The sequence below is a fragment of the Mytilus trossulus genome, chromosome 12 (assembly GCF_036588685.1).
Source record: "Mytilus trossulus isolate FHL-02 chromosome 12, PNRI_Mtr1.1.1.hap1, whole genome shotgun sequence".
In the NCBI taxonomy this organism is placed as follows: Eukaryota; Metazoa; Mollusca; class Bivalvia; order Mytilida; family Mytilidae; genus Mytilus; species Mytilus trossulus.
This window is the reverse complement of record NC_086384.1, coordinates 25,689,856-25,819,672: the sequence shown is the minus strand read 5'-3', so window position 1 is coordinate 25,819,672 and position 129,817 is coordinate 25,689,856. Positions and strand designations below refer to the sequence as shown.

Sequence of the window (129,817 nt, the reverse complement as noted above, 5' to 3'; positions counted from 1 at the left end):
AATTTAGAACAATAACAAGACATTTCCCCTCATAAATTCGATAAACCAAAATCACATTAGAAGGTATCGTCGTTTGGATTTGCCCAGATACCAAAAGAATGCTACATTTTTTTTTCTTTGATGGTATTTCTAATTATGCCTGTACTCTTTTAGTCGTAGAACCATATTTGGAGAAAAAAAGCTATGCATTTACGGTTGAAAGCAGGTACACCTTTTTTTTGAAAATAAAAGATAATATATAATGTTTTTAAAGAAATTAACATATTTGTAATTGTTTGATTTTAATTGCAAATTTATAATTACAATCCTTTTGTTTGTTTGCTTTATTGAGTTCAAATATAAGTTTTTGTAAACTTTTATTTTCTGCGCGTGTCACTTTGAACATAAAACAGTTCAAAAGGTCGCTAGCTCATAATAGATGCCCTTCATATATTATGACACATTGGGAGGTAGACTCGTCCCATGAACAATATCACCCGACGGTACCTGATACGACTACAGGCAATAAAACACAAAACCGAGAGAAGATATCGAGCCCCGCAGATGACTTGCCCGTCAATAACACATCAACCAATTGTTAGGTAATTAAATTCACTAACTGTCAAATTAATATACAAATGTATAATTGTTATTAATAAATATCATTAAATCATTTCATACACACCAATCCGTGACAGATATACGAGGAAAAGATGTATCTATTAACGGATTTGATAGCAAACTATGGTTCCTGAATTTATTTAAGGTAAGCCTTTATATAATTCTGTACTTCAAGTTTGATTCAGAAGCATTCTCGAAAATAGCTCGCCTCGTATCACCTTGTAAAGTAAGATATATGAACGTGTAAAAGCAATTATAAATATGATATGTCAAAGTGTTCGTTGTGAACAATGACCTTTGTATTCGTTTAGTTAAAAAGGGTTACTCATATGTAAACAAATGCTATATTTAGCTAAGATTTAACTTTTTTCATAGAAATTCACATTGATGGATAAACACGAAGGTACGGTTCATTTAGTTTTTATTTACTTAAGGTCCAGCTGGAAATATCTCAACCATCCCTCAGACGAGGATAGTCGAAACTCCGTTACATGTAGATACAGGAAAGGGTCTTGGATATTTCCAAGGAGCGTAATTCCATAAGACTAAAAATATCTTTTGGATTATTTTATTTAAAAAAAAAGAAAATATTTCTCAACCAATAAGGGGATGGCGTACCCCCTCTAAACCCCTCCTTAGGCTAAATATGCCTTTAAATAGGTTCTGTAAAGTGGGTCGACACGATAGATATTTGGACTATAACTATTAAGAGTTGTCTAGGTAGTAAATAGCCTTGCAATAAGCATATGAACCCACTCAAGAATTTTTAAAAGGTTTCTTAAACTGTATAGTCTAAAAGCTTGGTAATGTCTTGTTTGTGTATAAGTATATCCCACACTATTTAACGGACTCTTCCCTACGCACGGGTCTTACAGCCAAACAGGAGAAATCATGTTTGAAAATACACAAATGTAGATATATTGTCAAAACCCAGTCCAACTGTATGGTAAGGGATACCCGAAAAAATTGAGACAAAGTAGGGAAAATTTATATTTCTGCTAAGTAGAGGGAAAATATTATTCTACACAAGATGAAAACCAGTAAATCAGTATAACCTAAGTCATATCAAAACTGAGTTACTGAATACGGAGGATGTTGAAGTTTGGTTAAAAATACGTTATACTGTATGTGCGGTGTGGGATTTGCTCTATGTTGAAGGCCGTATGGTCAACCCATAGTTGCTTACTTGTACGTTATTTGGTCACGTGTGGATAGTTGTCTCATTGTCAACCACATCTTTTCATTTTTATGTATACTAAAACAACCTGTTTGATAATAGGACTGATTTTGTTTAGTATTATTAAGACAGGACTATTTGAAGTACTCATTCGTTTTGAGAACAATAATAGCCTGGAATAAACTACCGGACTCAACAGTAAAAGCACCCACTATATGAAAGCTTTAAAGACACTGATTGCGTATGTGATGTTATGTTTTGTTTTTGTTTTCCTACACCAACTGTACAGCATGCACCACAATCTTATTGATTTTAAATTATATTCTTTGTAAATAGACATTACAAGCAACTACGCACAAACACACAGTACTGAGTACGCATCAACGATTGATTGTTGGTTGCTTAACGTCCAGTGGCATATATTTCATGCATGTTCAGGCCGATACCTGTCAATGGGTTTAACTGCTATATCCAAGAGAAAGAAAAGGGTATTCAATACAGATAGTTTCGAGATCCTGTCCCAATCCTATTTTATACAAATTTCTAAAGGTTTGCTGTTGCTTAAAGAAACCTATAACAATGTGATGTTGCCTTTTTGTCCGTACAAATTGATCAATCAAACACCACTTACATGCATTTTTATCAAACTAGTTTTCCTCCAAGGTTAATTTTATTTCAATTTGTACTTTTACAAGAACATATTTATTTTTTTTATTTTCAGATGACACGAACGCTTTATATGTTGCTGACTTTGACATTATTCATGGTGAATCTTTATTGTTCGAATGCATTTTCAAGTGACATTTCAGACTGTTTCGACCTTTGGTCAGATGCAGGCATCATTGGGGAACAATATTCTCGAAAAATGCAATACAAATGTGTTAATTCATTTTTACTCGGCACAAAGTCAGCCTTAAAAACAGATAAAAATACAATCAATTACTTAAACTCGTTACTACGAAAAAGAATTGGAGAAAGCAACTATCGAACACACCGGAGTAAAAGACAAACGATACCACAGCCAACTAAAACACCAGTAACACCAGATAAACTCAGACATGAAGTGAGGACACCGAATTATAAAATGGTATGGGAAAGATTTGCCAACAGAACAAAACGACTGGCTAATTATACTGTAAGTACATAATAGCTCTTTTAACCCTACGGTACATAAAAAGTCAAACCTGATCAAAGCTTAAGACCACATGTATCATATCATGCAAAAACCTGTGTTACGAAAAGATATAAGAAGATGTGGTATGAGGTCCTATGAGACAATTCTCCATGAAAGTCACAACTTGTAAAACTAAACCATTATAATATTAAGTCCAAGTACAGTCTTCAACACGAAGCCTTTGCTTACACCGAATAGTAAGATAAATGAAAAGTGTAAAACCGTTCAAACAGGAAAACCAACAGTCTAATCTATATAACAAAAAGAAGAGAGAAACAATTATGAACCACATCAACCAAAGACCACCACTGAACATGATTTAAGACCTTGCATTTATATAAGGTCTCTCGGTAGTGAATTTTATACTTATGTAACCTGTATAAATAAACACTTTATCTTATGAGACTTTTGTGCTTTTTGGTTTTTTTAAATTTTATATCTTAATGAAACTTCGTTACTGAAAGCTACCTCATATTAAAAAAAATGCGCTGTATAGAAAGTATGTACGTTTGTTTTATTTACATGTAAACTATGATTTAAACACAATCGGTCTCATCAGCTAAGAATATATACTTTTATTTATTTTCATGTTTAGAAACATTTCCCTTACTGTTCCTTCTTTTTCTTTCTTGAAAATGACTCAACAATAGCTATTAAAAAAAAAGGTTCAGTAAATTAAAAGACAAACAATTATACACAAGTTTGAATTCTTTATAACTCGTTCCTGTTTTAAGACATGTTATGAGACATACGTATGTAAATACTTCCTTTTCGATGTCATATAATTAACAAGAATGTTATACAGTATGATAAACCATGTATCATTCATCTTACATGTAGTATATTTCCACTTATTGATATATAAGTATATTATTGTTCATAAATATGGAACAGTACAGTATTTTAATGTTATACGACTTTCATACAAATGAGAGGTTAGCTAGCTATAAAACCAGACTAAATCCACCATATGTGGTAACATAAGAAAATGCCTGTACCAAGTTAGGAATATGACAGTTGTTGTCTATTCGTTTGATGTGTTTGAGCTTTTGATTTTGTTATTTGATTGGGGACTTTCCGTTTTGGATTTTCCGCGGAGTTCAGTATTTAGTAATTTTACTTTTCTTTAGAATTTATATAAATTGTATATTGTGTATATTGTAAAGATTATTTCTTTCTTTCTTTGTTTTATTTTCAACATTTTTTCAGAGTGTTCGAAATGGAATAAGTGACTATGCCGTTTTAGCATCGCTTCACGCAGGAACAGCTCTAGAATCTGTATATGGTGGCCCAGCTTATTTAGCATGGCAACGTATTTATCTTCTCTTGTAAGCTGCACATATGGGTGTTTCATGGGGATGATTTAACAGATAATTTGATGAGTGTGTCTAAGTTTTCAATATTAAATAAGTAATAAAAATAAAATTCATGAGATCAGCATACGAAAAATTGAACATTGAATGCTGACGATAAGACTGTCGATAGTCATCTTGTCTGGACAACAAAATATGACAATTTTGCATGGTTCTGAGATTTTATTTTTGTTAGTTTATCGGACAAAGTGTTTTCGAACTGTTTGAGTTTGATTTAGAGATTTTCGAATAAAATAAAATGAGAAAGATTCTTTATGAACTTTCACTAACTATAAAAGTTTACTATTACAATTTATATTGTGACTTGGACGGAAAGTTGTCTCACTTACACTAATACCACAACTTCTTGTATCTATTGCACATTAAATACTGCCAATTTTTAAAAAAATTTTACTAGATTAAATTGAAGATGAACAGGTGTTTTCAATTGTTTTAATTCAAGATTTTTTATCCTTTTTTATTTTCTCATAAAAGTCAAAGCGTACAAAAATAAACATTAATTGCTATTTTATATTCTCCTTAACATATTTCGTGTAAAAATATAATTGTTTAGTGGTTTGATTTAGTTCCATAAATGCCTTGCATACTGCAATAAATCATATTTTGTTTTACACGAAAAGAACACTCTGGGTCAATCGAAAGTAGTTCCATGTAATAAACAAATAACTACGCTTCAGCTTGATCCTGGTATTCGCTTTGTTAAAATTGTTGTTTCTGCTTTGTTTGTTGCTTTTAGGTATAGCATGTAAAATTTGGAAGATATGAAGGTGAACTCAATGATACAGCTTAAATGATAAAAATTCGTCAAAATCATATATCTAATAAATATCGCAATAATAAAGGAGGCCAACAGATACCAAAGGGACAGTCAAATTCATAGATCGAAAAAAAAACCCGACAACGCCACGGATAACAAAATAAAAGAAACCCCGACAAACAGAAAAACAATAGAACATACTAGTAAAACATAGAAAACTAAAGACTAAGCAACACGAATCTCACTTAAAACTGTGGGTGATCTCATGTGCTCCGGAAGGGTAGGCAGATCCTGCTCCACAAGTGAAGATGAACTTAAAACGCCTGCAGAAGCGTATTAAAAACTCTAAACTACAAAAACTTAAAAAATCATTAATTCTGTCGAAAATTAAAATAGACTGCTTTTTGCGGATTTATTTTCAAGGTCGACATCAAAAATATAATGGTATGTCAATCACCCTTTGATATTTCATGGTTTAAATCATCCATTTCAGATTTGAAGCCGCCATTGGAGTTCCCGTTCCGTACTGGGACTGTTCACTTGATTTTCATATGCGTGATCCTACAAGATCTAACGTATGGAGTCCGAAATACTTTGGAAATGGATTCGGCGAACTAACAACTGGTCCTTTCAAAGATTTCAGGACACCTAGTGGTGCGCTTATTTTTCGGAATGTTGGAGCCGATGGAACATTGTTATCAAAACAATCAATAGAATTAATTATGTCGAAAACTAACCATTCCGAAATTACTGAGCCTCTTGATGATCCACGACATAGTCTTGAAGGGCACGCGCTAGGAGTGCACGTCTGGGTGGATGGTACATTCTCGCGGTTAAATATAGCAGCATACGACCCAATCTACTTTGTGTATCATTCATTTATTGATATGTTGTGGGAGCGGTTCCGAGAACAAATGATATCTTTGTACCAGCAAGATCCGGCTTGGGACTATCCTATAAAAGGAAAAATCGAACACAGACCTCAAAATTTAATGAAGTTCGAACCGCGGTATGGATTTATTCCACAATTCAGAAATGTTCAAGGTTATTCTGAATCTGTTGCTAATATGATTCATTTTGCCCCGGCACCAGACTGTCCCGTCTGTCTTAACACAACAGAACTTTACTGTAGTCCTCAAGATATATGTATTGCAAGGGAAGTACAGGAAAACTTACTCGTCCCTATCCCAAAGTCAAGACAGAAAGATGGTGAACAGTTATCGTCCTTTGCTAGGAGATCTATACAAGGGGCGAATCCAAAAGAAGCCCCAAAAGAGGAGGAGGATGCGCCTGGTAGAACTCTGGCTGCACTTGCCGCTGGGTTTAGGATAGATCTTGGACCGAAATTCAAATGTCCGTTTAGAGATGTTCGTACTAGAGGTGATCCTATTTCTGCAGAACCGAACAGTTCTCCAAAAGGATAATCTTTGGGCAAAGGATAATCTTTGGACAAAAGAAAAATTGTTGGGAAAAAGCATATACAGTATGTTCTTCACTTTACAGTAAAGGAATAAAATAACTTAATTATATGTGTTATTAACTTGTTCTCAATATATTTGGACTGAAAAGTTTGCAATAATTTAAAAGGTTCCAGGATTACTATATATAGTCATTGGTTCGATTGAACCGCGAACAACTTCATTTGTTGTTTTCTGGTATGCAACTATGTAAACTATTATAGCTTAACTATGGACAAACTTTCAATATCGGAAATATAACCCTATCATTTTTTAAAAGGTACAGTCGTGCTTGAAAAGTTAATGCTCGATCTTGTTTCTTATATTTTGTTATCATGTGGTTTTTTACAATATAAATAATATAGAGTGCGAGTTTTGTTAATTGTTGAAGTACGCATGTACAACAATGTAATGGTTCACATCCTTTTCCAAAGTACTTGGATTTGTTCTGTCATTCACTAACTAACACACATGTTCCTTATCTTCTCATTTTTACATAGTGACCTCCAAAATTCCGTCTCGTAGATTGAGATGTCAGTGCATTTTTAGACGTATTTTTCGGTATTCAAGAGGTTGCTACTCAGACTTTATAAAAACGTCAGCAGTGTCTGATCAGAAGGACGATGCACCAGGGTGGTGTCCAAGAGCGTATCAAAACTTTTTCTGAAAAAAAAAGTTCATCGGAAAACACCAAGACCTAGTTGATGAATTATAGTCCGTATCAACTTCACAAATAATACATGATGGTCCTGAAGTACAGTAACTGACGTTTGTTTTTATATCATTTTAATTACCTGTCATAGTGTTTCTTTCATTTGTGTTTGGAAATCATTAACCTTTACTGTTGGTCAATATTTTGTAATATCCTTTTGGCGTGGCACGGTTCTTATGCATCTCGCCAAAGTGTTGTCATGCTGTAAACTTTTTTTGTATTTTTGTCTTATATTTTTGCTTATGGGCTCTGTTTGTATGCCAATTCTTTTCTTTGTTGATCTACACTTGTCTTTTTTTTATAAGATTATAACACAATGTTGGCTGCTGTACCCCTATTTTCACAGTTTAACCTCTTATTTCTGATTTTGTTTTTGTTCCAACACTGTTGCCAATTTAATGGTATTGTATAAATCCGACCGTCATACAAGTGAAAGGTTTATCTAACTATAAATAAGGTTTAATCTACCATTTTCTACTTAAGGAAAGTTTAACGCCTGTACTTAGCCAGGCACATGCAAGTTGTTTTACATAATTTGGTTTGTTGTGTTAGGGCTTATGATTTTGCCATTTGATAAGGCCTGTTCGATTTGAATTTTCCTTGCAGTTCGGTATTATTGTTATTTTACTTTTAGTTAATTTATGTTAATCATTGTCTTTTTGCTCTGTTTCTAGGTTCCCTGTATATTTTGGCATCGACTATTATTTAACTGAGTATGACTGTGCCATATTGCTGGGTGTTTGTTTATCCCACACTAGCTTGAGATATAGGGGGAAATGAGGTCTCACAAAACACGATTACGTCCGCAGCATTTATCCGCTTGTATAAAGTCATGAACCTCTAAGACATTTGTGTTTTTTTTTAGATTAGTTCATTCAAATATTTTAAATCTTTTTGTGGAGTCGATTTCGTTGAACTAGTGGATATGATGGTTATCCAGCTGAGTCTCTCCCCCGGTGCGGGGTTTTCTTGATGCGCGGAAGACCTATTTCCCTCTTTCAAACTGTCAGGATTAAACACAAATAATTGAATTAAGACCTATACGTTATGATAATATCACTTTTTTAGATAGCAACTGTATAAGTATGTAGCAAGTTTATTAGGTGTAATACCACCAAATCATGGTACGAAAATAGGTCGATAAAAATATTCCCTTGAATTTGACAGTCGTAGGTAATAAATCCTATATTTTATTGCAGTAACACATTTCTGTTTCATAAACATATCTTAGGTATTTCAAAGCGCCATTATCTTTTTATTTGAGGTTTATATAGAATATTTTGGAAACCTGAGGTTACATGTTTACTAAAGCTTTAAAAAAGAAGATGTGATATGATTGCCAATGCGACAACTATCCACAAAAGACCAAAATGACACAAACATTAACAACTACAGGTCACCGTACGGCCTTCAACAATGAGCAAAGCCCATACAGCATAGTCAGCTATAAAAGGCACCGATAAGACAATGCTAAACAATTCAAACGAGAAAACTAACGGCCTTATTTATGCAAAAAAATTAACGAAAAACAAATATGCAACACATAAACAAACGACAACCACTGAATTACAGGCTCCCGACCCGGGACAGGCACATACACAAATAATGTGGCGGGGCTAAACATGTCAGCCGTACACAAGTAAGTGGGAAAATTTGATAGGTTAACTTCTAGTGAAGGTTATTTACTTATATGCAATGAATCTTAATGTTATATATATCTGTGATTTTTTTTTATGGTACTGGACAGGATAAAACTTTTCTCATGCCAAGTATTTCTCTATTTGAAACAAAGATAATTTAAATTCTGCACAATTTTTTGAAAGACTTATAGGTTGAAATCAATTGTGGTATTACACATGTAGGCTTATTTCTTATCAGAATTAACTATTGATGGACATATATAGTACGCTTAATCCATACAAGCTGAATTTTAAAAATCAATGCAAAATACAAACATAAACAAGAATGTGTCCAAAGTACACGGATGCCCCACTGGCACTATCATTGTCCATGTTCCATGGACCGTGAAATTGGGGTCAAAAGTCTAATTTGGCTTTAAAATTAGAAATATCATATCATAAGCATCAAGTGTACTAAGTTTCAAGTTGATTGGACTTCAGCTGAATTCATAAAAAACTACCTTGACCAAAAACTTTAACCTGCGGACGAACGGACGGACGGACGGACGAACGAACGGAGCCACAGACCAGAAAACATAATGCCCCTCTACTATCGTAGGTGGGGCATAAAAATGTATGCTGTACGCTTTTTCAAAAAATGTGTTAAGCTGTTATTATGTCCTAACATTTTCTAATCCAAATATTAGTACTAGCTTGATTCAGATATTTAAGGGGTTGTCTTTTATAACGTATTACAAATCAAGAAAAACAGCAATATTCAATTTTTAAGACTGAAAGTTTGATATTTTTTTCATATCTGAAAATCGGAATGAGCAATATTCATTGAACAACTAACAACATATGAAAATCATTTGTTTTGGGCTAATGAATGAAAATTATTTGTTTTGGGTAAATGAATGAAACCAAATAGGTTTAAATGCGTACAGCTGACTTTGCGTAAAGAAATTCCATTTCACTAAATACGTTACCGAACCATGAATGATTCTTTTGCTAGAGAAACAATGAAAATAATATGATCTAGTCAACACAAACTTTCATGAAGAAGGTAAACATTTGTCTTGTGTATAACTTTTTACTAAACTTTATTTTAAATAACAAAAATGAACTCGTGTATTAGTTATAAAAATGGAAGTAATTCAACATGGAATTGTTGCCCTGTTTTTTTTACGAAATGAAAAAATGGTACATATACCGTTTCATTCCTCAAATATTTTTTTAATGAACATGTGCGTATTGAATTTCGTTTTATAATTGGTTGAATGACTTATTGTTATTTAGACTGACGTTCCTATTTAAACTTTATATATTTTTCAGTTAATTTGACAGTTCTTCTTTGACAATGACCTCAAGAAGAGGCAAAAAAACGCCTCGCACACCGGTTTCAACAAACTGCGGGTATTGCCCACTGCGGGAAGAGCCAGCTGAACTATGGTGTACTCTTTGTAAACAAGGATTATGTTCCGATTGTAAAGTCCATCATAGATCTGTAGGCAGTACTAAGAAACACGAGGTGCTTCCGATAGAAGAATACCATAAGTTACTGAATTTTGTTTCAAATATGAAGGAGTTTTGTGGTTTGCATGGAAAGAAGTTTGATTATTACTGTGTTAATCATAACTGTGCGTGTTGCTCTGGTTGTCTTGCCTCTAAGCATGCCAAATGTACAAATACACATTTTATCGACGATAACTTAACTCAGCTAAAAACACCAAGAATGTTAACCGAATTAGAAAAAAGAAGCAAACAACTAGCTTCCGATATACATTCAATTCGTGATAATCGTAAAGAGAATATTAAAAATATTGAACAACAAAGACAAAAAATCCAGAAAGAAATAGTAAACGCTAGAAAAACTATTAATCAATTTTTGGATAAAATTGAACATGATACACTTGTAAACTTGACCATGGCTGAAGAAAAACAGATTGGTGAATTAGATGACGTCATGTTGGAGTTTGTAACCATTGAAAAGAATATAAAACATATAAACAAGTATGTTAGCAATATCAAGAATTTCGGATCAGATTCAAAGACATTTCTAGCCACTTGCGAAATGGAAGCAAAACTTGAAAAAGAAGAAAAATCGCTTCACAAACTGTACGAGGATGAACGATTGAAACAACGCGATATGGAACTTAAATTCAATCCAACTTTTGCATCCTTGTATAATGAAGTAAAATCGTTCGGAGACATAATAGTAAAAAAGAATCCTGTTAGAATCATTTCTGCTAGAAGCCGCCAGAGCAACAACAACATAAACCAAAACGAAGGTGCTTCCGTTACCGTTTTTGGTGTCCGTAAACCAACATGTCTGTTATCACTTAAAAGAAGCATTTCGATCAAAAAAGGAAAGCGCGATAACTACATAACCAGTTGCACGGTTTTACCAAACGGTAAATTTATTTTCGTTGATTGTAGCGACAAGCGTCTTATCGTCTGTCATGAAGATGGCAGCCATAATCGTGACATACCACTTCCGAATCAGCCTTGGGATTTGACTGTAGTCGGAAGACAAAGAGTTGCCGTGACTGTGCCTTTGGATCATGCAATACTTATCATCGATGTGGCAAGTGGATTAACAATTCAAAGGTTTGATGTCGAAAGTCAGTGCTATGGAATTGACTTTTCTGATGGTAAACTTGTGGTAATTTCTCATCGCGACGGCATAAAATTCATAAATCTTGAAGGGAACGTGGAAGAATCTTTATCACTGAGTGTTTCGAATGTGTGGTATGTTGCAGTATGTCATGATCAAATCGTTTATTCCGAATGGAATACGCATACTATTCATTGCTGTGATCGTGACGGGAAACCGCTTTGGAAATTTAAGGATGAAAATCTACGTAACCCCCGAGCTATCACTTATGACGAAGAGGGACACATCTACGTTACTGGTCGTTGGTCTAATAACGTCGTTGCGATATCACCAGATGGGAAACAGAGTAAGGTGTTATTAAGTAAATCTGATGGACTTGATTGCCCAACAGGAGTATTTTATGAGAAGGACAAGAAGCGCTTACTTCTATGCAGCAGTTTTCAAGGAGCGGTTTCTTATTACGAAGTAACAATCGCAGGACAAAAGTCGTCGGCTTGTTCTATATCCTAATTATCAGCATTATGAAATTTTAATTTCTTTTCTTTTGTATTTTCTTATACACTAAATATATGTTGTGCTTTATTTCACTTTCATCTTATGTCGTTATCAGTAGTTTTGATATTAAAAAAAAACTTGTTTGATTTTTTTTCTTTATCTCAGTAACATCAGCACGCCTCGGGAACAATACAATGTTGTCTGTGATTCTTGTTCGATTTTTTTGCTTTTCTGCATGGAGCTACATTTATACTTATAAGCCGAATATGGACTGCTCTGACAATTGCTGTCATTCCTATATATAAAATGTGAAGATATAGTTTGATTGCCAATGTGTCGGCTTTCCACAAAAGTTAAAATGAAGTGGTAGTAAGCAATTATAAACCATCGTACTGCCTTCAGCATTGAGAAAATCTTATACCGTAAAGTCACCAATAAAAGACCCCGAAATGAAAATGTGAAAATACAATTCGAACGAGAAAACTAACGGACTAATTAAAAACAAAACTTACGGACTAATTAAAAACCAAACTTACGAAAATCAAATATGACAGACATGAACCAACGATTACTTCTGTACTACAGGCTCCCGATTTGGGACTAAACATACAGAACATGGCGGGGTTTAACATGCGTGTGACCACTCAATCCCAACCCCTAACGTTTTAAGACTCACGGGATTATTTGATTGCATTATTCCTTGTTTACTGTCTCAGATTTTGTCGTATATTGCCGTATGTTTATTAATAAATGAGTAAATTCGTTATACTTAATCATGACTGAATTAGAAACCAAAATGTATCACTATTCTTTCAAACCAATGCCACTATTTCACTTATGTGCCGCGGGAAGAATAGATATGAAGTATTATTAATGGTTACTGGTTAATCCCAATCGATACAGACTAACGCCAAAAGGCAAACAAGGCTCCGTGTTGAAGGCCGTACATTGACCTATAATGGTTTACCTTTTTTTTTTGAATTGTTATTTGGATGGAGAGTTGTCTCATTGGCACTCACACCACATCTTCCTTTATCTAAATATATACTGTAAACAAAACATGAAAATCTCATGTGGTGGCCTTCTGCTTTGCTTGGTCGGGTTGTTGACTCTTTGACACATTCCCCATTTCTATTCCAATGTTATCACACCTACTATCCTAATTTTGTATTCTTCGTATAGAATGTCATAGAACCCGCCTTTTATAATCTGAATGGAATGAGAACGGATTATGAGTCTTTTCGTATAATCAGTTCATGCGTATCTAAGTATGTTTTCTGTTTCTAATGGGTCTCGGTGACCAACTGGTGATAGTTGTCGAACTTCCGTATCACGGTCATCGAAAGGAACTATTGTATCACTAGCCTGTCAATACTAAGGTTGTTAATTCGAATTCAGCTAGACGGGTCAGTGGCGGATCCAGGGGGTGGTCCCACGGCGCACCGGACCATCCCCATGACGAACCTCAAATTTTTTTAAAGTGTCTATTTTTTCAATAACTAGCTAATTAACAAATTAACACTTATTAATAAGATAAATCCTTTCATCGCACTAATTTGTTATGGATTACCTGGATACCTGGATGTGTCACAATGATAGAATACGGATCAATGTGTTTCACCTGTATACATGTAATTAAATTGTCAAAACAGCTCGTCAATATGAAGAAGTTGACTTCTTATTTTGAAAAGTAAATACAAATTATTTTTGTATTTTTAAGTGAAATTTCCATATATACATGTAATTGCATTCTCCACCTAACGGAGTCTCGGATTTAAATTTCATTTATGTACATTTTGAAAAAAAACAATCATTATGAATGAATTAAATTAAATTTGTTTATCTATCTCTTTGAGCCCTCCCCCCTTTTCCCCCAACATCAACAGCAATTCAAGCACTGAAGTTGGTACCGGCATTTGTACAAAGCGCAACATGTGATGAAATTAAACATTTTGTCGACTGATTTGCCGAGTCCATCTACAATGCCTTCCGTACTGCGTTTGTGGCAAAAGACTTGCGAGTCAATGCTTTCAAAACCAGAAATTGTAGCCGGTACTCTGAAAGAATGTTGCAAAACCGACTTTCCAATTAATTCTGTTATCTTATAAATCATAGCTACCATGGGGGTTACGAGTTGCGAATGTGAGCGATCCAACAGTGAGTTATCACTTCTAAAAACCTACCTGAGAACAACTATGGGACAATCGCGTTTAGACGGACTTGCATTGATGCATGTGCACTTTGGAACTAAACATAAAACAAATTATAGATAACTTTGCAAGAAAACCCCGCGAAGCATGATGTTGAATGACCTGATAAACGACTCTTAAGTTTGTTAAATTAGTAAATTTTGAACAATTTTACGTAAAACTATTTTTACCGAATCGGAACATTTTAGCTAAACCTTTTTTACAGCTTGCCTTATTCAGATTACAGTTGTATGTTGTGCTATTTTAGATTGCAAGATATTGTATAGAGTCTTAAATAAAAATCAGTTTTACATGTCTTTAAATTCCTTTACCTAGGAATATGTGCATCGCATGGTGTTGTCCAAATTCATGATCTTCCATAATGTCGAAGGTATTTTTTAACCTTTTTCATATCATTCAATATTCATTTGGGACCACCCCCAAATTTTTTCTGGATCCGCCACTGCGGGTACATTCGACTCAAATCTTAATTGAAAATTAAGGATTACCAGTTTATTTTGGATCCTCAATGCTCCTCAACTATTTACCTGTTTGGCTTTACGAATATTTTGATATGAGCGTCACTGATGTCTTATGTAGACGAAACGCGCGTCTGGCGTACTAAATTATAATCCTGGTGCCTTTGATAACTTGTTTTTTTTATCTTACAGGAAGTCGGTATGATTCTTCATAAAAAAAATAAAAAAATAAACAAACAATTTGGTAGGAATTTATTATTTCGTATTTTTTCAACAACATTATATATACAAATGTGTTTATATAAAAAATATAAATGTAACAATTGGATAAAAAATCAACAAAAGGAACAAATGCAGTAAGGAACAATAATGTAAATACAGGTGTACTCAAACTCCCCAACTGTAAGGTGTATATCGGATAAAACAAATTTGTCAGAAATACAAGGATTCACTCAAACTATGACAAACAATGATAATGGAATGACATATTTCAACCGTCCAGAATATCACCATCATACATTACATTGTACTTACTGGTACCGAGATTCAAATGGTTCACGTAAACCAGTATCGCTCTTCAAAAGTCACGTGATAATGTAGTCATTTCTTTTGCTTAATTGGTACATGATATGATTTAATGCTGAGTTCAGTTGGAAACTGTAAGATATGAACGTTGCTATCATTTCCTCTTGATAAAGAACCTTCGCGTATAGACGTATGCACTGTTATTTCGATATTCTGTACACTTTTTTCAAAATAAAAATCTCATCGATTGCATTGGGTTGCTACCTTATGCATGGCGTTTACTTTACACGAACAAGAGAATAATCTAGAGAGGTTGATTGTGGTATTCTTAATTTCCAGTTGCAAATGTTTCATTCATGTTCAGAATGAAGATAAGTTGAAAAAAGGTACAACCAATATAACGATTAGAATCACCAAGTATTGTACACACAGTAACCAGCAACCCCAATATTATTCTAAAAATGCTTAAAGACCATCCATAATCAAACAGCAATTTGTGTAAAACGTATATATATATAAACAAACTTCAAGAATTTTGTGAAAAACAATTTTCAGAAACTCAAATGCATACTAAATATATCATCAGTCATGATCTGCAGCAGGTTCGTTTTTACTTCACTTTAAGCATCTTTACATTATCACACATTAAAATGCTCATTTCGAAACAAAAACGTTTTTTACTAAGTGGTTGAAAATCAGCAGTATTTCCTCTTACACAAAAAGATAATTGAACATAATATAAAATTAAGAACGCAAACTGTATTCAGTAGACAGTATTCTCTGAACAAAATAGAGTTTTATCTTTTAAACATAAAAAGATTATCTTAGATTCATACACTTCGTTTTCCGTCGTAAGTTCTTGATTTTTAATAACTTTCACATAGTCATTAACACATAACAATTATAAATATTACAAATAATAAATAAGAACAATAATTTTAAAAATCATGAATAAATTTAAATTCTGTTTACGCTGAAATATTGCCTTAGAATTTTTCTAAGGTGAATCAGTATACCATTATATCTACAGAAAATATGTTGAATCTATTACATGCATTAAGTGTATAGGTGAAGCTTTGGCTAGCTTATTTGCTAGCTGAACCGCGAAATCATTACAAGGTTAACTATACTACCCTCCGTTTGGAGTAGTCTAGTCCTACAGACACATAAGTTGGTCTGTCGGACCAGTCTACTCCTACGGGATGGTAGTATGCATAACCTTATAGTGACTTCATGGTTCAGCTAGCAAGCAAGCACACCAGAAGAATACAATAGAATAGAAAATATTATTTTAAGTCGGGTTACATGAAATACTACAAACATGAGCTCTGTAGAGTTTTTTGCCGACATTAAAGACATTACCTATATTCACCTTGATGTAAGACATGAAAAAGCCGAGATCATAATGATTACCAATATATCAATACCCCTAATAAATCCATCAAATGATTCAGGGGTCATACGATTCTTCTATTGAATCATTATAATTTGTTCTTTCACGATAAATCAATTCATCTGCATTTTTGTCAATGTACAAGATAACAGCACCAACGGTCATTAAAATAGCAGCTATCCATCCAAGTCCATATGCCCAGCCCATACCCCAGGAAAGTTCAACAATGTTCTTTTCCATCTCCTCATTATATTTGACAGGATGAATAATTAAACAAATCATTTCTGATAAAGCTGAAATGAAATTCAGATTTTCATAACATTTTACTGGCATTATTTCAAACCTAAACAATTATGTTGTGTGTTGTGATATTCCATTATTGTTTAAATAAGGGTGAAGGTTGGTATCTATTAAAACGTTAAAACATACTGCCTTTGTTTGCACCTATCCTAAGTCAGAAATATAATGTTCAGCATTTGTTATTTGTTGATGTGGTTCATAAATGTTTCTCGTTGCTCGTTTTATTATATAGATTAGACCGTTGGTTTTTCACTAGCAATTTTTAGGGCCCTTTATAGTTTGCTTTTCGGTATGAGCAAAGGCTCTGTGATGAAGACAATAATTTTACCTATAATGGGTAACTTTTACAAATTGTGACTTGGATGGAGAGTTGTCTCATTGGCACTAATATCACATCTTCTTATTTCTTATACATAGCCGGACAAATAGTAAATCCCTAACATAAACCTACCTGCAAGAACCATACATGTCATACCAGCGATGTAATATTTCTCTTTCCGGTGGAATAGATCTGTAGTTACTCCAAGAGATGTTATCACTATGGACAGGAAACATATAACCATCCCAATCACAAATAAAACACGTGATGTCTCCAACCAATCTTAAAAAATATTAAAAAAACATATCCAGATTGATAAGGAAAAAGAATCATATTCAAAACAGTGTGGTCCTGGCAATTGATTGACGACCTAATTATCCCATTGACTGTGACAGATTAGGTGAACGTTTGTCGGTAACAATCACTGCTCACTATGTACTTTTTAAAGACACTGAATCTGTGGGGTCACCAAAGGTTCTCAACACCTCAATAAAGCAATTCGAAAAACGAATCCGGAATAATACGATGTGTTGATTTATATCAATAATATAAATCAAAACATAAAGGTTATTTCTGAATAATTTTTCGAATTATTTTATTATTAAAGGCGTTAAGAACCTTTGGTGACCCCACAGTTTAAATTCTATAATAAGTAAGAAGTGACAATGGTCGTTACAGACAAACGTTCACCTAATCTGTCACAGTCAATGGGATAATTTAGGTCGTCAATCAATGGCCAGGACCACACTGTTTTGAATATGATTCTATGTGGAAGAATTTGTGATTTTTATAAATATAGTTAATATACATAACTTATCTTTAAAAAATAACCTTTGCTATAGAATTTAATGTTTCAAATTGTTTTCTACAAGTTTGAATATTTTATTGCTGGTAGCAAGTAAGAAGTGAATCAGTTTCATTTTCATTATAAAACATTGTTTTGCGCTGTGATAAAAAACAAACGGCTATGATTTTGGTCCAATATTGTTAAGTATGTTGTGCTGGGTTGTGATTTATATATATATATATGCGAACGCAAATTTACAGATCTAACATTGTTGGGTTGATGTTTAGACGAGTTGTATATACATTATGTACACAGCCATGTATCACCATCATTGATGGCGATCCGATGGATACATCTGTTGTAGGGTTGTCACTGACTCAGACGCACTTATGAATATAATTATTTTCTGTGACTGCATCTTACATTAATTTGTAGAATCCTTTACTATAGATAATTTAGCTGATCTGTAACAATTACATCTCCATGCCTTATATATCATGTACTGTAGTATGCCGCTAGATTAACACTGACGTGGAAAGGTAACATATGGCCACCGAAAGCTCTTTTATGAGAGCCCAGGTGGTCGTGTGGTCTAGCGGGACGGCTGCAGTGCAGGCGAATTAGTGTCACGATATCACAGTAGCATGGGTTCAAATCCCGGTGAGGGAAGAACCAAAAATTTGCGAAAGCAAATTTACAGATCTAACATTGTTGGGTTGATGTTTAGACGAGTTATATATATATATATATATATATATATATAAGTGCGAAAGCAAATTTACAGATCTAACATTGTTGGGTTGATGTTTAGACGAGTTGTATATATATATATATATATATATATATATATATATTAACGAGTCTAAATTGAAAACTACGTTCAAACCTATGATTGCGTTGGATAAAAACCGCAATTTTTATACGTGTGCATGTCAAACAAATTTCGTTGTAGAAGGATCTAAAAACAGCACAAACAACATTTTCCAAAAGACCAAAAACGTGAAAAAGTATATTTAAACAAAACGCATTTGACTAACAGATCGAACAACTGATGTTCTTTAACCCTGCTGACTGCCATTGGTGATTGCCAAATAAAATTGATCACAAGATGTAACAAAATGGATCTTAATATAAATTTAATACTAAACAGATAAAAATTAACTTGTGGTCACGATGTTATGCCACAAACATACGGTGATAATAATTTTTAGTACACCAGATCCGGGTTTCGACAATAAATGTCTCTTCAGTGATGTTTGGGAGGCCATATAAAAAGTACCCTAATTTTTAGAAAAGTACTCTCATTTTTTAGATAGACTGTTGAATTTTAAGAGTCAATACAGGATAAACGGATCATATAAACCGGAGGGAAAATAAGATACAAGCCCAAACGAAAAAATATAAACGAGTCTAAATTGAAAACTACATGCAAACCTATGATTGCGTTGGATAAAAACCGCAATTTTTATACGCGTGCATGTAATACAAATTTCGTTGTAAAAGGGTCTAAAAACAGCACAAACAACATTTTCCAAAAGACCAAAAAAGTGATGAAGTATATTTAAACAAAACGCATTTGACTAACAGGTCGAACAACTGATGTTCTTTAACCCTGCTGACTGCCATTGGTGATTGCCAAATAAAATTGATCACAAGATGTAACAAAATGGATCTTAATATAAATTTAATACTAAACAGATAAAAATAAACTTGTGGTCACGATGTTATGCCACAAACATACGGTGTCAAAATTTTTTAGTACACCAGATCCGGGTTTCGACAATAAATGTTTCTTCAGTGATGTTAGGGATCGAAACGGTATTTGGAAGGCATATATTATATATATATATATATAAGTACGTCTGAGTCATAACTCGTCTAAACATCAACCCAACAATGTTTGATCTGTAAATGTATGTTTGGTTAAGTCGCAATCTTTACTGAAATAAGATTTGATTTATTTGATTTTGGTGTTTTAACGCCACATTTAGGCTATTTCGTGGCGGCCAGTTTTTATTGGTGGAGAGAGCCGGAGTGTCCGGCGAAAACCAACGACCTTTATAGGAAATATGACATTCCTAGTCAATTAAGATTGAAGTCGAGTGCACCCGCATTAGCGAAATCCGAACTCACAACCCCAGTGTTGACTGGCTAGTGATCAACGTAGTAACTTCTTAGACACTCAGCCACCGAGCCCCCCCCCCCCCCCCCCCTGAAACAAGAAGTTGCGATTAAAGAAAGAGTCTAAATCAGGCTAAGGATTCTAAAGTTTTAAACATATATATATATATATTTAGTTTATATAGGCAAAATATGTCTTGTAAAAGTTCAAACGTCATCTATTCTCTCATATGTTCAAATTGTGAGGAATTCTATGTTGGAGAGACAAAAAATGAACTGCGGACTAGAATGACTTTACATAGACAGCAAACCAACCATGAAGATTTAACACTCATCAGGGCAAACGACCATTTCCATCGTTGTTCTAATGGACGATTTAAAATATTTCCATTGTATATGGTCAATCGTCAAAATGATTTTCTCAGGAGGAAGAAGGAAGAATTATTCATAAACATTCTCAACCCGGGATTAAATGATAAATGATATTCTAATTTTAACGTAACATTTTAAAGTCTTAAAATGACATTAGTAGTCTCCCTTGTATTTGTTAACGTCATACTATTGTTAACGTCAATCAACTGTTTTATTTATATACAAGTCACATTACCTGAAGATCTGCGGAAGCAGTGAAAGTACTAGTAAAAAAGTGATGCATTGAAACCGTTATTATCTTTTAATAATTTTCTTATATGTTACCAGCATACGGACTTTACTTAACTTTTTCTTATATATATATATATAGGCGTAAAAAATAAATTTCACATGTGCAGATGTATTTATTCATTAAGTGATATATTTAATATGTGTTACCTTTCCACGTCAGTTTTAATCTAGCGGCGTACTACAGTACATGGTATATAAGGCATGAATTCATGCCTTATATATCATGTACTGTAGTACGCCATCTTCATGCCTTATATATCATGTACTGTAGTACGCCGCTAGATTAAAACTGACGTGGAAAGGTAACACATGCCCACCGAAGGCTCTTTTATTGAGAGCCGAGGTGGTCGTGTGGTCTAGCGGGACGGCTGCAGTGCAGGCGATTAGGTGTCACGATATCACAGTATCATGGGTTCAAATCCCGGCGAGGGAAGAACCAAAAATTTGCAAAAGCAAATTTACAGATCTAACATTGTTGGGTTGATGTTTAGACGAGTTGTATAGACATTATGTACACAGCCATGTATCACCATCATTGATGGTGATCCGATGGAAACATCTGTTGTAGGGTTGTCACTGACTCAGACGTACTTATATATATATATAACATCTTCATGCCTTATATATCATGTACTGTAGTACGCCGCTAGATTAAAACTGACGTGGAAAGGTAACACATGGCCAGCGAAAGCTCTTTTAGTGAGAGCCCAGGTGGTCGTGTGGTCTAGCGGGACGGCTGCAGTGCAGGCGATTTGGTGTCACGATATCACAGTAGCATGGGTTCGAATCCCGGCGAGGGAAGAACCAAAAATTTGCAAAAGCAAATTTACAGATCTAACATTGTTGGGTTGATGTTTAGACGAGTTGTATATATACATTTTTTTGCACTTCAAGATGCCAGGTGCAAATTTCCGACTTTGCGATTGTTCTCCATCTGGTATTGAAACTTATGATAGTTTTGGAAAATGCTCTTAAATACCTGATCTGGTACGATGATTGGAGTATTATCAAGTTTAACGGTAATGTATGTACATATACTCAGAGCATTTGTACCAGTTGTGCTAAAGCTGCATTCAAATCCAAATGTTTTACACAAAAATATTAAGCAACTGCCCTTGTTGGCTCTTGCATTTGGATAACTACATATTAATACATGTGCATTAGACACAAGGAGGATTGTAATATAGTAATCCTTTTTGAGAAATAGTGTATGCTTGTGTTGTAAAGTGTTTAAGTATTCATATAAATATTTCTGTGTAATGGCTTGAGTGTCCTTTAAGCACCTGCTCTTGGTGACTCCTGCATATGAACAACAATAATATTTGTTGATATGCATTAGCCAAGAGGAAGGACGTGACTCAAAAGCATTTTGTTTTATTAAGGATGTGATGCTGCTACTGGTGCATGATCAATAGACACTCATCATACTGGTTTACGTGACTACAGTATTATTAACTCAATTTATATTTCATGTTTTTTTTCAGTTGTTTTTCTGATTTCCTTTCTTGTGTATCGTTTATTGTAATGGTTTGATATAAAAAAAAAATCAATGTGCTGACTATGCCTATAACATGTATAATGGGTCATCTATTTAAAATAAAATTTATATTATCTTGTACTTCTATGAGAATTAATCGAATTCGGTAGGAGCGGTTCTTTCTCATAAGCTTACCATTCCTTTCAAACAAAATTCAGCAGTAGCAACATATGTACTATAAATATAACCATGCTGTCGTAAAAATACATTTCTGTGAAACAGACAAGCTATTGGATAATGAAAGCCAAATTATTTAAAATGTGGAAATATGAAAAAATCTAAACAAAACAAAGAAACACTTTCTACAGTACAATATGTATTTCTCCATTGACAATAATTTTAATTATATTGGATATTAGAATTCTTCAAAATGCCTATACATGACTTATGCTATAAGTAACATTTGTGTTGCATGTTTATATACTGATATGAACTTTTGCTTCATACGTTTAATTTATGTGTGCATGATTTGATATAGATATAGTGAGATGTGGTATGAGTGCCAATGAGACAACTCTCCATCCAAGTAACAATTTATATAGATATAGTGAGATGTGGTATGAGTGCCAATGAGACAACTCTCCATCCAAGTAAAAATTTATATAGATATAGTGAGATGGGGTATGAGTGCCAATGAGACAACTCTCCATCCAAGTAACAATTTATATAGATATAGTGAGATGTGGTATGAGTGCCAATGAGACAACTCTCCATCCAAGTAACAATGTATATGTATGTTTTTGTTTTATTGTTGGTCTGTCGGTTTTAAAAGTTCTTCAGAATTATGTTTGTACTTGTATTGCATATAATACCGGCTTTAAATAAAGCTGTAAGTCTTAATTGTGTCTTGTGTATTTAATCTTGACGAGATACCTGTTGGTTTAACAGTCCGACACTCAATTGCATCTTCGTCAATAAACATGCATGTCTGCCACAACCCATCTCTTCCAATATCTGTTTGAAACCACGTGGTAGATCCTACTGACAGACAGTTCATAAATAAACCAATGACTGCACACAAAAGGGCAACAACCTGTAATACAAAACATAATGTTAAGAGATCTTAGTATCTATCTATCATCTAAATGAAATAAAACTGTTTTAATTCCCAGACAATTTATTATTATTAAACATGCGACTGCAAACACACGACATAATTTCTTCCTGAAATATAAAACGCAGTTTATCATGTTAATATATAGAAATCTATGTTGTAAATTTCACCAAACATCTGATTGAAATTAAAATGAATTTCAAATTTACAGACACTATTTATACTGCTGTTGTTATATATATATATATATATATCATTGAATTATGGAATAGACTGATGTTCATTTGGTTAATTCCAATGGTTCTTGGATATGAGCTAGTGTATTTGCTGTGTACATTGATACATTTTCTATTCACTTTTATTGTTGGATTTATTAAAGTCAGGAGTACATTTAAGGACATTATAGGAATGACAAAATATGCCTCAATTCTAAGAAGAAGTCATACTAACCTTTACATCAGTAGATGTTAGACAGTTTTTGAATACGAAAATTGAAAGAATTTGGAAGAACGGAACCTAGCAAAAAAAACAGCCAGTGCAATAAAGAAATTCGAATGCAAAGCAGAACACAAAATATTAAGATTTCATAATTAAAATAATTATATAATAAGCTCTACATGTACATGACTTAATTGTATACATCAGATTTTTTTTCTCTTTTATATATTATATATTTATATTATATGAAGGAAACTTTGGATAACCATTTTTAGAGTGCATAGGATACAATACCCCTACATATCTAAATAGTCTTAAAACAACAATATAAATGTATCTCACCCATATGTTTTGTCTTATGGCAATTTTTGGCTTAAAACTTGCTTGCATTGCATGACGGTCTTCCATATTATTTACAAAAATAAATAACAATATACTTATCAAAATACAGAAAGTTTGTGGAGAAAACCGACAAAGAATTATAATAAATGACAGGAATTACTTTGTAGTAATTACTCCAGCAGACTTTGGAAGCCATCCAAATCAAACAAGGCACACTTTTCGACGATACTTTCATGTGTTGATCGTTGTGTGAAATTTATGAAATTGATGATAAAGATTACACAGAGATGTAATATCGAGAATAATTTTTAATATTGTTTTATCTATAAGTATGTATTTTTTTCATAAACATGTGAATATAAAATATATATTTTGATTTGGTTTCTTTTTAGATTTTAGCATATTTAACAGCTAAGTAGCTTTTAATTGTCAGTTTTCTATTGGCTGCTTTGTCAATCGGCATCTCAATGACCAACAGGTTCATGTCATCATCAGATAAGTGTGAAAGCCATTACAACGCACATAGAACCTTTGAAGTCAGGGTTGAGCTTCATCTATGGGTATTACATCTATGGATTACCCAATGATAGGTAACAAACACGTGTTAGTTCGTAACCGTTACATTATCGTCTTGTATTATATTTGTTTTGTTACATGTTACATTTTCTTGTGATTAGGAACATCATAGATGTATAAACCCAACACAGATGTACTTGAAAATATGCATACAAAAATATTTTCAGCATTTAGCATGCACATGATTAAAAGTCAACAGAATTGTTAAATAGAAGTTTCAATATTTGAAAATGTTACAAAAAATAGGATCCTGATGACGAGAATATCTATAACCCTCAAATAAAAATTTAGAAAATCGATCTATTTTTGAATAAATGAGCGGAATATAATTTTGAAGTCATTGACTTGACGACACAAAACTATCATACACCAAGAGGTCGACATACTGTTTTATAAAACAAACAAGAATTTTAATGTTTGTATGTTGATTCCTGATTCTAGAAGAATGTGCTAAAAGTGACTTTAAAAAGAATAAAAACAAAAAATACCGTACTCCGAGAAAAATTCTTAACGGGAAGTCCCGGCTTAGATAATAGCAAAATCATAAGATCAGACACATCAAACGAATGGAAAACAGTTGTCATATACCTGACTTGGTACTAGCATTGTCTTATGTAGAAAATAGTGAATAAAACCTGGTTTTATAGCTAGCCAAACCTTTCACTCGTATGGCAGTCGTATTGCTATAAACAGCGATATGTGAACAAAACAAACAGACATGAAAGATCTGACATCAATACGAACAGTTTCATTTTCATTCTGTTTTAAAGTAAAGGAACTCTGCCGAGTTAAACAGGTGTCACTGATATTACACACGATTTGGATGTAGATGCAAAAAGAACTAGGTAAAGTATTTTTTCTTATGTAGTTTAATATATTTCTAACACGCATTACAATTCTTCAACGAGATATAATTGCTTACCTTTATCGGTCGAACTATGGTAATCTGCTCAATGGAAACAGTTGGCGCCATTGGTGTTTTCTCCGTGTCTTTGAATTCAAAATCAGCAGTCATGCTGAAGAAAATTAACTTGATTCACACTTCAAAATATTAATGAATTAATTCCTGTTTTCATTTAATTATTTCGTCAATTGAGAAACTGTCGATGCACGTTATATCTATAGCGTGGGTAACTGATGCAGGGTGAATGGAGGGTGAATTAATAACAGATGCTATCTCGATGTTTGCACAATATGCACACAACAGGCATTTATAACAATGTATTTATTTACACATATAACTAACACGTATATTTATTGTCTTAAGAATTAGTGTACTGTGTGAGTGTATATTATCTATTATACGATTTTATCATGTTTATTTAATGTTACATTGCATTCATTGATCATGTTTATTTAATGTTACATTGCATTCATTGATGGCATGATTTCAGAAAATTTAAATCAAGAACAATTCGTATTTAAACAGAGCATTCACACGATAAATACATAGCAACTAACAAGTCGAAAAGATTCAGCAAGAATGAAACTTTTTGATGAGCTAACGAATGTATCTAATAAGATATCATTCAATGTGATTGGATATCGTGCATTAGAGGTTAATTTGATCTTTTGGTATAAGATCGAATTTCTGAAATGAGATTTACTCTTAGAAAAAACATTGTATGATACAACCAGAGCTATATAAGAAGTAAATATAAGTTTCCTAAAAAAACATACATCATTATCACAAGATTTTTAAGAGGGAACGTTTCTAAGATATACTGAAAATAAACATGATATTTAGTAAGAACACATAAGGGTGGCTTAGGAATAGAAGTATGCATATTTTTGGTTTTCTTCTAACCAGCAGTAAAACCCTCATCAAAAGATGGGAGTCCGTTTTGTTCTGATGGTTGCATATATACGCTGCTGCATTCGTCTGGTTGGGTATGTAAAATTCACTCAAAAAAACATTAAATGAATAGTGAAGGAAAAGTATAATAACATCACTCTTCAAAAACTTTCAAATATTGATAACAGTTCAAAACTTTATCTTTATAGTAAACTTAAAAATGAAATTAAATTTGAGGACTACCTGCACAATCTAAACAATTTAATAGTCGTCAGCTTTTAACAAAATTACGTGTAAGTGATCATAATTTGGAAATTGAATTAGGACGTTATAAAAAAATTCAAAGAGAACACAGACTGTGCAAAGTTTGTAAAATTTTAGATGATGAGGAACACTTTTTCCTTCATTGTCAAATTAACAGTAATGTAAGACATTCCCTTATAAATGCAATTAAAACCCATTATTCTAATTTTAACCAGCTTGACTCAAACTCTAAACTTAAAACTATTCTAGATCCCAATAAAGATATTTTGTCTAGTGTTGTAGACTATATTATAAAGCAATCTATGGAATTGCGAAAATAAGGTCCACATTGGTCAATTATTATATACATGTATATAACATAGATATATGTTATTAATATCAACTTCACTTTTTAAAAACATTTATCATGTATAATTATGTTTCTTGTCACTTGTGTATACAATGTACTATGTTTGCATTTTAACCCGTCAGGGTTTCATGTTTTTTTGCAATAAAGTAAAAAAAGAGGTATGGAAATTCTGGTGCCTATAGTACAAGTATGCTCTCTGCACATTAAGAACCCTTGCAACAACTGTTTGGGGGGTCCGAAAGTGGTCTGTTGCAAGATTAAATTCTGTTTGTATCCAATATATCATTATTTTTCCGTGGCAGTTTAATTTTCAAATCCTTCATCCCGCTTAGTCGACCACTATTGCAGAACTTTCTTATTGTATTTATTGTTACTTGGTTGTCTTTCTAAACATAAATCGAATGTTTGCCACTGGACGTTTAGCAAATTACGATCAATCAATATCAGTGTAATAGTCCTGGAAGATATTTCAGCAATATACGCTATACAAAAGAAACACGTCGGCAAGATATATGTAGTCTTTATTTAGGAATGAAGCAGGTTTACTATGATATATCGCTCGATTAAAATAGTTTTATTCTCAATTTTATTACATAAATGAATGCTGTTTAATTGGTAAGTTATTTGTATAACTGGTTTATCCTTTCTATAAATACCACCATGTGACGTTGGACGAAGCAATAATCATTTGTACCAAACATGCGTGGATGAACATTGCGTATTAATCAGAAATTCTACAATTAAACACAATGGGTTTGAGTATCGGCAAATAAGGATTGTCCTGCTCTTTGCATTTTCAAAGATCGATAATCATGAACTCCCAATTCAAAGAGAGAGCGAAAAAAAACCACCACACACCCATATATGTATATAAACAAGAGAAATATATATGTTTCTTTTTTTAAATTAAGAACTTACATGATTTTCCTTCACACTATTTGATAAGTTTAGATAATTTATCAAATTAATGATTTATATTCCGTTTCTCAATGACACACAGTTTGCTGAATATATGATTTTTAATGTGGTTTTATCAATTACGTTCAATTTGATTTAAATGTGTCTGTCAAATATATCGATTTTTATTGTCAATATAAAATGCGTTCAAACCTAGGAACAATAATATTTTTTCCCAATAAAATTCGATTAGTTTTTAATTCTCTCTCATAAAATCATATCAACTGCTATTTAGGTAAACATACGAGAGAGAGAGAGAGAGAGAGATTTAAAGAGGGTCCTTTAGTTTTGTATATTTTAATCCACTTGTCTCTATTCTTTGTACTTTCTGTCCTATTTTTCTCGAATTCTAATTTTTCAGCACCCTGTTTTTTATAGGCAGTGGCTATTCGTCCGGCTAGCCGGACAAATAGTCAAAAATGTCTATTCATCCGGCAAGCCGGACAAATAGCATTTTTACGGTATTTCGCTATTTGTCCGGCCAAAAAACATAATGATGAAGAAAAAGCTTTGTGTTTTGAAGGTTTTAAATAAAACACGAGTTGTTTTAAAAATTATATTGTCTAACATCGTTTTATGAAAAAGAACTCATTCTAATGAAAAAAACAAAAAAACTATACATTTGATTCAGATTTTTTTATTCTAATATTCTAAAGGAATTTGGGTAGTAAGGGGGAAGATTTTCTCTTTTGTAGTTTTATTTCATGTAAGGTAAATAGTCGGACCAATCATTATTGGCTTTATCTATGATTCCAAAAGATCCTGAATGTATTGTTTCTGTGAAGTTTGGTTAAAGGAAGGTCCACATATGAGTATGCACGATTCTTCATTTAAATTGTTCTGCGATTTTTAATTCATAGGAAATTTGAGAAAAGAGCAGGCACATGTAACCTGTCCACAAAAGTAGGATTTTGTTTTCGATCAGATTGTTTTAGAAAAAATGTGTATTAGATACAACAGAAAAAAGGGGGGTACCCCATCCCTGGTGTCTTATTCACAGCCAAGGCATATCAGTATGTTCATATAACTCCGTTGTAGTAGAACTTGAAAATAATGCATCCAAGCAAGTTTGATATAGTATTTCTCATTCAAGCAAGTTTGATATAGTATTGTTTTCTGAATGCGTTTTGCCTCCATAAGGTAAATGGGGTAAATCATCAGTTTCACTTCGATTTCAGGCTTATTCCTCACAGTTAACATGTACACGCTATAATTGTTCTTGAATCACTTCTATATACATTTGTTTAAAAGCAATCACATTATCTCAGGTTTTCTCTATGACATCTCTAAATATAAGTAATGATCTCCAATTCTCAAAACGTCCATTGCATACACGCGTGTGTTATCCGACACCGCGTGTGTTATCCGACACCTCATCCGGGACACTTTCCGCGTCACATGACACTTTTGTTGATATTGAAGATTTGCGAATCCGCAGACGGATGGCCGGACGAATAGAGATTTTTAACTATTCGTCCGGCTAGCCGGACGAATAGACACTCCGTTTTTTTATATATTTTTTTACTTTATCTTTTTGGGCAATTTCTTCCGCACTTTTTGTACATCATTCTCTACTCTGTAAACCCCATCCGACCCTCATGAGAATCAAGTGTGATAAGTTATTTAATAATATTTTTACGTCTTTTACGTGAAATTGATTGTAGTGATTTATCGCTTTCCACACAGTCATGCGGGAAAATGATATAAAAAGGTATGTTAGCAATGTACTAGGTTTATGGGGAGGAATGGCGAAAAGTTTAGATTGCCACAGACACATGAGAGTATGTTGGAATAGTGCTAGAAATTCTCTATGAACTTCGGCAGAAACTGTCAGAATCCTAGTCTATTAAGATTCGATTAGAGCGTACCAGCAACGTCCGGAGTTCTACCTAACAATCTCGTTGTTGGCATCCTTCCACCGTGCAGCATATATTACCTACTGGTCACACATATAGTTGTTACAAGAGTTCTTAAATGTGCTAAGAGCGTATAGAACTACAGGAGGCATTCATCGGATTTAACGTCTCTTTCCAAGGGGATGTGTATGAGTACTTATACATCCCGAAAAGAAAAACGTATCATAATTAACCTCGGTAATTAATTTACTATCGGACATTAGGACTCCAGGATTGGCCACATTTAACCCAGATCAACATTTGGGTTATTTGAACTAAGATGGTCGAGCTTCGGTTTAAGAGAGAAAACTGTGTAAAATATCCATGACTTTGTGAAACTGCATGGACGACAAACGGATTCTTTAATGTTAATTTGTTTAGAATAGTATGTTTTATCTTTCATATAGATACAGGCATGTACATACCAAAACCGAAAATGAATGGTGTATCAATACAAAAAAATGTTGATGTTCAAAACAGAAAAAAGGTTGATAGCAATAACATGAAAATTTTGATCGCAATAACATATCATTATTAAAAACGATCCGATTGGATTACCTAATAGAGAATACAGAATATAGTATAATTAAAAAACAGTACAAAATAAAGGGCAAAAAAGGAGAATAGCAGATAATAGTCAAGAACAAAAATAAAGAACTAAAAATAAGTTGGCGCTGAATTATAAAGAATAGAGAATATTGGACAAAGTAATAAAGAATATAAAGAAAAATGGTATGAAAATTTTAAAAAAGTATAGAAATGATGGACCCCTCATCCAGACCCTCATACCTCATACCTTAAAACTAACTTCTCAAGGCGTTAACATTCTTTTGATTTGAAGAATTGAGAGCCCAGTTAATAAAAAGAACATGTAGATCAGGGGTTGAAGTCATAAAACTTTGCTTAGTGCTTGGAGCACAAAAATCATGCTCGAAACATGAAATCCAACATTGTGATTGGTTGATGTTTGAGTACGAGTACAAAAAACTGACTCGAAAGTTTTATGACCGAAAGGCCAGGTATTGACTAATTCGCAAGAACAATAAAATAAAAAAAAGAATTGATGTAATAATTGGAATTTCGTGAATCAAGTACCTTGATTAAAAAAAAATAATCTAGTGCTGTACTGATTATTGCAACATTATCTGTGATCATCTGTTCTACAGTTAATATTAGACTATATAAAACTTCATGGACAGACATTATGAGTAAAAAACAAGTGTATAAAAAATTGGAATTTTTATGTAAGGAAAACGTTTTCTGAGTATAATGCAGAACATTTGTGTATCATTACAGATTATGTTGATAGTACCTCAGTTGTCAATACTGTTATGTCTAAAATGTTTAGTAAATATGTCGAACAGTGGCAAGGCAATTTACAATCAGAGAAAGCTTTATCTGGTAAAGGTAGTAACAAACTTCGCACATATAATCTATTTAAGAACAGTTTTGAAACGGAAACTTATTGTAAAATTCCAATGCCATTTTCGCAAAGGAGTTCTTTTGCCAAATTTCGATGTGGTGTAGCACCACTAAGAATAGAAACAGGGAGATTTGAAAAAAATAATTTTAGAGGATCGAGTCTGTGATAATGGTATGAATATTTTAGAAGATGAAGCCCATGTTATTTTATCGTGTCCTTTGTATGATGATTTTAGAAAAAAAATATTTGATGAAGCAATACATTTTAATAGTGATTTTATGTCTTTTGATGATAAACAGAAAATAGTGTTTTTATTTACAGATAATAATATGATTCGTAGCTGTGCCAAAACCTGTAATCTTATTTTAAATAGATGTAGAAATGTTTTATACTGTAAATAATGTTAATATGCTTTATAATAGATGCATTCTTTATATGATTTTTCATGTTATAGTCTCTTGTAGTTCTGTACAAAATGGCTCTCTTTTTATATTTATATATTTTTACATTTAATGTAATGTTGTATTATATATTAATGAGAGATGAGACTTAAATAAAATATTGAATTGAATTGAATTGGAATAGTTAAGAGATTTAACTGGGCAGATGGAATAAACCGATTTTTTAAGAACACCTAAAATACTTGAAGCAATCTTTTAAATACACAATTAGTTTACGTAACAGCACGTTAAAACATGGTGAAAATAATAAAGAATTGATGTGTTCTTGTAATCGTAACAATAAAGAAAGACCCCCTTTAAAAAAAAAAAGCAAACTTGTATACATGACACTGCTTAGACATCAATATCTTCCAGCTTATCTTATAATTAGATGGTAAGTTTTGATAACAAGGTTTGATGTACGATAAAATCAAATAGATGTTTTATTTATGCCAAGTTATATAACTGAACACGTTTATACGAAAAAGTTGATTTTCCTTTCATTTTAAAAAAAATAATTTTCAAATAGAATTTAGTATAAAAGCTTCGAACCAAGCTGAGTTAATGTTTCAAAAATGCAGTTCGAATATACATGTACTGCTTGGTTGCATTCAACACGTAACAAGAATGTTGTTATTCACTAACCATCTTCTTTTTGTATTCGTTAGAAAGGTACCATTTGACTTTTCAGGGGTTGGGAATAGGATGAAAATTTTGTCCTGCATTTTTGTAGTTCTGTAACAATGTCGAGTTCGACAATTACACGTTCGAAAATTCAAATCAAGTAGAAACTACAGGCCCGTAGCCAGGAATTTCCAAAGGGGGGTTCGTTGGACTCACAAACTCGACTTTAACAGTCACAATTTGAACAAAACATTGACTTTAACAGTGCTTATTTGTCTTCAAAAGGGGGGGGGGGGGGTTCGTCCGACCCCCTGGCTACGGGTATGAACTATAATGTATGATTTTCTGTACTTACTACATTTGTACATGTATTCTGAACTGTATAAACGGAGGAAGTGGCATAACATAATTTCAGTATGCGAACATTGTTGTTAGTTCTGTGATTAATATGACCATATATATATTTACGTTATAACTTTCAAGAAAGGTCCGACACGTTTATAGTGTGAATCATCATGTGAGCTGGAAGGGTAAGTAGATCCTAATTGCAATTGGTAATGACGAGCAAAAATCTAGTGAACATTGTGTACATGTAATTGTTTGGTCTCAACTATTTACTAACAGTGTATACACAAAATTCTTTTATCATTTGTTTGTTAAACATGTTGTCAAGTGTACACAATTATTGTGTCTTCAGATAACCTGGGAGGTCACGGACAACTTAAATACAAGATTATTGTAACTAAACTTGTACACCATAGTTCTAACAAATGTCTGTTGAGGTTTTACTAAAGAATGTCTTCACTGGCACAGGGGAAGGCCCACATTGGGATGAGGATACACACACATTATTTTTCATAGATAATTTAGGACAAAAAGTGTTCTCTTGGAATTACAGAACTAAGGAAGTACAGATGATACAGTTAGGTAAGTCTATATGAATGCATTTTGCACGGGAAAACATACCTGTCTCTTTGGTGACATTTTTGGTACATTCACTTAAATTAGATTAAATTTGATAGGTTTAGCATCACTGAGGAAACTTATTGTCGGCATGCGCATTTTGTGAATAAAATAACTTTCACAAGTAAGTATCGTGTGTGTTATATTTACTACCACTAGGTGCCTCTGTTGGTGGACTTTTATTCCATTTGTAGACGGGAATTTCTCATTTCACAGCAAACGCGTGGTCAATCTAATTAAAATATTGATTAGATTGACGCGTGGTACATTTTGTACTTATCCTGCCTTGAATAACTAGACAAGTAAACAATACAAAAAACTATATAACAGGCAAATGATAAGTTATTTATTGTTTTGTTTATTCATGTGGATATTTTGTTTTTATCTTTGATTTCTTTATAGAAAAAGTTCTGGGATTTATAATTCCACGTGCGAAAGGTGGCCATGTTATTGGTTATGGTAAAACTATATCAGCCATAGATTTGAACTCGAAGAAGGTCAGTGTGATCACAGAAGTTGACCAAGCCGTTGATACCCGGATGAATGATGGGAAATGTGATGCCAGGGGACGTTTGTGGTTTGGTAAGTAGCAAGGAACTATGAAGTGCATGAAAAGCATATCGCTTATAGATTATTTAGTTCTGCTATAATGGAATAATCTGTTTCTGTTTCTTTTGATGATTTTCATTACATATAAAACCTATATCGAATAGTCAGCTTTAATATGTTTAAAAGGCCTTGGAATGACAAATCTAAAAATTATTCAAACGAGAAACTGTCTAACAGCCTGATTTATGTTAAAAAAAATAATACAATGAACGCAAAAAAATTAAATGATGTACAGCAACATTGACACTGAAATTATGTATAACGTACTGTAAACAATTAAGTAGAACCAATACACATAGTATCATGCATTGAAAGGTCTGAGCATGACAACAATGCAAAAGAAAAAAAATATCAACTATTCACTTTATTCTGTAATAAAAAAGTGTATTTATTTTTATCAAATAGGAACCATGGGAGCTGATAGACTACCAGAAATGCCGGAGAAAGAGCAAGGATCTTTGTATTGTTTAGATACTGATGGTACAGTGAAGAAACACAAGGAGAAAGTCACCATATCTAATGGACTGGCATGGTCCTCTGATAATAAACGGATGTATTACATAGACTCAATACCTGGGAAAGTTTACGGCATGGACTACGATATAGAAACAGGAACATTTAGTAAGTTATATTGTTTCAAATAGACAAACGCAGGTTGTTTTGTAATTGTTTTGACATTAAAACGCCAGGCGGGTGATGTATGCTTAAGCAGGATCAGCTTACCCCTCGGAGCACCTGAGATCACCCCCAGTTTTTGATGTGGTTCGTGTTGCTTAATCTTTAGTTTGCTATGTGTTTTGTGCACAGTATTATTTGTCTGTTTTCTTTTTAGCCATGGCGTTGTCAGTTTATTTTCAATCTATGAGTTGGACTTCTGGTATCATTCGTCCTTCTTTTAGTTCGTTTGATACATAAGGCTTGATTTGTCTCTTCTTTATCATTTTAGGAGCCAGATTTGAACATCGGTAAACTACTGATGTCTTAATTGAGTTAAAAAAAATCACAGATATAAATAAGTCTGCCTCGTATCTTAAACATCATGAAATCGACAATGATACATTCGGTTGAGATAGAAACAAATTTCTTCAGAGACAAACAAATCTAGATCCAGCTGTCAAATTGAGAACTTTCTAATTCTACGTTGAATCTTATTTATGGAACATGTATATCCCAGTTGGCACGATATTTCAGAGCTTGCCTTTTATACCACGATTTCTTTGATAGGTGGTTGCTACTTCAATGAGACTAATGCACCAAGATTTTCCCAATTTGTAAAATTATAGTTACCCTTTTGTAACGTTCATGGACTTCATCATGAGCTTGTTGACCTAAACGGAATATTTGTTTACAGATGAATACGGATACAGTTCAATTGTCGATGTCATAATCCCAGTCACTTTTCTCCTGCATTACTTAAAATTTTAAGATGTATACAAAATAATCATATTTTGAATGCGGTATTCAACGGTCCGGAATTACTGGTCATAAGTGTGTTCACACCTCGTAACGTTTTCTTCAAAAGTGCAGGAACATTTTTTATTTATATTTATTATGTTTTCTGGTCCGTGCGTCCGTTCGTTCGTTAGTCCTGCCGTTCGTTCGTCCGTTTGTCTTCTGTCCGTCTGTCCCGCTTCATGTTAAAGTTGTTGTTCAAGTTTGTTTTTGATGAAGTTGAAGTCTACCAAATAAGTGTGTTTTCCCAAATTTCACGGTCCACTGAACATAGAAAACGATAGTGCGAGTAGGGCATCCATGTACTGTGGACACATTCTTGTTATACATAGTTTGATTTTTCGTCATCTCACACAAATATATTGTAGCTTTTTCAATATTAACAATCAAACTTGTCCTTTCATTTTAGTTGTTAGTTACACACATATCTTTCTTTTATATAGCCAATGAAAAAGTCACAATAGACTTCGAAGCCATAGGAACGTTAGGTTTGCCGGATGGAATGACTATTGACAGAGAAGACAAGATATGGGTGGCTTGTTATGCTGGTGCTAAAGTTGTAAGATTTGATTCTGATACGGGTAAATATAATAACATTGTTACAAAATTTTTAACAAATAACAATAAATTGATAAATATCGAACTTTAGTAAGATAAATTCAAATAAGTGAAGGATATAAAAACTAGTAATGATAAAATTAAAGGTTATAGTTTATCAACCATCAGAACAGATAGACATCAACTGTCACATTTCTGACTTGGTACTTGCACATCCGGAAGGTAATGATAGTTAACACGTGGTTTATAGCTCGCATAGCCACCTATTTGTATACGTATAACAGTTCTGAATGTTTATAGTTTCATAATATTGTTAATATTTTACGTACATTTATATAAAAATTCAAATATTTCAAGAAGAATAACTTTAGTAAGATTCTAGTAAGGTATGTCTGTGCCACCCAAATTTTTGTCGCGACAACTTTTAATACATGACAAACACAGTATAAAAACAAGTAAACTATATCTAGTCAGCAAGCAAACAAACCCATAAATCGAGAATTGATCGACAATGATGTGGTTAACAGAAGCAAGTTCGGTATCGTTATTAAAACTGTTCATCAAAAATATCGCTCAGAAAGTTTTTCATAAAAATATTGAATTCAATTTTATTTTTGAAATTGCTTACTAATTGCTGTCAATTTAAGGCATCTTCAGTATATAAACAAGCAATCAGATTGTTCCAGTTATGAAGTGTGTTTGTTCTTCTTTTAGGTAAACAATTGCAGTGCATTGATTTTCCCGCAAAAAGAATAACGTCATGCTGCTTTGGTGGGCCGAATTACGATGAATTATTTGTCACTTGTGGTTGCTCAGGTGCTTCAGATCAAGAACTAAAAGATCTCCCACTCTCTGGTTCTCTCTTCAGAGTTGCAGGTCTTGGTGTGAAAGGCTCAAAACCGAATATTTTTCAAGGATAACGCTTTTTGTTGTTTTGCCTACTATATGAACCAAATAGACATGCAATGGAATAAGAGTTCGCGACAACGACGAGCAGTCATGACATAGCAGTACATATACTACAAGATATCATTTTCCGTGTTTAAAATCATGGTGATAAATGTTGTCAATGTACATCCAGGCTGTTTTTTTTATAATTTGAAATAGCAAAAAATGTAATAAAAGTATCAAATTAATTGTTTTTCCAGTGGTTGATGAAACTAGCCGCCGAAAAAGGAACTCAAAAAAGGGCATGAATGTACACAAAACTTGTTTAATATGTTATTTGACAAATAAGATTACTAAATCAATGATCCTACCGGTGGATATCTAATGTAAATCAGACAAAGTAATTTCGTATTATAGATTTAAAAACCTTAAACTAGTTATCAAAGGTACCAGGATTGTAATGAATGCTGCTTACCAAAAAAGATTTTTGTATTATGAATGTATTTATTTTTCAAATTGTATTGGTATAAATGGCTTCCTATTAAGGCCAATAGTTACAATATAACTAATGTTGATAGTTGCAAATACCTTTAGAACTGGAAGATGTATTCTTCTAAATTCCAACGAATTATTTTATTGTTCAATTTGGATATACCGATGCATACTGTTGTATGTTTATATTTAAGGTGATGTTTTATAGACTGTGGATTAAAATCCTTGAATAAACTTATTCTTCAATCTTAAAAACTTATCACCTTAGTACATTCTATGAATATTGTTTTTATAGGTACGAACATTCATTAGATACGCATTGATTGACGGTTTTGTGGGAACACTTGATTTATTTTTTAGTTGTAAGTGACTTTGATCTAGGAACTAGCTTTCATAATCTTTGAGTGACTACTCTAAGATCGGTGTTATGTGTCTTTTGTTGTTTGTGTTAAATATTTGTTATTTGCGTCAATTGATTTACAACTGGTTAGTAATAGTGTGCTTAAATGTTGTGCTGTTGGTAGCTTAAAATAAATATTTGCTAAGACAAGTGAATAAAATCAACAGAGTGAAAAACAAAATCTAATCTTACACGGATAAAATTAAAAATAAAACAAATCTCATATGTTTGAATCAGTTTTTCTACTTCCTAATTGACAATGAGATATGAACAATTATACATTATTCACTGACCGGAGAGTCCTATTTGTACTTGTACAATTTGTTTCAAACTCGTCAAAGTTCCAGAAATATAATTTAGTACGCCATATCAACGAAATTCAATCGTTTTTGGTGTTTACACTTTTTGCTTATCGGTAATTGTTTAAAGATGAAAGGTGGTAAGTCGTCAACGGCACGTGATATTTATTCTTTTGAGATGTGGTGTTGCAGATCTATTTTGACGTAGGCACTATCTCTCTTTTTAGAATACTGCTTGAAGATGATGGCCTGTAATTGAACAATTGTTTTTTCCATGTATACTTTACATCCTATATGTATTGATGATTACACTCATACTCTGTAGATCTTCTGTTGCTGATCTTTTCTAAGGTGTACAGTGTTTGTATATCTACTTTAAAAAGTAAAAAGGTGTTAATTGAATTTAAAAACACTCTAAACTAACTGAAACTGGTTAAATAGCAGGCTAAAGTCTGTTTGAATTCTGTCCAATACCAAGGACAAACGCATGTGTTCAAATGTAGACGAAACGCGCGTCTGGCGTACTAAATTATAATCCTGGTACTTTTGATAACTATTCAAAGACATTTAACATGTTATAAAAAGAGAATGGTTCTATGAAACGCACACTATATGATTATGACTACGATTGTCAAATTCAAGGTAATTATTGTTTATATCGTTTTTCGAATGCAACTGGATGTATGGTAATATGCAACCAAGTGTGACGTACTATGGTTTTGTGCTACTATAACGGTTTCGTGAAATGAGATTCAATAAATATACCCGTAATACCTGATTTATCTTGTTTAATATCGGTTCGAAACTCATATAATTGGAAGATTGTATGCTGGTTATTTCCTCAGCCAGAGGTCGACCATTAAAACCATTTGTAATTTATAATGGTTCAAAGTCTAATCATTTCGGTCCAGCAATTTTGAGGTGTTTATCTGATTCTACTAATTATATTCCTTCAAAATCTCCAGCTGATTTAATAAAGGTTCGAATAAAAGGTACGTGACAATTAACCAATATGAAGTTTTAATTGACGAAACAAATGGATGTTTAATTCGCTTTATTATCAAATTTGTCAAAAATGTAATGATTCGGTTTAGCGTACAGTTCATGTCCATGATATTGTAGTTTTTAAGTTTAGGCAAAAATAAATAAAAATCATTTAAATGAAAAAAATATTGCTTATTACGATGTCGGTTGGCAATTTAAATAAAAATAGAGGGTCAATAGATTTTGACGATCTGAATGTGACCCTCTCAGAATATCTGTGTATGTAACTTTCATAGATATAAAACAATAATTTGCATTTTAAACATTTTTTAATATTTTTGTACCATCTTGTATGACATTTATAAAATATGAACAAGAAATCGATTCTGTGAAGGTTTAATTCACATTTTTTTAGCAGTGTCAGATAATCAAATCGTAAACGGGGACGCCAAGAGATAACCTCATACTGACTTTCAAGAAGATAATATGGAAAAGAAGTCAGGTAAGCTTTTATAAAAGCTGAAATTTGTAATAATATTTGTGAAGATGTTCAAGCATATTATACTAATTTGATCTGTGATGTATATAATTGTATGCAAGTCTTTAATGTGACCTGAACTAAACAATTTCATTCACATTTCTATTTTCTGTTGTATCCGCTTCAAGTGATATCTTAAGATTTTAAAGAGGTCACGTTGAAATTGTGTAGCTACCCTACGTCCAAAGGTCAATGTCATTTAAAAAACAAGACAAGTTCAAAAGGTAAATATTTGTCAAGATGATAAAATGATGCTTTGACTGTTTGAAGTATAACAAACAAATTAATAATACTAATACCTCTGACTGAATAAATGGACTTTTTGGTAATACTTAAAGTTATACGAGGTTTGCGCAGTCAGAAACGGAGTTTTATTATTATGTTCTCGTTCAATGCATTTTGTGTGTATTCTTTACAGACATGTACACACCATAAAATCAATGATGATTCATGACTAAAAAGAAAAAAAAAACAATTTCTGGACGAGAACATGGATCAGTTAGAGTTATTTCTTATTCTGTATTCGATTTAAAGGTGCATATTGTTGAAATAAATGCCAAAGTAACTGCTTTAACCATGTTAACGGCCTAAAAACTGTAAACCTGTAATATGCAATGTTCAGTATTTTAAACCAAATTATTTCTATTTATACACAATTTTTACAGTTTTACAAGTAATTGGGCCAGATCGATTGCATTTTTACTTGTAGTGTGAACGCAGTGGTTTAGAGGAGACCAATAGAGACCATTATGATCTAAGACATTGTGAACGCTAACGACTGCATTACAGGCTCCTGACATTGACAAACACTGCATTACAGGCTCCTGGCTTTGACAAACACTGCATAACAGGTGACTGGCTTTGACAACTATTAGTAATACATTAAAAGCGCCTGACTTTTCTATATTACTCTGATTTTTTTAAGAACACGTGTTACCTCGGTTAATGAGATTTGAACATGGGTAAACTACTGTTAGCTAGAGACCAGTTTCAACTCTCTCGAACACTAGCACAATGACCAATGTTTATTCCTCCATAGTTCAAATTCTCTTCTTGGCTATAAATGAGCCCAAAACCAAGCACAATGAATTTAATATGACATTTTGTAGGCTTTCCTCAAGCTGACTCTTTCGTGGTGTTGTGTACCTGGAAATTGACAATTTAGTCTCATTGGCAATTTGGTTTTCGAAATTCATATAACTGCTTATTAAAAGCGCAAATGATATCACTGAAATATAATAACGTGAATTTAAGTAATTTCAGAATACTGCGCGGCTTTCACTGCTACCATTTTAGTTTATAGCGTAAAGTTAGCTAAAAGCTGTGAAGCCCCCGACATGACAACATGTACATGTAAAACAAGACCGACGGCCTGATTTATGACCAAGCAATAAAAGTGAAAAAAATATACTTGTAACAGACAGCAACTAACGAAAACTCCTGCATTACAGGTTCCTGAGTTGGTATGGGGCTCATACATAATGCATGTCTAGATTGCACACATCTAACAATTAAATGTCTAAACCGAAATGTTTCCAAAATTCATCAAAGGTGTTTTGATTTTACGTTAATGACAATTTTTAAGTGTTAGTTTAACAATCCCTCAGTTATGACTTGTGTTATATTTGTATTTAATTATCTTGTAGATTTTGCCGAAACATGTCAGTTGAAGTTTTACTGGAAAACGTCTTCACAGATATAGGAGAAGGTCCCCACTGGGACGAGGCAACACACACATTGTATTTTGTAGATAATATTGCTCAAAGAGTTTTCTCATGGAATTATAAAACTAAAGAAGTACAAAAGATTCAGTTAGGTAAGTAAATAACAGGAGTCGTTGTGTATTCACGTCAAAGAAAAAGGAACCCGTTTAACACAAAAATCAAGAAATTCGACATGTGTGAACATATGCGTTTCAACCATTGACATGTGTCTACACATTATTGTTTTGATGTTTTCTTGTCATTGGCAAATTCCTTGTCATATCTTAAACTACATGTACCATAAGATGATATATTCACCCCGTATAACCCCGATACAAATGAATCCGGACGTTGACGCGTTCGAAGCGATAATCAGGACAACATTTGGGATGACAATAACTTTGAATTCCTCGCTAGAACTTATTTGAGTATATATGAATATGTCAATGAGCATGTTAATATCTTTATTCAATTATAAAGTTGTTGTAAGTTTTAGATATTGTATAAAACGTTTGATTATACTGCTAGATGCAAAACGCACAGACATGGTGCAATTTCATACGGTTTACGATGTAAACAATGCTGAATATCTTTTCGTTCATACACCTTTGAGTATTAATACCTTAAGCAATACTAAATATTTATACGTTGAATTACTTCTGACTGTATTGTTCGTTCCACCAAATGTGTCGCGTTCGTTGTGCGTTTTGAAATAATCACTGTACAGTTCGTTGACAAAAACCGTGTCAAACACTTCCTTGTCAAGGTTTTCGAGATGGTGTCGGCGACCCTTTTTCTGTATTTTATTGTAAATGTTTATCTGTTAACTTAGTTGAAGTCAAAAGTAGTTGAACTTAAAATATCTGTCATACAAAGCCAAAATTGAAATATGTAACTCGCGTATATCTCCTTGGAATGTTTCTATTGAAAATTGAGACTTTCAATGTTTTTTCCACATGAAATGAACAGTTAATAAATATATTCCAGAGGAAAGAAAGTTTCAAAACGTAAAGTACAGTCATTAAAACTTTAATGACTTCCTTTTCACAATTTGAGGCTCTTCCAAATGCCGATGTTGGTCCAAATTCGCCTAGACGAAAGCAGACATACATGAAGGAGCTCGTTGAACTTAATTTGCCGAATGCCATAGATGGCATTGCAACTGCTTTAATTTTTTTATTACTTTTTTTACATGCGGAGCTTTGTAGATGTGGTGTGATGGCCAGTGAGACAACTGTCCATCAAAGTTTAAATGAAGTTGGCGTATAAACTATTATAGTCCAATGTACATCATTTAACAATGAGGAAAACCTATACCATACAGTCGCCTAAAAAAGGCCCCGATATAAAAAAAAATATGAAAAAAAACGATTAAACTAACGGTTAATAATTTATAACTTATGAAATGACAGATCTATATAACCAATGTACTGCAGGATTCTGACGTTGGACCGACAAAACAAAGTGCGGCAGGTTTAAACATGTGAGCCCCCAACCCTCTCCTTAACATAGAACACTGGTGTAACAGCACAACATGATAAAAAAGTTCAGTTGCAATTGGCTAAACTCAAAATGTCGGTACAAGGCACAAAAACCATATACATAAAATATCGACAAAGGAGTAATTGTAGTAACTGATAGTTATTTCAAAGCGAATTACAACTAAGAAGTAAAACGTGTATCCAAAGTGTTTTAATCAGTATATCCTACGCTTTTAGGTAAAGACGTAATAAAACGCACGAACTTGTGCAATGCCAAATATGAACAGTATCGAGAGGATGTACGGGATTATGAGTTCTCATAAGTGTGCATAAACTGTAATAATGTTAAGTGATGTTTTGATTTAACAGGTAGAGCAAAACTTTCTATATTGTGGCCAATTGTTTTTTTTTATTTATGAAAGAATTTAGTGAAGGGTGACTGGGAGATATACTATAAGTTATGATCACTTTGGTCTTTTTCCGATCGGCAGTAAAAACTGACTGAAGTTGGCCACCCATTTAGTTGTGTGGAATGTAACAGTACACAGTCACGTCCTGTCCGAATGGGAATATAAAATCCAATGTCTCGTGTAAAGAGAGTACCACGCTAACTACACAGTACGAACCCCTGCAAAAACTTCAAGAGAGGTCTATAAATAGCCTGTTGAAAGGCACCATTTGTGTCCTTAAAAAATATACATCATTTTATCCAGTGGCAATCCAAACGTCCCTGACGTAATTCCGGAGGGTCTCCTCACAGGACTTACATGTATGTGTTGCTACTTTGTGCTTATCCTGAACATGCATGGCATACACAGCAAATGTCTAAGGTTAGGTTGGTGATTGATGCTTTGCTAACCCATAATTTAACAATGACGCCAAAGGTAACTGGGGAATATAAATATGGTCCCTGTGGTCTTCTGTGAAATAAATCAAAATTTGAATGAAATGCATATGGGTGAGTATAGACTTTAAAGGTGTTTATAATAACCAGAATGACCTGACCAATCATTTAATTTTTGCACCACAGTAGAAAGACTGTAATGTTCGAGGAATTTAAGCATGCTCTTTAGACCATAAAAATTAAACAAACACAAAAACATAATTAAAGAAAGCAAACCAGTTAATATTGAGTGTTGTCTCTTCATCTTTATATCTTCACATTAAAGTAACTGTATTACTATTGATGGCTATCAGTTACATGTTCCTTGCATACACCTATTCTTGAGCCTTAATGTAGCTCTATGGTAATCTATGACCCCCTTGGACCCGCCTCTGAGATTCAGGCCAAAAGGCTTAACCTATAATCCATTGATTATATTTGATTACTTTCTATATCAAATAGAAGATGCGGTATTGAAACAGCTCTTCACAAGAGACCAAACGAAACAAAAATGAACAACTATAGATCACCGTACGGCCTTTAACAATGAAAAAGCCCACACCGCTATTAAGCACACCGAAATAACAAATGAAGTCAGTGCATACGAGAAAACTAACGGCTCAATTTTTGCACAAGAGTGTGAACAAAAAAATATATACAAGCACTGAATTACAGGCTCCTTGATTTGGACAGGCACATACAGAATATGGCGGGATTAAACGTTAGCGGGCACCCAACCCACCACCTAACCGTACATTGACTATTGTATGGTAAACACTTTCAAATATGCTATGAAATTAGAAATCGGACGTGTGTATCTGTATGCTTTGTCATAGTTGCATCTGTTGAGTTATTGTATTTTCCTACCAATTCACACTTTTGTATACATGAGGATTTTTTTTAAATGTAAAAATTTCCTCCAAGTGTTTTTCGACAATACAACTGACATTATGGGTTGCTGTCTGCATGTTATGATGGTATATTATTATTTTCTAACATGCATATTGGTTATAATCATATCAAAGCATAATCTATTACATGCAAAATTCATTGACAAACGCAATATTTTGTCAACGAAGCGTACAGTATAAAAAGGTGTAATGACAACGAAGCGTACACAACATGAAAATAGAGACATTTTAAAACGTGTATTTTTTTGTTTCTAGATACAACATAAACAAACGATCTTTATAAGTTTGTTAATTTATACTATGAAGTTTTCAAAAATGTATGTTTTAAAAACTATGAGGTACGAGAAACATTAAGTTTTGAATGTTTAAATATACCAAGCACGTTTTATCATTGATTTTTGTCGTGCGTTTTTTGATGTTTGTATAAAAAATGTCACATTTTTTAAAAACCTTTTAGTAACTCATGAGTATTATGGCAAAGAATATATTGGCGCAAAATATACGAAGAATAGATATTATATTGCCTTTAAAAGAATGAATTCCTTACTGTCTGAACTCAGTGATATACGGTGTGCTCGACTCGAACGCGTCAACGTCCGGTTTCATCTGTATCGGGGTTACACAGGGTGATATTATATGCCCCTAAGTCGAAATAAAATGTTGTCTCATATTGTTGTTTTGAACTTGCTGTTAGTAAAAGAGGGACGAAAGATACCAAAGGGACAGTCAAACTCGTAAATCTAAAACAAACTGACAACGCAATGGCTAAAAATGAAAAAGACAAACAGAAAAACAATAGTACACATGACACAACATAGAAAACTAAAGAATAAACAACACGAACCCAACCAAAAACTAGGGGTGATCTCAGGTGCTCCGGAAGGGTAAGCAGATCCTGCTCCACATGCGGCACCCGTCGTGTTGCTTATGTGATTACAAATCCGGTAAAAAGTCTAATTCGGTAGGTCAAATTCATGAAAGGGAAGGGGATTGTAGTTACGACGTAAGGAACATATCCGATATCATTAGTGAAACGGTTATTCCATAACGGTCAACCAACTCGTGATGGCGTCCGTAAAATTTACGAAGGGATGATTTCAACTTCACCATTTGGAACTCTTGGTTTAATAGCTTCCTTGTGAGCAGTAACCCTCTATCAAGAAAATCTTGATAGGAAATGCAAGCACGGGAATATCGTATCAATTGGGAGATATATACCCCGTATGCAGGTGCTGCTGGAATGTTGCTACTTAGAAATGGAAAGTTCACAATTGGAAATCATCTCTTTTGTCTTAAAGTTTTGTCTTCAACCGACCCTCATTGTCAATTTCTAGATGTAAGTCAAGATATGAAGCCGTGGTGTAGTGGTTAGTGCATCGGACTACTAACACAAAGGTTCCTGGTTCGATTCCCGTTTGGGATGAAAATTTCAGGAACTCTATTTTCGGCTCTCCCTTGACACCATTTGCGAGTATGGTCTTAAGGAAACGATGATAGTCCGTCGGAAGGGGACGATAAATGGCTGACCCGTGTTAAGAGAGAGCCATATCTCTTGCACGTTAAAGACACCCTTGTAGATTTCGAAAAAGAGTAGGCTAATGCCGCTACAAGGCAGCACTCGCACCCGCAAAGTGGAAAGGGATTAATATAAGTTGCAATCTTGTTTCCCAATCCACTCTAAATAAATATGTTTAAACTAAACTATGAAGCCGACTTAACTGTATCTGTAGTATTCCTTATCTCCAACTCGATAGGATAGATGCGATCCACATAGTCACCAAATTTTGAATTGTTTAGTGAAAGAACGTCATCTATATAGCGGAAAGTAGAGTTAAAGGATATTGCTAACTTCTTATCTTTCTCCCTAAGAAGTTCCTGCATGAAGTCAGCCTCATAATAATAAAGAAACAAGTCAGCAAGTAGAGGGGCACAATTTGTTCCCATTGGAATGCCGGCAGTCTGTTGAAAAACACGTCCTCCGAACGTAACAAATATGTTGTCTATCAAGAAATCAAGCATCTTGATAATATCGGTTTCAGAGAATAATAATGTTTATCACAACTTTAAGATGGACGGCTATATCTAACTTTAATGTATTATTGAAATAATTGGCATCATTGAATGGTAAGGGTATGTCTTATGTTACTTGAACTTTAGATTAACAATATACCAAAAAAAAGAAGCGCAAATAATACTGGCGTCACACATCAGCGTATAGCACCGACGTACGCCGGGCGTGTTTAAAAACCCATGTATGCTGTCAATACGCTAGTAATTTTTGACGCATTCAACTTGTCAATCAAATCTGTATCGTGTACATAACGAGCTTTGAGCGTGTATAGGATTTTCAAGTAACGTATGTTGGCGTATGTCTGGCGTTTGTATAACGAAGATGAAATGCACATTACGAATGAAAACCTCCCTTGAACGTGTTTGAGGCGCGTCCCTGTCGTACCTGAGACGATTATCGGTGCTTTCGGCGTGTCTTGGATATGTAATTATGGGGCTTTTGGGTAGCAGTCCACAGATAGGTGTGTAGTTTCGCATTTTGGGCCCTGTAGATTGTTCATATATGATAGCTAGTGTACCATTACATTGATTTTTTGATAGCTGAGGATTTATATAGCCTTCATAGTGCTTTTATAGGAACATCAAGATTGTGTCTTTTATGTATTATGACAGTCCGTATTTTTAAATCCGTACAAGACATCGGTCCGGCAATTATAATAAAGTTTGTTTTCCAAAATGAGGCGAAAGACATCTAATTTTATTTGATCATTTCGAAGATATATCTTTACAGTTTTAGACATGGTATTACGTATACGCCGATGTGTGACGCCGGCATTTACTGAATTGGTCACATGACGTCAATGAGACATAAACACAGCAAAGTAAACAAATTAAGAAATGATACATAGAGTATGTGGTCGACCGTGCTCATATTACACATAGAAATTATAATTTTGGTTTATATGATAAATTTTTACACAACCACTAGCTCGATGGTGGAGGTTTACTCCCCGAGGGTATATCACTAGCCCAGAAGTCAGCACCTCTTCTCTGACATTTTACGTCATTGACATGGTCACATTTAATCGATAATCAAAGCTTTAATTTTTTTCGGTCGCTAATGATTGCATACCCCCAGACAAGATTACATTAGCTCTATTTTGCGTCTCTGAGGGTATCACCAGCCCCGTAGTCAGCACTTCGGTGCATGTTGACATGAATATAAATAAATGGTCATTTTCATAAATTTCATGTTTACAAAACTTTGAATTTTTGGATCTTCTTATCCCAGGAATAAATTACCTAAGGCATATTTGGCACAACTTTTGGAAATTTTCGGTCCTCAATGCGCTTCAGGTTTAAATTGTTTTAATCTGAGCGTCATTGAATAGTCGTATATAGACGAAACGCGCGTCTGGCGTATTAAATTATAATCCTGGTACCTTTGATAAATTTTGCAAAATCGTTCGGAATTTTTGGAATCAATGCTATTCAACTGCAATTTTTATTTAGTCTTTTTTACTTTTTTTTAATCTAGTGTCATTTAATTAATCATCAATGCAATAACACAATCAAAGATATAACAAACAAAAAAATGATATTGGAATATTTACCTTAATATAAGTTATAACTATTTTTCAATTATTGCAGATAAATATGTAGGGTTTATAATTCCACGTGCAAAGAATGGCCATGTGATTGGTTATGGAAATACAATATCAGCATTAGACTGGGATACAAAGAACGTCAGTTTGATCACAGAAGTTGATACCAATGTGGCTACAAATGTGAATGATGCCAAGTGTGATGCTAGAGGACGTTTATGGTTTGGTAAGAATACATACTAAAATATTGATGTGATCTTGGAAAATTCGTGATGTGTAAATAGCTCATCATAGATATCAAGATTACATTTTGAATTTACACCAGACGCGCGTTTTGTATACAAAAGACTCACCAGTGACGCTCTAATCCAAATTAAGTACGAAGTAAAAGAGCATTGAGGACCAAAATTCCTACAAGTTTGGCCAAATTCAGCTAAGGTATTCTATTTCTGAGGAAGAAAAGCCTTAGCATTTCAAATTTTTTAAAGTTTTGTAAACAGTTAATTTATAAATATGGCCATACCAATGATAGTTCATGTCAGCACAGGAGTGCTGACTACTGGTCTGATGATACCCTTCGGGGAATTAAAACTCCACCAGCAATGGCATCGACCCAGTTGTTGTAAATAAACCCATCATTACGATCAATGCAATCATAGTGGTTCAAACATCATGTTTGTTTAATTGTGTTTCTTACATGAAAACAACTATTTTTTTTTTAAACCGGTCTGTTTGCTTTCACAAGTTTGAAATTTTTAATATATATGCAATGAGAGAATATCAAATGCTGGTGTCATTGCATACGTAGAGAGGCAGAAGATAAAACATGCTGGCGTCATTGCGTACGTACTATAGACGCCAGCTTGCATACTACAGTAAAATAATTCGGTTTTAAGGAATAATTACTTAAACTGAATAGAACACAAAAGCTTTAACATGTCTATAAAAAAGTAAAGTCACAAAAATACTGAAATCTAAAGAAAATTAAAAACTGAAAGTCCCAAATCAAATTACAAAATCAAATGACAAAACACATTAGACGAATGGACAACTGTCATATTCCTGACTTTGTACAGGTATTTGCAAACAATTTGTTTAGTTCATTAAAAACTCACACGTAATAGATAAAAGCCGGCTTGGTAACTGAGATATTGATGACTGATTGGCAACAAACAATTGTCTTAGTTACAGAAACAGGTATTGTGGGCAATGAGATATCTGGTAACATAGTTGCCTTAGAATTGAGAAACGCGCTTACAATGTAATGTTATATTTAACATTGCCATAAAAGCGGGAGGTTTGGTATACTACAAAACCAGGTTCAATCCACCATATTTTTCTTAAAATGTCCTGTATCAAGCCAGGAAAATGGCCAATTTTATATCGATTTATAAGTTTCGAACAGCGGTATACTGCAGTTGCCTTTATTTAATGCTCCTGCATAAAATGAAACATACACAATATGAACATGTTAATTTAAAATAATCTTTTTACAGGGACACTGGGGGTAGAAATATCTGCAGACGGAAAAGGATCTTTGTTTTGTTTATATACTGATGGTACAGTGAAGAAACAGATGGAGAAAATCGCAATCTCTAATGGACTGACCTGGACCTGTGATAATAAACGGATGTATTACATAGACTCAATACCCGGGAAAGTTTACGGCATGGACTACGATATTGAAACAGGAACATTTAGTAAGACATTTAGTAAGACAACTATTTATCTCATTGTAAAAATGTTTTGTTTGTTTTAATAGCCGTTGTATCATTGAAAACTGACCAAAGTTGGGAGTGCAATATTTTCTTTTACATGGAATGGTTCGGTGGAATGTATAGTGATTGTGCTGCAATTTGTGCCCTGAATAAAGATAGGACATGATGTCCGATATACAATTTGTTATAAAATTTATAGTGCATTTTGTTTAATGAACACATTGATATATTCTTGTAGATAACACAAAAGTGATAATAGACTTCAAAGCCATAGGAACTCTAGGTTTCCCTGACGGAATGACTATTGACACAGAAGACAAGCTGTGGATTGCTTGTTTTAATGGTGGTAAAATTGTAAGATTTGATCCTGATACGGGTAAGTTTTAATGGACACGTAACAGTTCGTTTACTGGTGTCAATGTGATAATCGTACGTGCAATTACGATTATCCAAATATGGCGGGCGCAAATTCAGGGTAATTTTGTATTGCTGATTTTTTCACTTTAAGAACTTACTTTCAGGTTTGTATCATGCCAAGAAACATCTATATAATAATGGTCGTTGAATGTTTTTTTTCCGAAATAATGAAAAAGCAACCAGAAGAACGAAAATCGAGATACAAAAAAACAACCGATGATGATCGTAACTTCTATTTGTAGAATCAGGGTGTTATGCTATATAAGGAATAATAATAAGGAGATGTGGTATGATTGCTAATGAGATAACCAAAGGTTTATTCTGAATTGAATTCAAAAAGAAGATCTCAAACTGTACTCGAGAATGATAATTTTCCTTTGCCAGAAAATCTATGTCAAATACCAATATTATCAGAAGATAAAGTTGAAACCGTGTTGTTTGTGTCACTTGGTTTGAATAATACCACATATACTTATATTTGCAGTTGAGGGTCTCAGCGAAAGCGAAATTTTTTGTTGTAACTTACTCATTGTTACTATGTAACACTCTTTAAATTTAAGAATTATTATTATTATTATTATTATCATTATTATTATTAATATTATTATTATTATTTCAGGTAAACAATTAAAATCCATCGATTTTCCCGCTAAAAGAATTTCATCTTGCTGCTTTGGTGGACCGAATTATGACGAATTGTTTGTAACCTGTGGTCGAATGGCTGCACCAGAAGAAGAACTGAAAGAATTCCCACTCTCTGGTTCCCTATTCAGAGTTACGGGCCTTGGTGTCAAAGGATTAAAAGCGAGTGTTTATCAAGGATAAAGTACCCATGGATAACATTTTGTCTAATGATACTATTTGCAGATTTTTTTTATATATGACATCGAATGTATGCACATCAATGACAAACGATAGCCGTCAATTTGACAATATATACTTCTGTTCCGTATTTTACATCCTATATATCGTGAAAAACTGATTCGTTTGGTATTACTATATAAGAATAAGGAGATGTGGGATGTTATCCAGCTAACTTGTTTCATCCCGCCACATTCTGTATGTATGCGCCTGTCCCAAGTCAGGAGCCTATAATTCAATGGTTTAGACTCATTTAATGATGTGTAACATATAAGTTTATGTGACTATAATAATATCCTCTAATGAATATTGCTTGTGTACAATTTATATACTGGTCCAAGGACACAGTTATCGTCCTTTGGTTTTCGTTGTCTCCGAATATAGTCCCTAGTGTAAACAGTGTATAACTTGAATGTTTTATTTGATACACTTTCCCAATTTATTTCCTGATATCAATTGCATGAAATATTAAGTAGGGGATGTTATTACATGTCAAAAAAAAAAAAATTGGGTGCTAAATCTTTATGTTAAGTAGTGAATTGGTCCAGTTCTTAAAGGTCAAATTGTTTCACGTCTGAAGCTGTCAAACTGAATTTTACACCCCCTTAACACAGAATTATAAATATTTAGTTAGAGCTGGTAGAAGTTTCTATAATTTTGATATTATTTGTCTCACTGGTATTACACTACACTGTAAAAATCTTTTTGAGAAAGAGCAGGTGCGATTGTTTTAATTTGAATTTATTGTCTAAAAGAATTGCACTACGCAATAACTGTGTTCTCGGGCCGACTGAGCCAAAAAAGTTTAGCAACACTTTTTTTCAATTTTATTTTGTTGTTTCTGGATTTTTTTTCAACTAAACATCATTGATATAATCCTTAGCTTTACCTGTAAATTTAAAACGAAATTGAATTTTGTTTTGCACTAACGTTCAGAAACACACCATTGGTAAGAAAACACATAAAAGTTTGAAAAAATTGCATGGGGCGTCAACCATGCATGCCTCTCCGAAAATGACCGTCAGATGGTTCTGGGAATTGTTGATGCCGGCATGAGTGTTGCTGACGTCGTGGCTTGATTTAATGTGCATAAGTCAACAGTTAGGGACTAGCAAACGGAAATCAACAAATTGCAACAGCACAGGATAGGTCGATATGTCGTAGACCAAAATCAACCATCGTCAAGGGAGGAGCGCTACCTTCGCTTTACGTCAACATGTGGCAATTTTTTTTCTGGCCACAAGAGTAGTGCAGTGACTAAGGGTAGCTGCTTGTGTTCCTACCAATACTTCATTGATGCACTTAGAATATGGCCGAGAAAATGATTTTGAATACCATTATACTCATTTTCGCATTTTGAGCCTCTCGCGCTCCATACAAAAAATATCCTAATGAATATGAGTGGTAAACATTCATGTTGCTTCTGACATGTCATAATTTCATTTTTTTATTATCAAAATTATATTTTGTTATGATTTTGTGATAAAATAAAATTTCATATTTTTGTTGCTAAAATATTTGGATAAGTATATGTTGGTTACTATTTTCCTTAAACCTTCCTTAGTTTGTAAGGATAACTGGTATACCCTAAATCTGTGTATCGTAGATGTGCTCCACGTACGTCTACAGTAGTATCCCCTGATGCTCCACCACCTAAAACGAATTTTTGGACCGGAAGTCCTAGTTCTCGTATTGTATCATACAGTAATTTGTGTGCTAGAAATATACATAAAACAAGTACTAAGATCAGTTTCAATCATAGGCATGCAATGATTTGATAACTAAATTTCAATATTTAATTAGATAAATGCAATTCTATAATGATGATTCATTTAAATGTAACAAAAACTTGCCACTCCTTTCAGATCAAAGATTTTCTATTTTATTGTTTTATACCACGCTCTAATAAATTTTCAACGACTAACGAAAAATAGCAAAGTGACCCATCCTTTTTATTAAATATTTGAAAAGAGCAGTGTTTATTTTCATTTTGGCAAAGTATAAGAAAATGATGTCTCGGGAAAACATATACCGATGATCTATAAGAAAAAAATATGAATTGTTCTTTCCAAATATAAAGAAACTGAAATTTAGAATTATAATTTTAGTTTATGAAAATTATTTTTTTTTCTCAAAATTCGCCTTTACATTTTTTTGTTAAACTTATATGTTGCAGTGAATCGCGTAGCGTCGAGCTCAGCATTGATGTCAGGAATATCTGTTATAGTATTCGTACACAGTAATTTGCTTATTTAGGTTTTTCAGTCTCCATCCAGCGTATGTTCCAGCAATACCGACTCCTATTATAGCTACATCATCACATGACCTCGCTTAGAATATATATATATTTCAGAAAATACTGAGTTTAGTAAACATTCGAATATGACATCTTTATTTTACTTAATTGCCACAATATGAAATATGACCATTAGAATGTGTGCACTAGTTGCAGGACTGAAGAATAATCATGTCTGTTATTTTAAGATTAGATTTTGTCTGTCTACATGTTAAAGGTGTCGTGTCAAACAGATGAGCATGACTGTCCCTGCAATCACTGACTACATATATATATTGTATTGAATTTTAAACCTAGCACTTTTTTTTAGCTATTGTTCGTGTGTTTTTCTGTCTTATATGTTCTCCCATTTATTTTTTATTGTAGTACTACCATGTATTGTTGTCATTTTAATGTTATATATAACAATGCCATATGAGTGGGAGGTTTAGCATGTCACAAAACAAGGTTCAACCCACAATTTTATTTTTAATTAAAAAGTCCTGTACCAAGTCAGCAAAATGATCATTGTTATATTATAGTTCGTTTGTGTGTGTGTTACATTTTAATGTTGTGTTTCTGTTGTGTCGTAGTTATCCTCTTATATTTGATGTGTTTCCCTTAGTTTTAGTTTGTAACTCGGATTTGTGTTTTTCTCAATCGATTTACGAATTTCGAACAAGGGTATACTACTGTTGGCTTTATTTAACAATAGGTTTTTTATATGTGGATTGAACGCCATACATCAATGTTTTCTTCAGAGAATTTCGTTTTTCGACATTAGTGAATTCTGGTACAATGAATAAGGAGAAGACGAAAAGATTGTTATGTCATTTTTCATATCTTCTTTCGCTTCTCCAACCATATCCTCTCTGTGTTCATTCCCCTACTAATTTAATGTATGCACATGATACGCAACAGTTTTTTGGAGAGGCACTTACATTATGGATTTCATATTTTGAAGGACCGGTTTGACAAGATTTTCTTAAACAACTGTACTTTTTTGCAGTTATCTTGGTTTTGTAGTAAAAAGTAAAATAACAAAAGTTCCGAACTCCAAGCGGAATTCAAAAACAATAAGTTTTTTTTTATAAAATGGTAAAATCAAAAGTTCAAACACATCTAACGAATCATAGTCACAATTCTAACTTGGTACAGACATTTCGTTATGAAGAAAATATCCACTTTTCTATTTAGATTGGATGCATTTCCCCTATTTTTATGATTAATACAATGTTCAGCCATATATTTTGAGTTTACAATAAAGTTAACGGTACCAATTTTCTTGCACCAGTGATCAGTCATTGGATATGTAAAGTTTAACCTGGTTTTCTTTTTTTATTGATTACTTGTGCATAAATCCGATTACTTTTTTTTAAATCATTTTTTTGGTAGTTTTCACATTTAAATTGAGCCAAAAGTTTTAGCATAAAAATACTGAACTCATAGGAAAATGCAAAACGGAAAGCCCTTGATCAAATGGCAAAATCAAAAGCTCAAATACATCAAAGTTACCGGATACAAGTGATGGCAGGAAAATCAGTGAGGGTAGGGAAACTGAGTGACTCGTTCAATGATTTTTCATAAATGCCCTTTCCAAAGCAAGTCTGTCGGCCCTTTACCATCCCTCGTTTAGTACTGGACTCTTACACGTTTCGGATTTTTTTTTAATTATACTAGTTTAAATTACATTATTGGCAGGGATGTATAAGAACGCAGCCACGTTCAATTATTTAACCTCAGTCAATATTTATAAATATTTTTTTAAATCATTATCAAACTGCTACTTATTTTTGAATGTTTGAAACGCAGTACCTGTTTTAATTGCTTTACCGTTTAAAATTTAAAATAATTTAAAATATTATACCAGCTTAGATCAGTCAGTCTGTTTATTTGGACTGTATTTCCACGCAGTTGTTGAAACATCTTAACTGTCGTCAAATTTGGAATTTTAGAGTGGTACCAGTTCATATCGCAAATTACTATTTTTATTTTGGCATATCTTTGTAGTCTTTGTTTCGTGTTTGAAATGATTAAATTGTACCAACGTCTCTGGTGTTCGCTTAAACTGTTTTTTTTTCATTTCAAGATTGTGATAGTTTTTATAATCAGAATAGATTGACATGATTCATTCCACATCGTTATCATACTGATGAAGGATATCTGTTTTCCGAAATATTTTACATTCGTTCGTTTTATTGCTATTTTTTGGTAATGTTGTACTCTTTTAGACTTGTGATCAATTTGTTTGGCAATCGTCAATGACAGTCAACATGGTATTATCATAGAATTTATCACTTACAATGTAAGCTTTTTTTCGTTTTTCTTTCTTTCAGCATTAATTTTTACCCGCATTTAACAATTTCACGGTGATACTGGGGACCAAACTCGGGGTCTTTTAAACTATCTTCAGTCATTTTTTAATTTTTGCTCCATCTAACAGTTGACTAAATGACACATCTATCGATCTTTGTCTCATCTTGTTACAAAAATCTCTTTTCAGTGTAGCGGATGAAGGTCATACGTTTTTTTTTATTCAACATTTTGTCAGTAAAGAAGTATAAATAATCAACCAATGGCAATGGTTCTGTATCAGCCATCCGTGTTGATATCAGTTAGTCAACTTATGTTCATAATGATATCTGTTCAAAAGGAAAGTAATTAAACTGCAGTTTGTTCATTTTCTATTTGTACAAAATATCAGTGGAAGAAAGCAAAACGTTTAAGGAATAAATACACTTATATACAATAATCTAAAAGTCGAATGAACGCACTCATCGAATGTATTTTGCCAGTAATTATTGTCTCGTACATTTATAAATAAAAGAGGGTCGAAAGATACCGATGGGAATTTATAATCATAACGACGTACCATGTAAAACATCCCACAAACGATGATAAGTCTAATAATAACATGGCAATCGTCAATGACAGTCAACATGGTATTACTCGGGGTCTTTTAAACTATTTTCAGTCATTTTTTAATTTTTGCTCTATCTAACAGTTGACTAAATAACACATCTATCGATCTTGGTCTAATCTTGTTACAAAAATCTCTTTTCAGTGTAGCGGATGAAGATCATACGTTTTTTTTTATTCAACACTTTGTCAGTAAAGAAGTTGAAGGCAATAAGTTGTTTACAGTTCAGTTGCTGACGCTCGGTCATTACTTGTTTATAAAATACATGTTGTCTGTACAGCTGCTGAAGGTCATATTTGTTGTAAAAGCAACAACTTCTTTTCAAAACAAATACTGTAGGTCATAAGTTGTCAAATTCATTCACTGTATATTTTAGCTGTATTTGATCAATTGTCATAACAGCAGAAGGTTTAGTTAGCCATAAAAACAGGTTCAAACACCATGTTATCTTAAAATTTTCTGTAGCAAGTTAGGAATAAGAAAGTTGTTGTATAAAGTTCGTGCCTATCAATGCTGGCGTTTGGTTATGTTGTGGTTCGGTGTTTCTGTTGTTCTGTTGATTTCCTCTTATGGTTGATGTGTTGTCATCGATTAAAGTTTGTTACCCGAATTCGTTGTTGCTTAATCGAATAATGAATATGAACAGCAGTATTCTACTGTTAACTTTATGGTTAACTGTTGTTTTCTGTTATTCTTTTCTTTTTCAGCCATGACGCCGTTATTACGTATGAGTGTGAATGTCCTTTTGGAATCTTTCTCGACTCTCATTTTTAATATAATGATGTTTACAAGACAACTACAACCCCGGATTTCTGGTGTTAACAAACAGTGATTCTTCTCTTGAATACTGGACCAGCAAAAACATTGTTAACAGCATAAGGGCAATTTGTTGTTTAATAAAAAAAAAACAATAAAAGTTGCCCTGATCATGCATGAAATATCTTACTACTTGAGATCACCCCTAGTGTTTGGTGGGGTTCGTGTTGTTTATTCTTTAGTTTTTTATGTTGTGTCATGTGTACTATTGTTTGTCTGTTTTTCTTTTTCATTTTTAGCCAAGGCGTTGTCAGTTTGTTTTAGATTTATGATTGTGACTGTCCCTTTGGTATCTTTCGTCCCTCTTTTACTAGAAGTAAAGCAATCAACAATCAATTAATCTACTACAACATTGCAATTTGATAACACTATTAAAACAAAACGTACGGAAGAAAATTTTGGGTACAGTTTAAACACTTTTAGCTCATTTACTGCTATTAATTTAATCTACAACTGAAGTATAATTTCAATTAAAAAGACTTTATAATGACATACTAGTATTCATAAAAGACGAGTTTTATTTTTTTAAAGGTTAGAAAGGAAAAAGTCACAAACATACTTTAGAAATAAAGTTGGAGCCTACATGTACAATGTTTACACTTTACTTTTTACACCAAAATATGGCATAACAAGCTCCACTACTTGTAATGCTGAGTTAGAGTCGTATGACAAAGAACGAGAACTGAAAGCATTTACAGCAACAAACACATCATCTTTCTTTGACGGCTTAGTCATCTGCCTTTCAACTTCTGGCCATATATATCCCGGCATCCATAGCTGCCACGCCCCACCATATGGATAATTCTGCCAATAACTAATAATTCCATTTATTGGTGGTGGTATGTCTGTGAGTGGAAGTCGATATATGGAAGATAAATACTTCTGTGTAACTTTGACAATTTCTTTCCCAACGGAGAAGACCGCATCACTGTTGTTTATATTACCGTGCTCCCTTTCAATTAGTTCGTTCCAGTATGGTATGTTACCATCATTGTACATGGGTAGTAATATGGATTGTGTAGGATTAGCTCTTGATGTTCCGAAATCGTAAGTTTGCTTCAATGGGGTATCTGATATAACATAATTGGAGTAAACCGTAGATTTTCTCCACCAAGGAAAATTGTAAGCTAGAAAAAATTTCCCAGCGCTGACATCTTTTACCGCTCTCGTAATGTATTCTCTGATATGAGGTTGGTGCAAACCTTTCCAGTTCAGGCTTTCAAGTGATAGTCTATTGACTGCAAGAATAACTTTTTTTGCACACTTCTTCATTAAAGGTTTGATCTGTAAACAAAATATATTTTCATATTCATATTCATTATATATTTTGTGATAAATACAAGAATGGTGTATAAATAATCAACCAATGGCAATGGTTCTGTATCAGCCATCCGTGTTGATATCAGTCACGTTTTGAAAGCCTTAATCAAAGCCCTAGCCTGTATTACGTCACGTTACCCGATTTTTTCAATATAAAACATCTAAACATCCCTCAACCTTGTCAATGCACCAAGCAGAGCTCTCTGAATTAGGTTCGGGTTTTGGAATTCGTTGAAAGTGTACGCTGACTCACATCCAACTCATTATGACTCTGTTGGATAGATGTCTCAATCATACTTCATCTCATAATTGGTATATTCTTTTATTTTCCAAAGCAGTTACGATATAAGTTTACAATTTTGGCAAATTGAACGAAAATTCAGTGCAATAAATTAACAAAACTTTTGAATTTTTAAAATACTTAGGTTTTTTCTACTTCAGGAATAGATTACCTTAGCTGTATTCGGCAAACTTTTAGGAATCATCGGTCCTCAATGCTCTTCAACTTCGTACGTTATTTGGTTTTTTTTAATATTCTTTATTTGAGCGTCACTGATGTTTGTTTTGTAGACGAAACGCGCGTCTGGTGTTAATATTTAATTCCAATCCTGGTATCTATGATGAGTTTATTTATATGAAATGACAAAGATAGTCAACTTATGTTCATAATGATATCTGTTCAAAAGGAAAGTAATTAAACTGCAGTTTGTTCATTTTCTATTTGTACAAAATATCAGTGGAAGAAAGCAAAACGTTTAAGGAATAAATACACTTATATACAATAATCTAAAAGTCGAATGTATTTTGCCAGTAATTATTGTCTCGTACATTTATAAAAGAGGGTCGAAAGATACCGATGGGAGTTCATACTCATAACGACATACCATGTAAAACATCCTACAATCGACGAGAAGTCAAATAATAGTACACAAAACACAACATAGAAAACTAAAGAATAAGTTACATGAACCCTATGAAAAACTGGGGTGATCTTAATTAAGTGTACCAGTAGAGTAAGCAGATCCTGCTTCACATGTGGCACCCGTCGTGTGTCTCGTGTAAGTACTACAAACCCGGTGAGTAAAGCCTTGGTTATATAGTTACATCACTTACCCATATCCATCTTAATTTTTTTTTTTATAGATCTAATTTCAAAAATCAATTACCTTTATAATGCTAGTTCGTCCATTTACGGTTATCGTCGGTTCAAAGTACAAATTGTAATTACCATTTCTCATTTTCTTGATTGCTTTCAAATGGTGATTTAGTCTGATATCGTGCCTGTTGTTAAAATATATAACAAATACATATTTTATTCCGTTTATTTTTTTTTGAATTTTGAATTTTTGAGATTTAAAAGATAGTTTTGTGCAATGTTTATCTTTCTGCGTATTTCTTGTTTGACTTTTCTTTATCTTCTGGCTTAAGCTTCTTATTTCAAAGCAAAATTATTAGTTTCGTCCATCTAATAAAAAAAACTGAATCTCCGTGCTCGATCATGTTTTAGGTTTGATCGCTGCATGGTAGTTATCAGTAAGCATGCTTAGTCATATTGCGTTCCGAAATTATGCAATGTTTTATTTTACATTTGTGTTGATGATTTTTAAACACCATTACCATATTATTTGCTATTTCGAGGCGGTTAGCTTTTATTGACGGAGAAAGCCGAGGTACTCGGAGATATTCAGCCACCTTCGGCCGAGCACACCTGCCACATGCGAGGTTCGAATTCAAAGTGTTGAAAGCTAGTGTTCCAGTAGTTGTACTTCTTATACCACTCGGCCACCAAGGCCCGAGTTATTATTTAAAAAACACATGTTTGTCTATACAGCTTAATGGATAACTAAATATGTGTGAAATACTAAAAATTCGAAGGGGAAACACATACCATAAAGTTAAGTATTCTTTTGTTTTAACTAATAGTTTAAGAAGTATCGCCTACTGGTCAATTCGTTAAGGACTTCCATAAACAAATTGAATGAAGATACCTTTGAGGTATATGAGCATACTTAAGTTAATTGCAGATGGTGCATATGAAAGGATTTCAATATGTTTAAAAGAAAAAAACAATCAAAGCATACATAAACAAAAGCAGAACAGACAAAAATGATATCATGCAAATAAAATATTTCACCTACGTGCCTACCCATGACAAAAAAAATGTACCTTGTCAAGTTATTTTTTGGCAATTTTTTTTTAAATATTTTACTTAGCTACTGTTTTAAAAAAAGGGGCGGAAAGGGCGAAAAAACAATATCTCAATTGTTTACTCACTTTCGACTCGCCCGTAGGAACTCTTCAAGTAGCTTTTCAGGTATAGAACCAAATCCTGTTGTCACTGTTGAAACTTCATCCTCTTCTTGAGAAGGTGGAGACGTCATTACCTCTGCCGATGCACTAACGCCTAAATCTAAGAAAGACGCCGTGTCTCTGATATAACTTTGTGCTTCTGAACTAAGGAATTTATGATACAAAGAATTGATACTACAAAAAAGAGAAAACGAAAAGATATTTACTACCTATGTGTGTTCGATTGTCATTGAGATGCACAGACCCGTTATCATACGTATGTTCACTTAAACCAAATACATGTGTCATTCGAACTGAAGATTAGATTATAAGAGGACACAAAAATTATTCTATTTTCTCTACAATGACAGAGTCTTTAGGTATAAAAGTTTAGTATTCTTGTGTTGCAGTGCTTTTTTTTATTCAAATGGAGAAGATTCCATTGAACCCATGTCTTGCGTAAATACAAAATGTAATCCTGGTATACGTTTTTATGATGAGTTTATGTACAACCACTGGGTCGGTGCCACTGCTGGTGGAGTTTTAATTCCCCGAGGGTATCACCAGCCCAGTAGTCAGCTCTTCTGTGCTGACAAAAATTCATTGATATGGTCATATTTATCAAACTTATGATTTTTTTTTAAATACTAAGGCTTTTCCACCTCAGGAATAGATTACATTAGCTGTTTTAGGCAAAATGTTTAGAAAGTTTAGTCCTCAATGCTCTTTAATTTCGTACTTTATTTGGCCTTTATAACTTTTTTGGATTCGAGCGTTACTGATTAGTCTTTTGTACACGAAACGAGCGTCTGGCATTAATACAAAATTTCATCCTGGTTTCTATGATGAATTTATTTACCAGTAAATGTGGTCGTCATCATAATTTACACACGTATGACGTAAATAAGTTATTGTCTTAAAATAAGAAAAGTAAAGACCTTTTGACAAGATGGTGAAAGAGAAGTTTATTCTTATCCTTATTCTTTTTCATTGTAGATTTAATTTTTCTACACGGAGATTAAAGAAGTTATAATGTTTAATATGTCAGCAGACTCGAAAAGGCAACACACAGCTTTTAACAATATATAGATGTCTTTACAATTTTTTACACTCTAAATTGACCAGAGTCTTCAAAATGTGTGAGTATACTACATGTATATTTATCTATTACCAACATTATTGAAAATTAAAAAATAAGTATACACAGTAAGTACAAATGTAACTGTTGGAGACTTATGCCGACCTTTGGATCTTACACGATTGTGTTGTTAGGTTGCTATTTCATTGATGTATATCACATATTCATGTATTTTGTTAGTCTCTTTATGTTCAATTTTCAATTAAAAAAATCCATTCTTAAATTACTTTCATCTATACACGTTAGAACTATTCAGTATTCAACCTCATTCTTTTTGTTTTATGTACCATCGAAAACGTAATCATTTAAATTGTTTGAAAGGGAAAATACAACAATAGATATTACCTCTGCTTGTACATTTGTAGTCCATCAACATCTTTAATTTGAAATGGTTTATCATCTTCAGGGACAATGGTCGTCATTACGTCGGTATAATTCTGAAATATTTCCCTGAAATCAAATGACAACAGATTTTATTTCGGATTTAATACACAAAATTCCGCTGCAAGTCGTAGCCACTTTTTGTGGAACACAGATATCTTATTTTGATTCACAGACCTTTGATATACTCTATTCAAGCTAACACCTCTTCAATTGTCGATAACAAAGAGGTTAAGCAGAAAAATGAAATATTGTGTTCATGTTTATATAACCTCTTTTACACTGATCGTATTAAAGGTTAATGAAGTGTCTTGTGTCTAGCATCCTGAAATTATTGCATTGCCGAAACTGCGATTTATTCTGTAAATCGACCGTATATTTCTTAATATATAATCGATCAGATTGACTGTGAAAACAATGTAACGGTTTAAAGTTCGAAACAGTCACGCGAATCAATGAATGTGTTTGTAGATAGATATTTTTTTGTGTTCTGTTAAATTGTTCCTTTTAAAATTGTTACACGATGATGACTGCTGTACCCATATTTTGACTATTTTATTTATTATGTCTGTTTAGATCACACATCATTGTAAATATAACGGAATTTGATGAGACTGACATCAAAGTGAGAGGTTTAGCGCTTTTAAACCAGGTTTAATCCACCATTTTCTACATTTGAAAATACCTGTACCAAAATGTACTATAAATGTTATTTGTAAATCTGTATACCAGAAATGTTTTCAGGTATACAAATCTATTAATTGTAAAAATTGATGAAAAATGTACCATTTAAGTTGACTAACTGCTTTCCGTTCGTTCGGAAGTAGGTTATAAGGCGTACTGGTACCTCCTAAATCTTTGTATTGTAGGTGTGTTCCACGTACGTGTACAGCAGTATCTCCTGATGCTCCACCACCTAAGACGAATTTTTGCACCGGAAGTCCAAGTTCTCGTATGGTATCATACAGTAGCTTATGTGCTGAAAATATACTTAATAGTACAATTGTGCGGAGCATTCGATTTATTTCTGGGCAAACCAATTTCCATCAAACATGCATTAATATAATAAATATTTTTTGTAATATTTATAATGATTCAAAGTTATAGACAACATTTTAAAAAATTCATAACGATTCCCCATCCCTCAGCAGTTATTTTTTATCACTTTTTCTTTTTATGTTCCCTCCAATTGAGAGAGTATATTAGTGCATTCTTGTCTATCCGCTCGTTCTTTCGTCCAATGATAACTTTTCTCTGAAAATGCGATGTCTGAATTGTCATTTCTGATACACGTTACATTCTGTATTTTTATGATGTATAGTCTAAGAGTATATTCAACACAACTCTACAAGTGAAACATTCCTTAGTTTATGTACTTTGTGGAATAAGTATGTCCAAATTTATAAATATCTATAAGTTATAACTGGAATAAAATATTTAAGTTATCAAAACAAAACTGTTCAAGAAAATATGAATCGTGCTTTTCGAATTGTAAAGACTAAAATTTAGAATAGAATTATAATTCTTGTCTATTGAATAGGATATAATCTATTTGCCTTATTCTTAAAACAAAACACCGTTACATCTTTCTCAACTTACATGCAGCAGTGAATCGCATAGCGCCGAGCTCAACATTAATGTCAGGAATTTCTGGAAATTTCATCGTGTAACATCTTCCCCCTACTCTGTTAGAGTATTCATACACAGTTATTTGTTTATTTAGTTTTCTCAGTCTCCATCCAGCGTATGTTCCAGCAATACCGGCTCCTATTATAGCTACATCATCACAAGACTTCGCTTTAAATATAACAGAAAATGCTTGATTGAGAGATAAATTACTTTACATTCTAATACAACAACCTTATGTCATTCGATTGCCTCAGTGTAAAGTGTGACCAATAGACAAACTTGTGTACTACATTCAGAATACAACCTTTTTTCTTATCATGACAGGGTTTGTGTTATTACAGCTGTGTCTTACAAGTTCAAATAGGTTTCAAGTACGTTCTGGATTAGATCTTGTGAATGAGTGGAATAAATTTAGGGGACAATAGTCATGAACTTTTTAAATACAATTCCTTTAAAAAAATGAATCACTATGATGAAATGTAACTTTTTGCAGGGTTTTCTTAGCGAACATATGGTTATCAATTCTTGGTAGGATGATAGGCAAGCTATCTCGATATAAATGATTTGGAACCCTTTTTGGGGCAACTAATAACTTTCCGTACAATTACTTCCAAAACAAGAATGTGTCTCTATTACACGAATGCCCCATCCGCATTATCATTTTCTATGTTCAGTGGACCGTAATAATGGGATAAAAACTATAATTTGGCATTAAAAATAGAAAAATCATATCATAAGGAACATGTAAACTAAGTTTCAAGTTGATTGGACTTCAACTTCGTCAAAAACTACCTCGACCAAAAACTTTAACCTGAAGTGGGACGACAGACAAACGAACACGTAAACGACACAAATATAATTGTAATAAACAAATTTACCAACGACGTGACCTAGGCTAAATCTAAGTAAACAAGATATACAACACATTATTATGAGAGTCAGACACACATATATATGATGAATTACATATTTTGACGGTAAACTTTAGGGACAGGTTTAAAATATGTTTTTTATAATTTTATACGACTGTAAATTGTTTAGGTTATCTAAGAGTTGTAGTCGTTGCCATCATAATCGTTTCGTCTGTCTAGAGATTAAATACTGAAAAATCAATTACATACACTCTGAGACATTTCATCTTACAATTGTATTAAAACATTTGACCTTTCTACACTTAATACAAATATTCCCCATTCCAAACTAAAAGACAAATTAAAAGAGTCGGTATTGCTTTGTTTCATACAAAATAATGGCCAACGTAGATAAAAGTATCTTATCTTAGGGAGGGATGAATCCTACTTTGTAAATAATCACTCTGATTCAAAATTTTTTTTATCTGAAACTGACATTATTAGAAGATGCTTGGTTTCTTGATTGACAACATATTTGTTAAGCTTGGAGTACGTATTTTTCAACAGACTGTCGACATTCAACGAGAACCAAGTGTGCCCCTCTTCTTGCCGACTTGTTTTTTTTTATTGTTATTATTAGGCTGACTCAATACATGAAGTTCTTAGGAAGAAAGAATTTATCGATATCCTTTAACTTAATAGTCTGCTGTATATATGATGTTCTATCACAATTTAATTCAAAATTTGGTGACTGTGTTTTACGCATTTATCCCATCGAACTAGAGATAAAGGATACAACAGCTAAATCTGTCTCATATATTGACTTACAGCCAGAAATTGACAATGAGGGTCACATGAAAACAAAAACTTTACGATAAAAGAGATGATTTCAGCTACACAATTGTAAAGTTAAAATCCTACCTTCATAAGTTTTGGTATACTACTGTTGCCTTTATTAACAGACGCCATCACGAATTGGTTAGCCAGGGGCGGATCCAGCCATTTTAAAAAAAGGGGGGTTCCTAACACAGGACAAAAGGGGGTTCCAACTACATGTCCCCATTCAAATGCATTAATAGCCAAAAAAAGGGTGGTTCCAACAGACTACTAGCAGTTAACTGACATGCCAGCTACAGCGGCGTTTTGCATTTGCGCCGATCTGCATTTCATTTGCGCCGATTTTTTTCTTTCATTTGCGCCGATTTTTTCTTTCATTTGCGCCGATTTTTGTTTTCATTTGCGCCGATTATGTTACAGGTAAATTACAGGTAAATAGATATAAGAAGATGTGATATGCGTGTCAATGAGAGAACTCTCCATCCAAGTGATGTTATTTTTCATTTATCATTATACACCTCTTCCAATTGCCACTTGTACAAATGTAATGGATTGTCAATCACACCATGTATATAACTGTTGTCCCCTGCTCACCACTGGGAGGTGGAAGAAGGCCTACAAGATACATCTCCAGACTTTTTTCCTTGTTGACCGTATCCGTAGTTCTTTAGCATCTGTCTTTAAATGCTCGGTCTATGTTTTGACAATAGAATCCATGGTTACTCTGGCTTTACACAATTTTATGGTACATTTGTATGCCCGCTATGGATATGTTGTTATGTATCAGAACGCCGACCTTCCGATATGTATGGCCCTCGATTGTTAAAGAATTGACTCCTCGGTCCGTTTCAGTGTGCAATATGTCAATCAAGTTACAACGAAGTTCCAGAACAATATGAACTTAAACATGGATGAAAAACAATTATAACCAGATTTTACCAATGGTGTAGCACAGGACATGTACAAGTTTTAACTTACCTGTAAATCTAATTAGGAGCAAATATAAAATCGGCGCAAATGAAAAAATGAAATCGGCGCAAATGAAAGAATGAAAATTTTCAAAATCGGCGCAAATGTCATACGCCCAGCGAAAGATTTCAATTAAACTGACTGAAAGATTATGATTTCATCATAGGAATATCAGGCACACTCCTTCCGGTTAGGGGTTTAGTATCATACCATCATAACATATATGACAAAACATAATCCGTGTCATGCCAACAACTGTTTTTTTTTTAAATAAATGTGTTTAGTTCCAATGCAAAGACCCTAAAAGTTAATCAATATTAATATAACCCCGTGAATTTCCGGCATAAGTCTGTGAAGTTCGGCACGGGTTACATTAAAGTTTTAAGGTCTATAATCGACACTTTGGCTGCTTTACACGCAAGACCGTATAAAACATATGTACAAATTTATTCACAAGTTTACAGCTTGAAAGCTAGGGGAAGACTGGCCCAGCAACAGTTTACAAAACATAAATTAATCCAAAGATAAGGGTATTAAAACATTATAAAAGGTTCTTATAAAATACATTTTTTATTGTCTAACCTCATATAATGATAAACGGATTATTGTCCTCCGGCTTAATTTTATAAAATAGCGATAATTGCTTTTGTAGTTGAAGTGTTAGATACATGTATTATCTCTCACACTCTTGACAGCCATTGGATTAAGTTGTAAAATAGTAACTCTATAATCTCTTTGGGTATTTGAAATAAGAAACATTATATATATTTAAGAATGAATAAAGAAACATTTAAAACAAGAAATATTCAACTTAAAACTAAAACGAGAGTTCATATAACTATTCAAAACGAGAGTTCCTAAAAAGCACTTTGCCAATAACAGTAAAAGTTCCCAATGTCACTTTTCTTCTGGTTATATTAACGCCAAAATATGCACGACAACCTCTGCATTTCAGACTCCTTGTTATCATTACAGATATGCTGAGCTCGACGGTTGTATTTTATTTACTGAAATCATATGTATACAAATAAATTTAAGATGAAAAGAACACTTTGAACATAAATTAATGTCAATTTGAGTGGGTATTTGTTTGTTATGTTTTCACCACTGCCTGATTCTTATAAGACATATTGATACAAATAATTATGTTTCAATTTACAAAGAACACTGAAATAAGATATGAAGTTAACTTACGCTTATATGGACGTCGTTTATATTTAGCCTCTATAATCACAACAAATATGAAGCCAATTATAAAAACAGTTTTCCAAGCAGACATATTGTAATTCATGTACATATGTAGTCTATAAGTAAAAACAAAATTTTTATTTAACATTAATTCTATTCAAGTATTTTTTCTTGGTCACGTGTACATCTAATCATAAGTCTTACGTACAGGAGAACTCTAACAGGACATGATGTTACCGTTTACCTAGAACTAAAGTTTATTTATAATTGTTTTGTAAAATTCTTTTCCAGATCCTATTTTAATATTTAATAGTTTTGTATTTTGTTCTTGTAACATAAATTGGATTTTTTCCTTTGATGTTTTTATGAAAATAGCATTAGGTTGGCCTTTTGTGTACCCAAGGCAGGTGAAAGAAGTCAATTTAATTAGGCATGTAAGGAGCGCTGTGGTTGGATGTAAGGGTACAATACATTCTTAATTATCTATGAATAACTGCAGTGTGTATTTACAATATAAATGTTAAAACCTATTGAAATATTTTCTAGAGAATTATTAGAAAAGGCTTCAAACATTTCATAAATGTGGTGCAAAATGACGATGGGCATGGATAACATAAACAAGCTCGGTTGGAAATTGTTCATGATACTATTTGGCTTCAATTTTTAGAATACAGTAATAAAGTACTAACACCACACATAATTAACTGTTTCATCCAGGTTTTTATAATAAAAACTGATAAATTTAGAAAATGTTAGTACTGTCGCCCATGGCAGAATAAATAGAACCGTTTTCCCTCTATCTTGTATCTCACTTCTTTGTGGAAAAAAACGAGGACGCGACGACGGTAGAGGCGAAGGATATTGTTTGTATACAATTAAATTTCAAGAATGGAAGAGAATGATTTATCTGCACTATTTCGCCACAATTTATTCCTAAACATAATGATATACAGTGTTTAGTTTCTTCTTCGGTGCCGTTGGTATTTATTATTTCCCCTTCTTTCCTTTTATATTTCTTATAGATAAGATGAGATAAGATAAGATAATTTTTATTAACCAATCATGGTGCCCAAAATTTGAGCTATACAATCAAATGAATGAATTACAAAATAAAGCACAGAAAATGATTAGAATAGTACATTTAAACAACAACAAAAAAAAGCCACATGAATACACATTTACACTAATTAACCTGATATAAATCAAGTTATTGACAAAACATAGTTGTTATGGGTGCCACTGTGACCTGGAGAAATTACATAATTCTTTATAGTTCTAGGTCTATGGGAGACAACTCCTGATCAAATTTTTTTCCTATATAGATATATATATCTATACATGAGTCAATCTTAAATTGAGAGTAAATTATATGGCCTTCAAAATACCGTTTCGATCCCTAACATCACTGAAGAGACATATATTGTCGAAATCTAGATCTGGTGTACTAAAGAAATATTGACACCGAATGTTTGTGGCACAACATCGTAGCCACAAGTTAACCAATTGTTTTTCTGTGACGTATTAAATTTATATTCAGATCCATTTTGTTACATCTTGTGATAAAACAATTTTGGCAATCACCAATGGCAGTCAGCAGGATTAAGGAACATCAGTTGTTCGACCTGTTAGTCAAATGCGTTTTGTTTAAATATACTTTTTCACTTTTTTTGGTCTTTTGGAAAATGTTGTTTGTGCTGTTTTTAGACCCTTCTATAACGAAATTTGTTTGACATGCACACGTATAAAAATTGCAGTTTTTATCCAACGCAATCATAGGTTTGAACGTAGTTTTCAATTTAGACTCGTTTATATCTATACATGTATATATTTTTCTTCTATTTTTTTTCAAACAACAATATTTTCTATAATTTTCTTTCGTTCTTCAAAAAGGGAGTGCAATAATATGGATAAGTTTGAAGTAACAAACAAATCTTCAGATGAAAGAATCCAAACAAATTTCATTTCATCAGATAATCTTGAAAAAATTTAGAATTTAGAATTTAAATTAGATAGATGTTGAGATCGAGTATCTTTTAGAACAGGACATTTTAAAAGAAAATGTAGTTCGTCTTCAACTGCGTTCTTACATAGATTACACTTTCTGTCTTCAGCTTTAATTCCAATATACTTCCCTCTTTCGATTTCAAGATCATGACAGCCTAGTTCTAAATCTTGTGATTTTTTGCCTGTCTTTTTTTGAGTTCATTTTAAAATATGGTTCAAACATGAAAATATTTTTAAATTTTCTGTATGTTCTTAATTTATTGCCAGATTGTAAATTAGTACACTTCCCAGAATTGCTTTCTAAACTAGCTAACCAGCTTTCTTTCAATTAATAGTTAAAGATGTTTTTACCTTTTTAGAATATGATTTTTTTTAAAGTTTAACTGGTTAACAAATAGATATTCTAAGTTTAGAAATTTAAATATATGTTTAATGCTTCCTATCCAAGGTTCCTGGTTATGTTTGTCCATAGAATGAGATAGATTTATGGCTTCCCTTAGAATAATATTTGAAGGTTCAATATCTTTCATAAGATGGATCCAATATTTTACCATATTCATTATTACATAATACAGTGTAGGGAGTGAACCTAGTTCTCCTCTACATGCCATATTTGCTGTTTTTATATCAACTCCAAGTGAAAATTTATAAAGTTTTGTATGAATTTTCTCTAGTACAAGATAATAAGTTTCTTTTGATATAAAGTTATCCAAACGTATTTGTTACCTATACGAGTAGAAGGATTGAGCTGTTATTTTTTCTCCGTCGTGGAACAACCCCTCAAACAATCTATCTAGAGGCCAACATTTTTCGTGACAGTTTTCAACGCGAACGTTTACTAGTTTCTATAATTCTTATATTATCGACTGAGCTACGGGGAACATGATATCTATACTAAATACGAATTGTACGATTAACATCAACATTTGAAGTCTAACTTACGCGTTCGAGTGACAGATACACCAATCACGATTCAACCATTCGTTGGTCTGACCACAACTCTGTATCAGTCATTTAAGAACCAAATTACACTCGTCATTGTCTATATACTGTTTGATTTATTCTTAAGGATGTTTGCTTGTCATGTTTTGAAATTTTTGTCAAATTTTCGAAATCCTCTGGTTTTATCCATTTGAATGCTTTAAAAAATTTGCCCATGGACCCCCGTTTTCCTTTTTATACATGTACAATTTGTAAGTCATTTGTAAAAGTCTTAAAATCTTATTTTATTTTTAATAGTTCTTTAGAACTTAAACAAGTCAATGATAAAGCTATGAAAAATCAAGAGAGAACGTTTTTCCGCCAAAATTCGAATGGCTAATATCTCGAAAACAAGCATATTGACCCCTATGTTTTTTGTTGCTTTTTTATTCATCAATTATTATCAATATATACTAGTTAATATGGAAAGCTATTTATTTTGAAACTGAGCAGCGAACTTCCTTAATATCTACTGCAGAATATTTCTTGTTTATTTTGTAACGACATAACTTTTTCAATAAACATTAAATGTGAAATAAACAAACAAACAGCAAAAAGCACAGTAAAACTCATTTAAAAAAAGTCAAAGTCCGATGTTGGAATAGGTAACAGAAGAAACAAATCAAAATGAAAATAATACACAAATAGAGAAGGTCTTACTAGCAATTTTCGACATGCAAGTTCCAGACTTCGCCTAAATTGATTGAAATGTTGTGCCTTCATTATATGAAGATCAACCACAATTATCCCTCTCGTAAGGAGTTGAGAATCATGCCATCATATGTGAAGAATATAACCCTTGTCATGCCAACAACTGTTTTGAGAATAAATGTGTTTAATTCCAATGCAAACAAAGTTTATCACTAAAATTTAAGAAAGATTAAAATTTCAAATTGCTTCATATTCGTAACCAACAAAGAGATAACTTTCTCACTTTCTCACATTGACACAATTCAAAGGAAATATTAGATAACTTATAAATGTTTGGTTTAAAACTTAAGAGAAACAAAACTATTCTCAAAAGTTCTGTGTCCAAAATATAGACACTTATACATTTATCATGATAGGAAAAGTTAGGAGGGAGGGGGTATTTTACTAAGGTAAATGCAAATATATGGCAAAATTGAATTCATATGTGTTTCTTTATTGTGTCTTCAACGTTTTAAGATTGAACTTCCAAATAATAAGAGGAGCCGAAATTTCACAACAGTTTTCAAATGAAGATAATGTTGTATAGCCCGAATGAGCTAATATACTCTAGCTCTAACTGCAGATAACCCTGCAGATAACCCTGTTTATTGATAGCTGCATATTTCTATCTTTATCAATACAGAATCCTCCCACTTTTTTGCCCTTGCAATACTGTAAATAGCCATTTTTAATTCTTTGCAGTACATACATGTCAGCTATTATATTTCGTCTCATATTTTAAAATCTTCAACCAAAATAACATACTTTTATGATAGAGCATACTTTATTTGAAAAAGCTAAGCAAATTTATCTTGCCCCCCAGACAAAAATCATAGTTGATAAACCTGTATGAAATGACTAACTCCCCAGAAGGCTTTAGTTAAGACAACCAGCTGATTCGATTGTTCGTGATAACATATACGTCTACCATCTAAGTCCAGGAGGATACTATTCTTAAGTAATCGGCCATCTTTGTGAATCGTACTTATAACTCTTCCGTCAACGCACACGTGAATATGCTCATTTTCACACGCTATTGATACTGGTTTTCCCGCTAATTGAACGTTCCATACATGATGTCCTTCATACGTTGCACAAACAAGTCTTTTGCCCATTCGATCACCGATATACATCACTCCTCTTTCGGAGTCTACTGCTAATGTTTCAGTGAACGGTATGGACGGAGATATACCATCGTCAATTGTTCGAATTGTTTGTTGGGTATATCCTTTTGTGTCCACAATAAATATGCATGGATCAGAAAAGAACACATTGCAGGCGACAAAGAACAAATCACGTGATTCACAAAACGATATACCATAACAAGTAGCACGAAGTCGGTACTCTACGTCAAGAGCCTGAACATACGGGTCTTGTGGCTTTTCATACCTTGGGGTTGGTGTTTCAAACAAGCCATAGAAAATTATTTTGCATCTGCACGTCATGGCTATGATATTATCTTCGGGTGATGTCACACCCCACGAACCTTTCGGAATTTTCACATCCACTACCATTCTGTACCTTTCGCGAGCGCTGAACACTTTCATTTTATGATTCAGCCTGTCTATTACCACTAGGTAATTATCATTTAAAAATAAAACACCTGATATCTTTCCTGCTATCTCGTGTTGTTCAATCACAATAGAGCTCTGACTCACCATTGATAAACCCGTGGGTGTATTCTTTTTCAATTTCTTTACTGGTAAATAAGAAGACTTTGACGGTTCGCTGATTTTCTTAGATTTCTGTTTCCCCATAGCAAGATAAAAATTATTGCTGTATTCACGTAGTATTCCTTTAGGTTCCTCTGAAATTGTATTCATTGTGTTCTTTGAGGTATTGAAGCGAACTTCTTTCTTTTGCGGTGCTGACGAATAAGATCTTTGTGTTTCAATATACCATAAACTATTTGGAGTGTCAGATTTAAATGAACTACTTCGCTTTAGTATTGAAGTTCTGTCTTTGCTTTCATCGTGAGAAGAAACAGGAAAGAAGTCGCCATTTTCATTGAAGTCACCTTTGGCAGAAGACTCTATGTTTGCAAGGATTTCAGCCTTTCTCCATGTATGGTTGTTGTCTTCTTTTAAAGCTGGGAAGGAATATTTAGGAAAACATCCCGATTCTTGTGTAATTGGTATTTCTATCTTATTCGACTTCCTCATGGTAAGTTGTAAAATGGGTTTTCCAAATGTCCGCACTACTCGATGTGGAGTTTCTGTTGTCTTCTGTTTATGATCTTCTTTTGATCTTTCCATCTCTATTGATTGGTCATTGTCTGGCTCTATACTGAAGACGGAGTCAACTGTTAGGCCATTGCGCATGTCAACTATTCGAAAATCTGTACATAGCCTGAGAATCATGTGATTTTGCGCACAACCGGAACACAGTTTCTCCTTACACTGTAAACATTTATATCTGGCATTATGTACGACCTTTGCACCCTCACATCGATGACAAAATGGGGATTTGTCTGATTTTTTCGATGGCATTCTGCAAAAAGAAAAGAAAAGTTATTCCAAAACTTTATACGTCACCAACTTATGAGTACCACTGTTTGTTGATCAAGTTCATTAAACCAAGCACAGAGTCAAGCTTATAATTTGGTAAGCTAAAGACTATACGTTATACCCGTCGGTGGCACTCGAATCATAACAGTTGAAAAGCCAAATCAAATACGAAGTTCAAGGCCATTGCAAACCAAAATTTCAGAAAGGTTATGTCAAATAAGACTGAGGGTATCTATATCAATTATAAAATTATAAAATTGCCTTTCTTTAACATCATTGTCATGAAAATTGTTTGTATGATAATAGTGAAAATAATTATTTAAGCGCGTCACTGTTTTTGATATCCTGTGGTGTTTGTCGATGATTGAATTTGTTCGTTGTTGTTCTGCAGTTTGCATGTAGTGCCGGCCATTATATTATTTGTTTGTGTGTTTCTCTGTGATGAATGTGTGTGTTGTGTTTCTATAACGTAGTGCTGTCATTTTAGCGATATTTTTTTTAACATTGTCGCTAAACCAGGTTCAAGCTACCATTGATTTCTTAAAATGTCCCATTCGTCTCAACTCGGCTGATTCCGTACCCTCATCTAACGGATAGAGTGAGAGTAGCGGATTCTACCGAGGATTGCCAAATGAAAATGTGCAGTACGAAAAAAGGAATCTGGCATTATTTTTTCTTAGAAAATTAACATTTAACAATGATATTTAATGCCAACAGCAAAAAAATGTTCAATTCTGGGTTTGTGATTGTCAGACTTAATGAGTCCGAAATTCAATAGCAAATATCACATGTGTCTGTATTTTCAATTTATTAGCTGTTTGCATCACAAAACGAAACTACACAGCTACTTTTGCATAGGTACTATTTCTGTGCTTAAAATCTGTAGCACTGAAAAATTACTTGGAATATTTAGTACTATTTCATTACTCTAAAATTATTGCAATATTTAGGTACTTGTATTTCCAGTACTTGATTTGTACTCAAAATATTGGAAAAAAAAGGATACCTACAATGATCACAGTTTTCCATGTTTGAACACCCTAACTTCATGAGATTTGAAAAAGACAAACGTTCAAAATGCTGAAAATGTAACCGTGTAACCAAAAATCTGTAGTACTTAAATTTCAAGTACAAATCAAGTACTGTAAAATACAGGTACTTAAATTTCAAGTACAAATCAAGTACTGTAAAATACAGGTACTTAAATATTACAATAATTCGTAAGTAACACAATACTACTGAATATCAAAAGTAGATTTCCAATACTACAGATTTGTGGTACATGAATAGTACATAAATAGTACCTACGCAAAAGTGGCTGTGTATTGAACTCGTCATCTGAATTTATAACAGAACAAACGTTCCTTCTTATTGATTTCCTGATCATCACGCTTATATTCTGTTGGTTTAAATGACTTAAACAGTTAAGAATACCTTTAAAAAAAGGTGATGGATGTATTCTTTACACGATATTGGTATACGATTCTGTTGGATACACTCAGAGGGAAGGGGGTGGGGCTCTCTCTATATAAAGGTTTACACATACTTGTCGATTGTATGGGTAGCTTTTCAGATATACTAATGTGTAGAAATATCTATATGCAATGGTTTATAAATATTCTCATCGTCTGTAGAAACTATGATCTTGTATTATTATTTTTTTTAATTATTATACATGATTCATGTTTTTTTTCTAATTATCAGGGGTGGTGTTCCCGAAGCTATCTTAGGATTAGGACGTGTCCCAAGTCTATCTTATGACAAGTCTTTGTCCTAAGTCGTGTTCTCGAAGCTCTCTTAACTTATGATATATCTTATTTTTCGTCCTAACTTTAGGACACCCAACAAGGTGTCTTAAGAGCATTCTATCTTCATCCTAGTGTGATAAAGTTTGGATTTCGCTTTTTGCTCATTATTTTACGTGAAAATTAACATGAAATGAAACGCACCATCGGTTATTAACTCGTATATAAAGAAAAGGTGCATGATTTTAAACTTTGAACTTCGTGTTTCACGATACGATTATACTAAAAATGTAATTCTCTTTTCCAAAAAAATTGTTTTCAAGTTTAAATAACAATCTTTTTTTATATAATTACATTGGGAATTATGCAATTTATTCTGTACATGTTATCATAAAATTCGTAAACAATTTTCTTAAATATTTTCGTCATTAATAAATGTTTTATCAACACATATCTTTAACGATTTAAAATTTCGACTTAGGATATGTTTAGGACGTCCTGACATAAGATTCGTCTGAGATAGCTTCGAGACACAACTTAAGAGTGTCCTAAGTTGATCTTAAGTCCGTCCTAAAATTGGTCTTATCTATGACTTAGGACGAATCTTAGGATACTTTCGAGAACACCACCCCAGATTATTTGTGAAAATCAGTCAGGGTTATACTTGTCGATTGTATGGGTAGCTTTTCAGATATACTAATGTGTAGAAATATCTATATGCAATAGTTTATAAATATTCTCATCGTCTGTAAAAACTATGATCTTGTATTATTACTACAGATAATTTATTTGTTATTTAAATGTCATTTAGTTTTATGAAAAGTAAAAAGAAAAAAATGTATTGTGCTTTTATAGAGTTTGCTAAAGCATTTGATAGGATATCATGGAGAAATGGATTGTTTCGGAAATTGCTTGGAAACGAAATTAACGGAAAATTTATAACGTTATATTCAATATTTATAGTAGTATTAAATCAAGAATTGTATATAATGGACAATCGTCAGACTATTTCCCTTGTAATATTGGTGTAAGACAAGGATAAAATCTCTCTCCTTTTTATTCTCCTTATATCTGAATGATTTGGATTCTTTTTTTTTACAAATACATGATGTTTTTGGACTTAGTAGTATATCTGAAGAAATTGAGAATGAGATGAATATTTATATTAGACTGTTGCTTTATTATATGCAGACGAAACAGTTTTATTTGCTGAATCAGCTGAATCTCTTCAATCTCAACTTAATACATTCAGTGAATATTGTAAACTTTGGAAACTTAGTGTAAACTCTAGTAAAACGAAAATTATTATTTTTTCTGGTGGACGTTTATCTCACAATCCTCATTTTTATTTTGATAATATTGAATTAGATGTTGTCAAAGAAATACCATATTTTTGATTGACTTTTTCAGGGACAGGTAGCTTTGCAAATACTAAAAAGATATTAGTTACTAAGGCATACCGTGCCATGTACAGTGCTGGCGTTCAGATAAATGTAATTCGTCAATAGGTTTATCATATAGATTATATAACTAAAGGATAAGTTTGAATTCGAAAAATATTTAGCTATATTACCAGATAGAGATAGGGTTACATTTTGTAGATTTAGAACTGGTAATTTATAGATTACCAATTGAAACTGGAAGATGGATAGGTTTAGATAGAGAAATGAGATATTGTAATTTATGTCAATGTCAAGAATTAGGTGATGAGTTTCACTTTGTTTTGAATTGTAGATCCCTATAGGACGACTCAAGAAAAACAGTTTTTTTGGATAACTGTTATTGTAACAGAGTAAATGTAATTACATTTTGTAAGTTATTACAAACAACACATAGAAATAATTGTAAAAATATATGCAAATTTATAAAGGTTATAAATTTAGGAGCAGGTCTTCCTGGTTAGCCTTTGTCTATTTGTTTTTCTATTATAATAACTTCTGGTTTATATATATATATATATATAAGTACGTCTGAGTCAGTGACAACTCTACAACAGATTTATCCATCGGATCACCATCAATGATGGTGATACATGGCTGTGTACATTATGTATATACAACTCGTCTAAACTCGCCAGGATTCGAACCCATGCTACTGAGATATCGTGACACCAAATCGCCTGTACTGCAGCCGGGCACAGGACGTTTGCGCTTTTTTACCCGTAAAACGATAGGACATTTGCGCTTCAAATACTATGAACATTTGCGCTTTTAATTTTGATTCACCTGTATTAAATTGATCGGACATTTGCGCTTTTTACCTATAGTCGACTAATCTTAATGAGAAGTTATCATTACGTAAATAAATTTAACTTATATTTGTCATTAGTTAGTTCACATTTACACAGTCTTGATCATGGATTTTAAATTTATAGAGACTAGACCGGGTTATAGTTGTTGTTAGAAATTTATTTCCATCAGCTCTCTTGAAGTGCTGCCTTTTCGATCTGTCCCAAGTCTGGTGGAGAAAAATTCAAGCAATAGGACTCTCTAAAGAATACAGATCTGTACAAGGAATGTACAACTGAATTGGAAAGGAGAAACTCGATCATTTATTTTTAGATGTGAATTTTAAACTTTTAAAGCCCGGATAAAAGAGGAGGGAAGTCATAGATATATATAAAAAGAAAAGCGCAAATGTCCATTTTTAAAAAGCGCAAATGTCCTATGTTTTGAAGCGCAAGTGTCCACAAAAAAAAGCGCAAATGTCCTTTGAAAAAGCGCAAACGTCCCGTGCCGCTGCAGCCATTCCAATCTTGTCATGTGTACAATTTATTTTGTATACTAGGTATTATTATTTCATTCTTTGTACCAATGTGTATACAGTGGTTTTAAAGAATAAAATTGTCTTGTCTTGTTGTTTACATCTAAAAATGGTATTCATTTACAAAAGATACCAAAGGATATTCAAATTCATAAAAGTAAAAAAAAACACCTGGCAATGCCGTGGCAAAAAGAATAACAGCACACAAAACAGAACATAGAAAACTAAAAACTGAGCAACACGAACCTCACCAAAAATCATGGGGATAGATTTAAAGTGTTCCGAAAAGAAAGATAATCCTGCTCCTCATGTGGCTCCCGTCGTGTTACTTATTTAAGTTTTGACCTAGTGATAAGTCATAATGTGGAGGTCACAACCAAGAAAAAGAGGGCGGAATCGTGAAACATATCAGTTGTTACCTCTGAAACGGATATTCCATAACGGTCAACCAACTCGTGATGACGACCGTTAAATGTTCGAAGGGAAGTTTCATCTTCACTACATGGAACTCTTGGTTCAATACCTTTCTTGTAAGCAGCTATCAAAATCAAGAAATTCTTGATGGGAAATACAAGCTAATGAATTAAAAATTTTCGTAAGAAAAACTATTTTTATTAAAATTCAGTGCTTAATGGCTTTAATTTTGTGAATATTATACGACCTTTCATACCCTTTTAATTGAATTGTGAATATTATAGAGGTAATTATTAACTATCATCCAGTCATACCTTTGATCGAAGCCTTATCCCTTGAACATACGAATCAATTAGTATACGGAAAATTAGAGTCCATTATATAGAAACATATACAATATCAAAAGAGTATGTAATAGGACAGAATGTTTGTTTCACCTCGACGCATATTAAAAAGAGAAACTATTGTCACACACGTTTAAAGTAACAACTAGCGTAACGAATACCATTTTGGAGCTTTGTTTACGAATAGTACGAAGTAACACTAATCAACCGCTTACTGTAGATCAATGATTATCAAGTCTACGTCAGACTGACTAACCCGAATAATTCAATCGCCATAATACATTTAAAATAAAATAAACAGTACCGATGTTTCTGCACCAGGGGTGGTGTTCTCGAAGCTATCTTAGGATTGGGACGTGTCCTAAGAGCATCTTATGACAAGTCTGTGTCCTAAGTCATGTTCTCGAAGCTCTTTTAACTCAGGATATATCACATGGTTCGTCCTAACTTTAGGACACCTAATTATGTGTCTTAAAGATCATCATATCCTCATCATAACTTTGTGCATGCTTTTTTCTATTGTTTTTATGTGAAGATGGACATGAAATGAAACGCACAATCGGTTAATAACTAGTATGAAGAAATTGAGCATGATTTTAAACTTTGAACTTCGTGTTTAATGATACGATGACACTACTAGTATTCTCATTTAAAAAAAAATGTTTTGCAATTTTTAAATCACAATCCTTTTTGATAATATTTTATAGTTACATTTGAAATTAAATAAAGTGTAATTATGAAGTTTCGTAAACAAGTTTTGTCCTTAACAGATTTTTTATCAAGCAATTACTGAGATTACAATTATAATTACATGATATGTTTAGGACGTCCTAACATAAGATGCGCCTGAGATAGCTTCGAGACAGAACTTAAGAATGCCCTAAACTGATCCTAAGTCCATCCTAAAATTGGTCTTATCTATGACTTAGGACGAATCTTAGGATACTTTCGAGAGCACCACCCAGATGCGCATTTCGACAATCAATGTCTCTTCAGTGATGCTCGAGGCCAAATATTTATAAGTCTATTGCTTATTAATAGAAGGATGAAGAGCTATAAACCAATAAGTATAGCTGCAGCCGGGCAAGGAATCTGACCTTTAAATGAAGGAGATACTTTCTTTAATTTTAAATAATTTCAAAATTTTTGTATCAGCAAATTATTAATCACCACATTAACCACGAAAGGTGGAGAGTTTGGAGACTGAAAGAGCTTAGATTATCCGAGTTTCGTCAGAACCGTTTTTGTTCTAGCTGTATGTCAAATCTTTTTTTTAAATTTTTCTTGCGCACATTTTTCTTAACCACTGGAGAATTCCTCATTTACCCTTAATTCCAAAAAACTGTAAAGGGTGCACTAGTTTACAAGGAAAAAACAAAAGTGTACATGCTAAATTATCTCGACTGGTCTATGTTGAAAGTCTAAAAGATTTAAGGATTTACTACAAGTATAACATAAACATATCACTTTCAAAGATTCGTGATAATCCGGTTAAGATCTGGATGATAATTTTCATTAAATACTCAAGACTTTTCTAAATATACTGCCTACATTTACCCAAAAGAACTTACTTTAAATAAATCAAATATAAACGGTAATAACTGTTCTTTCCTAGACTTAGATAATTTTGTTTTATAAAAGGGACGATTTATTGTTCCCTATTCCCAAATGCCACAGAAGTGTACAACTGTAGATCACTGTATGGGCCTTCAACAATGAGTAAAACTATTAAAAGTCCCGAAATGACAAAGTGGAGGTGGCAGAGAACAAATACATCATCTAAGAATACCTGCAGTTACTCAAACCTAGATAAAGCCAATTAAAACTAATAAAACATTTCATGCATCTAAGAGTAAAATATCAACCAGTGCACATCCAATAGCCAATGGATTTAGTGTAAAGATGGCATTAACATTCGGAGAATAATAATCCTGCTTTCTCTGACTGTTAATGACAGTTATTCTCAGATCTGTTGTGTTGATGTATATGTACCCTACCACCTCCAGTCCACTTTGTCATTTCGGGACATTTTATAGCTGACTATGCGGTATAGTATTACTCACTGTTGAAGGCCATACGGGAATCTGTAGTTGTAAAGTTCTGTGGCATTTCTCCAGGAGTTTTTTCTTATCGGCAAACATATCACATGTTCTTATTTTTATACGGTTAAATAACTTCTGTCCGACCGACATATACATCTAACAAGTATACCATACACCTACTTTTTAAAGTGGATATCTATTTTTTTGCAAACAAACTTAATTTGTAAAATTGCTTGTCTTTTTGTCAGCTATTTCATGTTTTATTATTTTTTATTATATAGTCTGCATTTAGAAATTCCTTCGTACTTTAATATATAGTACACATGACGTTATTGATGTGCTTGAATTGATTTTCAGAACACCGAATAATAGAGGAAAATCAAATTTACAAGTTAGTACAAAATGTCTTACCTCATTTAACTTCTCTCGCTTTAATACCATTGAAATATATGGACTTAATAAATAAAAAAAAACCCAACATATTTTTTATTATATGTCAAGATGTGCTCCTCTTTGCTCAGGCGGATATTAAACATACATAAATCTTCAACGCAGTTTGAATAACCGGGCTGAAGTTTGAATATGAACTTAGTCTGTTTATTATGGTAATTTCCAAAATCAAAATAAACAACTTTATTAATTAAGTACAACAAAAATGAACTTCTTTACAAGCAATATTAAAAACTTGTCCTTTAACCAGTTACAGTTTGGTCAAAGATATATTAAGTTCAGATAACGATTTTTTTTAAGAGGACGAAGTTATAAATATAAATATGTTTGCAGAAGTAGATCTCTAAAATATACATCATTTTAAAAATAAAGAAATGGGGTATGATTACCAATGAGACAACTATCCACCAAAGTTCAAATGAAGTAAAGTAAGCAATTATAATTAACCGTACACACGGCGTGCACAAAGTTGACGGCAACTGTAAAATGCACTTTTTTAATAGCTTTAAACAGATAATTTTATATGTATTTATAATATTTTTTGAAGAAGAATATTGTATCATGATTAAATTATGAATGCATGCCATAAGAATCCACATTACTAGTAAGGTAAATTAATATTTAATCTTTAAAGCATGAAACGGACATACAGAAAACGGCAAAAAATCGGTGTAACTTGTAACATTAAATTAGTATAAAATAGAGTTTTTGACCTAAAATTCATACAAATTTAAAATTCTATTCCAAATTTTCGTATAATAGAATTGTTCAGATTCGGACTCTGACATTATATGAAATTTACCGCAAAAAAATCAAAAACGACCATGGTAGATATGCTTCGAATGATCTTAGTTATGTGTAAGAAGTAGTAATTTGGAAGGGCTAATAATCAAAATGGAAGAATCGGTAAGAAAAAATATGTAATTGCTATCTTTTTATTTTAAAATAACTTGGTATTCGAAATGTGCAAAACCATAGGTTTAATAAAATCTGCAACATAAGAATGATTCGATAGTCCATACTGAACACCTGAATTTTTTAAATGTCCAGCTATTATGTTATATTCTAAAGAAATGGCGTTTTGACGCTGTTTTCTGAAAAGGATCCACGATATCGTCGCTACTTATTTCCATTATACTGCTCGTAGCAAATACTTATTTATATTTTCAAAATGTGCATTTGCTGCACTTTTTTGTTAAAAAAAAAAGAAATATGTTGAACGTGAATGTTTAGAATTATGTGGTAAACTAAGTGTCCAGTGTTTTTGTTATGCTGACGTTTTCTGAGGGAAAATACCGACGTCGTAAATGGTTTTTGTAATTTGAAGACGTTACATTTGTAGACTCAGCTTTGTGCACGCCTTCAACAATGAGAAAAAACCCATACCGTATCGTCGGGTTAAAAAAGGCTAGGTTACCGTTATAAAACATATATAACAATGCAATAGACAACTTCGATGCATTTCCGTCAAAAACTCTAGTTTTAGTGAACGTCATTTGTGCGTTTAGGGGCGTCGTCACTTCCGTTCCAATGTCGAGCGAGTGGTTGGAAAATTATAATTCAATATTGTACGAATTATTCTCAAAATTGACAATCAGCATTGCTGTCATTAGGGAATGGTCATTAAGTACCTACAGAACAACCATTATTTCTAGTTTATCTTGCACAATGACAACCACTAAGACGCTTGTTAAACGTAAATAGTGCATTGTTATTGGCTTTGAACTAGATGTCAGTTACTATGAGTACTCTCATATCTGTACTTAGTCTTTTTTGTTGTGGGTCTATGCGGTTATGCTTGATGTTTATCTGCTGTGTATCAACTTGATTGAGCAAAACCTGTTTTCAATTGATTTTCATAGTTTGTTGTACTGTAGCGCCACTGTTCCAGGATAGGGGTGGCGCCAGCTGACTAGTTTAATCCCACCACATTCTGTTTGTGTCTGTCCCAAGACAGGAGCCTGTAATTCAGAGGTTATCTTTTTTGTTGTAAATCAGATTTGTTTTTCGTTCATTGTTTTGTATATATAGACTAAGTGTGCTTTTGTTTTGTGCTGTCCCAGGTTAGGGGGAGGGTTTGTCGCTATCTTACTACTTTAACTCCGCCATACATTTAGCCGTTAGTTTACGTTTGAATTGTTTAAATATTTGTCATTTTAGGGTCTTTCATAGCTGACTATGCGGTATGAAATTTGCTCATTATTGAAGGCCGTACGATGATATATAATTGTCAACTTTTATGTCATTTTATTTGGACTCTGGAAATGGTGTAGATTTGCCTCATTAGTAATCATGCCAGATCTCTTACTTTTATATGATGACGTAGTTCTTTTATTGTCATCACTGAGAGCATTATAATAATCAATTATTTGAATTTAAATTAGATCGGTAAATTACACTTCAGAATTTTTACAGATGTTATTGGCTTTGAACTAGCTGTCAATAACAGTTACTGCGAGTACTCTCGGATCTGTTCTTAGTGTCTTTTTGTTATCGGGATGAAAAAGTACGCGGCCGCGTCCACTCTGTGTTTTGTTAGATGTATTTCTATTTGTATCCATCTAATGGGTTAAGCCTATTTCAACTGATTTTAATAGTTTGTTCTTAAGTTGTCCTGCTACACCTCTGTGACAGGTTAGGGGAATGGTTTGTATACCACTAACATGATTTTCCCCGCCAAATTCTGTATATTAATTGCCTGTACCAAGTCGGGAGCCTGCAAATCGGCGGTTGTCCTTTGTTGCTGTGTTACATATTTTGTTTTCGTATTTTTTTGTGTACATTAATTATGCCGTTAGTTTCCTCATTTTAATTGTTTTACATTTTATAACGGACTATGCAGTATGGGCTTTGCTCATTGTTGAAGAGTTGTGTCATTGGCAATCATACAACATCTTCTGTTTTATAATTAGGAATACATTTTGCAGCATCTGGCCGCTCTCATTTATGACAAAGAAAGAACTTTATAGTCAGTGGCATAACTTATTTATAGGGAGACAAACAATTTGAGATATAGGAGTTCAAATATTATCTTATGGGAAGCCATTTTATCCCAGACTATGAACCCATCTATCAGGATTTGTATTTCAATCATAAGGCATATATTTAAATTCCTGGATTATTTCCTATTTGTAAACCAGTTCAACTTTAAACAAAACCATATATATAAAACAAGAGGCCCTAAAGAGCCCGTGTTGCTCACCTTGGTCTATGTGGTACATTTACCGGTGAAGTGCATATTAAACAAATGACATTTAACATCATTAAAGACAAGAATATAATTCATGACAAAATTTTCTGTTTTGGTGATGCTGACTTGCTTGTAGATCTTACTTTATTGAACATTCATACTGTTGGCAGTTATCTCTGTCTTTAATGGAATTTGCCAAGTAGTTTCAGAGGAAAAGATTTTTGTTAAAGATTACAAAAATTTACGAAATATTTTTGGACAAAATTTATTTCAAAGGGCAATAACTCCTGAAGGGGGTCAATTGACAATTTTGGTCATATAAACTAATTTGTAGCGGTTACTTTGCTTAACATTTTTGCTGTTTTGACAGTTTATGTCTTTCTATTATAATATTCTAGATAATAACAAAAAAACTGCAAAATATTCACAAACATCATACAACCTTTTGTTGGCCTGTTGCCACTGAATTGGTAATTTCATTTGTATATCCGTGGTAAATTAACAGTTTTTGTTTTTTATCAACACAACATTAATCTCTTTTTTATTTAGGGGAGGGGGTATTAAATCTGTTTCTTTCTATTACTTGTGAGTTTAAGGAGGTGGTTGGGGGCATTTTTCTACAACTGTCACATAAATTTAACATGATTCAAGACAATGATGTCATATAAACCAAAATAGAATTACATGTACACCTTACAATCATGCTTATTCACTGTAGTTTCTAAGATACAGACTTAACCAAGAAAACTAAACATTGACCAATGAACCATGACAATGAGCTCAAGGTCAGATGGACCATGCCAGACAGACATGTACCGCTAACAATCCTTCCAAACAACAAATATAGTGATATGAGCGTCACTGATGAGTCTTATGTAGACGAAACGCGCGTCTGGCGTACGAAATTATAGTCCTGGTACCTTTAATAACTATTGACCTATATAGTTTAAGTCAAACAGACCAAAACACAAATACTAATACACTGAGCAATGAACGATGAAAATGAGGTCAAGGTCAAATGAAACCTCCGAGACTGACATGTACATCATTAAATATTTCCAAACACCATATATAGTTGAACTATTGCGTAAAGTATTAATAAATAAGACCAAATCTCAAAAAAAATAACATTGACCACTAAAACCATGACAATGCGGTGAAGGTCATATGTCACTTGCCAGTTGTTCAGTAGTTGTCGTTCCTTGATGTCGTTCATAATTGTTTCTCATTCCTCATTTTATTCATATAGATTATACTATTGGCTTTTCTCTTTTGAATGGTTTTACATTGTCATTTCAGTGCCTTTTATATCTGACTATGCAGGACAGGCTTTGCTCATTGTTGATGGCCATACAGTGACCTATAATAGTTGTTTATTTCTGTATCATTTTGGTCCCTTGTGGAGAGATCTCATTGGCAATTATACCGCATCTTCTTTTACACTAGTCATTTTTGGGGCCCTTTATAGCTTGCTGTTCGGTGTGAGCCAAGGCTCACTGTTGATGACAGTACTTTGATCTATAATGGTTAACTATTACAAATTGTGACTTGGATGGAAAGTTGTCTCATAGGCACTCATACCACACCTCCTTATATCTATTACTGGTATGTTAATGAGGTGACGGTAAATATAAATGATTTACGTTGCGGCTTTTAAAATTGACATCATGTACATAATAAAGTGCAAATATGGTCAGTTTTGGTTTATGCTGACAAATAATTTTGTTATACCAGTCACTCTGAGGTATGAAAACTGCTGATAATTGTTTATGATGCAATATTTTGAATAAAAAGAGGACATGCTGGCACTCTCAATTGATGCAAATAAAATTAGGTAGCATTGTGTTCCAATATTTCTAGCATTTGTTTTATCACGATTATACAATCCATCCTTACATAAAAATATAACAGATTTACTATGCTACTATATGAGTTACATAAAAAAGAACAAACATGGTCAGTTTTGGTTGATGCGTTCAAATATGGTCAGTTTTGGTTGATGCTGTCAAATATGGTCAGTTTTGATTGATGCAGACAAATAATTTTGTTACACGAGTCTTTCTGAGGTATGAAAACTACTGATATTTGTTTCTGATGCAATATTTTGAATAAAAATAGGAAATGCTGGCACTCTCAATTGATGCGAAAAAGAATTGTGGTCATTGAATTCCAATATTGCAGTTATTTACATAGTACAGTCCTCTTGACCTAAAATTATAACTGAATTACTGTGCAGCTTTATAGATTTACATAAAAAAAAAGCAAATATGGTAAGTTTTGGTTGATGCAGTCAAAAGATTTTATTACACGACTCAGTCTGCAGTATATAAATTACTGATATTTGTTAATGATTCAATATTTATAAAAGAAGACATGCTCATTGGAGGATCAAGGGGAGGGGTCCAGGGGTTGGAACCCCCTTTTTTTTCGACCAATGCATTTGAATGGGAGCATATGGTTGGACCCCCCTTTGCTTTTTTAAAATGGCTGGATCTGCCCCTGCATGCTGGCACGATAAATTGATGCGAACAAAATTGTTTTCCAATATTGCTGTAACTTGTATATTACAGTCACTCTAGACCTAAAATTAAAACTGAAGTACTGTGCAGCTATATACAATGTAGATTTGCAGAAAGAAAGAGCATATAATGTCAGTTAAGATTGATGCGGTCAAAAGATGTTTTGTTAAACAGGTCCGTCTGATGTATGAAAACTACTCGTAAACAGATATAACATTAATTGGTTAATGAGGTCAGATAATTTTGTTATGTGATAACGATTCATCCTGACTCCCAGAATAACAAATGTAAAACATTTCAAATAAAAATGCCCCCTCTCCCATACTACTAACGGCCTAATGTATGTACAAAAAATGAAAGAAAAACAAATAATTTATGTAACACATCAACAAAAGAAAATCACTGAATTACATGCTCCTGACTTGGAACAGGCACATACATGTACATGCAGAATATGGCGGGGTTAAACATGTTTAAAATTTCATTATCTTTTGAGGCGAGATGTATAGAGACACAGACACGTTAACTTTTATTTCTATAGAAGTCGCTCTTCACTATACTACTACCTGTCGATACATTTATTTTTGGCATTGCACAAGTCATGTCTTCTTTGACTATTAATGACTTAAAATAATAAATCCCTGTGATGTGTTTTAGTCGATTTTAGTCTCTGATGCATGATTTTTTTACTTTTAATTGGTTTTGGCTTTTAACTAGCTGTCAGTAACTGCGAGTACTCTCAAATCGTATTTTCTTGTTAATTCGACCTGTTGATACTGTTTATAATGCTTTTTTGTTATTTTTTTTATTTATATGGATCTTGTCTGTACACCAGCTTTGATATTTGTAATATCTTCAATCTTTCACTTATTCTTACAACATTTGTATAAACTTCAAGATTATAAAAAAACGTTTTTTTTTCTAAAGTGAACATTGATTGGTTAAATATTTCTCAGTGTGTTTGAATTTGTTTGTTAGCTTTTTGGTCATGAATGTTTGTCTCTAATATTTAATTTACTGTGCATTTGTATTCAGATATCGCAGATCAAATTTATTCGTTCATTGTGTAATCATACGTTTTTTGATTGAGTTAAGTCTGCCAATTGATATTTTATTGTAATACTATGTTTTTCTATGTTGTGATGTTATGCTATTGTTTCAGAAAAAGGGAGAAGGGAAAAGGGTTTGGATCCATTAAAACGTTTAATCCCGCTGCAAATGTTTGCACCTGTCCTAAGTCAGGAATCTGATGTACAGTAGTTGTCGTTTGTTTATGTAATATATACGTGTTTCCCCTTTCTCGTTTTGTTTATATAGATTAGACCGTTGGTTTTCCTGTTTGAATGGTTTTACACTAGTAATTTTGGGGCCCTTTATAGCTTGTTGTTCGGTGTGAGCCAAGGCTTCGTGTTGAAGGCCGTACTTTGACCTATAATGGTTTACTTTTTAAATTGTTATTTGGATGGAGAGTTGTCTCATTGGCACTCACACCACATCTTCCTATATCTTTTTATTTGAATGATCTTCTTGTATAATATGTATTCCGCCAGAACTAGAAATAAACAACAGACACGACTTCCATCGCCACATTTATAGACTTATATCTCGACTTTGACTTACACAGTCATCTCAGTACCAGAATATATGACAAACGAGACGATTTTAATTTTGAAATTATAAATTTCCACCACCTTAGTAGCAGTATACCAACTTCCCCTACATATGGGATACATGTATATATTTCCCAACGTATTCGTTATTCAAGAGCTTGCAGCTCCTACTCAGACTTTGTAAAACGTCATCAGTATCTGAGTAGAAAGTTGATGAACCAAGGGTATGTCATATTTTTTTCGGAAGGTACCAAGACCTTGTTGATGAATATTCCGTATCAACTTCACAAATAATACACGATGTTCTTGATGTCAAGATTCTGCGTACTGATGTTGGGTATCATTTTAACAACGTGTTATAATGGTCTTTCATTTGTCTTTGTTCTGTTATTAATATTACTTTTACTGTTGGATTGTTTTATATGATATCCATTTAACGTGGCTCGGTACTTAAACATCCCGTCAATGTGTTTGTATTATCGTTCATTTTTCGGTGGTGTGTTTTGTACGTATATGCGACTTTGTGTTCTGTTAAATTGTTCCTTTTAAAATTGATACACGATGATGACTGCTGTACCCATATTTTGACTATTCCTTTTATTATGTCCGTTTTGTTCACGCATTATTGTGAATATAACGGAATTTGTTAAGACTGTCATCAAAGTGAGAGATTTAGCGCTTTAAAACCAGGTTTTATCCACCATTTTCTACATTTGAAAATGCCTGTACCAAGTCAGGAATATGGCAGTCCTTGTCCATTCGTTTTTTATGTGTTTTGTCATTTGATTTTGCCATGTGATTATAGATTTTCCGATTGGATTTTCCGCTGAGTTCAGTATTTTTGTGATTTTACTTTTTTTTGTATAAATTATACTTGTGTACCTCCTTATTCTCTACTCTATATTTAGTGATCACCTTTCTCCATTTATTACTTTTAAGTCAGTATTCTCAATACTGTAAACCCTATATAGACCCGCACTTATATCAAGAAAACAATTTCCAAACCAGTTATGGTGGTAGACCTAGGCTAAGGGAAATAACTCTTAAAATCATCAGTACGTTTGTGTACACCATTTGCCTATATAGATTCTATATGCTCCTTGGGTAGATGGACTGTTTTCAATCTTTTTCACACAAAACATAAAAGAAACTTGACTTACAAAAACGCATAACTAATTTTAAGAGTTATCTTCCTGAACCAAAGTCAATCCTTTTAAAAGCCTAACGCGCTTTTCGGGGACAAAACCAAACTCCGATTCAAATACACACCTGTTATAGCGCTAACTATCATTCCCACTACAACAACAGTGGCAGCTCCTATTGATGGGTACCATAAATATGATCTGACTTTGTATAGATCTGATATGCCTCCTGACCTACAAAAATAAAAAAACAGAATCCGTTTCTTGACACCATTTAAGTCATTAGGTCCTGAAATAGTTTAAGACGAACGTGGATGACCGACTCTCTGCATCGATTTCAATGTTATTAAATGTTATTTTAATTTGCTTAATTTTGAGGACACGTGTGCTTCAAAATCTAAAGTTACTTATTTACTTAAAGTAGCAACACTTTATGAAATAACAAATACAAAGAGAACGGCTGTTGGTTCTTTTGTTTACAGTAATGGACATTTTATGTACTTTAAGGACAATGAGAAGATTATAAAGATACTGCGTATATCATTTTCATATAAGTCATTTAAACATAAGGTCAATGTGTCATTCCTCCAAATAGCCATTAAGGTAACACCTAAAGATGAATTCCATAACGAAGAAAAATATTAATCTGTTTAGATTAATAAGACTAATATAAACATCTCAAGCATTACCACTAGCCTCCCTTTATTTAGCTTTGACATCTGTTTTTTGTGTTTAAGTTACAAAGCATACATATGAAGCTAGCGGGTGAAAAATACCATTTAAAGTATCTGTAACTGATACCCGATGTATTTAAAAATCGTGTTCTGATGCCATCAATTTTGAAGTAAATGTGACATATTTGTTATTATCTGGATGCTTTTCACTGGGGTTTTTTCCGTTTATGTTGACTTATGATTGGGTTTTCATCATGTTGGATTCTGTTATTCGTGTTAGGGTTTTGGTTGTCTATTGATAATTTTCATCACAGTTTTTTAAAGAGGTTACAAAAGTTAAGAAAAATCTGAATCTTCTTTTCACTTCATAGCATATCATAAACCTACGATTCATCTGGCATGACAGTAGTAGGCATTTCTGTGGACGTGACGTATGAGCTCGTGCTGTTGTCTATTTGGTTGTAAATGTAACACAGTGACATGTTGGTAGGGAGATTTATTTTTCCTCCAACGCTGTATGCACCTATTCTAATCCACATCGGTAGTATAAAACCTAAAATACTCCCAATAACTGCCCCCTACAACATTAATATTAATACTATGTTTTAAGAATTAACATCTGCCTCGCATTGAGAAGTGGAAAAGAAAGTATTTGTTACAAAATAACCCACTTCGGTCAAGATGTGGACACAAAGCTGAATCGGCGGTTAATAAAATATAATGTCAATTTGCCTGTGGATGATCTGCAATCCAAGTTAAAACGTTTTGTTTAAGCATTTTCAAGTTTTCAGAACTAATATTTCACAATTTTGAGTGAACGTGCAAAGTTTTCCAAATCTTTAGTTTATTAGTTTAAAAGTGAGATATGTAAACAATTCTTCCCACTTTAAGTAATATCGCTGCTTTGTCATTTTCTAAGATTGGCTTAATTGTCATCTTTCATGCATCACCTACGTGTTAAAAAGTATCCCCCAATGGTCTACTTAATAAATGGTCCAAGACCTTAAGCATTTCAAGATAAAACTTTTTGTGATTAAATACTCACGATCCAGTTGGCCCATGGAAAGAAAGCTCCAAGAACAAATATTCCTAACAAAGGACCAGATGCAGCTCCGGTAAAACTCAGTGAAGCCTGAAATCAAATTAAGTGTAATGGCAAAACTATATGATTATTCTTTTATTTAAATAATCTATTTGATACTTTATAAAATAAAATCACAAAAAAACTGAACTCCGAGGGAAATTTAAAATTGAAAGTTGACTGACTTGAACAATAACCAGTTATCTTAGTTGTGGTAATAAGTAATCTATATATAAGTCGTTAAAATTAGTTAGTGAAGTCGGACAAAAAAACTACCCCTTGACACTTACCAGCTTTTATACTTTAGGTTACGTACTAACTCTTGTATAAGTTCTTACTGAAACACTGAACGGAAAATTATCCGGACAACCAAATATAACACAATATGGTTTTTTCAGACAAAAAGAAAAAACCTAAAACAAAGCTCACACCCTTCCATTTTTGGAAAGTATCAAATCCAGATAATATTCCTCCCTTTTGGTTTAGTAAAGAACTAACGATCTGTTCATTATAAAAGTAGAAACTGATTTCTATGTGGTGGAATAGGTGGATAAAAGACAACAAATAAACTGTAGAACGGTAGGACAGACAGACACGACTAAAACAATATGTCCATTGCTTATCCATTAAAAAAAGACGTACAAATTGTTCATTAATAATTTATAAATATACAAAATACAATTTATAAATTACAATATAAAATACCTGTAACACTGTTCCTCCAAGGTTCATTGCCATGAAGGCCATACCTATACCACAACCTCCGTAAAACACAACTGTCAAATTGTTAAACGATAATATCAATTAATACTGTATAGAATAGATTTGAATACAGATTTTAACTTTTATCACTGATGAGTAGGGGAAACTAAACCTTTTCGTGAGTTCCAAGTATTTTTATATAGATATAGGAAGATGTGGTGTGAGTGCCAATGAGACAACTCTCCATCCAAATAACAATTTAAAAATTAAACCATTATAGGTTAAAGTACGGCCTTATATGTAGACTTCACATATCATTCTACCTTTAAATAAGAATTCTGCTTTTTCACATTACTAACTACATAAATATTTGCTAAAAACATTTGAATGTAGAATTTTTTTTTAAGATTTTTGGTTTTAAACTCAAATAATTTATGACAAAAATATATAACATGTATAAGCCTAATCTTCTATGATTCAAAAAAGCGATCAATTATATATGTACATATATGATTTTTAATGTAAGTACCAAACACCTACAAGAATAAAAATAATTGAAGATCGCCAAAATCCTTTATAGTGATTTTCAAACAAATTCATTGATCAGGGGAGAAAAATATTTAAATATCTATAAAAAGATGTGGTATGAGTACTATGAAACACAATATATAACAGTAACCACAATAGGTCAAAGCAGGTTTATTATACAAACCTAATATTCTTGTCACCCAAATTTTCTTATCTTCTGAAATATTTCCCCAGAATGGTTTAAAAATATCTTCCCACGTCACTGCAGCTAAACTATTTAAACATGAGGACATCGTACTAAAATATAAGAGAATAAAAAAAAATAATGAATTGTAGTTTTGATGACCAATGAAAAGGTACGGTTTGAATTTTGATTAAAGATAAAATGTACGTTTAAATTACTCTTTCAAAGTTTAATAAGTGGTATGGGTTCTGCTCATAGTTGGAGGCCGTACGGTGGCCTATATGTGGTTACATCTCTACATTATTTGTCTCTGATGAAGTTGTTTCATTGGCAATCATAATACATCGTACCATTTTTATACGGATACGGATAAAACGTGTAACTATCACTGTAAAAAGATCAAATATTATGTTAGTAAAATTAATGTTAATTTGTGTTAAGGGCAAGGAACAGTAAATGGGCTATGTCACAGATTTTGTAAAATTTTTACATATAACCTTGGCTCGTTGAAATACAACTGAAAATCGAAAAAATTATGCATTCATCTAATATATACGTGTTTCTCGTTTCTCGTTTTATTTATATAGATTAGACCGTTGGTTTTCCCGTTTGAATGGTTTTACAATAGTAATTTTGGGGCCCTTTATAGCTTGTTGTTCGGTGTGAGCCAAGGCTCCGTGTTGAAGGCCGTAGTTTAACCTATAATGGTTTACTTTTTAAATTGTTATTTGGATGGAGAGTTGTCTCATTGGCACTCATACCACATCTTCCTATATATATCTCTTGCCGATTAAAAATCTGAAATAAAACCGGCAAAATAGCAAAACTCTATATAATTTTAAACGCTATTTTGCCGAAACCTTTATATTTAGACCAAGGAGTTCTTAAAACTTATAAATCAACTCTAGCCGTAAAATTTATTAATCAATTTTAGCCGTAGAATTTATAAATCAATTACGGCCGTAGAATTTATAAAAATCAATTATAGCCGTAGAATTTGAAACAAATTCTAACCATAGAACTGTTTTAGAAGTAGAAATGTCTAAAACTGTTCTAGGGTAGAACTGTTAGGATCAGTTCTAGGTAGAACTGTCCAAATCAATTCTAGATAGAACTGACCAAATCAGTTCTTGGTTAGAACTGTTCTAGCTAGAACTGACTAAAAGGTGTCAGGCTGACAGTTCTACGTAATTAGTAGCAAGGGACTGGTGGTATGAATCTGAAGCTGAGTACCATCCAATCAAAGGAAAACATGCAAAAAGTAGGTGGATCCCTACCCATGTCGGCATGGCTGGCAATGAGGGCACTTCCTATGGTAGCCAAGACATTTCTACCTGCCTTGGGTGTTGGATCATTGAACAGTCTGGGTTGTGTAGCTGTCAACAAGGCATTGGTATCTTGATTGTACATAAAACGTGGTGGATGCGTTTGCACAGTGAATTTCAGTGGCTACGGTCTCTACCTCAAACCCTAAAACGCCCGGATCACCTATGATGATTGACTCTTCTTTTCTTTTCGTGGTCAGCAATTTTATGACGGAGCAGGTCTGATCTTAGGTGCTAAGAGCGTCTTAAACACCTTCAAATGACTGAACAAAGTCGAGATTGTTGAGCAATGTATCAGCTCTACTTAGGCTGATTATGGAACGTCAACACTGTCTTATTATGCCCATTTTTCATTATATGTTGTGCATTTACCTTTATTTGATGTTCATTTACCTTTATATGATATGCACTTGTCATCATATAATGTACAAACACCTTTATATGATGTGCAAACATCATTATATGATGTGCAAACATCATTATATGATGTGCAAACATACCTATATGATGTGCAAATATACTTATATGATGTGCAAATGTACTTAAACGATGTGCAAGCATTCTTATATGATGTGAAAATATACTTATATTATGTTGAAAGATCCTAATATGATGTGCAAAAATACTTATATGCTGTGAAAATATACGTATATGCTGTGCAAATATACTTATATGATGTTTAGTTATCATTATATGGTGTGCAGTTTCCCTTATATTATGTGCAAACATCTTTATATGATGTGTTTGTGTCATTATAATATGTGCTTGTAATCTTGTTGTTTGAAACGTTGATTTTGTTAAATTGCTTCGTCTCATTTCCCCTATAAATTGCACTTTCGCTAGCGATAGACACATATTTATGCCGGGTTAATAGTTTACAGAAGCAGATCGGAATCAGTTATGACGTAGACAGTAATCATACTAATCGTAATCATGTTCATTGACCATAACGACGATGAAAGCACATAATATAATGACGTTTCGGCATCATATACTGAAGTAAACCTAACCACATGATATAAGATTACAAGCACATAATATAACGACACAACCACATCATATAAAGATGTTTGCACGTAATATAAGGGAAACTGCACATCATATAAGTATATGTACACACCGTATAAGTATATTTACACAGCATATAAGTATATTTGTACAGCATATAAGTATATGTGCACAGCATATAAGTATATGTGCACATCATATAAGGATCTTTCAACAAAATATAAGTACACATCATATAAGAATGTTTGCACATCATATAAGTATATTTGCACGTCATATAAGTATATTTGCACATCATATAAGTATATATGCACATCGTATAAGTATTTTTGCACATAATATAAGGGAAACTGCACATCATATAAGTATATGTACACACCATATAAGTATATTTGCACAGCATATAAGGATATTTGCACATCATATAAGGATATTTGCACATCATATAAAGGTGTTTGCACATCATATAATGACAAGTGCACATCATATAAAGGTAAAAGCACAGCATATAAAGGTAAATGCACATCATTTGAAGGTAAATGCACATCATATAATGAAAATGGTCATAACAAGACAGTGTTGGCATTCCATAGCTGATGATGAATAGATCGATTGTGGTTGGGCAAAACTGTCAATTCCATACTACTAACCTTATGTTCCTCTTTACATAAGCTTTAAATGAGGTATAATGTATATCTGTAATAGGGGTTAAAGAGTCACAGCAATCCATTCCATTATTCAAAATATCTATTCTATTATTCAAAATTGTCTATTTCTCAATATTCACACGTAATTCGATATTTAGGTATTTCGATACTCATCTCATATGCGTTGCGAAACATATTGACTAAATACATTTTGTTCCTCTCTGCATAAGGTTTCGAATGAGGTATAAAGTATATCTTTTATTAGGGGTTGAAAGGTCACAGCAGTCCATTCCATTATTCAGAATATCCATTTCATTAATCAAAATTGGCTATTTCTTGATTTTCACGTGTATTTTGGCATTTAAGTGCACCGTAACCCCTCTAATGGTCATTGCGGCACATATTGTTTACACTCAGCTTATTCCTCTATCAATAAGCTTTAATTCGGTGCATACATTATTCCTTAATTAGGAGCTGACGGGTTGCAGCAGTCAATTCCATTATTTAAAATACTAGTAAAATACTTCTTAATGTTCGCGCGTATTTCGATATTTAAGTCCTTCGTTACTCCTCTAATATCCGTTGTGGAACATATTTACTATATATCTTTTGTTCCTCTCTTGATAAGCTTTCAAATGAGGTATAAGGTATATCTATGATTAGGGGCTGAAGGGTCGCAGCAGTCTATTCCATTATTCAAAATATCCATTTCATTATTCAAAATTGCCCTCAGTTTCTTCATTTTCACACGTATTTTGACATTTAGGTTCTCCGTTACCCCTCTAATGGTCATTGCTGCACATATCGTTTATACTCAGTTTATTCCTCTATCAATAAGCTTTCGTCCTAGCTTATGTTGTGCTGTTATACCACGATCCAAGGTTTAGGGGGGGGGGGGGTCCCGCTATATACATGTTTAACCCCGCCACATTATTTATGTATGTGCCTGTTCCAAGTCAGGAGCCTGTAATACAGTGGTTGTCGTTTGTTTATGTGTTACATATTTGTTTTTCGTTTATTGTTTTACATAAATAAGGCCGTTTGTTTTCTCGTTTGAATTGTTTTATATTTTCTTATCGGGGCCTTTTATAGCTGACTATGCGGTATGGGCTTTGCTCATTGTTGAAGGCCGTAGGGGTGACCTTTAGTTGTTAATGTCTGTGTCATTTTGGTCTTTTGTGGATAGTTGTCTCATTAGAAATCATACCACATCTTCTTTTTTATATTTAATTTGGTGTATAATGTTTTCTTTTATTAGGAGCTAACGGTTTGCAGCAGTCCATTTCATTTTTCAAAATAAGCTATTTCTCAATATTCAAGCGTATTTCGATATGTAAGTCCTTCGTTACTCCTCTAATGTGCGTTGCGGAACATATTAACTATCTACCTTTTGTTCCTCTCTATATAAGCATTCGAATGAGGCGTAAGGTATATCAATAATGTATGGCTAGAAAGGTCGCAGTAGTCAATTCCATTATTCAAAATTGGATATTATATAATTTTCACACGTATTTTCGCATTTAGGTTCTTCGCTACCCGTCTAATGGTCATTGCGGCACATACCGTTTGTACACACTCTATTCCTTCATCAATAAGATTTTATTAAGTGAATGCATTGCATTGATTGAGCGCAGACGGCTTGCAGCAGTCCATTCCATTATTCAAAATCAGCTATTTCTTAATGTTAAAGCGTATTTCGATGTTTAGGTCCTTCGTTACTCCTTTAATATGCGCTGCGGGACATATCGACTTATATCTTTTGTTCCTTTCTGTATCGGCTTTCGGATGAGGTATAAGGTGTATCTATAATAAGGGGCTAAAGGATCGCAGCAGTCATTTCCATTATTCAAAATATCCAATTCATTATTCAAAATTGGCTATTTCTTCATTTTCACGCGTATATTGATTGTGGCTCAAAATGATGAATTTAGAAGGACGGGATATAGCTATATAGTGTCACAGTCATTTTTTGTTTTTAAACTCTTATTTCACTATTCACCGCTTCAAGTTGAATAATGAACATAAACTATAATATTATTCATTATTCATTTTTTTACATTGAATAGTGAATAGTGAACTATTTCATTATTCATTATTGAATTTGGAATAATGAACTATGAATAATCGACGTACTTCAGTGCGGTAAATTTCTAATACAAAAAAATCGCAAAGCGTTTGCAAATAGGTTCAAATACATGTGAATTTAAGTGGGAGGTATATTGTAACATCAATTATTATGTATACCTCCGAGTCTGCGCTCAGTTTAGATATATCGAGAATTTTCATACGGTGTTGTTTACAAAGCGAAAAATGCACGTCATATCTATAATACTAAAATTACGAGGTCCAATTTGTCAGCCGTCATCACGTAAAAACGACGAATCAAAGAATTCAACTTTATAAATAACTAATATAGTACAAAGGTGTAGATTGAAAATTACACCCCTCCAGGCCCTTTTGTTTTCCACGTAATTAATATTGCTAATAATTAAGAAGTTCCGGTTCGAGTCCGATACCGATACCGATACCAATAGTATATTCACCTGTTACCGATTACATTATCTGTACGTTCCGCATCTGACAGGCGCACCACCAAACGGTGTATTCAGGATTAATATGCTATATAGTATTACACGAGTCATAATCACAGGGTTGACACTACTTAATTGTCATATTGTTACCTATTGTAGTATTTTGATCAGTTAGACTTTCTAAAAAGTAAAATCACAAAAATACTGAACTCAGAGGAAAATCAATTTGGAAAGTCCATAATCACATGGCAAAATCAAAAAACAAAACGCATCAAAAACGAATGGACAAGAACTGTCATATTCCTGACTTGGTACAGGCATTTTCAATTGTAGAAAATTGTGGATTAAGATAACAATACGAATAACAATACGAATACTAAAAAAAACCCACTAAAAATAGGGCGTATAGGTACAGTTTTCAATTTGTTAACGGACATGGCGTAAAACAGCGAATCAAAGAATTCAATTTTATTTATAATTAATATAGGACAATGCTGTTGATTAAAAAATACTCCATTCCAGGACCTTTTGTTTTCCAAATAATTAATATTACCAATAATTGATAAATTCCAGTTCGACGGGTTCAAACAGAAAGATTTGAAAGCAGAGAAAACTGTGTATCTTATAATCGGCATGACTTTATCAAATGACAATACTATAGTTGTATACTTTAATTTAGTCACGGACCCGCGATATCACGGGTGTGTTCTAGTTACAATACCATTTTAACACTATTCTACTTGCGGGCCATAAAATAAACCCTGTATGACGACTAAATAATTCCAATTTACAGTAAATTTTTCAATATTCAATTTGAAACTAACCATATATAAACACAAACACATGCAAAGCAAGTAATAGCTATATATAGATTGGTAAATATAGTGCACATAGATAAAATTATACAATGTGTTATTGTGACACAAAAAAGGGAGAGGATAAAACTTTGCAAGGAGATGTCATAGAAAAAACGTCTATGTCTGAAAAAAACTTTCACAAAAAGTTTATGAATGATTTATCCTCGTAAGAATGAATGTTCAAGAAATTGTAATTAGTCAGAGAGAATGCTAGTTTCTGACAATTTGTCAATTCTTTTTTTTCATAGCAATGATTAAAAACATCTACAGCAAAGTTTTGTAAGTTGGACTAGAAAGCTCTATAAAATTCAATTGGGAGAACATCAATACCCGGTGTTTTATTAAGTTTCATTTTAAAGACAGATTTTGTACATTCCTTTTTTGTCAGATTGTCGTCAATTTCCGCGCTTTCTTGTGTACTTAGTTTATAATTTATTTTAGTTTTTTCAATATAATTTTCAATTTCTCTTAATTTAGGGTTAGTTGACTTATATAAATTGACATAATAATTTCTTCTCGTTTCTAACATTTTGCCTTGATCTTCTGTTCTTTCCCCTTTAGTGTCCTTAATAGCAATAATGTTTTAATTACCTTGATTGTCTGGATTTTTCTAATCCTAAGAAATATTTTGTATTTTTTTCGCCCTCTTCTATCCATTTAACCTGTGATCTTATTTGTGCCTCTTTTATTTTATCTGAACATAGAGTTTGTAGCGTTTCTTCTGTTTTATTTATTTAATCTATTATGTTTGACAAATTATTATTTTTTCCATCAAGGTTGTAATCATGAATTTCATTAAAAAGTTCTTGATCTTATTTTGTATTTCATCTCTTTTATGTTTAGCTTTTAATTTAGACTATTAATTAACAATGTTCTATAGTTTTCTCTTACTTCTATTTTAAAAAGATCCCACACAATTGCTAGACTTTTTTATTTCTTAATTTTTCATATTTATCTATTAAAGTATCTATTTTTATTTTGTATGATTCGTCATTAAGAATACTGGGCCCAGTTTCACGAAGCTGTCTTAGGACTAAGTCATGTCTTAGGATGGTCTTACGACACATCTTAGTCCTAAGTGGGTTTCACAAAGTGGTCCTAAATGAGGACATCTCTTAAAGTTGGTCATAAAGTTAGGACAACACGAGAGGTGTCTTATGGTGGTCTTAGGATAGTTATACGTTTATTTATATAAATTAAACTCATTTTTTATATTAATTTTGAAAAAAAGATCTCATTATCATCTAATTACCTATTCTCCTATTCCTGCTTATAACGTTATATTTAGGAGATAACCGTATTGTATTTGAGGATTTGCGGGGGTAAACCGGGGGTTTTACTGTCGCAAATTGAGTTTACCTGGCGACGCGGAGTCATCGTCTGTTTGATCCCCTTTATGATTTTTAGTTGTTTCTGACATTTGAAATTCAACATATTCTACACCGCGACTATCTCTTTGAATTGCAAAAGTGTTGTCGGCAAATTTACGTTGGTTTTCTCGACCACGCCTCCCAAAGCTTAGCATAATGTCAAACCTAACTTTGCGTTGTAGACTTCTTGGGTTTTCAAGAGACAACACATGTGAATTTCTTAATTTTTCGAGATCGCCTTCTGCGATTGAAGAGTGGTGTTTTGTTCTGTCAAGTCCCTCCCGCTGTAACTTCTTTAACATTGCAGTAAACATTTGGTTTGAGGTATAAAGCGATTTATCTTCCATAAGAGATTCTGGACGGTTATAGGGAGGGCTTCTTAAATGGCGGCTTATGGAAGCACGGATTCCAACAAAAGTACTTTTTGAGTAGAAGTTCCCATCAGTTGTCCTGACTTGAGTGTAAAATTCACGTAAAGAAGTGTTGAGCATTTCTGTGCTGAAGTTTTCAAAGTTGACATCTTTGTTTCTGTCAGCAAGCCATTCTAAAAAATAGAGATAAAAGGTTCCTTTAAGCTGTTTATTATTCTAATGTAATTGAAGGACTGGTAAAGATTTACGGCTTTTATGTAACTTTAAGATCTGGAAAAATTATGGCCTTTTTTATGTGATTCTAGTGGAGTTACTTCAACATGCTAAATGTATTTTTAGCTTGACGTACACATGGTACATTTATTGTTAGGTTGCATATTAAAACCATATATTGTATTTGAGAATTCGCAACAGTAAACCGCTGGTTTTACTGTCGCCATTTGAGTGGTTGGCAATAAATATGTCTTGAGTTTATGTTTGACATCGTGAGTATACGAGTTTATGCTAAAGACAATGCAATAGTTTCGCAGACTTTCTCATTCATCACATTTTACGCCAATATATTAGTTAAATGGTATTTATTTTAATATGCTGCATTAGAATGGAGTAAACTGTATTTTATTTTAAGCTTGGCCTTCGTAAAACTTGATTTTACTGTCACAAATTATCTGTTTACCTAGCTCTTCTACGTGTCGCCAAGAAAACTGAATTTGCAACAGTAAAATGTAGGTTTTACGAAGGCCAAGCTGAAAATACCATACAGTTATCTCCTAATTTGTTTTAACTTAATATTGTACAGCAATAATTGTTCTCGTCTTGCATACCAAAGTAGTTATATATATATAATACAGTAGTAATATGTGATATTTTTTTCAATTTCAGTAACAAGTGACGATCATATATGTATGGCCACACAGCACATTTTGGTTCTGCATGCCTTATTTGCCGAAAGAGTTAATGTTGAACCACAACATAATCATGTGAACAGTGAAAGCAAGGAGATGGTGATATTTCGGCCTATTTAAAGATATAGAATATACGCAACTATCTTTTAAATTGAAAAGTGTTCTTTAAAAATTCAAGATGGTTTTCACGACTGTGCCTTCTAAAACTTAGCATTATGCATGTCAAACCAAACTTTGCGTTGTAGACATCTTTGGTTTTCAAGACACAACATATTTGAATTTTGTAGTTTCTCAAGATCACCTTTTGTGATTGAAAGAACAGGGAAAGCAAGGAGATGGTGATATTTGGACCGAGTTAAGAATATAGAATAAACCGCTAATATCTTTTTAAATTGCAAAAGTGTTTTCTGAAAATTTACATTGGTTTTCATGACCACGCCTTTCAAAGATGAAAATGAAAAATAGTGTGAAGATTTCAATTGTGCAAATAATAATGGTGGATGAATGATCAGAATATAGTGAGCTTTATTGGTAAATGAGAGTTATCAAAATGGAGACTGAATGTGCAGAAAAAGCTTTCCTACTTTGGATATAAACTTCCTCCTATACATGTACAATGTACATGTAGTTAACTGTATGATTTACAGAATGTGTGCTTGGTTCATAATAGCAGCTAGCTGATTTACAATTTTGTGATACAAGATCTACATTAACGATGATGTACATGTTGATACATGCGTCAAATCAATCTAAATAAGAGTATTCAAAGATATTGCCTGTTGCCATGGTTACATATTGACTATATATATATACAACAATAGGTCAATAGCAGGAAAATATAAACTTTTTTGTATGATTTATAATCTCTAGTGGTATTTATCATTATAATGAAATTCATATACAATTTACATATCTTTTCTTAAAATTTTTTGTCCATCAGATAACGTACGTTTGAATATTTTGACTCCATATTTGGTCATTTTTTTGGTTCCTTTGCTGTTGGCATCATCTAAAATCAACTCCATTTCCTCATCATCTAGTTCCGCAAAGCGGCTTTGAAGAACAGCATTGTTTTCTTTCTGTGATTCTAGTATGTTGACAGCTTCTATCAAGTCAACATCACTCTCAGGGTCAATCAAGGGGTCCACTGCAACAGATAAACAAAGATACATGTACATGCTTTATCTTATTTGCAACAGTACGTTTGTAACAAAGCTTTTTATTTTTTTTATTTTTTAAGGCGATTTTTTGTAACAATAATTGTCTTTGGAAGTTGACAAATACTTTGAACGGGTAAATTCCACTTCTATCTGTTCGTTACTACAAATGTAAACTAATCATGCCTAATAGAAAGCAAACATTTTTATTTCCAACATTCTTTTGATACAATGTATTTCATTTCTCACAAGATAAACATTGAAAGTCACATTTTTAGCCTCAAAATGTTCTTTTTGTCAACATTGAAGCCATTCAGGCATTCTAAAGCATTCAAACGGTATAATTTAAATATGTCTAGTTTTAATTTATGTTTGGCATCATGAGTATACATATAACGTCACATTGTTAAGTGGCAAAGGCAATGCAACAGTTTCCCTGGACTTTATCATTTATGTCATTTTACACCAAAATATTTGTTAAATGGTATTTGTTTTAATATGCTGCATTAAAATAGAGATAACTGTATTGTATTTTAAGCCTTCGTAAAAGTTTAGAGACAATTGCACTAGAATGGAGATAACTGTATTGTATTTAGGGACTAGCCGGGTAAACTGGGGGTGCAAATATCTGTTCACCTGTCTCCTCTCCGCGTCGCCAGGTAAACTCAGTTTGCAACAGTAAAAACCCCGGTTTACCTACCCGCAAATCCTCCAATACAATACAGTATCACCCATTCCAGTGCAATAAGTTTGTAACGACAATTTTCATTGGACGTTGACAAATATTTTGAGGGGTTAGATTCCACGTTCTACCAGTCCGTAACTAAGAAAGCCACCATTTTGAATTTTATATTTTTTGGGTACGTAATTTCCTCGTAATTTCTAAAAAAAAAACCAAGATATAGTCACATTTTGAGCCTCAAAATCTTTTTTTTGGTCTATATTGAAACCATTCTGAAGCGTACGACAGGTAGAAATACGTTTTGTATTCATGTTTGACAACCAGAGCATACATATGACGTCACATTTTTTAAATGCTAAAACCAGTTTCGCGGAATTTTTCATTTATGGCATTTTCAAGCCAAAATATTTATTAAATGAAATTTATGTTAATATGTGGCATTAGAATGGAGATAACTGTATTGTATTATAAGCTTGGCCTTCGTAAAACTTGATTTTACTGTCGCGTCGCTAGGTAAACTCAATTTGCGACAGTAAAATCGACGTTTTACGAAGGTCAAGCTTAAAATACAATACAGTTATCTCCTAAATTTTACGAAAGGCCAAGCTTTAAATACAATACAATTACATGTATCTCTTATATGGAAGGTGGATTTCAGGTTTAAAAATAGTATTTTTTGTGTTTCACTCCTTTTTTTCGCAGCCCAATGTTATGCTGAATTAAAATGAAGTGGTTTTATTTGAAAATTTGCAAGTTTATATGTATTTATATATTTATTTTGACTTGCATGGTAAGGTTTATTCCACTTATTAAAAACATAGATTTTTAAAGACTTTTAAGAGGAGTAACAAAAAAAAAGAAAAGGGGGGGGGGGCATAACAGAAGAGATAAGGTGTTATGGAGAAAGCTGTGCAGGTTTTATTCTGCTTGAATTTGTTTGACACCTACGAGAAACATAAGCTGCAACCAAGTCTACTTCCATGGGATTTGAATTCATACTAGTAGACTGATCAGCTGTGCAATTCTCCGTTGACAATTGCAATCTGTCGGCGTCGTCTGCTGTTGTGTTGACTGGTGGGTTTTCTGCCGTATCTGCCGTTTGGTCCTCTTCTAACCCTTCTAATAAACTTGTTTCTAAATTAAAGTTTGGCAACACTAAAGGCATTAACAAAAATAGTTCTTTCTGTGAGTTATTCTCGTCATTCGGGTCATTGTTGTCAAAAGTAGAGGTATTTAGGTCAGCCATTGTTATGCAAAACAAAACAAGTGCGACGCGTATGAATTTGTTATGCGGTTGCGACCTAGTAAAACGTGAAATTTAAGCATAAGCCTGAAATAGATATTGACCAATGAAATTGATTGTTTTAAAAATATTGCATTATAATTCTAGATTGACGGATTATCATGATTTGTCAACAATGAAAATTCGATTGATATCGAGATTGCACAATGTTATCCCTTTACCTTTTTATAACCAATAAAGTCGAAATTGAATTCAACTCACTTGTACCAAAATAATGTCATCATTTTTTTTCTTTTTTTTTCTTAATTTTGCATTAAAAATTTCATATTTATATTGATGTATTGTTAAATGTTATATATAAATTACTTATATATATATAAATTACTTTTATTTTTTTATATTTATTTTGCAAATTATGTCATTATATTAATCAAAACGTTGAAATAATTTATGGTTAGACATACTTCATTTACATGCTTTTTTTACGTAAATCATATTTATATTTGAAAATTTATAGAACTTGCGACAGGTTTAGGATGTCTTAGCTAAGATCATCCTAAGACAGCTTCGGGACGAGGTCTGAGATATGTCCTAGGATAGTCATAAGAGGATCATAAGACATGTCCTAAGATATATCTTATGACATGTCTTAGGATAGCTTCGTGAAACCGGCCCCTGTTGTTTAATTTGAAATATCAATTTCCTTTGTTCCCTAGTTTTTTTTTATCAGAGTTTTAACCCATTTGTCTTATTGTTTATTTTTTGTTGATCTTTTCTATAACTTTTTCTATCCTTTTTATTAACCGTTTCATTCATATCACCTTATATGATAATTATACCAAGACTATATTTTTTAAATGAGACTTAAAGCTTTTTTAAAGAATATATTTCTATCTTAACATGTGTTTTGGGCGTAAAGGTTTACAAAGGTAAATGTATTTTTTACCGATTTCATTCATGTTGTCCTTTGATTGAACCTGTAGCCGGTTTTTCTTTTTATATTTATTACTTTTTTGTTCTTTGCAAACCATATGTTTTCCGTCAACCAAATTATGATTTAATAGAGTAATTTGCCATCTGAAATTTCCTTTTGTATGTGATATTAAAAAGATTAATCTATAATTAACAAAGCCTACTATGTTGTTTAAAAGTAACATTTTTATCGAAATTTTTAATATCAAATCAAAATCAAATCAAATATGTTTTTATTAATAACTAAAGACGCACATTACAGGCAGAATAATCACAAGTTAAATTTGGTACAAATAATTACAAAATGATTACAATGATTTGAATACAATTAAACAATGATTATAATGAAGAGAAATGAATAGACACGCACCAATATATATTTATAAAACAATGTATGATGTTTCAACGTAGACAAACACAGTGATCCCAAAAAGTATAGGAAACTGAATTTATATACTCTGGTTTTCCCCTGGTGTTTTATAAGCATACATTAACAAGCTAAAAAAAAAAAAAAAAAGAAGATTTAAATTAAGCCTCTGTCTTTTTGACTGTAAAATCTATTACATTACTAAGTTTGTAAAAGTTGTTTTCGAACAACATTTAAATTATTAACTAAATTGCTGACTTAATTATCAATGTGACATTAGCCAAATAAATTGTGAAAAAATAGTAACTTTTTTGTTTGTTTTTCAGTAGTCAGGCTTTTACAATCCCTTTACATCACCACCTGATCATGGTGTTAAGGTGATTGATATATTTATATATATATACAACAACAAATTGACTATATTTTTTTCCCTTTCAATGTGAATATATATTATTTAAATATCAACATTATAATTAAAAGTGGAAAAGAAACAATCACACACACATACACACACTCTCGCACTGGTATTAACATAACATATCAACTTGTGTATTGCAAAGAAACATGTTATTTTTGTAAAGATCTGATCTGTAAGTTTCATTTTTTTTTAATTTTACATGATTTAAATCAACAGTAGTGGTGACTAATCAATAAAAGTGTTATCTACTGGGGCCAAGAATTTTTGAAAATAAGGTGTGGTACCATTTTTTTTGCTATATATAATGTTCATTTTCTTGATATTTTCTTATTTTTTGCTATTAGCCCTATAATAATTGGTTTCTTTTCATACAATTTACATTTGTATATATATAGTTCTTTGCAATAATAATGTTCAAATTCAACAGCAAACTCTCATTTTAAATACCAAGAAAAAAGTGATTCTTAGATAATGTAAAGTTCATAAGATATCTTTTCAATTTTCGTGAAAAAGATTGCCATATAAAATGTGTTATTGGACATTCATAGAAAAATGCTCCATGGTTTCATCAGAACCCTCACAAAAAGTACAAAGCTTTGAATATTTAAGTTCAACTTTATACAAGAAAGTATTAGTTGCAATTATTATATGTGAAAATTTGTATTGAATAGTTTTTAAATAAGTGTCTGTACATGATTTTCTTAAAATAATATAATCTTCTGACCAATCTGCAATTTCAATACCTAGTGATTACTCCCATTGTAAGAAATTTTCTGTTGACAGTTGTACATTTCTGTCAAGAAGATCTTTGTATACAAACTTTGCCTTTTAGTTACACAATAATCTTTCCAAAAAATTATCAATACAGTTAAAAGTTTCAAAATTTACATGATCAATCTTTCTTTAATATATCTCTTATATACTTTGGAATGTTTGCAATGAAACCATAATATTTGTTTGAAGTCTTGGTCCTATCTGATAAAAATTACAAAAGTCCTTAGTCTGTAAATTAATAAGGTGAAACAAAGACTGCACCCCCCTTCTCTGCCACTAAATAAAGTACGGAAAATCTACTAGAGGTGCAAAATTTAAAATATCTAATGACAAAATATCTTGAACAGAAATATTGGTAGAAGGCCTTGCTACATGAAAGCTAAAAAAATACATCCTTTCAAAAAGGATTGCTAAGACTATCAGAGATTTCTCTGAGATTCTCCTTTTGAAAATACAATACTATTTCTCCGCCAACTACCATATAAATTGGATGAAAACCTCTTTATCCATCCAGCCTTAAGGTATATATTAAGATAATGTATATTAATCATATTTAAAACCTCCTTGTGGAATATCTCCGATTAAAGTACTTCGTCTAATTCGATCAGGTTTTCCATTCCATATGAATAGAAAGAATAAAGTATTTAATTCATTTAATTTTGATTCTGGCAAGTTGGGTAGTGCAGTCAACAGGTGAATTAATTTTGGACGTGCCAAATTCTTGATAACAGTGATATTTCCCATTAGGGTTAATTTTCTATGTTGCTAACTCTTAAGAATGCCTGATACTTCCTTCATCTTTTTAAAGAAATTAATTTCTGGTATACTGTCAAGATTTAAAGAGAATTCGATTCCCCCAGTTATTTTAAGATTTAAATAGCACCACTGAAGTTTTAAATCAGAACAGATAATCAGATCTGAATACTTTTTATTCCCAACCCACACAGCTTTAGTTTTAGAAGAAATAATTTTTAACCCAGGTAAATTTTGTAACTCAACCCCTATAATAAAAAGATAAGGGAAGAGGGGGTCGCCTTGTCTACAGCTTCTCTCCAAATTAAAGAAGCTTGAAAGATGGCCATTATTTATAACACAACTTGACGCTTTCAAATAAAATACTTCAAACCATCTGCATATAGATGACCCGAAATTGAAACTCTTCAATGCTTTAAAAAAAAAAAAAAAAAACATTCAATAGAATCAAAAGCCTTTTCAAAATCTACTAGTAGTAAAATACCAGTTTTGTTATGCTTTTCTAAATAGTGCATAAAATCATATAAAAGACGCGTTTTCTCACCCATAAATTATCCTTTAGAAAGCCTTTCTGACAGTCACAGATAATAGATGGTAAAACAATCTTGGTGTCGGTATTCATTAAGCTAATTGGGCGTCAATTATCTAGATAACTTCTATCTTTATCTTCTTTTGGAATACATGTAATGACACTTTGATACTGAAATTTAGAAAATTCCACATTTTCATAGCCAAAATATTATGATCTAAAAAGAAAAAGGGTCCAATATCTCGCCAAAACACTTGTTAAATTCTACATCTGAGCCTGGACTCTTTCCATTTGATATAGATTTTAGAGATTCTGCACCTTCGTTAAAAGAAATATTACCCTTACACAAATCATTCTCTTCTTCTGTGAGTTTAAAAAGTAAAATCACAAAAATACTGAACTCAGAGGAAAATCAATACGGAAAGTCCATAATCACATGGCAAAATCAAATAACAAAACACATCAAAAACGAATAGACAAGAACTGTCATATTCCATTGTCATATTAACATTGTGCTTGAAAAAGGATTCATCATCACATTCCAGATTTTAACTTGAGTATAATGTTTTCAAAAAATTAATTTCTTCTTGTAAAACTCTAGAGTGATCTGATATATGTTTTCCTTTTTCGTCTGAGCTCGGTTATCGTTTTTCTAATAAATTTTTTCTTTTCCAATTTACAAAAACATTGTTGTTTACAATGTTTGTTTTTTTAATGGACCTTTTATATTATGGTAGGCATTTTTGTTTTATATTTTATGTAAGTACTTGAATCTAACACAGTGTAGGTTTTATGTTTTTGTCTTTGATTCGTTTTTATTACCATTCTGAATGTACAGCGCCTTAGAGTAATTTTTATTTTTTATATAGGGCGCTCTATAAATTTTCATTATTATTATATTATTACACAAAAAAATATCTGAACACTTTTCCCCATTCTCTTGCCAGTTAACGTTGGATCTTAAAAAAACACCTTCAATTATCTTTCTCTTATATTTTCTAATTCTAACTTTTCTGGGTTCAAGCTGCATGAATTTGACCATCAGGAGACGATTTTCCAATTTTGAATTTGATTTTCAAGTAAAAGTGTTGCCGCTTTTTCCTCTCTAGCTTTTTGAATACTGTAACCAATAGGCAAAGATCTAATTTTCATTTTTATCAACACAAAAAATACTTGATCATTGCATGCGAGTTTAACATTTAACAGATCATCTATGTTGCCTGATTCATAATATTCTAAAATACTTTCATTTATACATGTTTTAACTTTTTTGATATAGTCTAAATCTATCTCGCAACAGTTGGGAGTTAAATTTCCAATATTCCTTTCCCCGCTTTGCTTAACTGGCAGAAAAGGTGAACGTTGTAGCAGAATGATCTGTCTTATACCTAGGAATAATGTTAGTATTTTTCATGAGTGAAAACAGATCCTCTGTGACTAGAAAAAATCAAGCCGCCATTGTTTTATGGGTGAGCTTTGACGCCATGTATATTTTTCTTTCATTTGGATAACAGGTCCACCAAGGATCTAATAGCTCGAGACTTTCTACTATTTCTTCAATCGTTTTTCGTGAGTTTGGGTTTCTATTATGACTAATATTGTGTAAGTGTCAATGTTTGTATCTTGTACAACATTCCAGTCCCCACATAATAAAAAGCTAGTATTTGAAAATGATGCCATTTTGTTATATATGTCATTAAAAAATGAAGGTTCATCAGTATTAAATCCATACAAACAAACAAAAGTAATGCGTTGACTTGACAAGGATAAATCTAAAATAATATAACGACCATCTATATCAATAATAGAATTATGCACTTCAAAATCAGGACCTAATTTGAACATAATGCTGACACCTGCACTTTTGTTACTATGATGACTGAAAAAACATGTATTTCCCCATTCCTTTTCCCATTTGTTTTCAATATCTTTATTACTATGGGTTTCTTGAAAGCAAATTACTGTAGTATTTTTGCCCTTCGCCCAATCAAAAACATTTGTTCTCTTTTTTTCATTAGAAAAAAAAGACCTCTTACACGGTGGGTATGGTTGTCCTGCGAGAGAACGTACTGTGCTGGTGATTTGGTCCTGACGGGTGCTGGTGGGTCCTGATTCTGTGCTGGTGGGTTTGTTTACATTGTATCAGAACGGCAATAAAACGACTGTTTTGTTGCTTATTTTTTCTCTGATGTGTCATAAGTACCATGCATAGTATATTACAACAATATTATATTGCAAAAGTCGTGCAAGTTCGTTAAACGGAATTGTCCTGACGCTGTGCTGGTGATAAGAAAAACGGTCCTGGTTCTGTGCTCCTATGTCCTGGTTCTGTGCTTTTATATTTTAGTTAAAAGTGGCATATATTCAAGATCATTGACGCTGTACTGTTATTGACTAATTAGCTGTTGTCTGCTTTCTTGAAATTGACATTGTTGTGAATCTATTTATGAGAGAAAAAATACCCCTATTTTTTTTTATCTTTTTTTTAAATTAATTTATTGGCCTGTTAATGGAACCCTTCTTGACCCCTTTTAAGATAAGAAAATATGTTTACGATTTTCGGGATCACGATCATTTTGCAAGATCACCAAAATACGTTGTAATTTATACAATACTTATATAAAGTAGATGATGTGGTCAATGGACAAATTTCCATAAGAAACCAAAGAAAGTATGTTTTAACAACCATACGTCATCGTACGACCTTCAACAATAACCCATAAGTTAGAGCGAGGTTACAGTGAAAGCTTGGAATAGTTTCTCGTAAGATTTAAAAGTTGTAAAAGAAAAATGTATCTTATAGCTATTAAGAATCACTTGCTGTAAGATTTTTCCAACAATTTGTTTTGTCTAAACGGTTAGCAGGTTTTTTTTCTTTCGAAAGTTCGATAGAACACTAAAAAAAATCACTATTCTATGAAAGGGCAGGCTAGAATATGTCAGAGAGTGAAGACGAGAACACTAACAAAACTAAGATTTCTTAGCTTTTTCATTTCAAATTAAATATTTTTATAAAGAATTACGGGGGAGGAAGTGAACAATGTGTCCTTCTTTTCTATATTTAAATATTTTTCATGAATAAAAATAAAATGTGCCTAGATTATAATTGAAAATGAGTAAATAGAAAAAAATACCCAACTAAAATACACTTTTATTTTAATATTGGTAATATCATTAAGCTTTTAAGTTTTGTGTGTCAAACACACCATCTCCGTAGTAATGACTCCTTACTAAGATATTTCACTTCATTCATTTTTTTTCTGCATTTTTTTATATTGTGAATTCATAGAATTATTATATTAAAATATAGCCTGAATTTATATTTAAAAAAAACTGAATCTAAAGTCAGATATATCAAACATTTTTGTTTCCATCTATCCGTTTTCAGGACTTTAACAATCAAAAATAACACGCCTGGAAAGTAAAATGCGTACTCGGCTGTCTGTAATCGACCATTTTTAGACACCCCAGGCTCCTAAAAAAACAAGCCAGGGTGGGGGTTCAAAGATGCAAATTAAGTACTTATATCAATATTTTATCTTTTCGTGTACGGTTTATGACCCCTCCTGTGGCCTGTCAATTCCGAAATGTGCAAACTGCAATAGTATCAAAACAGCACAGACAATGAATAAAAGAGATATAATTTTGTACATATATCAAGGGGAAACTTCTTGCAAAGCATTATTATTTATAGTTCATTATTGTATTTAGTAGAAATAGAGAATTTAGTGAAAATAAAATCACTTTTTTTGTAGAAAATTCACAGACCTTTGTACAGATTTTTTTTTATGTTTAGCATGGGATCAACACAATGGTTCATTACCGAGCAAACAAAATCAAAATGTCTATCTACCTTGCACATTTCAGAAAATTCACATAAGATAACGAAACTGGGTCCAGCATCATTTATAAGCAATTTAAGATTTCGACCCTCACAGTTTCCATTCACCGCAAATATTCTCGTTATAACGAATCATTTTAAATACAAAAATACCAGTTGCAGCCTTTTGTTTATCTATTAATATATGTATACGGATAAATTTATTGAAGGCAGCAGGGTCATCAGGGTGATGAGTCCATGTCATCTGAAATAAATGCTAAGCATAGATCTAGAAAGCGACAGATAATTATGACATTAAAAGAAATCTCTTCTTTTCGACTTTTTTCAAAACAAATTGACACATAAAATGAATTATATAGTATTGTGGAATTTTTAAATTATTTTACATACTATATATTGTTATCTGATATTGGACGAAAGATGTTGGCCTTTTATGTTATTATGTAATACAAGTTTAGATCACTTGAAAACACATATTAAACAGCCAAATGGATGCACAAGAGCTAAAATAGGAGTCATAGATCCTGTTGGCAACAATTATCTGGCTAATTTTATTGATTTTGTAACATTTGTTTCAAATATGACCAACTTCTTATCCAAAAATCACCAGCACCGTATCAGGACCCACCAGCACAATGACAGGACCCACCAGCACAGTATCAGGACATGAATAATTTGAGAAAATGCTAAATTTTAATAAATTGCAATGTTTTTTTCACAAAATTGTTTTGTGGTGTGGATTGCGGTATAGAAAGCGGACTCTATGAGTATTTTTGTTTTATTTTTTCATTTCGAAATTTTCTGAAAATGAGCATTTTTGTGTTACGCTTACTAAAACTCTAAAACAGTTTAGAGGGTCAATTTTTCAATGGCTTGTATATGAACCCATAAGAAACGAAATTGATAAATCTCAACTGTTTTCTCCCATTTTTTATGAGTGAAAACGTCAAAAATCATAATTTTCGTCTTTGTTTACATTTTTTCATTGATCACCAGCACCCGTCAGGACCGAATCACCAGCACAGTACGTTCTCTCGCAGGACAACCATACCCACCGTGTCTTACATTCATAGACAACACTGTTACAATATTATCCATCATCATATAAAACAAAACACTATTTCAAACTTCAGCAGATTAGTTGTAACCTAAAATTTAAATTAAACGTGTTGAATTGACCAGTTAACTTTTTAAAATGACCAGGAAATATTTATATGAAAATTTACCTGAAGTGAACAGGTATTTCTATTAACCAATCAAATGCGTATGAATTACGAACGACACATTTTTATACAGACCGGTAACGAGTGATGTCGAAAGGTAAAGAGTAATGTCGAAAGCATCCGAGATGGAATTAAATATTTTTATTTAATTAAAAATTTATCTATCTTCAAATTAAGAAGGTTTCACACAAACAAAAATAAAAAGAATAATATTTAATAAAAAGTACTTTGAATCAAATATGAATTCAAATTATTTAAATCAAATTCAGAGAGAGGCATTATAAGTAAATACATTGATACTAATGTACAGCCCAGATTGTTTTAATCATATTACTATCTTTCAATTTTTACAGTGATTAAACATTAAGCAATGTATCAAATAAGGAAATGAATGTCTAATGACCTTTTTTGTTTTTGTTTTTCAGTTTTTGTTCAATATTGTCAAATAAGTCAAATCTAATTAAGAAATAATTCATCAAAGCCATAGATTGTTGGAAAATTACACATGGCCTGGGCTGTTATGTTCGAATTTTATCCTGAGCGTTAGCATTCATATCACCTCTTATGATAATTATACCAAGATTATACTTTTAAATGACACTTAAAGCTGTTTTAAAGAATATATTTCTATATTTACATGTGTTATGGGCGTGAAGGTTTACAAAAGTAAATATATTTTTTATCGATCTCATTCATGTTGTCCTTTGATTGAACCTGTAGACGGTTTTTCTTTTTATATATTTATTACTTTTTTTATCTTTGCAAACTATCTCTTTTCCTTCAAACAAAATTTCAAAACAAAACAAAACAAGGATTTAATAGAGTAATTTGCCATCTGAAATTTCCTTTTGTATACACTACCAATAATTTACCAACACTTTTTTGGTATATTTCTACCCTTGAGCATATCAGTACTGTAAGGAAAGACTGAAAACTTATAATGTTATACTTTCAATGAAATCAGTACTGATTTTGTCAGTACTGTTTCAGTACTGATTTTGACAGTACTGTTTTAGAACTGATTTTGACAGTACTGTTTTAGTACTGATGTTTACAGTACTGTTTCAGTACTGATTTTGTCAGTACTGTTGTTGACAGAACTGTTTCAGTACTGATTTTGACAGTACTGATTTCGTCAGTAATGATTCAGTACTGATTTCGTAAGTAGTGTTTCGTTACTAATTTCTTCAGTAGTGTTTCATTATAACACTTTTTAAATCAGACTGTATCTGTATAGTGATGCCTAGTTGTTTTGTATATTTGGGGTGGGTTAATTGTTCTCTTTGACACTTACCCCATTTCCATTCATTTTCTTTATCGTGACATTTTAATGTTTTCGTTATGTTTTTTTTTATTTCTCTGATTTTTGTTGTCCTGAAGTGGTTCAGCTTTAGATCCAGCTCTTCGACAGTTACTTTAGCTTTTTTTTTTTTTTTAAATATTATGGCTTTATGTCATATTTATTTTCAGAATTGCATCTTGTGTGGTCTACAAGGTTTATGTTTTTAATACTTATTAATACTTCTATTTGACAATACCATATTACATGTATTTATATCTTGCTTGAGTCAAATCAGAACATATTGAACATTGGAACTCGATATATTACTTTTGAGAAGATGGGTGGATGGATTGATGTTATGTGATCCAGTGGCAAGTTAAGTGCAGGAAGAGGACATGATACTCAGATATAAATACAATGTAATTAACATATTTTGTACAGAACTAGACCAATAATGCACTGTGCTCCTTTTTAACATGCTAGTTCACCACCAGGAGAGAATCTGCTATAAGACATGTCCCCCTACATGAACAGGTACCTTCAGACTGAACAGTGTATGTTTTTCTCCTTTTACTGTGAGCTGCGCGAATATTCAGAATACGACCACTTTTTTTAGTCTAACTTCTCATAAATAAATTTCCAATCATATGCTCAATGTAAGATTTTTAATGGTTAAATACATTTATTGACAGATTTCTTTTTTTTTGTATACATTAATCATGCTGCAATTTCTTTCACTTGTAATGAGTGTATTGTGAATAGTAACTTAAATACATGTATGCATAACTCTTGTACTCTTTCCTATAAAACTGCAGAGCGTATTTTACGAAAAGAATATATGAAATTTAGTGCTACAATATTTAGGCATCCCGTTAACGGGGAGTTGAAAGGGTGAGAACTACATTACTCAGTATAGCATGTTCACATGAGGACTGATGACTTTCAGAAACTCTTGGTTTGTAGTTCCTCAGAAATCTCTGATTGATTTGAATCTTATAGACATACAAACAAAGGTACATTTTGTAAAATAAGCATAAAAATTTAAAGAAAGATTTCCAACAGACTGATAAATGTCTGACGGAGGTCATTTGGTACATAATTAACCTTTTTGATTTTTAAACATATATGGTTTGCTTTTCAAAATTAATTTTTATTGACTGAATAAAACAAGCTGAAGAACTCAATTTTTTGTTCTATCTTCTTATCAACTGCAATAACTTCAATCGAAATACAATAAACAGTAATCTTAAGAATGAACAGCATTAAAAAGTAAAAAAATGAGTTTTTCTCTCTCTCAATTTAATGGGTTTTTTTAATAACTGTTTCATAATTCTGCTTCAATGTTATTTTCCATTGCTCTTCCTATGCATGTGATATATATCTTTGCCAACTTGTTTCTGGAAAGGAAAAAGTGGATTATAACATTTATCATTTTGTTAAAGTCCAATAATAAGATTAAACATAGGTCAACCATGACATAATGTGAATCAGTGTACATGCATTGCTAAAGGTGGTATAACGTTAATTATACAAGGTTTATATTATACAGGGAGAAAAATGAAAGAAAAAAAATGGAACAATGTTTGATTTACCTACTTGAAAACTGGCCTTGAAGTCATTAAACTTTCGAGTCAGTTATTTACGCAAACTCCAAAATCAACAAATAAACCAATCAAAATGCTGGATTTCAATTTTCGACCACGATTTTTTTTCTCCGGGCACTGGTAAAATTTTGTATGACTTCAGGGCCTGATCTTATACGATTTGGAGAAGAATTTTAGCGTACCAAGTCTGGGTTCATGGCAAATATCCATGTTTTCAATACGGGCTGCACTTTTAACATTTTTAATTTGTTTTGTTATAAATTAGGTCGTTAATTTTTCTGAATTAAATTGTTTCATATATTGTTTATGTCATGGTCTTTTGTAGCCGACAATACGGTATGGGTTTTCTCATTGTTGAAGTCTGCACAGTTGTATATTATTGTTCACATTCACATCGTCTCAAATTTGGTGGATAGTTATCTTAGTGACAATCCTACAACTTTTTATCATTTTATACATATGCAATAGTTTAAAAATTAAATAAAAGTATTCTTTTTGTGAATTTTTTCATTATTAGTACCAGTGGAAATTCTCATTATAATAAATTACTATCTTTTAAATCTGTTATTCGGTTACAGAGAAGGAGATCTTTGTTTATATTTCCTTTAGGTTCCTAAGTTCAACTATGTCCTGCTGTAACACTCTGACATCTTTGGATCAGCAACAAAACACATATGTATTAATATAATCTGATTATTCGAGCACAATATCAATGCAATCTGTGAAACAGTTAAATGAGAAGTTGTGTGTACGGATATGTACTTCCCGTAGACTTCTTTGTTAACTTTAATGATATATTTCAATTGTTGAAGAATTGTATTTCTACTCTTTATTTTTTTGAACTTGCTCGTTGTTGGTTAGTTGTCATATGAACACACTACAACATTCATGATATTGAAATAAAATTATAGGAATAACTGCAAATACTTACTTTAAAAAAATCATAATTGAGTGTAAAACTATATATATACCTACCTTTCAAATTATTTCAATGTTCTACTGTCACCTTTCATACCAGTTCTATCTCTATCTCATATTTTATCTGTTCATGACAATTTTTAGTCGTTGATCTAAAACTTTATTTTCCTCATAGACTTAGTCTTTGTGTTCTGGTGGGATCCATTTTTAGATACCTATAACAATAGATCATACTGCATCAAATACTTTGCATGCATTTATAAAAAGTTGTTTTTCCCAACATGCATGTTATGGTATTAATTATGGACGTAATACTTTGTAAATTGTCCTTTGAAAAAATACATCATGAGATAAAGTTTGTATCGATGATTTACAAAATTCTGTAAAGTGGTTCAGGAGTTATTGATGACACTTACGTGGGACATAAGGACAAGATATGTTCCATATGTGAACACATTCTCACTAAGAAAATGTCACCAGAAGTGCAAGTCAGTCATCACAACGGATAATGTTTATGTGATACAGTAAAAATAATAAAACCATTGGTAGTAAAATTGTGCGGGATGTTTAATTTTCAACAAATGTAAGATTGGTCACCTTTAATCGGATGCCTCATATAGCATGTATAGAAAGAGAGTGCCATGATCTCTGCAGGTTAATAACTATTGCAACAACTCTTTGAGAGGCCGTCGGTGGCCTTTTGTCTGAATATGCAGCAGGGCAAATTCCTGTCCACCTTCAATATGCTTTCGTTGTCCAGTGGCAGTCCAAATTTCATTGACCTTCTTTCACCCCAGATGACATCTTTTACAGGACTTACCTATTGAACTTATTTAACAATTGTTTTGAACATGCATGTAATATTTGCCACTGAACATTAAGCAAATTTTTAATACATGTACTCTAATATGTTATTATTTTGAGGAATCTCAGTAGGATCATTTTAAACTATGGGGATTATCCTCTTAAAATATAAATATTATTCATTCAAAGTATTGCTCAATAATTATGTGTCGGATTACTAGTATTCGTGTGTCGGTCCAATGGGTCTTAATGATATTAAAAAGATTAATCTATATTTAACAAAGCCTATTATGTTGTTTAAAAGTTGCATTTTATTGAAATTGATATGATCTGATCGTCGTAACAACAATCCCGTCCTCCTTTTTCGCGAATGTGATCTTGCTAAAAGAGCTTTCCTACAAGGTACGAATGAATGTAAGGTAACACGTATTACATTTTCACAATAACAATTTAGAGTCTTTGTTTTATTCGGTAAAGCAATATTTTTTTTAAATCGAATTTATCTTTCAAAATGTCGAATATTGCAAATAGTACACGCTTATGATATCAAATCAAAATCAAATAAAATATATTTTATTGTCAAATAAACCCGCACATAACAGGCAGAATAATCACAGTCAAGTTAAATTTGGTACAAATGATTACAAAATGATTACTATGATTTGAATACAATTAAACAATGATTATAATGAAGAGAAATGAATAGTCACAGACCAATGTATATTTATAAAACAATGTATTATGTTTCAACTTGGAGAAACAAAGTGATCCTAAAAAGTATAGGAAACTGAATTTATATATTCTGGTTTTCCCTGGTGTTTTATAAGCATACATTAACAAGCTAAAAAAAAGAAGATTTAATTTAAGCCTCTGTCTTTTTGACTGTAAAATCTATAACTTTACTAAGTTTGTAATAGTTGTTTTCGAACAACATTTAAATTATAAAATTAAATTGCTGACTTAATTAAAAATGTGACTATCTTCATTGGACATAAGTTAAATAAATTGTGATTGATAATCTAAATTGTGAAAATAAATTGTCACTTTTAAGTTTGTTGGAAATAATAGAAACTCTCTCACCCTCTAAAGATGGTATTTGAGTAAAAATTGAAGTTCCTCTTCCACTACTTTTTTTACAAAGATTACACAAATTCTATCCATTGCCTGAAGTCCCCTTCCCTTGTATCTACCTCTTTCTATTTCTAGATCATGGTTACTAATTCTAAATTTTGTCATCTTTATTATTAGATTTTTATGATCTATATATGATAGACAAATAAGGTTCAACATTTTTTTTCTCTTTAAAAGTCTGTATGTTCTAAGTTTATGTCCAAATGACATATTTTTGCTGTCATTGTTTTAAGATAATTACCATAATTTTTTATACTTTAATTTTAATTTGTTTAAAATTAATCTTTTCCAGTTTGATTTCATATTAAAATCCTGTGATAAATCTATATCTAAATATTTTGCTAATACACACATAGAATTATACTGTTATATCAACTTATGGTTTGATAAAGATTTTGATACAAGGAGAGCTATATCTGAAAATAAAGAAAAAATAGTGTAAATAACACTTACGTCCGATACGTTACTTACGTAAAACCACGATTACACACATTTCCGCGGGAATTGTTCAAGCACGAAGTTTACGATTTGGATTTTCTATTATTACATTATTGAAGAAATACCTCGTTGTTTTGCCAAGTTAAATGAATATAAATCAAAAAGTTATCTATCTCGTTAATATCAATTTCTATCTCCTCTCCCTTTTAATAGGACTTTGTTCTGCCTAATTTGTTTCCATCGTAGTTGTAGTAAACTTTTAAGAAAATCATCTATCCTTTTAACCGACTATACGAAAGTAAAGATGCTTATGGTCACTTATATAGGGGTTTTGTATTCTATTTGTACCTGTTAATCCACCAACATGGCAACATTGGTTAATAAAAAAAAGAGTAAAAAACATTAAGTATATTGTACCTTAAAAAAATAATATATAGAGAAAACCGGACTAGGGCCAGCATTGCTAAGATCCTAAGACCAACTGCTTCTCAGTTGCACAAAAATTATCAGATGACTCCATATTGCAGTAATTCCCTTTATGACTTATTTTCGTCCTTGGATATTACTCAGAAAGTGATAAAAGATAGCAAAAAAAATATACTAGCAATACAAGATCTACAAAAAGAGGGACGAAAGATGCAAGAGGGACAGTCAAACTCATATATTGAAAATAAATGACAACGCAATGTCTAAAAGAAAAAGAAAAACAAACAAATAATAGTACAGAATTCACAACAAAAAAACCCACTAAAGACTAAGCAACACGAACCCCACCAAAATCTGGGGGTAATTTAAGATGCGAATACGACCAAAGAATAAGTTGATTCAACTAAAGAGTTATTGCCCGTAATTTTTCATTTGATATGTGCATGACATTTTAAAGATAACAAAACATTTCGGAAAACATGAAGTTGAATATAAGAGGAACCGAAAACACACCATCATCATACTCATCAAGAAAGTTATCTATACTTTTAAACGAGAAGACCTCATTTTGTGTGTCGCTTCTCTCCCTCCTTCCACAATAAATCAACCATCATGCCTCTGTGTCCTATAGGTAACATGCATAGTCACATTTGACATCCATTTTTATGCTTATTCAAATTGAGTTATTTTGGGAGAAAAACGACAAAAAAGGAAAAATAAATGATTTCGTCATCAGACTGTCTTTTTGTCATGGATAAGACTTCCGGTTTGAAACATGCACAAATACAACCAATTGCATGAATATAACAAAATGAAAAATAGATAAGCCAATCACAGCGTTCTCCATATCATGGTGTTTAGATCACAAGAACCACAGCTATTATACCTCCTTAAAGAGGACAAATATTTTTCGCGTTTATCTACATGTAAACTACGATTATACCTCTTTAATTTATAGAGACTCTCTGTATTCTGTCTACTGTTTTTTTTTTTAAATGTTTACTACTTAAGGGGTCATACCAGTTGCATATATATTAAACTAAGTAAAACATGTGACACAAGTACAACCAATTGTAGAGCGTAAATAGTATACCTCCTTGGAGAGGACAAATATTTTTCACAACTATTATACCTCCTTAGAGAGGACAAATATTTTTCACAGCTTTTATACCTCCTAAGAGAGGACACATATTTTTCGCGTTTATCTACATGTAAACTACGATTATACTACTTTAATATATAGAGACTCTCCGTATTCTGTCAGGGAATTTCTATGTTAGTATAGAAAGTCCCTGATTCTGTTTACAGTTTTCTTTAAAATGTATATTCAAGGGGTCATACACTTGCATATATAATAAAATAAGTAAAACATGCTCAACTTCATCTTAATAGTTATCAAAAGTACCAGGATTATAATTTTATACGCCAGACGCGCGTTTCGTCTACATAAGACCCATCAGTGACGCTCAGATCAAAAAAGTTAAAAAGCCAAACAAATACAAAGTTGAAGAGCATTGAGGACCCAAAATTCCAAAAAGTTGTGCCAAATACGGCTAAGGTAATCTACTCCTGGGGTAAGAAAATCCTTAGTTTTTCGAATAATTCAAACTACCTCGACCAAAAACTTTTATCTGAAGTGGGACAGACGGAAGAGACGGACGGACGGACGACCGAACAAACGAACGCACACGGATACACAGACTAGAAAACATAATGCCCATAATTGGGGCATAAAAATTGTTAAGGGAAAATATTGATTTGGAAAAAATGAAGGGATTCATCTTTACGGGATCTGGGAATATATTTTTCGAATTCTGGATATGAATTTCTTTAAATTCTGCATCTCGGGATTTCATGGTTTTTAGCCCGGGAGCAGGATCAGGACCCTTCCGACAACCTCTCAAATTTGCCTTAGTCGGTATTAGTCATTTATACATGATTCAAATCCTACCATTGGCATGTTAATAAGGCTCTAAAAACAAAATCACTGATGGATTGTCAGCATATTTTTAGACTAATGATGGTCTATATTTAAGCGGTTACATTTATTTCATGTTTGAAACGGTGCAAATTTTTAACTTGTCTTTTACTAAAAGAAGCATTGTAGCAAAGGAGAACAATAATTGTGGTCGTAGGCCAGAAACACGAATATAATTGAATTTAACAGAAAGGAAACAAATATCGGACTTTGGAAAATGGGAGAGGGCTTTTGATACCTTTTATGTAATTCTCCATACATAATATCTTTTATAAAAAAACATCCTACAACAGTTCATAAGATGAACATGCCCGCGATTTCGCGGGTGTGTTCTAGTTACTTTTAAATGAGGAATTTGATTTGCAATTTTATCATTCCTTTTTATTATTTATCTTGAAAACTAATCTAGATATAAAAAAGTGGTAAAGATCTTTCTATTTATGTTTCAGTTGTTATTGTCAATTATTAATTTTTATCAACCTATCAGGTTATAAATGTGCATTTGAAATAATGTCATGACATGAAGGTTATGCGTTTGTAATATTAGTTTAGTATTAGGGGATGACCATTTGATATTCTGGGGGAGGAGGATTTTGAAAATAAATAACTCATCCTTGATAATCACAAAAATGAATGGTTTGTTCTTTGGTAGTTTGAAAATAAATTAACTGACTTGCAATGTATTGAAAATAAATAACTCAGCAGTTCTATAGCTTATTGTGCCTTCAGCGGTTACAAAACCCTCTCAATTTTTTTTGTTGATTTAATGAAAATGAAAAATCTTGCTTCAATCGTGCAGAAAATGAATATTCTGTCCTCTCAGCTAACAAAAATAAATAACCGATCAAAAACAAATCCTCCTGCCCCCCCCCCCCCCCCCCCAGAATATCAAATGGTCGTCCCCTTAGTAAACAAAAAAAATTAAAATAAATTGAAGCCGTTTGAAATGCCAAACAATTGTTAAATGTGCCACCTAAAATATAGTTTTTGATATATATGCCGCTCCCTTTTTCATTACACATTTTCAACTACGTTTAAAAAGGTGGAGTTTGTTACAAAATAAACTACGCCCAATGGCGGAGTTTTGCATTCAAATTAACGAATGGACAGGACAATAATGGATAAACTAATAAACAACCAATACACAATTAAAGGATTTGTTCTGCAATTTATAAATACTATAAATAAGAATACGTTTATTCACATACACATAATAATAGAAAAAATCTGTTTATATCATCTGGTATAAAACTGTGTTCATGAGGAAATTTAAAAAAAACCAACAGGAACGATGAAATTTTCATTATTTATCTTAGCTTTAATTATTGTTTTGCGTTTAAGGCTTCTTGTACGTGGACAAAAATGGATAAATCAAACAACAACATCCGATACAATATATAATAGTATGGAACAAGTAACCAGTACTGACGGGTCATGGAATGATGTAAACGGAATAACAACGTCTGATACAACTTCTACAAGTATATTTCAGGTCAATGGTACTGACATGTATAGGAATAAAATAGGCAAAACAACCAAGTCAGATGAACAGACGAACATGTTGGAAGATGAATGTTTATCATTCGGTGGGTGTAAATTACCGGAAGGTATAAGTCGGTACTGCTACTGTGATGAAAAATGTAATGAGTACAAAGATTGTTGTGAAAAACACAATTTGATCACGAACGTTACTCCAGATAGATATAAGTGTATAACACAAAATACACAGAAAAACATAAAGAAAGGATTTCAGACAATATCGATGTGTTCCTTTGAATATCACGATAATACCATTAAAGAAAAATGCCAGAAAGGCAACATGATGGAAAATGGCCCACCCGTTGTAGACTATGAAAATATTAATATTTTCCAAAATATGTACTGTGCAATTTGTAATAATGTTACTGACTATATTCCCTTTGAAATCAGATTTTACAATGCAAAAATGACTGCCGAAGAAATGGACCAATTTTCAAATTTAACAAAACTGTCAAAGCTGACTTTGTTGTTTACAGAGACTGATTACGAACTCATACCACCTCCTGGTGTTAAATTAAGGACGTGTGTAATAGAAATGATAGTAAATAACCATCCTCTATGTAAGAAATATGTCAATCCAATAGTGCAAACTGACGGAAGAAGTCTTGCTGTATACCGGAACTCTTTTTGTATACATGTATCTGGAAATGAAATACAGCATGGGTTGATTTGTTTCATAAACCTCTTGAATTATGTATGGCAATTTAATGAAATACGCAGTTTGTCTGTAATTTTTTCCTTCAGAGAAACAAAGTCTTATGTAGATGATGTAAGCTCCTGCAAAGAATGGTCAATAGAGGTAATTATTAATTATGCAGGTTTTTTTTTTTTTATCTTATTGTTATTTACATCCCATAACGAAGAATTTGGACTAACAAGCCCTGAAATAAGGTTTATTTCTCGATTGAGAGTACAATTCTTTTATATAATTCTAATGGGCTAACGGGTGCAAGGCAACGCGGACAGTCTACAAAAAATACAACTGGGACTTTCCAAACGAAAACTAATACAAAGTATAAAAGGAGAGTTTTGAATATCTAAATGATTTTATTAGTGTCTACAACAGATAAGTAAACTTGGACCGTCTACGATGCCTGTAATGAGCTACAACAGATAAGTAAACTCGGACCGTCTACGATGCCTGTAATGAGCTACAACAGATAAGTAAACTCGGACCGTCTACGATTCCTGTAATGAGCTACAACAGATAAGTAAACTCGGACCGTCTACGATGCCTGTAATGAGCTACTAACACCAGATAAGTAAACTCGGACCGTCTACGATGCCTGTAATGAGCTACACCAGATAAGTAAACTCGGACCGTCTACGATGCCTGTAATGAGCTACAACAGATAAGTAAACTCGGACCGTCTACGATGCCTGTAATGAGCTTGTGTAATTGTTACAATTTCATAATCATTTAATAGGAATACCTCAATTCACATTGATTGTTATTTATCGTGTATTAGTTTATTCAATAATTACGACTTTAAGAAACATTTAATTAACCAACTAAGTAATGACTGTTTATTGTAAACCCTAACAAGGTTAACAGACAAACTGAGCATTAATACAGGGCCATTACAGAAAAAACAGTGTTAATATCAAATATGATAAATTTAACATGGCCACCGATTTTCAAATATAGGGATCACTGTTCATCCTGTTTTTCAGCACATATTTTCTGTCAACTTAATATCTTGGATATTTGGTATATTAAAACAGTTATAGCAATGAGATTGTAATAAACAACTTCAATCCGAAAATTATCGTTGCCTCGTTTGTACATTACTTATCTATGTTATTTAACTCGATGATCACACTGTTTTTTGGTTGAATTCTAAAATCATTCTTTTAGGGCAGCAACAATTTGATTTTCTGGGGGAGGGGGGTTGGTATCGTTTTTTTTCTTCTGCGAAAAACAATCCATTTTTTTGGCTGCAGTTCTAAAAGAATTGTTTTCTCTCAATTTTAGCATTACATGTAGTGGCAGCTAGGTTGAAACAAACATTGTTATGGCCCCACAACGAAGTTTTCGGTGCCATATATAGTTTTACCCTTGTCCGAAATTCCGAAATCCATAATTCCGTAATTCCGTCATTCTGTCATTCTTCAACAAACCATTATACGGAGTTTTTTTTCTAAACGCCTTCAAATATTGGGATGATTTTTGGTATGTGAGTTAACCATGATGATTTACGGATCAAGTTTAAGTTTCGTTCCACTCCACTAGTTTTTTGCTGAAATTACGGGCTTAGAACTTTGAGAATTTGTTGAAGAAATCACAGTTATACAGACTTTTTTTTCTAAACGCCTTCAGATATCGGGCTGATGTTTGATATGTGAGACTACATTCATTTTTGTGTCCACTTGTGTTTATATTGAAATTGCAGATTTTTCAACTTTTTGGGACGGGGCCATTCGTGTCGCTTTGACACATCTAGTTTTTTCTCTCCAAAAAACTGGAAACATTTTGGAGAGAAAAATCCATACCCCCCTCCCCCCAAAAAATCAAATTGTTGCTGCCTCAGTGAACGCCTTTTCTTTAAATTTTAAATTTCTAACCGAATGGAGGAAAACATAAACTTTTAAGTACAGCTCTTTGTAAAATGCAGGCAGAAGGTGATTCATGACCCTTTCAAAAAGACATGAAATTTTATCACAGTAGTAGGATTAACCCCTGAAAAAAAAATTTGGAACTTTTTTTCCAAAAATTGTACTGGTTGCCATGGTAACCAGGGCAGTATTTTTACCTAAAATGGAGGGCTAAATATGTCAAAAATCAACAAATTTCAAATGTCAATATATTTTATTAGGATTGACAATAAAAATAAAACAAAATATGTTTTGAGCAAACCAATTCATACATTTTCATATTATATTATCAACATTTAAGTAATCGATATCAATAAAATGAAATAATAGATGTGAAAATATGAAAAAAATGCAAATTTGCTATTTCTCAAAAACTGTGATTTTTTAGGCTTAAGATCGTTTAATTTCTTCAGTTACCAGATTCAATTACTTAATTGATGCTGTGCATGATACTATCCAAAGTATACTTGTTTAACAAAAACTTTTAAAATTTTGGGATCTGCGCCCATTTTTTGTTGCAATGGCAACAAAAATCTCTTATTTTTGAAAATCTCAAAACATGTGAATTTCACTACTTTTCCAAGAAAACCTATTTTTTTGTCACAAAATAATAGTATAAAAATAAGAAGTGTGCCTAATAATAATTTAAATATAGATATCACAGAAAGCTCTTAAAAAATGTGATATATTAAAAATTTCTGTTGCCGTGGCAAAAAAAAAAAAGTGAAATTCCCTTCTATTTTCAGTAAGATTATATTTTGTCATTAGATAATATTATGCAATTGGTGGTGTTCATAATAATGATTTAAGTAGAGACACTATTTAAAATTTAATTAGATTTTATTTTTTTTTAGAACCATTTCAGTTTCCATGGCAACAAAATCTATGTTATCAAATGTTGAAAGACACATGAATAACACTACTTTTCCCGGTAAGATTTTACTTTGTCACAAAATCATAACATGAAATTGGTGTTGTGCCTTAAATTGATTAAAGTTTAAGACATATATGAACCCACTACAAAAGGTAGAATATAAAACCTGTTTTTTGTTGTCATGGCAACAAAAACCTTAAATTTTGAAAATGCAAATGAAATGAATTTAACTGCTATTTCAAGATCACTTTGTCTTTCATAAATAGATAAACAGAAGGGCAGACTTCGAAACAATGGTGAGATTGCTTTGCAAAACTTCAAACGTAGCGTAGTGAGATAAACACTAATTCGGAGTTTAACAAAAGAACCAAATAAAACATCACTTCTTTTATCCATCTGCACATTTTGTGCTAACATGTCTCTTAAAAAGATAATGGTTGTTTATTTATAAATCTTCTTGGGTATACATTAATCTGACATTAACTGCACGATACAGATAATCAAAACCCATTTACATGGTAATGCAGTTTTTAACAAAAGGAACGTGTCTTCATGGTATGATACGGTGCTTTCTAAGTCGTTTAGACTCAAAGAAGAAATGACTTAACCTGTATTAAATGGTTGTTTTAAATAAAAAATACTTCAAAAACCCTTTGATCGAAAACACAAGATTGGGGGAGACGCATATGTGTGTACAGTAGTTGTCGTTTGTTTATGTAATATATACGTGTTTCTCGTTTCTCCTTTTGTTTATATAGATTAGACCGTTGGTTTTCCCGTTTGAATGGTTAATTCACTAGTAATTTTGGGGCCCTTTATAGCTTGTTGTTCGGTGTGAGCCAAGGCTCCGTGTTGAAGGCCGTACTTTAACCTATAATGGTTTACTTTTTAAATTGTTATTTGGATGGAGAGTTGTCTCATTGACACTCACACCACATCTTCCTATATCTATGTCTAATTTTTTTTTTTTTTTTTTATTAATTTGCAGGTTGAAAGAAGTAATATGTGTTCACATTTAGAAACGTATCTCAATTTCAATATACATCTGATCTATTATGTGATATCAACAAAGAATTATACAGACGAGGAGCTCATCAAAATAGGATATGTATCAGTTTTTCCACTCTCCGTTACAAACTTAACGCAAGTTCACATAATTGTAATAGAAGCAAGCGAAAGTAAAACGATGCTTAAAGTTGAAGTAACTTTAAAAGTTCTGAAGAAGGTATTCCATCATGAAAAACGTTTATTAGAAAACTTATTTAATGGACGTAACACAAATATCATTATAAGAAGCGGTGCAAAGGAATACATTGTCCAGATAGAAAACAGAAAGGATATCGTAAGCATGGGAAATCAATCAGTCAAATTTTATTCGCTATATTATCATTCATTTCATTCGTTAGTTGAACTTGATTTTTTTTTACTTTTATTGAAAGATAAAGGTTGGTTTACTGATTTTAATTTTGATAAACTTTGTATAGATCAACAAGTTACCATTGATGTCATGCCTAATGGGTCATTTAATATTGATGCAGATAAAGTTCGTTGTCCAAATACCGATGACATTGGTAATGACAAGACCTCTTCACATTGGCCAGTTTCAGCAATTATGACGTATATTTGTTTCTCAGTGTCCGTTTTCTCATTAGTCGTGTTAATATATTTTAACAGGAAACACAAACTTAATGCAAGTATTCCAGGCTCAAATTTAAACAACCTGTCAATATCACTTTTAGTATCAAACTTGTTGTTCATATTTGGTATTGGAGCATCAAGTATTCCTATACTATGCTATGTTGTCGGCGTAACACTCCACTTTCTATGGTTGACTGTTTTTTCATTCATGT

The 129,817-nt window shown here is 32.6% G+C and overlaps 8 protein-coding genes across 11 annotated transcripts; 4 read left to right on the top strand and 4 right to left on the bottom strand.

The window, feature by feature from the left end:
• The first annotated feature begins 649 nt into the window (after positions 1-649).
• On the top strand, positions 650-6,610 carry LOC134692988 (tyrosinase-like protein 2). Its single transcript, XM_063553655.1, has 4 exons — positions 650-745; positions 2,499-2,912; positions 4,161-4,279; positions 5,575-6,610. Exons 2-4 carry the CDS (start codon positions 2,499-2,501, stop codon positions 6,503-6,505), a joined length of 1,464 nt encoding a protein of 487 aa, XP_063409725.1. The 5' UTR covers positions 650-745; the 3' UTR covers positions 6,506-6,610.
• Positions 6,611-9,915: 3,305 nt separating this feature from the next.
• On the top strand, positions 9,916-12,079 carry LOC134693578 (uncharacterized). The gene is made up of 2 exons (XM_063554420.1): positions 9,916-9,935; positions 10,205-12,079. Exon 2 carries the CDS (start codon positions 10,230-10,232, stop codon positions 11,994-11,996), a length of 1,767 nt encoding a protein of 588 aa, XP_063410490.1. The 5' UTR covers positions 9,916-9,935; positions 10,205-10,229; the 3' UTR covers positions 11,997-12,079.
• A 2,805-nt stretch (positions 12,080-14,884) lies between these two features.
• LOC134693576 (peripheral myelin protein 22-like) lies at positions 14,885-25,943 on the bottom strand. Its single transcript, XM_063554417.1, has 4 exons — positions 25,627-25,943; positions 23,168-23,327; positions 17,319-17,468; positions 14,885-16,860 (listed from the first exon to the last, which is right to left on the bottom strand). The coding sequence occupies exons 1-4, from the start codon at positions 25,717-25,719 to the stop codon at positions 16,625-16,627; spliced, it is 639 nt and encodes a 212-aa protein (XP_063410487.1). The 5' UTR covers positions 25,720-25,943; the 3' UTR covers positions 14,885-16,624.
• Positions 25,373-37,169, top strand: LOC134693575 (regucalcin-like). The gene is made up of 6 exons (XM_063554416.1): positions 25,373-25,549; positions 33,149-33,378; positions 33,817-33,996; positions 34,429-34,644; positions 35,919-36,056; positions 36,748-37,169. Exons 2-6 carry the CDS (start codon positions 33,222-33,224, stop codon positions 36,951-36,953), a joined length of 897 nt encoding a protein of 298 aa, XP_063410486.1. The 5' UTR covers positions 25,373-25,549; positions 33,149-33,221; the 3' UTR covers positions 36,954-37,169.
• A 2,259-nt stretch (positions 37,170-39,428) lies between these two features.
• On the top strand, positions 39,429-53,240 carry LOC134693572 (regucalcin-like). Of its 2 annotated transcripts, none has more exons than XM_063554413.1 (7): positions 39,429-39,598; positions 40,344-40,485; positions 41,281-41,450; positions 48,273-48,452; positions 49,723-49,938; positions 50,183-50,320; positions 50,981-53,240. In XM_063554413.1, the coding sequence occupies exons 3-7, from the start codon at positions 41,294-41,296 to the stop codon at positions 51,184-51,186; spliced, it is 897 nt and encodes a 298-aa protein (XP_063410483.1). In that variant the 5' UTR covers positions 39,429-39,598; positions 40,344-40,485; positions 41,281-41,293; the 3' UTR covers positions 51,187-53,240. The 2 variants fall into 2 exon arrangements, with proteins under 2 accessions (XP_063410483.1, XP_063410484.1); XM_063554414.1 differs by having other exon boundaries at positions 39,432-39,598; positions 49,723-49,926.
• A 4,493-nt stretch (positions 53,241-57,733) lies between these two features.
• LOC134693571 (aplysianin-A-like) lies at positions 57,734-68,024 on the bottom strand. Of its 3 annotated transcripts, none has more exons than XM_063554410.1 (7): positions 67,842-68,024; positions 63,961-64,158; positions 63,148-63,340; positions 62,326-62,430; positions 60,828-61,037; positions 59,720-59,834; positions 57,734-58,517 (listed from the first exon to the last, which is right to left on the bottom strand). In XM_063554410.1, exons 1-7 carry the CDS (start codon positions 67,981-67,983, stop codon positions 57,828-57,830), a joined length of 1,653 nt encoding a protein of 550 aa, XP_063410480.1. In that variant the 5' UTR covers positions 67,984-68,024; the 3' UTR covers positions 57,734-57,827. The 3 variants fall into 3 exon arrangements, with proteins under 3 accessions (XP_063410480.1, XP_063410481.1, XP_063410482.1); XM_063554411.1 differs by lacking the exon at positions 67,842-68,024 and adding an exon at positions 66,858-67,135; XM_063554412.1 differs by lacking the exon at positions 67,842-68,024 and adding an exon at positions 65,763-66,816.
• A 4,309-nt stretch (positions 68,025-72,333) lies between these two features.
• Positions 72,334-79,370, bottom strand: LOC134692987 (uncharacterized). Its single transcript, XM_063553654.1, has 2 exons — positions 79,254-79,370; positions 72,334-74,000 (listed from the first exon to the last, which is right to left on the bottom strand). Exon 2 carries the CDS (start codon positions 73,997-73,999, stop codon positions 72,341-72,343), a length of 1,659 nt encoding a protein of 552 aa, XP_063409724.1. The 5' UTR covers position 74,000; positions 79,254-79,370; the 3' UTR covers positions 72,334-72,340.
• Positions 78,235-105,504, bottom strand: LOC134692328 (uncharacterized). Its single transcript, XM_063552781.1, has 12 exons — positions 105,207-105,504; positions 103,369-103,566; positions 101,133-101,687; positions 94,683-94,781; positions 93,697-93,793; positions 93,406-93,518; positions 92,697-92,767; positions 91,956-92,042; positions 91,298-91,488; positions 90,364-90,470; positions 78,945-79,063; positions 78,235-78,285 (listed from the first exon to the last, which is right to left on the bottom strand). Exons 1-12 carry the CDS (start codon positions 105,502-105,504, stop codon positions 78,235-78,237), a joined length of 1,986 nt encoding a protein of 661 aa, XP_063408851.1.
• Positions 105,505-129,817: the final 24,313 nt, after the last annotated feature.

Coding starts and splice junctions, on each gene's coding strand:
- LOC134692988 (XM_063553655.1), top strand. CDS start 2,499: ATGACACGAACGCTTTATATGTTGCTGACTTTGACATTATTCATGGTG. Junction 2,913..4,160: donor AACGACTGGCTAATTATACT/GTAAGTACATAA, acceptor ACATTTTTTCAG/AGTGTTCGAAATGGAATAAG. Junction 4,280..5,574: donor CAACGTATTTATCTTCTCTT/GTAAGCTGCACA, acceptor CATCCATTTCAG/ATTTGAAGCCGCCATTGGAG.
- LOC134693578 (XM_063554420.1), top strand. CDS start 10,230: ATGACCTCAAGAAGAGGCAAAAAAACGCCTCGCACACCGGTTTCAACA.
- LOC134693576 (XM_063554417.1), bottom strand. CDS start 25,719: ATGACTGCTGATTTTGAATTCAAAGACACGGAGAAAACACCAATGGCG. Junction 23,328..25,626: donor CCATAGTTCGACCGATAAAG/GTAAGCAATTAT, acceptor TTTGTATTACAG/GTTGTTGCCCTTTTGTGTGC. Junction 17,469..23,167: donor TCGGACTGTTAAACCAACAG/GTATCTCGTCAA, acceptor ATATTTTTTAAG/ATTGGTTGGAGACATCACGT.
- LOC134693575 (XM_063554416.1), top strand. CDS start 33,222: ATGTCTGTTGAGGTTTTACTAAAGAATGTCTTCACTGGCACAGGGGAA. Junction 33,997..34,428: donor CAGGGGACGTTTGTGGTTTG/GTAAGTAGCAAG, acceptor TTTATCAAATAG/GAACCATGGGAGCTGATAGA. Junction 36,057..36,747: donor AAGATTTGATTCTGATACGG/GTAAATATAATA, acceptor TTCTTCTTTTAG/GTAAACAATTGCAGTGCATT.
- LOC134693572 (XM_063554413.1), top strand. CDS start 41,294: ATGTCAGTTGAAGTTTTACTGGAAAACGTCTTCACAGATATAGGAGAA. Junction 41,451..48,272: donor AGTACAAAAGATTCAGTTAG/GTAAGTAAATAA, acceptor CAATTATTGCAG/ATAAATATGTAGGGTTTATA. Junction 50,321..50,980: donor AAGATTTGATCCTGATACGG/GTAAGTTTTAAT, acceptor TTATTATTTCAG/GTAAACAATTAAAATCCATC.
- LOC134693571 (XM_063554410.1), bottom strand. CDS start 67,983: ATGTTAAATAAAAATTTTGTTTTTACTTATAGACTACATATGTACATG. Junction 64,159..67,841: donor TAAACGACGTCCATATAAGC/GTAAGTTAACTT, acceptor TTATATTTAAAG/CGAAGTCTTGTGATGATGTA. Junction 58,518..59,719: donor GACGAACTAGCATTATAAAG/GTAATTGATTTT, acceptor TTTTGTTTACAG/ATCAAACCTTTAATGAAGAA.
- LOC134692987 (XM_063553654.1), bottom strand. CDS start 73,999: ATGCCATCGAAAAAATCAGACAAATCCCCATTTTGTCATCGATGTGAG.
- LOC134692328 (XM_063552781.1), bottom strand. CDS start 105,504: ATGGCTGACCTAAATACCTCTACTTTTGACAACAATGACCCGAATGAC. Junction 93,519..93,696: donor GAGACAAATAATGTAGAGAT/GTAACCACATAT, acceptor CTTATATTTTAG/TACGATGTCCTCATGTTTAA. Junction 78,286..78,944: donor ATGGAATATCCGTTTCAGAG/GTAACAACTGAT, acceptor TTTCCAATTCAG/TTGTACATTCCTTGTACAGA.